General features: G+C 42.8%; 1 protein-coding gene across 15 annotated transcripts; it reads left to right on the top strand.

Annotated features, from left to right (window-relative positions):
- Positions 1 to 2745: 2745 nt before the first annotated feature.
- PRRC2C (proline rich coiled-coil 2C) lies at positions 2746 to 117962 on the top strand. Of its 15 annotated transcripts, none has more exons than XM_073356343.1 (35): positions 2747 to 2905; positions 21797 to 21964; positions 23003 to 23180; positions 24248 to 24342; positions 27856 to 27993; positions 31214 to 31455; positions 32169 to 32248; positions 34082 to 34212; positions 34300 to 34390; positions 34703 to 34850; positions 36035 to 36115; positions 37820 to 38495; positions 40462 to 40634; positions 41410 to 41653; positions 43890 to 44103; positions 45355 to 47679; positions 49121 to 49329; positions 50109 to 50263; positions 50822 to 51155; positions 51665 to 51750; positions 59549 to 59737; positions 62334 to 62585; positions 70854 to 70943; positions 72967 to 73068; positions 78122 to 78332; positions 79233 to 79436; positions 85547 to 85668; positions 87292 to 87428; positions 88869 to 89103; positions 89771 to 89893; positions 91882 to 92100; positions 107780 to 107883; positions 111970 to 112096; positions 113130 to 113366; positions 116130 to 117962. In XM_073356343.1, exons 2-35 carry the CDS (start codon positions 21850 to 21852, stop codon positions 116388 to 116390), a joined length of 8328 nt encoding a protein of 2775 aa, XP_073212444.1. In that variant the 5' UTR covers positions 2747 to 2905; positions 21797 to 21849; the 3' UTR covers positions 116391 to 117962. The 15 variants fall into 15 exon arrangements, with proteins under 15 accessions (XP_073212454.1, XP_073212444.1, XP_073212439.1 ...); XM_073356338.1 differs by having other exon boundaries at positions 24248 to 24357; XM_073356344.1 differs by having other exon boundaries at positions 2748 to 2905; positions 24248 to 24357; positions 85556 to 85668; positions 89771 to 89878.
- The last annotated feature ends 2026 nt before the right edge of the window (positions 117963 to 119988 follow it).

Genomic DNA, 119988 nt, shown 5'->3' with positions numbered 1-119988 from the left:
CTTCTGTTATCTCAGAATTATGAGTCTTTATTTCTGATGTCAAGAGTTTTCAACAATCAAAGTGAGGTCGCCACATTTGTGGTGGGATGCTGGTAACTTTGGGAGTGAAACGAGTAGTGTGCCTTGAAATAAGATTTGCAGAAGCAGGGCCTAAATCTGTTTTGGTACTGCGATGGAGCCGAAGGATTGGTTCTACTCTCCAGCTTTTAAACAGTCCCTTGGAGAAATACCTTCAGTGTGCTATGCCCATTAAGGTTCCACTCTTCTCCAGGGTAGGCCACATGGCCTCAACACCTCCAAGACTGAGCTGCTAGGCTCCAGCAGGCCCGTTTCACACCATGAACTCTGCCCAGCGAGTCCAACTGAGAAAGACTCCTAGTCAGAGATTTTTTCATTCTTCAAGGACCAATGCACCTCACAAGTGGTTGTGGTGACACCAGGCAGCCTTCTCAAAACAAAGTAGGACTTATCAGTCAACAGAAACACAGCAGCGGAAAGTCCTTGGGTTGGCCTAGAGAAGCAACGATTACGACATAATCCATCCTGACCAACCCAGTGCTCCAAGCTGCAGTCAAATCCATTTCTGGCTCTCTCCCTCTATTTCTTTGTCTGTTCCAGGTGAGAGCCCTGGGTCTCTCCAAAGGCCAGCTCTTATCCAAGCCACCTGCCCGGTTCGGGCTGCTATCCTCCTGTGGGTTCACATGTTCCACCTGCCAGAGTTTCCTGTGGGTAGGTGTCAGTTGTTCAGTCCTTGGCATTCTCAAGGTCATCTCAGAGCCTCCTCTTCTATAGGTCAGTTTCAGGTAGTCCTTAACAATCCCTTTATACCATCTCAGACAGCTATGTGACTCAATGCCTCCAGTCTCCTGATATGCCCCAAGAGCAGCTTTTAACCGTTTTGGACCCACTGAGTTACAATCCCTAGTCAAGTAAGTCACTGTCATGTATATCATTCATAAAAATATTACAGAAAATTACTACTGTGGTACAGGTGCCCCATTAAAGCATTGCCAGCCCCCAAATGTTCAGAATTCATTATTCAGGCCCCACAAAAATCATAAGATTTTTTTTTAAATAATACATTTTTGATTCCTTTTATTTTCATCCTGGCCTTTGAGTCTTTAGCACGCACAAAGGCCTGAAACTTACCTTGTCAGTTTTGCCAGCTCTTGCAATTTTTGCATCAGTCTTGCAGTATTTTCTGATAGCCCCAGCTCCTGGAGACTTGTGTTTATGTGAGAATCTCTGCTTTCATTTTTAAAAAAAATACACTTCTAGCCCTCATGGTTGCAGAGAAAATCTGGACAATATGACCCTTAAAGGCTCAAACATCAGAAGGCAGATAGAAAGACTCCAAATTTAAATTTTAATCTTATTTTTAAACCAGTCTTCTGATTTATTTTATGGCCCAACTGATGATTTTTGAATGCTTTTGGTTGGCAATTCTGTTTATGTAATCATTTGACTCTAGGACCTGGGGATTTAACGTAAAACATCAAACCTCATGAGAGTTTTTACAGGCTCTCTTCAGCAGTGCCAGCATCTCGCCGTATTTGGTAGTTTACTTAAACCACAGCTCACGGAAACAATTATATGTGAATCTCATATTTCATTTTAAAAATAAAGTGAGGCCTTGCCTGCACACAATAGTAGTACTGCTTTAGCTACACCGGTTTATCTCTAAAAAAGCCCCTTTATTTTGAGTCCCAGTCCAGTGCTGTATCCACTAGGCCACTACATGATACAACCTCCTTGTTTGGGCTCGGTTACACCAGTACAGGTTATTCCTGTACAGGAAGGAGAATCCACTATACTGCTATATGGTGCCTTTACACCAATATAATAGCTTCCACACTACTGGCCGTACTGGTATAAATATATACTTTTTAAAAAAATCTCACCCCTATCTAAACTAGCTATACTGTAGAAAAACTTTGAGTATGTGTACTCTGCAATTAGACATCCACAGCTGGCTCATGTCAGCCGACTCCGGCTCGAGGGACTTGGGCTAAGGAGCTATTTAATTGTTGCATCCCCACACCTGGGATCCTAGAACCCGGATTTCAGCCTGAACTCAAATGTCTACTAACTGCAATTAAACAACCCCTTAGCCTGAGCACCACGAACATGAGTCAACTGGTATGGGCAGCTGCAAGTTTTTAATTGCAGTATAGACATACCCTCTGTGAATAGCAGGTCTTAGTTTCTAGCTCTTGTCCTTGTAGAGAACAGATTGGAAACATAACCTGTGTGCACCTCACAAACTCAGAAAACAGAAGGGAAGGGAAATAATTTCCCATTTATTTTTAAAATCTCATGATTTTTTTAGCCTGATTCCTGGATGTTGGCAGGCTGGCAATACCTGCTCTTTGCCAAGGTGTGCGATAGCTCCTAATCCAGCATTCAACCAGCACAGCTTTCTTACAAGCTGAGCAGGGGCCTCAGATTTACTGGGATTTGCAAACTTTGCTGTGTCCTGCAAGAGTCAGGAAGGCCAGGGAGGAATCTGGAGCTTCTCCAACCTCCTCTGGGCTGACCCCAAAAGAGAACCTCGAGAAACAAAAGCCACGAGGTGCCCCTGGGGGTTAGAGTGACCTGATTGTCCTGCCCCTCCCACACCCGCCGCAGCGCCTGCCTCCCTGGAAGGGCAGTTCCAGCAGGCTCCTGCAGGTGGAGCTATCGACTCCGTGGAGAGGAGGAATCCGCCCAGGCTACTGCGGCAGCCAGGCATCACGTGACCGGTGCTGCGTGGGCGCTGCGCGGTGAGGTCAGACGCCGTTGGCGCCGGCTTGGCCGCCCGCCATCTTGGCCTCTGTGTGGAGGCGGTTCGCGCGGTGGTAGCGGCCTCACCGAGTCCCGCAGCCGGGTACAGGCCACAGCGCCGGCCCCGGACGCTGCGCGCCAGGTAAGAGGCCGCAGGGGAGCCGGGAGAGGGGAGCTGGCCGGCAGGCTCCTCCCGTAGGGGAGCGAAGCTCGCCGCCGCTTCCCCCGCGGCCGGGCGGGGCTGGGCCGGGCCCCTGGAGCCGGTGGGAGCGGCACTCAGATGAGAGCGGCCTGCGCCGCATGGCCTGGGGGGCTCCGTCTGGGCCCCGCTCCTGCTTGGCGTGGGGGGAGCTTGGAGGGCCCAGGGGCTGCGGCGAGGGGAGAGGGTTCTGCTCGCTGGCATGGAGAAGGGAGAGGGCTCCCCGAGACCTTCCCGGGAGGAGATGATTGCGGGGGGCTCCCCGTGAGCCCTCTTTTGCTTTCTCCTGTGGGGGAAGGGGCCCGGCCCCATCGTGCTGCTGGGGGGGGGAGATGAGGCGAGGGTAAGGGGCCCAGCATACAGTGGTGCTCTGCGGGGAGGTGAGGTCAGGCGCGGGGGGAAGAGACCCGAGCCCCATAGCGCTGTTCCGGGGGAGGGTGAAACGAGCCGGGGCGGGGGGAGGGATACCAGCCCTATAGTGTTGGTGCCTGGAGCTGAGCAAAGGGGCCTTATTTCTTTGCAGTGAGTAATGGGTCCTTTTTTCTTCCCTTTTTTGAGGATGGCTTGGGTTGAACCTGTATTTCTCTCTTGGCTCCATGACAAGAGTGATCGATTGGTTCTGCTCTTTGCAGGCACTGTGAGCTCCATGGGGCGCTGCAGAAGCAGCATCTCTTCCCTGCTCACCCCCAGCTGTATGAATAGCCACGAAGGGGAAGGCACTTGGTACAGGAATATTGTATGGTGAAACTGAGCTTTTTCCTCCCTATTGAGGCAACTAATCTCACAAATGGGTTGTTGCAAGTTTGGAGGCATGGGGCATCAGTGTCTTTTTGGTCAATGCAGTTTAGTTATCTTATCTCTTTCTTCCTCTTACTCTAAAATATTTCAGTTTTCTCATCTATCACTGGTCAAGGCATGGGCTATGCACTTAATGCAGTTAATGTTAGTTTGTAGTTGCAGTTTTTGTTCCAATTTTATGCCTGTATTATGGGATACTTGGCTATCATTTCCAAGGTCCTATGCTCTATAATGTCTAGGTTATGATGAGACAAACGTTTTTGTACTACTTGAGGTGAACAGGGTGAGCAGACATTGCAGGATTATTTCATTTAGTGTCAGAATAAAACCCAGATCACTAAAGTCTTGTTTATGCCATTGTTACAGCAGTAGGAGTGCTAGTGTAGACATGGTTCCAGGAGGCTGCTGGCATTTTAACATGGAGCTGTCTAGACCTGCTGCTGGTCTACATTAAGCATTCTGGGCGTCACCATTGAGGGAAGCGATGGTTGGAAATTTTGGGGGAAAAGATTAATTATCGACGCAGCTCAACAGATTTCCAAGAAAGTGCAATGTTCCTTTGCTGACTAATCAACAGGAAGCATCCCAGTCTGTAGTCAGAAGTGTTGTCCAATATACATGCTGTTCCAGTGTGTTTCTCGTTATCCCATTGCCCATGCCCAGCCTGTCTCAGAGGATTCCAGACTTAAGTTTTTAAAAGTGACTTACAAAGGGAAATAGGAATTCATGAAGAAAAGAGCGAAATGTATGAAAAAGGCCTGAAGGGGGTCTTTTGGGGAGTGAAGGCAGTGATGTTCTGTGGGTTTTGGTTTTTTTTAATTGTTGTGTTTTTGTGTTAAATAACAGGAATGTCAGATCTTCTCAGTTCTTTCTGGTCTCAGATGTGTAATGGGAGGTTTTTTCACCACTTAATTCAAAGGCCTTTTTTCCTTCCCAAGTATTTCTCAAGCATTTGAGTCAAATAGGTGTTGGCAAAAAATAAACTACAAAATTTTTGAACAGTTAGACTAAAAATCCATTTCCCTCTCAATAGTTTAGTTTTCAGTCTCTTGTCCAGTGTGATATAGTTCCACTTGTCCTTCAATCTTCTGCAGAATTTCTGATGTAAATTTTTTTTTTAAAGAAACCTTCCCGTCTCCTTCCTACATAGTAGAGAAGCAAAATGGGCACAAAATTAATTTTATTCCCCTGGCAGGTCACCTTTAATATCTGTGCTGCTAGAAGCTTGTCCGTTCTCAGTTTTTCTTTCCATACTATGAAGTTCAGAGTAAAATGTGTCATTTTTTTATCAAGCTTAATATAGGGGCATTATAGTATGTTTGTTACTCAGTGTTGTTCTTTGAATTAAGAAATGAACATTTTCAGTCCTTAGGACTTGGTGCGCCTTTGACAAAAGCATGGCTTGTGCCATGGAGTACAGCATATTCTCTGATAAACATTAAAAGGTGACATTTACCTTTTAAGAAGGTATTTTTATAATGGATTTCAAAGGAGCTAAAATGGGAGGCAGCATGATCTAATATCTAATGGAGACTGGGACTCATCACCTGTCTTCTGCTAGAACTAACATGCTGTGGCCTTGAGTGTACCCAGTCACTGCACTGCCTAATTTTCTTAATTTGTAAAATGGAGATCACCACTTTTGTAAAGTCCTTAGTAAGATAGATAAAATGTGAGATATATATGCAAACCATTCTTCACAAGCCCTGCTTTGAGGACTGTACCTTTCAAATGCAGTAGTAGCATAAATTCTCTTTACTCGTTATTTAAACCATTTAAATGGAAACATTGCTTTTGGAATAAACTTCTGCAAAAATAGTTGCAAAAGTTACAGTTGAGTTGAAGTTTTACTGGAGTACTTCTGGTTATATAGATTTATAGAATGCATCTTCAGCCTGTGGGAAAATCAGATATAACAGTCTGTTCTGAGAAGTGAAATGGTTGCAAGTAAAAGATTGCACATTTTAGGACAGCTTGTCTAGGGTATTGCTATGCCTGGGTGGGTTTTTGTTTCAATCAGTAAAAGGTATGTAAGTAGGTAGATTGGGCATACTGTGTAGTATTACACTGGATCTGGGTTGTGAAGTCTTCATCCCAAATACCTTTATTTAATTAAATGGGGAAGTGACATCAAATTGATAGACAAGGCAGGTGACTTTAGTGGCTCTATTCTGTATGGACAGGCTACGTTTATCAGGGCAGCCAAATGAAAGATGTTGCAATACTCAAGGTGGGATATACAGGGAGGCACTAGTCTAGGCACTAGCCCAGTTCCCTGCTCTGCCACAGACTTTGTGTGATCTTAGGCAAGTCACTTATTCTCTCTGTACCTCAGTTCCCCATTTGTAAAAATGGGGGTAATACTTCCCTACTCACAGAGATGTTGTGAGGATAACTACATTCAAGATTATAAAGCACTCTGAGATCTGATTAAAAAAAAGGCTCTGTGTAGTTTTTATGAGGGCCTGGACAAAAGATTTGGGGCAAGTCTACACAACAGTCTTAAATAGACTTATCTTAGGTTGGCTTACAGTCACCACTTCCACACTACCCTCCTTTTGTCAGTGGTGCACTAGGAGCGCTTTCACCGACTGAAGAGGGGCACTGGGGTGGGCTGAGAGTGAGAGCTCTCAGCTCTGCACTGGAGCCCAGCTGCCCCTTGGGGCTTCTTGCCTCCCTGATCCCAGCCAGAACCAGGGGGACAGCCACTTGGGGCTTCTTGCCTCTGGTGGGTAGATGCCACCCGGAGCTTGGTCAACTGCCGTGCCTCCAGCAGGGATCCAAGACCTGGCGGGCAGCAGCACTCAGAGCAGGGAGCCTGGGCAGCAGCCCAGCTTGGCGTGGAGACCTGGTAGCAGCCTGGCTTGGGAGCCGACTTTCTTGTCGATTTCACGGCTGTGTCAGAACCGTGAAATTGACAAGAATGACAGCCAACAGCCCATGTAAGGAATGCAGTGTCTACACAGACACTGTGTTGCCCAACTACACTGATATAAGCCCTATGCTTCTCATGGAGATGGAGTTATGATGGTGTAATAGGGCACTTAAATAGGTGGGAGGAAGTCTGTAGTGGAGACACTGACATAGTTGGGTCGACATATGCTGCTTTATGTAGACTTAACTCTAGTCTAGACCAAGTTTACGATATGAAGCTGAAAAGACAAGATGATGGAGATATTGAGGGGGAAGAAGCCCTCACCCTGGCAATGAGGATTTAGAGTTATACACTGAGAGAATTCTTTCCCTCTTCTAGCAACAAACCTGGGGGAGAAGGACAGGAACTTCAAATTTATCAGACACCCTAAATCCAGAGTTTGCTGTAAATGATGGTGTCTTCAGGCAGGGTACAAGAGAAAAGTAACCTTATAACACCCTCTCTATTTCCATTAGCTAGGGATGGAGGCTGGACTCGACATCATGGAATTGCCACGTTGCTTACTGGTAGAACCTTTCCTTGTTGTTTGTATTGATCTAAGGCTTTCGTAGTCCAATCTGTTTGCCCTGTAATTTTTTTAAGCCTTAGTTTTAGTTTTATAGATCCTGACACAGAATTTTTAATATATTAGCTATAACATGAACAGAAACAAGACAGAAAAGAACACGGCTGAAAGATGTGAAAAAAGATGAACACTGGATAGGTTTGTAAAACTGGGGGGAGGAGGGGGATCTAAACTTGTGACAGCACAAGCGTTAAAAACACAAGGAGCAGAAGATGGAGATAGAAATTGTAATGAAGTACGAAGATAGCGTAATAAAATGCAGAGATGAAAATAGTTTCAATATCTATAGTATACAAACTAACAAATAGACTACTGTTTTTATTATGAATACCTCAACACTACATAACATTAATTTTTTAGCATTTCTTTATAAACTGTTAGTTACAGATTGCGCTAACGCATGTTGGTTTTTTTATCATTTGTACTCTTTAAATTTAATGTAGTACTTTTTTAGTTAATGGCAAAATGAGACTACTAGTGCAAAAACACAGGTCAAAAGCAAACACTGTACCTTTGAGTCCAAGGTATGTGTAAAACAAGTCTTAAAAGATTACCCATGCAAGGGAAAAAACTGACCATCACTGTTTGATATTTTATGATTGAAGGTCTGATTTTTTTTGTATGTTTCCCTGCTCCTGTTTTTACATTATGCTCCTGGGGGAATTCTGTGCCACTGCGCATGCGCAGAATTTGTCCCCCACAGATTTCTTTGCTTCCTGGTAGAAAAACGACTTTCTAATGGGGGAAACCACAAAAATGCTCATGCGATCCTTCCCAGCAGTATGTTTTGGGTGCCCAGGGCTGCCAGCAGAGAGGTAAATCACTGTGTGGCAGGAGGGGGGATTGGGGAAGGCCTGGTTGGTGGCTCCTACCCTGTGCCGGACTCAGCTGGTGGGCTGGGGAGGACGGGACTTCCTCTTCCCCTGCACGGCATCCGGGGCCGGGTCAGACCCACCCCCAGATTTCTTCCCCAGCTGCAGGAAGCTCTGCAAACTCCCGCTGCTTCCTGCAGCTGTTGCTCCTCAGCTGCAGGGGGAGGGATCCCTGTACAGGGAGCTGCTCCCCCATCTGCCCAACCCCCATGCATCCAGACCCCCTCATACCTAGACCGTCCTGCCAAGCCTCACCCCCCAGTGACTCCAACTCCCGCTGCACCTGGACCACCCTGCTGAGCCACCTGCACCCAGATCCCCACCCCACTGAGCCCCAATCAGTTGCACCTGGATTCCCATCCACTGAGTCCCACTCCCCCAGCATCTGGACCCCCCACACCCAGTCCCTGTGCCGAGCTCTATCCCCACCACACTCAGTACTCCCCCTCCCCCCCAATGGCAGTGTCTCAGCCACCTTCACCTGGATTCCCCTGCAGAGTCCCATTACCATTGTACTCCAAGCCCCTGTGCATCCAGATCCCCTCCGCACCCGGGTCCCCCGTTGAGCCACCTGCACCCATATTGCCCCTTACAGAACCCTCTCAACCCACACCTGGATTCCCCCACACTAAGCCCCTCCAAACTTGGATCCTGCCTTGCTGAGCCTGCCTGCCCGCACCTGGCATGGAGGGGCAGGGCCCTGGGGTGTTTCTGGGGCAGGCCCGGTCCTTGCACTGTGTCAGTGTTGGGTGCAGCCTCACCATTAAATCGAGATCTTGGGGCAGGGGGATAGGGAAGGGAAGCTGCAAAGTGATCTCTCACCTCTGTACAGCTAATGGTCTGTGCTCCCCAATGCCATGCTGGACCCTCCACATTTATTTGACAAATAAAATTTGCAGAATGTTGCAGAATTTTAAAGTATCGTGTGCATAATTTTAATTTTTTTGGCGCAGAATTTTTTTTTTTTTTTTTTTTTTGGTACAGAATGCCCTCAGGAGTAACACTGGAAATTCAGGTCCCATCTAGCCTGAAAGGTGGTTGGCTGGAGAACTGATAAATCATAATATCACAAGAGTCAAAGGTGTTGGACAGTTGAGAAGAAGAGGGATTTTTACTTGGACTATTTTAAATGCTACTTACTGTTAAACATCTTTTTCAACTTAAAATCATAACAGAGCCTTTAGTAAGAGGAAGGCTTTATTAAAGATTCAAATATTTCATTTAGGTGTAAGATTGAAGTAGACATCCTCTGAGATAGGAACAGCCATACTGGATCGGACTAAAGGTCCACCTAGCCCAGTATCCTGTCTTCCGACAGTGGCCAATGCCAGGTGCTTCACAGGGGGGAGAACCTCTGAATTGATATTTGATATTCCTGACTTCTTTGCTTGCTTGCTTAGAAAAATTAACTTAAAAAAAAAAAAGGGACAAGAAGACCTTTCAGGCCTTCCTCATGCATCATAAAGTAGCAAAAAAGCACAAGCCCAGCTTTAAAAAAAAAAATGCGATTATCTTTAATACTTTTCCTTTTGTCCTTAGTCCTAGTGGAACTCGCTTACAAAATTTTTCTTAAAAATTACATGAATATATTCTCATACTGTAGAATTAGAATTTATAATCCCTGTTACATTATAGCTCAAAAATATCTCATCATAAATCTTAATTAAAACTATCTTTAGATAGGTTTTTCCTCAAAAAGCATTTTCTAAAAAAAACTGATTTAATTTAAAAACTGATTTTTTTTTTAATTTTTAAAAAAAAACAACATTGATTTTTATCCACCCTATCAGAAGACTAATGTTAGTGGCGAAGAACTTCTTGGAAAAAGTTTTCCCCCCAGTTGTTTGACTGCTCATTGCTTCAAGAATAAAATACGAAACGTAATTTGATGGGTTCCAAGTAAGGATGTGTAGTCCCTTATAGTATTTTACTCCCTTCCAGATTAATGCTCTCTGACAACTTTTTCACTTGTCAAAGATAAATTATTTCATTTATGGGTCTTGCCGTGTGATACTGTTTATACTTGTGGTTGAAGTCCAGGAAAAGTACCTGAAGCTTGATTTTACATAAAATGTAAATTACGTGTTTTTTACACACGACATCTGGCAAATTTTTTGAAAGCAATGGATTAGTCCACATGAAATTCTTTCCACCCTCACAAGTCAGAGAGGATATTGCAGTCAGGTTATTTTCTACAAAACAGAAACGAAAACAAAATATTGTATATAGAATAGAGTGAGATATTACAAGTAGATATTTGGAATAGCTATTCTGGAATAAACTGTTCTGAAGTTCCATAATAGCTCCCTGTGTGAACACACCATTCAAGAATGTCACTTTATTCCAGTAAAATTAGTGTCCTTATGTTTTTCCCCCAGAATAGTTAGTCCAGTCAATTTCCCCACGTATGCAGGCACTTACTGTGCACATCTCCTTTTGAATAGCACCTTCTCCAAAAGCATAGATGTACTGAGAAGGTAAAAAGTAGATAGGGGACATACAGGGCACAAATCATGTTTGTTCTGGCAAATTCATTTCTAGAGTGGAAAGAAGGGCTTAAATACTTAACCACTAGAACATCTTTTGTGCATTGATATAAATAATTCTGGAATAAAGTTTAATTTGCAGTTGGGCATGGGAGCTGCCCTGAAAAAATTTCCTGAAGGGAGCTGAGTCTAGAGCAGTGGAGGGCAAACTACAGCCCATGGGCTGGATCCAGCCCATCAAGGCTTTCAGTCCGGCCCATGGGATTGCTAGTTCCCTGGCGCAGTGGGGCTAAGGCAGGCTCCCTACCTGCCCTGGCCCGCTGCCGCTCCCGGAAGCGGCTGGCACCATGTCCTTGCGGGCCCTGTGGGAGGGTAGGGACAGAGGGCTCCATGTGCTGCCCTCGCCTGCAGGCACCGCCCCTGCCAATTGGAGTGCAGAGACAGTGTGTGGAGCACCATGGCCCCCCTGCCTAGGAGATGGATTGGCTACTGGCCACTTCCAGGGCGCAGTGCAGTGTCAGAACAGCTAGGGGCTAGCCTGCCTTAGCTGGGCAGCACCACCAATGGGACTTTTAACAGCCCAGTGCCTTACATTCCATGACCCAGTCCTGCCCTAAAACCACTGCCCTAAAGGCTCAGAAACCAGAAGGCAATTAAAAAGAACCCCAGCTGATTATTTTTCAAGATCTCATTACTTTTTAAGCCAATCTTATAATTTTGGGGTCTAAACACATTTTGAACAATTGGGATTGGCGATACTGGATATCGTATAATGAACTACAGAAAGACAATCAGATACTACAGTGATGAGTGATATAAGAACCTCTACAAAACAGACTATGCCACTACCAGTCCCCTCAGTCAAGACTCTTCAGCTGGTGGAATCTTGTAATTCATAGGTATGAGATTGTATTTTGAACAGGGTGTTTTTATTTTGTATATCTGGCATAGGTTGTGTAACTGCTGCAGTGTTTGGCAACTGTGTAGACTTTAACATTCTTAACTGTAATTCAAGAAATGGTAGGGGAAGCTTGCTATTCGTTGCATATGTGGTGAAGCATTGATGCTTCATGACTAGTAGAGCAAGTACAAGTTTCGCACCTTGGACACAAGTGTTTACAGATGTGTTTTATTAAAAGGTTCTGTTATGTACCCTTACTCTTGTCCCCTTTTCTTAATATTTAGCACTTTTAGACCATATGATTTTGTAAAACCAGTAAATTTATATGGGGAACTTAGTAAACTACTCTTAATCCATTTTAAAAACTGATTAGATTTAAAGTTGGCTTTAACGAAGCTAGAGGGCATGTTTAAGGCATGTTGAACACAACTGTAGCAGTGGCGCTTTATTAGAAGCATAAAGTGAGATTTGCTCATCTGTTGCTTCTTTACCTGCATTTTACCATCCCTGACCAATTAATTCTTTTCTCCTGGGGCAATTCCGTGCCACTGCTTGCATAATTAATGAGCCACGCATTTTTATTTTTTGCACAGAAAAAAGCTTCTGCTGGAAAGGTGCTGCAGTTCTGCCTTTTGCCCACCAGAGGGTGCTGTGATGATAGAACAGAGCAGCAGCTCCCAGCCAGCTAGGGAAGATAGAGGGCCTGCCTTCTTCACAGTGCCTGTCAGGCCAGATCATGAGACAGGGGATAGGGGGAGACAGACAGCATGGGGCTGCTGTGGGGTCAGACAGGGACTCATAAGGGCTAGTGGGGGAGGACAGATTGGGACAGGGGCTGAATGGGAGTGGAGGCCCAGGGCCACATTGGGACGGGGGTTGGCTGAGTGGGGGCACAGACACATGGGGACAGGGTGGGGGTGTAGGGCCACATGGGGATGGGGGGAGGGGGTGTCTGAGTGGGGGTGGAGGGACACATGGGGGTACAGGGATACATGGGGTCAGCCAGGGTCTGCATGGGGAAAGCTCCCTAACAATCTCTTCCTGCCCCTAAAAAAAAAAAAAACCCTGTTCCATACTTTTCCCACCCATATCCAACAACCCTCCACACTCTAGTTCCTTCCCAGCAATTACTTCCTTCTCCCTCAGCTCCTCCATTATCACTGACTTCCCCCAAGCCTCTGCACTGCTTCAGAGGGGTGCAGGAAATAGAATTCTGTATTGTGGTTTAAATGAATTATTACTCAGAGTTCTGTATTAATATGCCTAGTAAGGAATCTGTTTTGTTGCCAGACATACTTGCTGACAGGTATTTTGAAATAAATGACCAAAAATAATTGAAACTGGTGTGATTATATTGTTTTGCAGAATTTGAAAATATTGTGTGCAGAATTTTAAATTTTTTGTTGCAGAATTCCCCCAGGGGTAAATTCTTCAACTCCTTGTTCCCTCTTCTCAACCCTTGTCGGGGGAGGTTGAGTGATTTTTTTTTTTTTTTTTTTGTGGTGGTGGTGGTGGTGGTGGTAAGGGGACTTGGATTTTGTTTTGGTTATGGGTTCTTTGGCAATTGTGTGTGTTAGCAGTTTAATGAGATCTAAGCCGCTTGTTCTTACATTAGAAATTCATATCTTGTCTTCTCTGAAAAATGACTGTAGAATTAGTGAAACAATGACATTACAAGAATGAAAGTGATTGTTGAACGGGGCAAGCAGTTTTAGTCCCTGTTTAAAGCTCTTGTTTTTCTTTAAATCTATTCATTTCAGTGTCTTATATTGAATAAATTATATCTTTGTTAAAGACACCATTACCACCACACTTTAAGCTCAAGAGCTCTTAATGAGCGTGATCTGAGATGTCCATAGTTTTGCTGGAGGACCTACTCTCATGCGAGACCTGAGATTCTTGATGTTTTAGGGAAGAAAACTTGAAAGAGGATCTCCCTACATCTTAAAGATGTAGCAAAACACTGCACAATCTGTTTTTAAAAATCTTGTGTAAGACACTAATTAAGACGTGTTTTTTTTAAATTAAGCTGGCACAAATTTGTGTGTAGGCATGCTTATTTTGTTCTTTTTTTAAACCACTGATTAAGCTAAAACTTTTGTAAACCAAAATAAGAATGGCTATGCACAAACTTGCATCAGTTTAGTTAAACCAGTTTAAACATACACCTGCATTTAAAAGTGTGTCATCAGTGACCTAAAATTGGCTCTTTTTTGCTCTGATAATCTTAAGATTTTTCCCCAGTATTTTTGTTTAAATAAATGATAGGAAAAGTTCAACAGCCTGGGATTTCTGTCTAGATAACACTAGAACACTCTATCCTTATGTATCTTACGATGTCCAAAGGAAAGAGCTGCTTGCCTCCAAGTCCTGGGAGTTTCTGCCTAATAAAATGTGGAATAAGTTAACCAAGGGCTTCTGGGAAGTGGTTAGTCATTCATTGGGTCTGTTTTTATAGTTTTCAGGTAAGTTAGCCTGATTGGATGTACAGGTGCAGTCTACCTTATCCCTAACACTGCTAAACAAGTGCTGAAAAATTTCTGGCTGAAGAGGCTCATACTGTCAATCAAAGCCACCTTTCACTGCTGAAAGGTATTACTTAATGAGGGCTATTTTCATGCCAAACATCAGCTTTCTACTCCCAAGTCATTTTGGTGCCTGTTAGAGAACGATGCCTCTTACTAATAGGGAAAGTTTTTTGTTCTCCCTCCAAAACATGCTCACCTCATACTTCCAATGGCTGAACCGTTTTTGATCAAAATTCATCTCTGGGCTGAGATTAAGCCTGGAAAATTTCAGTCCCCAAAGTGAAAGTTTTGGCAGCTTAAGTCACTGTAAACCTGGTAGTTGGAAATAAGATCTCACACAGTTGGACTATTGTGCAGTGTATGTGCACAAATCAACGGGGTTAATATTTATATTTAACCATTTGCTTTTTGTGACTTGAATAACCATGTGCAACCTTAATGTTAGCATTAATGTAGGACTTTGTTTGTTTTTTACTTCTAGTGTTTTCTCAGTGTTTTTTCTCCAACTTTATGCTGATGTGGATTGTAGCTGCTGTGAGGTCTGTGGCTAGAACAGGGAAAACCCCACACCGCATTCAGTTTTTGCTTACCTTTGAAACTTTTAGTCTGATATCACATTAAAATATTTGTTTGCAACATAGGCTTAAAATCTAAAAACCGTTAGCAGTTACTGATAAAACTTTAAAATCCTAATAACATATCAGGAATCTGTGTGTATTTATTAAAGAGAGTGTGTTATAAATGAGCCACAAACCAGGAATGCTTTAAAGTTGGACTCTCCCCCCCGCCCCCTCCCCAATCAAGTCACTTCTGGTTCCAAGTCCTCAGAATTCACTTTCTTAAGTCTTGATCTGTTGCTGTGATATAGTAAACAGTCTGTTCTTCAGATGACCCACACATTAAATTTTTTACCAGATTTCACATACTTTTCAGGATATAGTGAGGCTCATTCTAGCCATAGATCATAGTGAAGTTTTGCAGTTGTGAAGCAACTTCTCTGCTTGGTTAAAGATGTAGAATCTGGAAATATGCCAGATTTACAGTTACAGTGAAAATTTTCCATTCTTGTTGCAGTTTTTAACACCTTAATCTTCATCTGTGCTGTTCTGCATGTGAGACAGTTCAGTAAAGCAGCAGGACCATTCTCCTAAAGCCAGCAGTAATGGGTTTGGAGGAACACAGGCCATTACATTTAATTACCCATGTAGCAGAAAGATACTACTCTTACTCAGTAGTTTGAAGATTTACCTGAGACTTATTTTTCAGGGTATCCATTAACGAGGGTGTGTTTTAAGGATGTTGGCAGTGTAGCTTGACATGACTGTGAAACTGATATCAATACCTTACTTCTAAGAGGGGAAAGATTACGCTTTCTAGAGGAAGTAATTAGAAAAGAATATAGAAAGGAACCCAGGAATACTGACTTCTGTGCAATTTACCTAGATACTTATATGGCTTCTGTTATTGTGGTATGTGTGTCCCTCACAGACATTAATGAATTTATTTTCATAATGTGGTGAATATCATGAGGCCCTCTTTAAGATGAGGAATTGTGAGATGCCTAAGATTGCACAGGAAATCTACGGCAGAGCTGGGTATTGAGTCTAGTTCTGAGTCTCAGTCCACTACAGACCATTCTTCTTTTCCAAGCCATGGCGTTGATTTACTGTGTGACCTTTGGCAATTTAACCGCTCCACTTCTTTTCCACTCTATAATATGAGGATATTTGCCTATCTTCTATAAATTATTGTGGTGATTATCTAGCTAATATTTGTAAAACTTTGAGAGATCTTGAGAAGAAATCGTGATGTAAGTACAGCATATGATTAGTTAACTATCGTAGAGTATTGTATACTTGTACATCAAATAAAACCCCTTTGCCAAAATGTTGTCAAATTAGATAGTCCTGACTAATGTTTCAGAGAAGGTCCCTGATGTGTTATGCAGTTCTTTAAAGTATAACTTCTATTTTGTGAGTTAAAAATAAATAAATATATAAAATATGTAGGGGTGGAGTAATAGAGTGCCCCAGCCGTTGCTTGCACCAACCAGGAGGACTCCAGTGGTAGGAAATTGAGATTTTTAGTAGTCAGGGATTTGCAGTAAATTGCACTTCAGATTTATCAGGGACCTATTAGTTGAAGGATCATAAGATATGGAGCCCCTGAGCATGCCCCAGGGACAGCACCATGATAGGAGTCCCATTCCAGCATCCTCCCCTTTATCAGAAGCTGTTGGTGAGGGAGTTGACATCTTACCTTCGCATTGCTGCAAACATTTCTCATCTCCCCCTTTCATTTCTGTCTTTAGCATGTGTATGCTCTGTCTCTTGACTACTAGAACTTAGAAATCTTACTGGACACTTTAACATAAGGTGATGAGAAGTGTGTATATAAAACTGCCATTCTGTGGGAGAAATGTGACAAAAAATATAGAGAAGGGATTTCAATCTCAAATCCTCGTGAAGGCCACATGATGACTAGTACATTGGCCCGAAGGCTGCATCACTGAAACCATTAGTTTTAATAAAATATAAATACTCAGTAATGCACCTCACTCAAACGACAAAACACACATTTACTTTTAGAATTACTTCAGTTATAGCTCCCTCACCCCCTTGTCCCTGGCACCGCCCCACTCCGCCCCTTCCATGAGGCCCCTGTCCCTATTCCAACCCCTTCCCCAAATCCCTGCACCGCCTCCCCGTGTCCCCGCTCCTCCCTCCTGGAAAGTCCTAAGGGCCGCCATATAGCTGTTTGGTGGCGGAAAGCGCTGGGAGGTAGGCAGAGGAGCGGGAATGTGGTGCGCTCGGCGGGGAGCTTGGCTGCTGTTGGATTCGGCACCTATGGAGGGACGCAAGAAATAACTCCACGGCCTGCGTATTTGAGTACCCTGATATAGAGGAAGTAATTAAACTACAAAACGTAGGGGATAGACTATCCTTAAGAGATACTATGCTTAGATCAACTCCTCTACATAGGCCACTTTCAAGAAAAGGGACTTGCTAGAGGCATTCACATCCTCCTAATAGTTGAAGGAACTTCTTTATATGGAATTCACCTTTTGTGGTTTTCTATAAAGAAAAGATAACCCTTTGCACGTGCTACAAGTTCTTCCTTGATTAGTTTGCAGTTAGTCTTAATCTTGCAAAGTGCAAAATTTAAAATTTTCTAACAGTTAAATTGTTCTCTGCTGTATTCATGTTTGGAAGGTTTCCTTCACATTTGGGGGAGAGAGAAATTTCATTTAAATGAGCTTATTTTCTGGACCATAATTCTGCAGTAATCTATGGCCATAAAATAATGGAATATAATGGGGCCTTGATATGGTGTGCTTTTACATACTAGAACGATCTCAGCGTACAGGAGATATACATACCCTGTGCTTTAACACTGGACCTAAATAAGTGACAGAAAACTTCTTGTAATCTGAAAAACAGTGTAGTATAAAATACTAATTTCTGTAGGTTTAACTGATGAACATTTATTTGTATAAGTCTTGTTATGACAGTTAACTTTTGATGTTCTAACTTAAGTGGCTGAAAGTACTATTTTTGCTCCAAAAGTTAAGCATAATGCGTTATGTAATTGTGCAGATGGTAACTATAGTGACCCGAAATGGTTCATTGACCATATAAAACTTTTCTTTTTTTGGATGCAGTGAACCCTGCAAGTTGCTATTACTTCATTTGCTGTAGCACATCCCTTTCCTTCCTATCAGGTTAATTATTTAATTTTAGTGAGTGATTAGAGACTTTAAATTGTATGCTTCTGCTTCCTGAGGGCATGCAGCTATCTCATATCCTTTTAATTAACTGATTTGTTTGATACTGTGATTCAGATGTCTAATAACAGATAGGCATAGTTTTCTCTTGATGGATGCACATTTGATAGTAAATATTAAAAGTTAAGTAATCAGATATTAAGCAGGCTAGCTATTTAATTGATTAAATGTACCAATGTTAGCAAGGACTAACTTTGAAGAAGTTGGTGTACCGAATGAATCTAAAAACCTCAGCTGAGCATATGTTTGTATGTACTTAACACATCCAGTGTATGGCACTATGCAGCATAGATGATTGCAAGCATAAATAAGAGCAGAGGTTGTGTGGGTTTAGGACCTGGTCAAAATGTTTATCTTAGAAGTCCATATTCTTTGGAACTCAATTGCATGCCTATACCAAGTTAAATATGAAAATGTATTGACTGACCTAATTCAAAAAGTTTCCCACAAACCGGTTTACTGAGGAAGGTGAATTTAATCAGTTTAATCATCATCATCTTCATGAAGTTTTTAGTTGAACTTAAATATAACCAACTATGGCAAAATATCGTGTAAAAGTAAACATAAGGGAGCACAGAACAATCATCTATGGCAAGTTAAAAAAAAATCAGCATAAAGAAAGCTTTATGGGAATGCATAAAAACTCTGCATTTATGTTGTAACAGTCATTCTAGCAAGAATTGCTGTTAAGGTTGCCTAACTGTTGCTATTGCAATTCCCTGTTTTCACTAAACCATAACTTTCTGTAATTTTCACTTTATAGATTAAAGTTTTCCATGCTTGGTTTCTGCCCAAAGGGAAAAGTTTTTGGAGAGTTTGAGTAAAAACTTTACATTATTTTAAGTCCGCTCTCTGCTATTATGCCTACAAGTTACTTCTGGTGTTGGTTAGGCAAGGGGTGATATGAGACTTATTTTTCTGCTAAACTCTGTTAATTTCATTACCTCATCCTCTCACTCCCCTTTTTGTCTGCTTGTTTCATAATACAAATTATAATTTTTTTAAAATCCTCATTTTTGAACGGTGCTACAGCTAAAATGGTGGTTTGAAAGTTGAACTTTGGTGTGGAAATAGCTCTCAATAGTGAGCAGTGTGAACCTTGGTAAAGAGGAAATTAGTTTTTAATTAGTCTGTTAGGATAGATGAATACTTGAGTATGCATAGTACATTATTGCTAGGCTTAAGTGCATATCTAAGGAATAGTGTGGGATGTACATGCATATCATACTTTTCATTTTCTGCAGCTTAGTGTATCCTTCTTGAGATCTTCAAAAGCATTGGAGCTAGGTAGCTCCATTATCTTGCAGATTGATTTGGGAACCTGGTGTGACAGCTTTCTACCCACAAGTCTGTAAAGGCTTGCAGGAGATGCCTTCCAGTAGTGCTATTGTTGGCCTTGAGAGCAGAAATGATTCTTAAGGCTTTGAAATGTTGCTTCCTTTTCTGCAAGAATAGCTCCCATTTACGGGGCTGTAGGATCATCCATCTGATTGGCCTAGGCTTCACTTACTTGGCTCAGCTGTGAAGCGGTGCCTGCAACTACTCTGAGCAGCATGTAGTCTTCTGGTGAGCAAGGGAAGAACCCAGAAGGAGCCATCATGTCAAAGTGAGCAGAAAATGCTGTATAAAAAATAAAATACATAGGAGGAAAAGAGAGAACATACTCTGGAAAAGGATAGAGAGATGTGGATAGAAAAAAGTGATACTGCTAACATTGCCTGTGGCAATGGTGATGGAAGAGGATATGAAGGTGAGGGCCTATGATCTGTGCAATAGGCTTTTACCTGCTTTTTAATTTCTGGTAAAAGGAATTTAAAGAGTTAAATTTGTTGTTTATATAAGTTATGGCAGCTAGGTGTGGGGAGGGGACATAGGTTACTGGACATTGAGTTAATTAGCATGCAAATATAAATTAAATTTTCCCTGAGTGTTGAAAAATGGATAGGTTGGATAACAGCATATCTTAGATCAGAGCTTGGTCAGGCACATGCCGTATTTCCAGTTTCACTAAGATTAAATTATCTGTGTAAAAGTGTTTCACTTAATTGTATGCTCACTGGTGTGGAACACAGGCAGCCACATCGAGCAGGAACACTGCCGCTTAGGGATGCATCTCTACATTAAAACTCACTAAACACCAGTGGCCCTGTTGCAAGATCTTCAAGGTATGTCATATTTGGGATAACACTTTTAGTTATCAATCCTGATCTTTACTGCCAGATAGCCCTGAAGAAGGAATAGCGTAACTGGTATGAACTCCTAGATCACAGCGCTTTGTAGCTCAAACCCATCATGTGACAAAAAGAATACAGATGAAGCTAGCAGGCCAGCATAGAAGCTCGTAGAAGGGGACCAGTGAAAATAATAGCTGCTTGTTGTGTTATAGGCGTAAATCACTCCAATTCACCATTTCAAGACTGATCTGGGAGTGCTGCCATCTCTCTATCTCCTTTTCTTTTCCTTTCTGGGAGGAAGGGGGTGTTGGTGACTTGGGGGGCAGAGGTTGAGAACAATTTTAAGTGAGAAAGGACCCTTATGTGAAGAATTTATCCTGACCATAGGAGACCCCGCCAGCTACATTAACCACCTGTGGGGTTCCACATATATTCTAAGTTTCTGCCCCCCTGAAAACAACCTTGTTTAGGACTATTGAGAGAAGTTGGAAGTGAAGAAAAAGCTTGCTGATTAGCCTTGCCCACTTAAGTTGGTTTGAGCTGAAGGATGTGTACGTTTTTGGAGGTACCCGGGGCTTTGAGAACCATAGAGTCTTGGTCCATGCACAAATGCATCCTCAGCAAACTTCTCCCTCCCTCTGCTGACTGGATTGTAGCCAGTTAGTGAGCTGTGCATCCAGCACAGAACAAACATACTTTGACAAGAATTACTGGCCTTTGGGAGGGAGGAGGTACAGGAGCAGGGAAAAATTGGTATTGGTGTACTGATGCTTTTCCTGAAGCCTTTGGGACAAAATGAAATAGTTATGTTGTTTCCCTATGTGGAGGTCCACTGAAGGAGTCTTCCTCCCCTTAACACAAAGCCTGCAAACAAGTTCAGTTATGACTCAGGTTTTGATAGGGAACAGACTGGAAACATTGGTTCAGAAACTGGTTTGTTGCTGTCTCCATTGTAGATCCTTACGGGGAGGAAGCTGGGTATCAGGAGCTGGAGCTGTTTTCCTGAACCTCCAAATATTTCCAATGTATTTTACAGCAAAGTTGGGGGTAGCAATGCTACTGACTGCTGCAGTGGGTGAACTCACTGAACATTGCTGGTGAGGGGTGAAACACTAGAAATGTTTTGGGGGCATTTACCCTTTCTGTAAGCAGTGCAGCCCATTCAGAATTTTTGAGAAACTCCTCTTCCGGTGGAAAATAATCCTTTCCAAAGGTGTGCATGCCCAAATTTAAAAAACAAACAAAAAAAAACCTGCCTCCACAGAGAACAGGGTTTGAGTGTAGGGAGGATGTTTGTTCGTTCAACAAATATGCCAGTGGGAATTGGTTTCATGTTCCAAAAAAGCACACTCTTTCCATCCGCTGTGTTTGGGCAGAAGTACCAGGAGCAGCTCTCCTTCCATTATCTAGTTTTGGACAAAAATACTGAGAGAGAGGATCCAACTCAGCAGGAATAACCATTGCATGACCTGATCACTTTTGACTTACCTTTTTCCGTAGGATTTTGTATTGACCAGAAGTTGCCCCTTTATAAGTTAGATAGTTAAAAAGTTCAAATTGCTAAATCTGAAATCCTTCAAAATAGTTGCTTTAGTATTACAAAAATTATGGATATTATGAATTTAATGCCTTCTAATATGACAGTACCCAGAGTGTTCTAGGTGAAATATCAGTAACTTCCAATGCACTAAGAATATGTTTTCAATTAACTTGAGTATTTATTAACTTTTTATTTAAAAATTTAATATGGGATTTGATTTGAATTTGACTCTTCCTTTCTTTTATACTAAGATTGGTTTTGAGGGGTGAACAGGAGGTACCAGACTCGATGAGTTTCCATCGAAATGTCGGAAAAGTCAAGTCAGAGCACAAAAGCAAAGGATGGAAAAACAAAGTATGCAACACTCAGTCTATTTAATACTTACAAGGGAAAGTCACTGGAAACGCAGAAAACCACAGGTGAGTAGATTGAGTTGACTTATTTTATGTTCTGTAGCTCTGCTAGTACAGTCATGTTTGGGATTGGTCATGTGGAGTGTGTGATCTAAATGCAACAAGATGTCAAATTGTATGTTATACAAAGATGCTAGATGGAAAACATGATAGCAAAGGATTTAGGTGTAATATTACTTCTGGTTATATGTAACCTAGTGCTTCAATATGATAACACCCATTTTTTCATGATCTGTGTGTATATAAATCTCCTCACTGTATTTTCCACTGAGAGCATCCGATGAAGTGAGCTGCAGCTCACGAAACCTTATGTTCAAATAAATTGGTTAGTCTCTAAGGTGCCACAAGTACTCCTTTTCTTTTTGCGGATACAGACTAACACGGCTGCTACTCTGAAACCTGTCATTATATTTTTAAGTTACTGTTCTATCTTTGAAGACTCTCTTTTAAGTACATTTAAAGGGACCGTTAACTTCAAAAAATTTTATCTAATTGCAATTAATCTGTTCCAAATAACCTCTGAGATTACTATAATTTGGAAGATGTTAGAGAATTTTTTTCAGTTTATTTGTGCCTTTGAATAGTATACGGTCACTTTCATTGTTTTGGTCAGTTACAATTCCTGTTAGTGATATCACTTTCATTCCACACTTTGGTGGGAAACCCATCTACATGTTCTTTCTGAAGTCCTGCAAAAGGATCTTTGCCATTTTTAATGTTTTTTTTAGTTTTGAAAAATTACTGTAAATTTGGGGCTGATATAATCCATTTTCAGTTTGATCCTGAGGACATCAGAATACATTAGCTTCAAAACTACGAAAACTATTTCAGAACTCTTCTAAGCAAGGAATTTATAACTCCTGCTTGACAGTGAATTGTAGATTTCAAGGGGCTTGATTTTTAATCTTTAGTGCCCTTTTTTTGGTTTGTTTTAATATTGTGGTAAAACAATTTTTTCTTCTACTAAATCTGTAGCGTTACATGAACAGTTTGAATTTTAAGGAAAAAAGTGAAAAATTAATGTTTTTTCTTTTTGGCATACAGTTGCTGCACGTCATGGATTACAGAGTCTTGGAAAAGTTGCCATTTCACGGAGGATGCCTCCCCCTGCTAACCTCCCTAGTCTCAAAGCAGAGAACAAAGGCAATGATCCTAATGTAATCATTGTGCCTAAAGATGGCACAGGATGGGCTTCTAAACAAGAACAGCATGAGGAAGAAAAGTAAGCTACAACAGAACAACTTACTGATTTAATTCAGTATAACTTGTGAAAGTCCTGTCATACTGCAAACACCTTAACGAAGGCCAAAGGAAAAATAAGAAGTTGGTGGCTGTGTGACAATAAGCCTAAAATGTCGAGATGATATCATGGAGGAAATAATGCCATATTAATTGTTGGCAGGGAGGATTTCACCACATGAGGCTGGTTGAAATGAATTTCATTATTCTTACACTGGAGACAGTATGCCTACATATATTCCAAATGAAGGGCTATAACTTTTTCCTTTCTGCGCTGTTCACAAATTTAATTATTATGGCTGTGTTTATCTATATTACAACTGTTAAAGGAAATACTGCTAGAGGAGAGGCAGTTAAGTGTTAACCAGGTCTCAAATCATTTAGGGATTCATAGGTTAAAACTCCTTTTCAGTCATCTTTTAAAAAAAAAAAGGGGGGGGGGGGGAATCTGCTTTATTTTAGATGTAATTTTGTATCCTGCCTACTTTTAATTGCTACCTACCTGTGCACCAAAATACTGTAAATATAGTATTGACGTCTCATCTTGGCCGCTGTTTCTTACATAACATCAAATCTCACATAATTTACTGACCATAGAGCTTCATTATTCTGGTATTAGTTCTCTCATCACTTAAAGGGAGGAGTATAAAGGGATGGGAGGGAGTGATTAATAAAGTACTTATATTTACCTTTGAGTGATGTCATCTTAAGTATTTTGATGCATGGCTAAACACCAAGAGATATGGGGTAAACATTCAGTTTTATGTCTTACGATTTGCTTAGGAGAGAACGCTTGTAGAGTAAATTACTGTTCATCTCCAGAACGTTGCCTCCATATCAGGATTTTAGGACAATAAGTTAACTTGTGTTCATACAGGGTGTACAATTGTGTTGCAGATTAGGACTTCAGTTCTTAGTTCTTCTAATGCCATAATTATCACAGGCACAAGTGAGCAGAATAAGTTAATACCTCTGAAAAAATTGCTCATTCTGTCCTGAAAATATCTCTCCTCCGTCCGTGAAGAATGAATTTGTTTCTTTTAATTTCAGACAACCAGAAGTGCCGCAGACACAGCCAAAACCTGTGGTTCCCCCTCCTCCAGAAGTAGCCCCTGTTGCCAAATCCTGGGCCAGTACCAAGCAAGGTGGGCAAGGCGATGGTAAGTGGAGTTTAAAGTGGAGGAAACCTAGGCTGGCCCAGTGGTTTAGTAGTTGTGCTTGGCACTGCTACGTGGGAGATCTGGGCTCAATATTCTTTTGGTCCTGTCTCTCGTTCCCTGGGACAGCAGGGGCTGGGAGTGTTGTGGAGACAACTTCCTTGCCCCTAAGGTGAGGGAGTGCCTTGTCACTCAAGTGAATCCCTGAAGCCAACTTAGCAGCAGTGTTGTTCAGCTGCACAGGGAATTGTACAGCCCTCCTTTGCTGGGGTTCCAGGGGAAGATGATGGCTGGGGTGCAAGTCGTCGAATATGGCAGGGTTAAGAGGGGAAGGAAAATAAAGAAATCCTCAGCCTGTGGCAGGGATGTGTGTAGCTCTTCTCTGGCATGGGAGGGGGAACAGTAAACACCCAGTGGTCAAGCTAATCGTGTATATGTTTAGCATAACCCAAAAATCTGGAACCATGAAGTTTAGCAACTGCAGTTCAAACAGCATATCTGCTACAAGACGGTGTTTTTTTCCCACTTGTCGCTGTATAGTTCTTGCAGTATTTGTAAAGCCGAAGAGTATTGACTCAAGTAGTTTTCCTGGTTTCTACCAGTTCTACTAGTTCTTCCTAGTTTCTACCATATCTTACATTATGAAAGAAATGGTAGATTGTGTCCATGAATGTGAACCTTAAGTTCTTCAGCATTTTCATTACTATTCTAGGATAAAAGTTTGACCTTTTACTGTCAGTAATTGACCAGAGAAATAACACACTTTTATTAGACGAAGTGCACACAATGAAGCAGGAAGCAGTTTTGTTTACAACACAGAAAATAAGTCATGGTCCCTTTTATTGGCTTAATTTTGAAAGATCTGCTTGTAAGCCTCTTCTGACCGAATAACGGACTCGGTTGCAGCATTGTGCTGATCTGTCTTTGTCCAAACCATCCTCATAGTGTGAACTTACTCTGAAAGATCAATGGAAATAACTTCTGAGCCTCTGTTATTGTAGGCATAGACCTAGTTTTTGCATGCGTTAATGTATTCTTGTTCATAAGGTCTTTGGATGCTGTATTGTGGGGCAAATATTAGGATCAAGTTGGCAATTCTAGATTGTGTTGGCATCCCACTTCCCTTCCTAAAGTTTAATATGGCATCCATCCTTGAATATAGGAACTCTCCCACTCCAAAACTAGATCTGATAGTTTGTCTTATGTGAGTGTCCTGTGAGTGGGATAAGATCTGACTCATACTGGGGTACAAATCACACTTCTACAGTAAAACCTTCTTCGCTGAGGGGCCACAGGAATTAGACTATGCTTGGTGACTTTGAGATGCATACAGATGATGTCTGTTTGAATTTAGTTAATGATTTTATGGCTGCTTTGAGAACTAAACCAGATGGTTGTCTCATCTCATGCAACTAGCCATGATATGGTGTTTGGACAGGAAGTTGAGATTTTGGAGAATAGGAAAATTATAGTTTTTGTCTTGGACTGATTCCAGTATCCTTCAGTTTGAGATTCCAGATGCACCTGCCAGACAAGTTATGAACTTATTTCTGGCCTGCTCTTGGTTGATGGAACTTGTGCATTTCTAGCTGTCTCTTGGGGAGAATAAAATTCAGCTGACTGATCCTTTATGATATAATAGGATTTTTTTCTTGTCTGTTGATAAATCTTCCTTAAATTCCCTCTCCCCAGCTCCATTCTTGTCTCTCGCTATGGTTTGTGTGTATAATGTGAAAAATTAAGTAAGAAGGAAAGACTTCTAGAGCTCAGAAGTTTTGTGCAATGCCTGACCAGTTACAGTATATCTTTAGATCTTGTTGTGTAGGAGATAAAGAAAAATGTAGTTGTCTCAACACCATCTTTAAAGTCTCTAACAGCTGAACTGTTCACTAGCTGACAGTGGTTATTTCAGGTTGACGCCACTTGCTTAGATTGTCAAGTTTATCACTAAGGAAACTGTTAGTTTGCAGACAGAATCACTTGATTCAGACTTTATGGTTACACATCAGGCAGTATTTTGAAGATGAATAAATGCGTGTGTCCCCGTCCCGTTCTCTTCTCTCTCTCTCTCTCCCCCCCCCCCCCCATCCTGCTTACTGTAGGACATCCTGGAAAAGTTGCTTTTGCCTCATAGGAGCAGCTTTATGGAGTGATTTCTACTGCCTGCCACGTGTTGTTAGCAGTGGGAAGTGTCTTCTCAGTAATAGTGGGGTATCTGGAAACCCCAATCTGGTCTCCTCCCCTCCCCCCCCCCCCCCCATGATAAAACTTTAAATAAATAATATTCGTCTTGGCAAAGTGAGGATTGGTTATACCAGAGCTTTCAAGATCCCCAAACAGTTAGTCATGGGGGAAACTGTTGGGTGTTTTCCCTCTTTTCTTGTTTAAAGAAGACATGAAAGATTCTTTTCAGAGCTTCGGTTTGTGCTTGATTCTTACCTTACAACATCAAGAATATAGTCTTCCCTTCAGAACAAAAAAGGGTTCCTTGGAGGACCAGAGAATGATTGCAAGCTTTCTTTACCTTCAGCTGAAGGTTTGGGGATTTGGAAACATTCAAAGATCTGTCCTTCTAACTAGTTATAGAATAGTCTGAGGTGGCAGTTTTGACAAAAAGAAAAAGGTTTAAACAGTTTGACTAAAAGTCACTTCCTTTCTCAATCAAACTTCATTTCCTTGGCATTTGGAATGTTATAGTCCTACTAGATCTGCAGTTCATATCATCATATAAATAACCAAGAAAGATTATCTTAATTTCCAATTTTAAATTTGTTTAGTAAAAACCATGTACAGCTTCTTTACATATCATAAAGCAAACAATGGCACAAACACTGTTATCCCTCGTTGCAGTTAATTTTAAGCTAGCCTCCATGCTCAATTTTATTGAACTATTTTCTTGAGGAAGCTAGTTAGAAAGAACCTAACATCCTAAAAATTGCCCTTCTGAAGGTTTAATGTTACCTCACTAATTTTTAGTAGCTTTCTTCCAAGAGGATCTTAAGCTTAAATTTTATTGTGATCTCTGTTAATTACTCAACTACAGATTGTTTCTTAAACATGCTTCTGTATGCTACCTTAAATTAAGCCAAGAGTAGTGTTTGCATACTTCAGAAGTAGCTAATTAAGAAGCTGGCATTCATGGTGTTGAGAAATTGCTTATCCAAGCTGTCCCCATGTGACGTACCAGTTCACATTTTAGGTAGTTCAAATGATCCATTATTGCTATTCTCGCACATTCTGTCTCTCTTATCTTGATCCATCTAACATTATATCCAACAAGAAAGTAAATTGGATCAGTGGATTTAACTACGCCTGTTCACTAGTGAATATGGAATTTCACAAAGGATTATTTTACACATGGATGAAATACACAGCTTGTTTTATTTGAAAAATAGTATAGCTTTTTAAAGTAAACTTTATGGTTGGCAAGCTACAGGGTCCTATTTTTTAAATTATATTCATTATTGAAACTTGTAACACTGTTTTGTTGTAATTGTCTAGGTCCAAGTGTCCCAGTAAACAGTTATTTCCAGCAAGAGTTTCCCAGTCTGCAGGCAGCTGGGGATCAGGAAAAGTCAGGGAAAGAGAAAGATGCACCTGAAGAGCCCTATGGACCTGGACCCAGTTTACGGCCACAAAGTAGGTATACCTTAAAAGTCTTGTGAAGATGCATGCCGAATTTTCATTTGTGTAGCGAGTCTCACCACTACGGCGCCTCCTGCTGGTCATGCTGGGAATTGGCTCTCTTGGACCACCAGGGCACCTTTTACTAGGAGTGTCTCACTCACCGTTACTTCCACTTCCTCCACCGTGTCCACCGTCTGGACCCACGTCGCTCCCGGACCGCAGTGCCTTCTTCGGGACACAGCCCGCTGTCTCTCTCCTTTCTGGGGACAGACAGTCCTCAGTCCTTCTACTTGCCTCAGTAGCCAACTGCAGTCTCTAGTCTAGCCCCTGGCTTCAGGGCAAACTGCAGTCTGGATTTAGGCCACTCTCCTCATTGGCAAGTACAGGTAAAGGGGGGGCAGGGACCCAGGCCTGTCTGCTACTCTAGGTCCTGGCCCAGGGACTCTCTAGCTGGTAACCACTTACTGCTGCCTCCTCATATTCCCACTGCCTACTTTCCTGGGCCACTTCCTCCATAGCCCTAGCACCTTCCCTGCCCTTGCTGCAGAGCCTCAGTCTGGCCTGGTCAGCCAAGAGCTCCCCTGTTGTTCCGCTACCCTGCCCAACACTGCAGTATCTCACCACAATTGCCCACCACAATTTGGTAGAGGGTTTTACTAAGGATTTCTGGCGTGCACTATGAAATAGATAGAATGTTGTCATTTAGGAGTTCAAACACTCAACAGAAAATTGACAAACGTGAATTGGCCTAAAATCTACATTACATACACTTGCAGATTTATCTAAGCATGTTCTTCCAGATTACATTTTCATGCCTGCCTGCCTCAGTATATTGTCAGCTTTTTTTGTTTACTCATTTTACTTTTCTTTTAATCTACAACCTTGTGTTTGTCTTATTTCAGTATGTGTGTTTACCATTTACTGAGAGGTTACTCTGGGGAATTTTTCACACTTTCACTTCTGTTCCAGCACAATGTCTACATATAGAAATAAGATACATTAATATTTCCCTTATTCCTAGGCTATGGTTCCCTTCACAGGTTTCCAAACTGTGGTCAATTGTCCACTCATGGTCCAAAGAGTACTTGCTAGTCACATTCAAATGGTGCTGGCACCTTCTTATTTCTAGTTGCTAAATGTCATGACAAATAAAAATACTTTGCTAATATTATTCACCATGTGAGCAGTTATAGGGTTGCCAAAGGGTGACTGGTTACATAATTACAAATGGGAGGAAGTGTGGTCTGCAGAACTGTGAATGGGAGGAGAGTTGGTCTGCAAGATGGTCTCTGTCAAGATATGGTCCATACTTCGAAAGTTTAAGACAGTCTGACTAAGACTTTAATAAGCTGGACCTTTCTCCGCTGCAGAGGTCTAGATGTGGCCAGAACAAATGAAGGCCACACAGCACCTACAGGAGGTTGCTTTTACACACTACTTCTGAGATGAGTGAGCTCTGGGGTCTGGGAGTTGGGAACCACACTTTTGATTCCAGCAGTACTGTTCCTTACAGGAAAACAAAGTGACTTTTTTTTCTTCACCTAAAATTCATCATCCAATCAAATGATCATGTGAAGTATTTTCTGTATTGTAGCTGCCACCTGTGCAGATGACGGTGCCTTGTCTAGACTACAGTCTTAAGCTGACGTGTGTTAGGTGGACTTACAGTAATTACTGCGGTGGCTGATGTCCGCACTACCCTCCTCCTGTCAGTGGTGCACATCTTCACCAGAGCGCTTCCACTGATTGAAAGGCCGGGGGGAGGAGGGGGTTTGGTTTGAGAGCCAGGGCCAGTTTTCCCTCCCACCCAGGCTTCTCACCTCTGGTGGGGAGATCCACGCCTGGAGTCCGGTCAACAGCGGTACTCCCAACAGGGAGCCTCAGTGCATCTGGACTGCAAGCGGGGAGCCAGAAGCCTTAATGCAGCTGAACTCCCAGTGGGAAGTTGGGAACCCCAGGGGGCAGTAGGGCCCCTAATGGGGAGCCCAGGCGGCAGGCCAGTTTGGAGCAGAGACCCTTCAGCAGCCTGGCTGGGGAGCTAGGCTTTGTCAATTTCATAGCTTCAGTAGTGCCATGAAATTGACAAGACAGCCAACAGCTGGTGTAAGGAATGCAGTGTCTACACAGACAATGCATCATCCTAACTACACCAACATAAGCCCTGTGCCTCTCATGGAGGTGGAGCTATTATGTTGATGTAGTAGGGTACTTACATCGGCGGGACACGGCTGTAATGTGTACACTGACCTAATTAGACTGACATAAGGCAGATTAGGTCAATGTAAATGTAGGGTAAACCAGGCCTGAGGCAGGTAGTAGTCGTTCCAGAAGAAGGGATTTTGACATCCAAGGCTCCTTTAAACCTTTCTCCCCCTTCCCTTAGCATTCACTTCTCCATTTTTTCCTGCCTGTCATCTGTAAACCAGCCACTGGGTACCTCTGACTGAAGCAGTATATTTGATCAGAATCTAAGCTGGTTTTCGGGTGAAGAATAAACCAGCAAGGAGTGGGAGAAAGTAGGAAAATTTGCCTTGCCTGTCTTATGTTTCAGTCTCAGTTTCTTCTGCATAGTTGTTTTGATTTTTTTGCTAGATCTCCATGTTTCTTTAAGCATAGCTAGAGCTTCCTGTCCACCCCTTTGTATCATAGATGGTGGAATCTGTCTCGGAGCTTCTAGATACTTTGATTCTGCCTGGAAAACTGAAGAAACTCTACGTACAGGGTTCTGCATTCCATGGTTTTTGAGCTGTGCCACTCAAAAGTGGATTACTCCATGGCTTTGCATTCTAAGCAGTCCAAACTTCCACTTGACACTGTCTCTCTTCAGGGACCTTTTAGACCTCAAGTTGCTACAGCAATCTACTTAACCTACCCACTGAGATCTTGGGGAAAATAATTTTATATCAATACCGCACAGATACCCCTCCTAAGTCATCCCATAAGCTGTGGAGCATAGAGCAGGCTAGCCAGTTTAAATTTCATTGTTGGAAGCTCTCAGTTAGAGAAGAGAAATCTGGAGATGGGCTGAGGAGGAATGGGAGTCAGCAATCCCTTTATCTGCAGTGGCTGCCACCTGCCTGAATGACAGACTACAAAGCATGTTCATCATTTGCACTGGTGTTGCTACATCAGAGAAAACGATTAGATAAGAAGTGTCATTTACTTTGTTACAAATCAGAAACTTATTTAAAGCTAGGCTTGTCTTTCTCCCTGACTGGTTCCTTCCATGCAGATGTTGCTAGTTGGAGAGAAGGTGGAGTTAAGAATCTCAACACCCCAAATTCTCCAACTGATCAAGAAGTTAAGCCTCTTGGCCAAGAAGATGGTAGTGCAGTAGGACCAGTAGAACAAAATGATGTCCCCAAGGCAGCAGAGAAAAGGGATATGCGGGTAGCACAGCCACCTCAGCCCAAGCTGAATGGTCAGCAACAACCTGCTGTCTCTTCCCAGTACAAAGCAATGATGCCACCCTATGTAAGTAACTGCTGTATCTTATATAAATATCAGTGTGAGCAGTTGAATCAATAAAATATTAGCATTAGATAGCTAAGCTGAAACATCTTACTCCTTCTCTGGGGCACTTATTGGCTTGGTTTCTAAACAGTGCAAAAATCAAGAAAAAATGTTAACTTTTTGTTCTTCTTTGTACAGAGGTGTTTGGAACTCTGTGGATTTTTCTTCTTCTCTTCCCATTAAGGTGGTTTATAGGTGCTATTCCTAGGGGAAAGCTTGCACACTGCCTTTTGCAAGAGCAAGTTCTGTTGCCATATTAAAGCCAGCCCCACCCTTATTGCAGGAGGTTACTTGGTTTGTAATTCAGTCTCATACTGCCTGATCTTCCTATTATACCACATCTTTCCTGTGGAAAGAGAATCTGGTGTGCAGCCTTAGCTGATATCCACTGACAAGCATTAATGTATACGGAGCCCTGTCATGACTCCATCTGTCTTCAGTTTCAACATTGTCATGAAGGGCAACTACCTACCTTTAAGTGAGGGAATTGTAATTTGTGAGCTCAGCCCACTATTTAAGGTAAACAGTCTCCTTGGATTGTAAGACAGAATTTCTCTGCCTTTCATAAGGGCTGCTGTAGTAGTGGCATTGGCAGTTCTAATGAAGCTATATTTTTAAATCAATTTTTCCTGTATCTAAAAGCCAGTCTGGTAATTTTTGGCTTCCTTTCCTAGATGTTTAATCAATATCCTAGAATGGCATATCCTGCAATGCAGGGTCCCAGCAGGTTCCCTACTTCATCTGAGGCTAGCAGGTAATAACTTTCATAAATACTAGAATTGCATGAGTAGTGACCAAATATATGTCACTAAGTAAAACCATGGTGCGCCCACACCTTGAATACTGTGTCCAGTTCCGGTCATTCCATCTCAAAAGGATATAATGGATCTGAAAAGATTCAGAGCGGAGCGTTGAAGATTATCTTTTTGTCTTTAGAATGGCTTCTATATGAGGAGAAACTAAAAAGATTGTTTGGCTAAGAAAAGAGACAATTGGGGGGAGATATATGAGAGATCTATAAAATCATGAATGGCGTGGAAAAAGTGAACAGAGAAGTATTGTTTTCCCTTTCCCACAATATATGTTAGCCAAGATGGTCAGGGATGCAACCCTAAAGCACTGATTGCCAGAAGCGGGGAGGGGGAAGCTAGGATCAATCCTTCCAACTGACCTATTCCGTATACTCCCCCTGAATCTCTGGTACTGGCCATTGTTGGACACTATATACTGGGCTAGATGGACCATTGATCTGACCCAGTAGGGCAGCTCTTTATTTTGTGTGATAAAAGCAGGGCTACATATACAATCTAGCACAGGTGGGCAAACTGCAGCCTGCAGGCCACATCCGGCCCACCAGCCGTTTTCATCTGGCCCTCGAGCTCCTGCTGGGGAGCGGAGTCTGGGGCTTGCCCTGCTCCAGCCGGAGTGCAGGGTTGGGGGCCGCTCCATGCAGCTCCTAGAAGCAGCGGCATGGCCTTCTCTGGCTCCTATATGTAAGGGCAGCCAGGGGGCTCTGCTCGTTGTCCCTGCCCCAAGTGCCACACCTGCAGCTCCCATTGGCCGGGAACCAATGGGAGCTGCAGGGGTGGTCCCTGTGCACGGGGCAGTGTGCAGAACTACCTGACCATGCCTCCCCGTAAGAGCTGGAGAAGAGACATGCTGGTGCTCCCCGGAGCTGCTTGAGGTAAGCGCCGCCTGGAGCCTGCACCCCTGAACCTCCCGCCATGCCCCAACCCCCTACCCCAGCCCTGATCTCTCTCCTGCCCTCCAAACCCCTCAATCCCAGCCTTGAACAGCCTCCTGCACCCCAAATCCCTCATCCCCAGCCCCACCCCAGAGCCTGCACCCCCAGCTGGAGCATGCACCCCTTCCTTTACCCCTGCCCCAGCCCTGATCCCCCTCCTGCCCTCTGAACCCCTTCGTTCCAGCCCAGAGCACCCTCCTACACCCTGAACTCTTCACTTCCAGCCCCACCCCGGAGCCTGCACCCCCAAACAGAGCCTTCACCCCTTCCGCAACTCAACCCCAATTTTGTGAGCATTCATGGCCTGCCATATAATTTCTATTCTCAGATGTTTGCCCACCCCTGATCTAGCATATATAAATTATCTAATATAAACTTCATTCTCCCCTTCTAAGAGATTAGATTGAAACGGTCACTCAGCAATTTTTTAGAGAGCCCTTTTTCAGTATTTATAAACACCAGAACAGTATTTACTGACCATGTAATGGTAAAGAAGGGAGACTTGGACCCTTTTGCTCATTTTCCCCATTATAAAACTACTTGATTCAGAAATATTCCTCCTTCCCTTTTCTTTAGACATTCACAAATAATAAAAATGATTGTTTAATTGGTAATGATACATAAATTAATACAGAATGTGCTAAATATGACTAAGTAGTATAAACTGTGCCTCTGCTAATAAGGGGAAAGCAGTAATATATACTTAAAATAGCCTATTGCTTTAGTCTTCAACTACAAATTAATCTTTTATATAGTGATTTTTAAAGATCTTAGTTGCTATCTTGGGGATAGCAGATATTGCTTTAAAAACTGATTTTTATTTACGTTCTTCCTTTGTTCTAGAGGCCCACGGGGAAGAGGGCCCTCTTGGTGCTCAGAACCTGTTGAGCGTCCGTCTATCCTTAGTGCTAGTGAACTCAAGGAACTTGATAAATTTGATAATCTGGATGCTGAGGCTGATGAAGGCTGGGCTGGTGAGAACATTGAACCTATGAAGACTCTTGCTCTTTCCATGCTGAACACTTTAAATATATTAATCTGAATTTTTGCTCATATTATAGGTGCCCAGAGTGAGGTAGATTACACCGAGCAGTTGAACTTCAGCGATGATGATGAGCAAGGAAGTAATCAGAAAGATAAAAGGGAAAGCAGGTAATTTGATGTTGCAAGCCTTGTGAGCTGCCACTCTAGTGTAGGTGAAAAAATTCTTTGGGAAGGTTCAGTGGACCATCAGTGCTGACAACTTAGTTTCTCAAATGATGAATTGATTGTCTTGGGTTACATTAATGCCAGGAGACCCCAAACAGTATTGAGGCACCATTGTGTGAGGTGCTATATGTACATGTAGTAAAAGAACAGTCCTTGCCCTATAGAGCTTGCAGTCTAAAAAGCTGTGGGAGAAAGGGAGTATTACTGAGTGTACTCAAAACAGACCCTCAGTTTCATTTCTTTCTTTATATGCAGTGATGAACAAATGCCTTCAAAAGACTCTGAGAGCCCTGACAGACAGAAAGAAGCAGAAGAACAGTATAACAGTAAATCCTCTACCCAGGCTCCTCCACAGTCATCAGTAGCCAGAGGTCCCTATGGCAAAAGCACTCAATTTGACCAGGTTTGTTTTTGTTTTATTTTCTCTTCCCTTTACCTCCGAGGGTGTCCCCTGTGCCTTGAGAATCCTTTCTGTGGATTCTTCCCTATTCTTCCTCCCTAGACACTTTGAAAGTCTCAAGTGATTGGTAAAAGCATATGTTTTAATAGCAAAGTTACCACAGGGTGCTATGAAGTCACTTTTACTTATTGTAACTACTCAGTGGCAGCCACTGTGATATCATGGCATCTCTCCTACCTGAGTAAGTCTGCTTTGCGTACTCCAAAAATTGTCAACTGTAACTAAAACAGCAAGTGCAGTCTGTCTCTCACTTCCTTTTTCCAATACTTCAGGAGCAAGTTTTGTTTTTCCCTGAATAGCCAATTCAAGCTCCTTTGATGCATATCAAAAACTTTGTTTTAGTTCTTCTCACTGCACTCTATTTCTCAAGATTTTTTAAACTTTCCTTGAGCCTGTTACAGCTTGCTGCTAGATTGGGCCAGTGGGAGAAAAGAACTTTTACTTGGCTTGCTTCTAAATAGAGCCCTCTCAGACAACCTGTCGTGGGCACACACACATTCTGTAGAAACCCTGAAGTGTTGAGTTGTTTTTTTTTAACTGACCCCATAGCACAGAGAGATCTGCATGTGCATAATGTAAGTTCTGCCCAGGTCCCAACTGGAGATGTACTCTTAAGTCTTGTTTTTCAGGGAAGTAAGTTATGGCTTTGTCTGATAATTTCACTGAAAAAGTAATTTTTCCCCTCCTTTCACCAGTTACAGTGAAGACAAGGAGGCGTGAAATGTGCATCAAATGAGCCTGACTTAATCCAAGTTTTACTTAATATATTTAATTTTAAAAAGGTGGTGGGGGAGGGGGGGTGCACTTAAGTGACAATTCCTGAAAGATTTTATCTGAATTATAAAAAACATATGAGATTTTTTTCACTGTTAAATCCAAATTTTGCTCCTTGGATATATGACTGTTACTTAGCCCTTGTGAAAACTACTTTGTTACTTAGCCCATAAAAGTGAAAACTACTTTGTTGCCCTTCTATATTTGTATCTAAACTTCTTCACAGAACGCATGTGGTCCACGCTGACATGGTTAAATGCAGCCTGAAACCAGTCTCTATTTAGAGGATCTGCAAGGTTGACCATACATTCCATCAAGCTAGTCACTCCAACACTGTTTTCTTTGTTCAATAGGAGCGGGGTCCGACACTAACACAGTCATCTGTACATGAGAGGGGCGGCTCTGCACTTCATCCAAAATCTATTCCTCAACAGGTATGAGAACACAGAAGATCTGATTTACATTGGAGAATCTTGATTCCCAGTGTCAAGTGCCTAACTGTATCAGAGAGAATTTGAGGGGGAGAATTAACAGACTGTATGCTCCACACCTGTAAGGGAAAAAGATGATGATGGGCATTTTGTATGATGATTAACAAGAATGATGCAGAATTTATTATTTCTATTAGAGTAGCTTCTAGGTGCCAATAATTGAAAATTGTTGCAGGACACTCTACAAAGTTAAAGTAATAAGCAGTCCCTGCCCCAAAGATCTTAGTTTAAATAGGCAAGACAAAAGCTCAGGAAAAGGGATATAACACAAAAATAGAGTGAACAGAGTGGTGGCTTGCAAATGTTGTATGTTTCATGATTGTTAGTTTTTACACATGGGTGAGGAGAGATTAATTCAGTGAGTGAAGCTTTATGTGGAGACTAGCTCAATGGAATACCAAGGGAAAGGAGAGGAGACTAAAAATAGGAGTAGAGTGCAGCTGAGGTGATGATATTGAGAAGAAAAAAAAGACATGAAGGGATTAGAGCAAACGGTCAACACAGGGAAAAGAATGTCCAGTATGTAAACTAGAATGCAGTCTGGCAGCATCAGTGTCTAAGAATCCCTGCTGAGGTTGCTTCAGTGTCTGCTCCTGCTGGCTTAAATTTCTCTGGCTTCTGCCTAGAATTTTTTTCCCCTGTGGTGCTTTGTGGATTTTACGTACTCCCAAAGGGGATTTCAGGGACAGCCTTTTGCACAGTTTTACATCTGGCCCTGGCCGGGCCTGATCTTTATCTCCGTTTCTTTCCATTCATATGTATACACCTTCATTTATTTTCAGCTGAAATAAATTCACTGGTAATCCCCAGCAAGTTTAGCAATACAGTGCTTGTTAGATTACCTGAAATCCAGTTTTCAACAACCCCATTGTGGTTTACACGCCCACATTTTTTGTTTAAAATAAATGGCCACGAGACAAAATTTGTGAGAGCGGGTATCAAAATAAATTAAATGTACCATCTGAAACTTTTAAGGCAATAATTCTCAACTCTTCTCTAATCATGGGTCCCAGAATCTAATAACTCCTGAGGTTCTTGAGACAATTTCTGACAGTGGTAAAATTCCTTTTTTCCTGTCTTTTTCATCCACACCCTCTGTGCCCAGCTGCTAGAAGTTGTGGGAGCGCTCCAGGTCTCCCATTCTTGCTGCAGGAGTGAATGGGGATTCAGGGATTCTCAAACATTACTTCCTGCTCTTCCTGATTTCACAAGTAGCAGTCACAGCTCCCGGGGGGGGGGATTGCAAGATTATTACATGGGAGGTCGTGAGCTATCAGCCTCCACCCTAAGCCCCACTTTGTCTCCAGCATTTATAATAATGTTAAATATATTAAAGGTGTATTTAATTTATACGGAGGGTCACATTCAGAGATTTGCTATGTGAAAGGGGTCACTAGTACAAAAGTTTGAGAACCACTGCCCTAAAAGCAGAAAAAACAAGCGCACCAGTCAATAGACCTGAATTACAGCAGGAAATTAGGACCAGCCTTATGCCTCACAAACCTGCTAGCAACTCACAGGTTGGGCTCTTCTGTTTTGAAGGTGCCAGCCGAATACAGATTACTGCATATTGTTATATATAGCCAGGTGATTTGAATACTAAAGGTTTGTTTGATATGTACTGCATTACTTATATTAATGTTACAGCACCCACCTCCAGATCGCCAGGCAGGACCTGGAAGACAGGGCCCTTTACCCCCTAAACTGGTACCAGATGAAGATGAAATTTGGAAGCAGAGACGAAGACAGCAAGCAGAAATTTCAGCGGCAGTGGAGCGAGCGCGTAAGCGGCGAGAGGAGGAGGAGCGAAGAATGGAAGAACAAAGAAAAGCAGCTTGTGCTGAGAAGCTAAAACGGTTAAACGAGAAATTTGGCTGTGTGACCAAACCATCCCGGGAAGACCCTCTGAAGGAGAGGGAGAGGGAACGAGAGAAGGAGAGGGAGAGGGAACGAGAGAAGGAGAGGGAGAGGGAACGAGAGAAGGAGAAGGAGAGGGAACGAGAGAAGGAACGAGAGAGGGAGAAGGAACGAGAGAGGGAGAGGGAACGGGAGAAGGAGAGGGAACGCGAGAAAGAGAAGGAGAGGGAACGCGAGAAAGAGAAGGAGAGGGAACGGGAGAAAGAGAAGGAGAGGGAAGAGCGAGAGAAGGAGGAGAAAGCAAAGGAACAGGAGAAGGAGAGGGAAGAGCGAGAGAAGGAGGAGAAAGAAAAAACAGAAGAGAAACCAGAGCCTGAGAAGCCTGAGCCTCAAGAACCAGTGCTAGCACCTGTAATAGTAGAAAAACAAGAAGAAAGTGAAAACTGCAGTAATAAGGAAGAGAAAGGTTTGTATGAATTGTTACAGGCTGTCCTTTTTTAAAAATAAGGAACCCCTGGGATTAATACAATTTAGGGTTTTAATTTATACCGTTATCTTAGATCACATACAGCACACATTGCCATGGGCACATTGCAATCCCAATTCATTATTTGATTCAGGACCCAGACCTGTTAGAATGCTGTATTTCATCAGGAAAAAATTGTGAAACCCACACGTTGCAATTTTTGCTGCATTCTGCAAAATCTAAGCTTTCTTCTTACTAAAGAGAGGGGAAAAAAGCAATCAGCCTTGCCAAGATACAGGCAGCATAGTATAAGTAAACAGATGTTTTGATGATGTTGGTACAGTACAGACCCGTTTACGCACGAATCCGCTTAATGCGCAGTAGCGCCATGCCTCCCAGTGCTACCTATTTAACACGCAAGACTCGTTAACACACGGTACAGGAACTTTCTATGTAGCACTACAGATTTGCTCACTAATTCACTGACACAGAAATCAACAGAAAGTGCAGAGCAGAAACGTGTTGTACATCTTCACCGATATTGGTAAAGACATATCACGCACGCTTAGTCATTGTCACACTAGAGAGATACGTAATATATATACTACATTAGAAAATTTTAACCATAGGCTTAATATAATGGCAGAGGGAAAGCATCAGCGTTCCTACACTGTAGAAGAATAGCTAGCTGCAATAGATCGAGTAAATAGTGGAGGAACCCAGGCCAAAGTTTCAAAAGATATTGGGATTGCCGAATCTACTCTCAGAGGATGGCTAAAAAATGAATCTAAAGTGAACGACTTTATACAAAATCTCGGTTCTGCCGTGAGGCTTAAGCGAAAATGTGTGCGCTATTCAGCAAACCGCACAATAGACAAAGTTATGCACACGTGGTTTGCTCAGGAAAGTCTGAAAGGAATGCCGCTAAGTGGGCCAATTCTTTCAAGCCCAAGCGACAAAATTTGGAAATTTAACCGGGGATGAATCATTCCAAGGAGCAAAATGTGGAGCAAAATGTGGAAAATATCGAAATTGTTCATCTGCGGCGAATGATGCATAAGAGAGAGGGAAAATGCGAGCCAGAAAGAGCAGAAAATAACAGCGTTTTTTTCTTCTAAGTGAATCATAGATACTTATTTCAGCATGGCCCTCTTAACCTGTGGTCCATTAACATGTGGTCGTGATGGCTTGACTCCCGACATCTGTGTGTAAACGGGTCTGTACTGTGTTCTGTTAATCCAGCCTTGCAGAACAGTAACCCCTCTCCTCCCCCTTCGCCCCCTGCCCCCCCAAATCCTCTACAAGGGAACATTTAAACTTCATCCATTACTTGTAGTAAATTGTGAGTTTAAGCACCTAATTCTATTCTTTGTCTTAATCCTCCCACACCCTCAGGTGCTGAGAGCATCCACTAGTTTCCACCATTTATTAGGTGCTGAAGACCAAAATTGGGACTGTTTACATACCAGTTCTTACTAAGCACAGGCAAATTTCTTTTTTTCAGAAGTGCAAAATTATTGTAAATCAGCCTATAGGTTGCACAATCAAAATAAGTCAGGCAATTCAGAACTTGAGTTGTACATCAGCATAAACTTGGCTGCATAGCAATCCTATATATATTCATTTTACAACATAAACAGCAATGTGGTTAGCCACACAGTTTACTTAAGTAAACAGTAGAATATACTCCATATGTGAGATGAATTAGTAGCTGTTGATCTATGGTCTCCAGCAACTAATTTTCATTTCAGCCCGTAACCTTTTTGTTTTTCCATTAATAGAATTAGCCTAGCAGAGCACTAAAATAATAAATTGATAAGTATCCAGGGTGCTTTCGTTTTAGAAAGCCATGTCTTTTTAAAGTTAGGATACACTGACTATCTGATAGATTCATGTGAAAGTGAAGACTAGCTTATGACCTATAATACATGTGGTAGGTGCGAACTAATTTTCAATATTTTTATAGCAGAGGGACAGCCAATTTTTACCAGACAAGACAGTGGTCGGAATGAAAAAGAGAGTTCCCAGGTGGCTCATGAAAGTGAACCAGATTCAGGGTCTCAGCCTCGACCTGCTGTTTCCTCAGGCTACTCTAAACAGTTTCAGAAGTCGCTGCCACCAAGATTTCAGAGGCAACAGGTAAGCAACCAATCTGTTGGCATCAGAGGATGAGGGGCTTATTTACTTCTGAGTAATGGAATACAGGTCTGATTTTGGAACTCCTAATTCTCACACTGGAGATGAAACTCATTACTGGGTGATATCTTTTATAAAGATACTAGAATGTTTTCAGTCGTGTATTTGTTGTCTGCAGTACTGGCAGGGATACTTCTAGAGAGGCAATTTGCCTTTTTCTGTGATGGCAAGGTGTCCAATTGAGCCAAAAATAAAAGCGTTGTTAAAATGTAGCAGGATTTTTTACACCGGTTTCTGTGTGTAGACCACTGATCTGTATTTGCAGAATGTTGAGGTTGTAGAATGTGATGTTAATCAGTATTTCCTAAAGGATTCATACATGTTGATACCTTTTGAGTATTAAATCTATAAAATAACCTGACTGAAAGTTACTCTGCAAAATGTACGTTTTACAGTACAGATTGCCCTGCCCTGCTTCTCAGTGAAAGCCATGCAGCCTTTGTAGCTAATTTTGGGGGCGGGTGGGGGTTCAGTTTCATTTGTTCTATTTCCTGTTTTCCCCCCTTAATCTTTTTACGCCAGTTTATCCCCATGCATTTGACACATTCTGGATTATTGTGCCTTGTTCTTAAGGTAACTAATTCTAATTAGTTAGTTCTAATTCTAATCCTTTTATGGAGATAACTGGCTCTTATCGCTAGTTTATTTGAATGGCATGCAAGTCACTTAATATTATGAATGAGCCTTCTTTTAATGTTGCATATCTGTAACGTTGTAGGAACAGATGAAACAGCAACAGTGGCAGCAGCAGCAAGGGGTGCTTCCACAGTCTGCTCCATCACAACCTTCCAGTGGTCCTGTCCCTCCTCCCCAGCATAGACCCCTTTACCAGCCCATGCAACCACATCCTCAGCATTTAGCTTCTATGGGCTTTGATCCACGGTGGCTTATGATGCAGCCTTACATGGACCCACGAATGATGTCAGGAAGGCCTACTATGGATATGCCTCCTATGCATCCAGGTAAAACCCAGCCTGCATTCCCAGTGAACATTCTCGCAGTATTTTTGATCAGTAAAAGATTCTTTCCCTAAGCCACTGTTTGTCCACTGACTGGAAACATCAAGCTAGTACATAAGTACTAAATTCTCTTTATGTGTAAATATCAGATAAGGCAATCTCATTTAGAAAAATGGTACACTATACTTATATCTTACTGCATTCCCATACATGATTATAAAATGAAACCACAGTTTGGTACTGTATTACAGTGAAGTGGTAGTGACTGGTTATGTTTGTGTTAAAAGCTTCGCTATAAGCCTCACCACCATTGCCCACCCATCTCGTGTTTGACCCAAGTTTGTGGAATCTGTGGAAAATGTGAGTAATGCAGGTTGACTTTTCAGAATAGCGTACAGTGCTAGGATACATCGTTTTCACATGCTAGCAATCAAATATTAGCACCTATGAAACATTGCAGCAATAATTTCAAAATTTTCAGCCTATTATCTCAGTACAGAACATGCTTTTAATCTCCAGGATTTCCATTTGCATCCCTGTTGAAGCCAGCATTTAAAGATAACAAATGTCTGATAAAGGGGACTCTCCAGCTAGCTGGAATGTGAAAAGAGAAGGGATAGTGGGGTGACGTTCACAGGGTGGGTGAGAATTTGGGGAAGCAAAACAAAGGTAGAAATATCTGTTCTAAGTAGTGTAACAAGAATATTCTTTCCCTCTTAATTACTTGATATTCAAGGCTTGAAAAATCCTCTTGCCCAAGGTGATCAGGAGTGTATCCTGGGCAAGTCCCATCAATTTCTGCAGAACCAAAGCTTTAAGTGAAACTCTAGCCCTTACACTTTCCAAACCTAAATAACAGATTACTGTATGCTGCTGCTGTTGTGGAATAGTGGAGAGGCTATCGGATGCTGCTGTTGAGGATGTCTAGGACAGGAGGCCCAATAGTGGCAGCAAAAACATGAGCAGAAGGCTCTGTATGGTGGGAGTGGCTCCTGCAGCCCCTGTACTTGATAGGGAAGTGTCAGAGGGGACATCTGTATAAGAGTTCTCTGCTCATCATCCTGCTGATTTATTTCAGCTTAGCCAGAGCTTTAAATTCTTCAAATCCTGTCTTTTATATCATTGTGACCGGGGTTCCAGGGTTGCCATGCTGAGATTGCTCATTTAGGGCAAACTGCAAGGAATGAGGCAGACCATCCCCAAAACTTGTGGTTATTCTAATACTCAGATTCACCAAGCCAGCAACAAAACAGCTGCTGCAATACCTTACTGGTTACCCTGAAGCCAAAACACCGTTCCCTTAAAGCAGTCCAGTCTTGGGCTTCCAGGCAGCCAAGTCAAATATGATGAGGATACTGAAAATCTTATTCATCATATTAAAATAGTTCTGCCAATCCCGAAGGATCGGACACGTTACCCACCAGGTTAACATGTATTTCAGATCTTACCCAAATACATGCTTACAGCCAATTCTTAGTAACTAAACTAAGATTTATTAAGAAGGAAGAGAGAGTATTGGTTAAAAGATTATTATACATACAGACTTGAATGGCGTTCTTTCCTCAGTTTTGTAGTAGAGATGGTGAGTTTTAGAGTTGGAAAGAGTCCTTCCCAGAATCAGTTCATCAGGTTTATAGGCCAGTGCCCAAATATCCAATATAAAAGTGATCCAGATGGGACTGGAGACCTCAGTCTTGCAACTCAAACTTCCCCCGATGAAGCTTAAGCAGATCTAAGATTAAAAGGATCAGGGCCCAAGAGTTTGTAGACCCCTTGCAGGCTATTGTCAGCCTCTTGACAGCAGGTGTTCCTTGTGTGAAGAATAGTGTCTTTTGAAGTAACCTCCTATTTCCTAAGCATCACCAGTGATTAGCTACATGGATTAACATAAGGCAATTGCCTGTCTCCCGCCATTTATATGTAGTTTGTTATATACTTCAAAGAGAAATTAAGACTGATATCATTACATTCACAATTGATTTAAATGTTAATATTTCCTTTTGATCTCTGAATTAACAGAATACAGTGATAGACAGGAACTGTTTGGTTACATTGTCAACCTCTAACTGTATATGTAAACACACACAACACGAACATTATCTACTAATATGTCTCTAAAGGCTGACTCTGGTCAGTCAGTCTGCTAGTTTTGTGTAACCGTTTCTGGCCCTATGTCACAGTAATCAATGTATTTTGAGCTGTTAATTTTAACTGTTTAACTTGAATCTCTTGATCACAGGAATTATGCCTCCCAAACCATTAATGAGAAGAGACCAGATGGAAGGGTCAGGAACTGGTTCAGATTCATTCGAACATATTGCTCGATCAGCAAGAGAACATACTGTACCACTGTCAGAGCCCCGCATGATGTGGGGTTCAGATCCTTATCCCCATGCAGAACCTCAACAGGCTAGGACTCCTCCTAAAGTGCTAGAAGAGACTGAGGATTTGAGGTGAGTCCTGCCTGATTTCTGTATTTCCATATGCCGCTCACATCCACCAGACTCCTCCTATGTTTATTTAGATATATAGGCCATACTTGCAACTGTGAATTAGTCAGTGTTCATGATCAATTGTTGTTACCAAGTGGGGTGGTATGGATGACTTAGGGACATGTGAGTTGTTTAAATTTAATCAGCTATGCTTTATGGCATCTGGCTGACAGGTATGGTTTTAAGGAAGATGCAAGGAAGAGTCCATAACTAGCTCAAAAAGAAAAGGAGTACTTGTGGCACCTTAGAGACTAACCAATTTATTTGAGCATAAGCTTATGCTCAAATAAATTGGTTAGTCTCTAAGGTGCCACAAGTACTCCTTTTCTTTTTGCGAATACAGACTAACACGGCTCAAACTAGCTCAAAGGTTCTGTGACTGAACAATTGTGTGTGCATTGGAATTCTATATTGGACAACAGGTTTGAGCCATCTAATCTAGTATCCTGTCTCTGACAGTATCCCAAGAACCCCATAGTAGGCAGATGTGAAGTAATCTGGTCCTATGAACGTCTCATCCTAATCCTTAATAAATGGAGATTGGTTTAGTTATTAGTGGGTGTTTGCAGGTACAAGTGGTGGGAACGGTGATATATTCCCTTGTTTCAGGAATCAGGCGGGAAATCCTGCATGTGGTCTCCACGTTGAAGAGCTCTAGTCCCCTTCACACTGATAAATCAGCTAACTATGAAAATAAAACTTGGTCAGGCAGTTATTTTGATCCTTATTCACAGTCAGCCTCTGAGCTTCTGTTGACACTTTCTTAAATGTGACCCCAGTAATTAACTTTTACTTACTTTGAACTGATGTTGTATTTGTGATGTTAATTCACTGATATGCTGGCTCATTCAAAGTTTTGACTTAACTGTTAACAATACTAGATTCCTAATGCTAAATGCTTATTTGAGGTTCCTAATTCTGGGAACTAGAAATTCTGGAACTCACGGCAGTTAAAAGGGGGCTGTGTGCATGTCGCATACACCCCTTTTAACTGTCATGAGTTCCAGAATTTCTAGTTACCAGAATGCGCGTGCACATACCAATCAGAATCCTCTCACACCATGACAGATACCTTGTTCCTCCTCTTAAAACTTCTGTAGATGAGGCAAAAGTCCTTTAACATGTTACAGGGATGTTAGAGAATCCAGTTATAAATATGGTTAAATTAAACTTTGTTCCATTAAAAACCTGTTTAATTGCTTCTTCACTTAGGCCTGAAGCACATTTGGAAGAAGAACAAATTGCTGTTACTGCTGCTTACCCTGTAGAACACAACCAGTTGGATTCTCATCAAAAGACAGACTTTTTTAGAGAGCCAGGCGAGGTGGATGTACAAAAATTCCCAAGCAGGTCTTTGGAAGACGTACGACCTCTCCAAACTGACATGCCTAATCCAGCAGTTGGCTTTGAAGTAGCTGATGAGAATGTTGCACACAGCCCTCAGGAAGAGCTGGTACCCGTAGGAGAGAGTCATTCTGCTTTGAAGAGAAGCATTTCCCATGGTTCAAGTCATTCTCTAAAATCAGAAGAGCAAAAGAATGAGACAACACCAAATGTCCCTAAAGTAAGTAGTAGGTATGCTGAGACTATAGAAAGACCAGAGATTAAGCCAAAAAAAGAAGGTTTCATGAGTAATAGAACATCAGAAGGTCCAAAATCTGAAAAACCTTTCAAGCCTAAATCTGAAACCAGATGGGGTCCCAGGCCAGGCTACGGCAGAAGAGAAGAAGGTAGCGATAGACCAGTAAGAAGATCTGGCCCTATTAAAAAACCTGTTCTTCGAGATATGAAAGAAGAGCGTGAGCAGAGGGAAGAACGTGAGCAGAGGAAGGAAAAAGAAGGAGAAAAACTAGCTAATGAAAAAGCTGGCAAGTCTGAAAAGACAGAAAAGAAGGATCAGGCACAACTGTCACCTCCCCAGTCAGAGCCAGAAAAGTCCACCCCAGACATTGCTTCTTTAGCTAAAAAGATACCACAAGATACGGCTCAGATTTCAGAAAGTACAGATAGCCATCAGCTGGACTCTGCCATTAAGTCTGCTGTCCAGCAGCCTTCACCTGTGGTCCAGCAGCCTTCACCTGTTCAGCAACCTACTGTTCAGCAGCCATCACCTGCAGTCCAGCCACCACCTGTTCAGCAACCTGTTAACGCAATTAAGGAAGAAAAACAACCAGAGAGAGCTGCTGGCAAAGAACATATTGTTGAGAAACCTCGCCTAGAAACCAGGCCAGTAAAGAGAGAACCTGGTTTACCACCCAGAACGTACTGGAAAGAGGCTCGGGATAGAGACTGGTTCCCAGATCAGGGATATAGGGGCAGAGGCCGTGGAGAGTATTACTCTAGGGGTCGCAGCTACAGAGGGTCTTATGGAGGACGAGGCCGGGGAGGTAGAGGCCATAATAGAGACTATCCACATTATAGAGACACTAAGCTTAGGGCAGACCATGTGCCTTTGGGGCCTCTTAGGCAGAGAGAAGAAAGTGAAACTCGTAGTGAGAGTTCTGATTTTGAAATAGTCCCCAAACGGCGAAGACAGCGAGGCTCAGAAACTGATTCTGACAGCGAAGTTCATGAAAGTGCTAGTGATACTCTTCTTTCAGACAAAGACAGTTTAAGCAAAGGTAAACACCCAAAGAGAGAGGAGAAGGCTGATGGCAAGAAACCTTCAAAGCCTCTGCTGTCTTTCAAACCTGAAAACAATGTCAGAGTCGACAATAGATCCCTGGAGAAAACTTACATCAGGGAGGAGGAGGATAAACCAAAACCAGGATTCCTTCCTAAAGGAGAACCTTCAAGACGTGGCAGAGGGGGAATGTACAGACGTGGTGGTAGGGATCCAGGTGGGCGCCCACCAAGACCATCTACATTAAGGAGGCCAGGCTACAGAGAGAGTCAGTGGAATCCAAGGCAAACAGAGACCATTAAACCAGAAGAGGAGGAACCACCAAGAAGACATGAACACTATTGTCCTGTGCCCATGGATAAGAGACCTCCAAAATTTGAGAGGAAGTTTGATCCAACTAGAGAGAGGCCTCGAAGGCAAAGGCCTGCACGACCACCAAGGCAAGATAAACCACCACGCTTTAGACGCCTAAAAGAAAGGGAAGCTGCATCAAAAATAAATGAAGCCGCAGCTAGCTCATCGACAAGTGCTACAGTTGTTAATGCAGTTAATGAAGCATCCTGCACTGCTTTGGATATTTCAGGGAGTAAGACACCAGACTTGTCCAATCAAAATTCTTCAGACCAGGCAAATGAAGAATGGGAAACTGCCTCAGAAAGTAGTGACTTCAATGAGAGGCGAGAGAGGGATGAAAAGAAAATGGCAGATGTGACCACACAGGTAGCTGCCAAAGCAGGAGAAAATGCCGTAGCTCCAAAAAGAGAAATATCTAAGCGAAGTTTCTCTAGTCAGCGGCCTGGAATAGATCGCCAGAATCGCCGTGGCAACAATGGGCCACCAAAGGCTGGAAGGAATTTCTCAGGGCCTAGGAGTGAAAGGCGGAGTGGTCCTCCATTAAGAAGTGGTAAACGAGGGTAAGTATCTATTTGTTTCCAGTAGCACCCACACTATGTAGTTACTGTATAAACACAAAAGGCTCTAACGCTCACTAATTTCCTGTTGCAGATTGCATAGCCATTCATAATCTGTAAGGTTCATAACCCTGGTCAGTGGAGGATAGTGTCAGACAGCTCCACAATGCTGGCCTTTTGTACAGAAAAGAAGTTTTCATCTGAATCACTTCGAGCCTGTGAGAGTAGAGGGGGAAAAGAACAGAGCTTTCCAGTGTCACTGTACCATGTTAAAACTGTCTGGCAGAAAAATGCCAACTCTGTTGTCAGAGGTGTAAACTACATTCATCCCCATGAAATTTAGCATTAAACATGATCCAGTTGATTTAAATCACAACTCTACAGTCTATTGCTTTAATCCTTTCACTGTATTTATCCCTTCAGGGCCCCCATGTCCATTTCTAGTAGAAAATCAGTTAACTAAATGAAGCATGTACTTTCCCGTTAAGGAGAGTTTCTTAGCTCCACTTGGGCATGTTGCTCAGTATTAGAAATGAATTTGTTATGCTTACATCTACATGCTGAATCAAATTGAAGCCTGCCTTTCATCTCTGGGATTGGTTTCTCATGCTTTGTAGCAATTGCATGATGGTTTGACAGCATCTTCTGCACCAGGTTAGGGAGTGCTATGGAGTGGGCTGCTGAACTCCACATTGAAGACTTGGCTACTTTAGCAGTGTCCTCTCTTGAAAACTTTTGCTGAATATTCTAAGCAGTTGGTCCTTCCATTATAAAACTTTGAAAAAGTTTTTATGTAATACTTAAAAAATTTCTAGTGTTCGACAACAAAAAGGCAGAATTTTTCCACTGGCCTGCAACTGGCTGCAGTAGTTGTTACTAATATCAATAAGTCCATGGTGCAGTTATACCAAACCAAATTTAAATATGGAGCATATATTGCAAAGTTTACAAATTTCTATGGTGTGTTACACAGCAACTTTTTCAGTGGAGGCTTTAGCTTCACATTTGGAGTGAATATGGGTCATTCACTTATTCAGTGTAGTGAAAGAATGGCAGTTGAAATGAAAATGTTGCACCTTCTCTATATGGTTAAAGCGTCTACTGGGCATCATTCATTAGCTGGATAAGATGTATGGCTACTGCTTTATTAGTTCCCCATTGAGGCTACGCCCATTAGTGATGCTTACACCTATATGACTAAAGTGTCTACTGTGCTTGTTGATTTTTTGACTGGTCTGTGATCCAAATCTGTAAGCATCGCAGATAGGTGCAGCCTCAATGGAGACCTAATAAAGCAGTAGCCACACATCTCAGGCAGCTAATGATGATGCACAGTAGACACTTCTAACGCGGTAATGTGATCTGCATGCAGATGTTGTTTTGCTGTTTCTGAGGGTACTCTGGGGATGGTGGTTAGTTCTGTCTATAATTTTGTCTGATGTAGGCCATTTGAAGACCAAACAGGAAGCATGACTGCTATAGATCCCACCATCAGTAATTCCTTGCATCAAGAAGAAGGTGGTGGTAGTGCTGCAATGCAAAAGACCTCCAAGGATGCCAGTGCCAAAAAGAGGGATGAGCCCAAACCAGGTCCAAAGAAACCCAAGGAGAAGGTGGATGCTCTATCCCAATTTGACCTCAACAACTATGCAAGTATGTGTTGATGGAAACTTGTGGTAACCAAAAAAACCTATTAATACATTAGCGTTCCTCCTTCTGGAATTGGATATATTTGGGAACTGTGGAAAGAAGAAAAGTTGATGCATATTTTTTAAAGGCTGTTTATATCCCAGTATTCAGACGCTGCCCTCTTTGCAGCAATGAATGAGTCCTGTGGCATGTGTCCCTTTTAAAAATGAGTAATACAATTTTATATTTGTATGTGTGTATATAATATATATATATATATATATATATATAAAATAGTTATCCATTTTAAGGACACTTCTTTTGTACAATCTCATTCCTGTAACTTTTTTCAAGCTGTCATTCAATCATTCCACACCCGATGTTGGCATCAGGTATTTTGTATCTCTTTGCACGTGGAAAATGGGAGAGGATGTTACTGTTGTAAACTCAATAAATAACGCCAACAGGTTTGCAGTTAGTGTTCAGAATGTATTATTTTTCTATTTAAACTACTCAAACTGTTTTTCTTTAGCTCTTGGTTTTATGGAACTTTTTTGTACAAAGTATGGTGTCTTTTTGAAGAGCCAGTAATTGAAGGCTTTTATATTAAATCCTTTTTCTTGAAGTCCACCAGCAAAAGGATGGTCTGCATGAGGGAACTTGAACTAGGATGGTCGTCTTTGGCTGCAACTGTATGAAGCTATGCAGCGCTAGTGGAATTTGTTTTTATTCCAAAATTCTGAATATTGTGTCTGAAATTGTTGAAATGGAAGAAAAAATGTACATCTTTGGTTCATCTATAGGTGTTGTGATAATCGATGACCACCCTGAAGTGACAGTAATTGAAGACTTTCCGTCTAACTTGAACGATGATGGCTTTACTGAAGTGGTGTCAAAGAAACAACAAAAACGTTTGCAAGATGAGGAACGCAGAAAGAAGGAGGAACAAACAGTGCAGGTTTGTTGTTAAAGAACGTCATCCTTTGCACCTGTTACAAGCAGTTACACACTTTTTGCAAATATTTTTTGTAAAGGACTATGCAACGGTGCAAAATCTGTTTCCAAACAGCTGTTTTTACCAGTCAAATTGCAGTATTCTAGTTAATTGTTTATTGAAATTGTTTGGCCTAAGTTATGCATGTCATATTGCCTCCCCTTATGTTTCTCCTCTTGTCCCTCTTACTCCTTCAATACCCACTGCTGCTGTAATTTGTGTATTTCAAAATTAAAATGTTGGCTACTGTAACTAACTTGAAAGCTTGCTTTTGGGCGTACACTGGGTTTTGTTATGCTATTGCCTTTGTGTCACAATTCTATATGAAAATTTCTTGGCCAAAAACATGGAATGTGTTAACTTTTTCATTATTCAAATAGTAAAAGTAAGTACATTAGGGGAAAAAAGTCTGAGAAAACGTTCAATATTCCTGCTTTGTCCTTCTCCTGTACTCTGCAACTGACAGAAAAATACAGACTTTCTAAAGGGCTTACCCTTCCGTAATGTCAACTTTACTCTTAGGTTTGGACCAAAAAGAGTTCAGGTGAAAAAGGAAGAGGTCAGAATTCCAAGCTTCCTCCCAGGTTTGCAAAAAAGCAGCAACAGCAGGCAGCGGCGGCAGCGGCGGCAGCACAGCAGGCACAAGCTCAGGTACAGCCCCCGAGTGCACCCCAGGCTCCGAGCCAGCCACAGGCTTCAGTTCAGCCTCAAACCCAGACAGCAGGAGGAACAAGCAGCACAGAATATACAGCAACAGGCAAAGCTCTGCAGAATGCACAGTCCCATCCTGCTCTAGGGACTGAATTATGGGAAAATAAGGTGGCATCAACAACTGTTAACGACATCTCCAAGAAATGTAAGTGGTATTTTTTGACCTTTTTTTTTGCGCCTGGGAGGGATAGAAGAGAAACATTGTGGTTGGAGCGTTTGGGTTGGTGAGAGATTTTTCTGGAGGTCTCAAACATCCTGGCCTGCCGGTATAGTTCTCATATGGCACAGAGAATATGCTGCTATGAAATGTTCTGCAAGACTGCTGAGCCATAGTCTCCCAGGTTCCCTGAGATGAGAGCTCTTCTTTGCTACTGTCGCCACATTCTATATCCCCAGTATATAAGCAACTGCCATTGGTCTCAAACCTGGACTTCTTTGTCAAATTTGTGCATGTTTCCAAATATGCTAATTAGGGCAATCACGGTTGACTTAATAAGGGACTTACTGTTAAAAGCTGAAATGGAGTTCTAGAATCAAACATGCTGTGAAATCAAGTAGCTGAAGTTTCATTGTCCATTCAGTTTTGTACTTATGAATCTGAATAACCATGGATTAATTGTGGTTTTGACTCCACTGTATTCTCTGGACTTTTAGTGGGACCCATTAGTCCACCACAACCCCCTTCAGTCAGTGCGTGGAATAAGCCTTTGACATCATTTGGATCAGCTACATCTCCAGAGGTAAGAATCAAGAACATCTGAAGATCGCTCAATTTGTGTCTTGCAGGTGGTGGGACAAATGAAATATGATTATTGTGATGGTTCGCAAAGTACCCAGGACTGGGAGTCACCTTGTTCTTCTTCGAGTGCTTGCTCATATCGATTCCAGTTTAGGTGTGCGCGCACGCCGTGTGTACAGCCGTCGGAGAATTTTTACCCCTAGCAACACCCGGTGGGTCGGCTCCGGAGCCCCCTGGAGTGGCGCCTTCATGATGCTCGATATATACGCCAGCTGACCCAGCGCCCGCTCAGTTCCTTTTTACTGCCTGTGACGGTCACTGGAACTGTGGAGTTCTGCTTCGCTGGTCTCCCCTCTCCCTAGCACTTGCAGTTTCTAGTTTATAACCGTTCATAGTTGATAGTTTATAGTAGTTCATAGTTATAGTTGTAGTTAGTTAGTATTAGTGGGTTACAGGGTTCCCCCTCCTTCCCGATTTTCTATTGGGCTCATGCCCAAAGCTCCGGGATTGAAGCCCTGCGGTTCCTGCTCTAAGCCCATGCCAACGGGTGACCCGCAGACTCTTGCCTAAAGTGTCTAGGTGAGCTTCATTAAGCAAACAAGTGCAGGATCTGCGAGGATTTTCATCCCCGGACCAAGAAGGAGCGGGACTTTCGTCTCAAACAGCTCCTTATGGAGGCAGTTCTTAGCCCGCAACCTCCTGTGGTGTGCAAAGATCAGCACCGAGCGCCTTGGTGCGCAGCGCTCCGGCAGCAGCAGTAGGAGCAGCACCGCGGTTGGACTATGACCAAGACCCATGGCACTGGCACTCCCTAGCACTGCAGCCGATATTATCGGCCTGGCACCGGTCCCACTCTCCTGGCCAGAAGCAGCACCAGAAACCGGAAAAGGCTGGCCCACTCCCACAGAGGCCAGCCTCCTTGGAACCGCCTCTGGAGGTGCGTCCCAGTCTACGGCCTTGGCACAGTTGACTCCGGCCCTGGGAGGGAGAGCCATTGAGTCCAGTGCCCCTGGACTTCCCGGTACACAGCGTGGTTGAGGTCCAGTTGCTGTCCACCCTGGATACCTTTGTGGCTGCAAGGGACCTTACCGCCATGATGGCATCAGCATCCCCTCAGCCTCATGCCAAGGCACTGGTACCTGCACGTGCAGCACCATCCCGAGGCAAGCTGGCCCTGTCTCCCCGTCAGCACCGTCGGTCGAGCCACAGCACCTATCTTGTTCTCTGCACCGTTCTCACTCCCAACACCACTCGCAGTCCTGACACCGCACTTTTTCACGGCACCGGTCATACTTGCAGCACCGCTCCGATTCCCGGCACTGGTCCTGGTGCTGCTTGCCCACCAATCACCGTCGAGGAGCAGATCCCGGACCCGATGCCGCTCACCGTCTAGATCCAGGTCCCGGCACCGCTCCCCAGTGTTGCGGCGCTGTTCACCATTGCCCCGTCAGCATGACTCGGCACCACCGTGGCCTTCCCGTTCCGTTTCCCATTTCTTGGGATCGGAGGCAGGGTCGCGCTTCTCGGACTGCCGCAGTATGGACCATAGCCTCCTGGAGTCGGGCTGGGCATTGGCAGGAGCAGGGTCCCGCTTAAGGGCCCACCCAATGGCCATTCTGGACACCCTGGGCATACCACCAGACCCAGGGTGCTCCGTCTGGGGCTTCTCGCTCAGCCCTGTCCAAGCCACAAGTGCCAGAGGCTGTCGCCACTCGGTCCGCCCCGGGAGGCATGGAGACTGGTGGCTCCTCTTCCTGCTACAGGACCTCCTCCAGCGCTGGTTCCTGCTCCGGGCCCTGAGGTCGCTGGCACAGGACAGCTGGGCCCAGTTCCCCAAGAGGCCTTAGATGACCCTCTCCCCCTTGTGACCGCCTCCGCGCCCGACGAGACAGTGGCAGGCACTGCAGTCTCGGGTTCCCCTCCCATAGACCTCCATGCCCAACAGGACTTCCTGCGCAGGGTGGCCCGTAATCTGAATTTCCAAGCAGAGGAGGTGGTAGAGGTGGAGGACCCAGTGGTGAATATTCTGTCAGCGGAAGCTCCATCAAGGGTAGCCCTACCCTTTATTCAATCCAATCCACTATCCAATCCACCACCAGAACAATCTGGCAAACACCTGCATCCATCCCACCGACTGCTAAGGGAGTGGAGTGCAAATACTTTGTCCCCTCAAAGGGGTACGATTATTTGTTCACCCACCCGCAGCCTTGTTCACTAGTGGTAGCATCGGTGAACGAGAGAGAATGGTATGGCCAGCAGGCCCCAGCTCCCAAATCAAAGGACACCAAGCGCCTTGATCTGTTTGGGTGCAAAATTTATTGCTCGGGGGGTCTTCAGCTCAGGATCGCTAATCAGCAGGCACTCCTGAGCCGATACAATTTTAACTCCTGGAACCCCATGCTGAAATTTAAGGAGTTAGTACCTCCTGAGTCCAGAGAGGAGTTTGGGGCCTTGGTTGATGAGGGAAAAACAGTGGCATGGACCTTGTTGCAGGCCTCACTGGATGGTGTGGATTCTGCCGCATGTACTTTGTCCTCGGGGATAGCGATGAGGCGTATCTCCTGGCTGCACGCCTCCAACCTGCCACCGAAGCTTCAGCAAATGCTACAGGACTTCTCCTTTGATGGAGAGGGCCTGTTTTCGGACAAGACTGATTCCAGGCTACGAAACCTTAAGGACTCATGGGTGATGATGAAGTCCCTGGGCATGCACCCACCGGCTACCCAGCGGAAACCTTCAAACCCCAGCAGCCACAACAACGCTCCTATCCTCCTCGTCCAAGGCAGGATTTTTATAGGAGACGGGGGGGTAATGGCAGGAGGAAGCCCTCCAACCCCCAGTCTAGGCAAGGCCAGGGCCTGTCGAAGCCTCCTTCGGGCTCAAAACAGACCTTTTGAAGGGACCCTCGAGGACAATGTACCGGACCTCATTCAGGATCCTACCCGACCCTTCTTGAATCGTTATCCCGCTTCCACTGTGCCTGCTCCCACATAAGTGCAGACCGCTGGGTCCTCCGCACAGTGGAAGCGGGATACTCTCTCCAATTTTCTTCCTTCCCACCCTCCTTCCCCGTCCCTCTTCAGGGACCCTTCTCACAAGCAACTCCTTATTCGGGAGGTTCAGGCGCTCCTCGCCATGGGGGTGATTGAGGAGGTTCCAACGGAGGTAAGGGGTTTTATTCCTGATATTTCCTAATCCGCAAGGCAAAGGGAGGGCTTTGGCCCATTCTGGACCTGCGTGGTCTCAACAAGTTCATGGTAAAGTTGAAATTCCGCATGGTCTCCTTGGGCACAATCATACCTTTCCTAGAGACTAGTACGGCGCCCTCGACATGAAGGACGTGTATTTCCACATAGCGATTCATCCGGCACACAGACGCTTTCTCCGTGGATTCATCCGGCACACAGACACTTCCTCCGTGAACCTTATCAGTTCACGGCCCTTCCCTTCAGTCTCTCCACGGCCCCCCGAGTGTTTACCAAATGTATGGTGGTCATGGTAGCCTTCCTTCGTTGTCAGCAGGTGCAGGTATACCCTTACCTCGACAACTGGTTTATCCAGGGATGCACCAAAAAACAGGTGCAGTCCCACCTCCGCTTGGTCAAGGACACGTTTCCTCGGTTAGGCCTCCTTCTCAGTGTGGCAAAGTTGACACTAGAACTGACCCAGAGAATAGCATTCATTGGGGCAGTTCTGGATTCTCTGCAGGCACGAGCCCTCCTGCCAGATGCTTGTTTCCAGGCTATAGTGGCCCTATTTGGAGCCTTCAGAGCTTCCCAACCTCGCCAGCAAGAAGTTGCTTGAGTCTTCTCGGCCACATGGCTTCCTGCACATACGTGACAAGGCATGCCAGACTTCGACTCTGCCCATTACAAGCCTGGCTGGCATCAGTCTGTCATCCAGCTTGAGAGCTCCATCAGAGTTCACCTTGCGGCCCTATCGGCATTTCACCCGGGTGTGAATGGCCGCTCTGTCTTGAGAAACCTGTCAGCCATGAGATTGTCAAGGGCCTGAACCACCTCTACTCACAGCTTCGACAGCCAGTCCCCGCATGGGATTTTAACCTGGTCCTCTCCAGACTCGTGGGGCCCCTGTTCGAGCCACTGGCCACCTGCTCCCTCCTCTACCTCTCCTGGAAAACAGCTTTTCTGTCACTATCACGTTGGCACGGCATGTCTCCGAGCTCAGAGTCCTTACCTCCGAACCACCCTGCACTATCTTTCATAAAGATAAAGTGCAGCTTCGGCCTCATCCGACCTTTCTTCCGAAGGTTGTATCGGGCTTCCATATCAACCAGGACATACTTCTTCCGTTTTTTAATCCAAAACCACACGCCAGTCACTAGGAACAGCGGCTGCACTCCCTTGATGTACGTAGGGCCCTTGCCTTCTACATTGAGCGTACAAAACCGTTCAGGAAGACGATCCAGCTCTTCATCACCATGGCAGACCGGATGAAAGGCCTCCCGGTTTCATCTCAGCGGATCTCCTCGTGGATCACGTCCTGTATCCCTGCTTGCTATGATCTGGCTGGTGTATCAACCCTGCCCCTCACTGTTCACTCCACAAGGGCCCAGGCCTCATCGGCGGCTTTTTTGGCCCAGGTGCCGATCCAGGAGATCTGCAGAGCCATAAGTTGGTCCTCGGTAAAAGCTTTTGCTTTGCACTATGCCATTGTCTGTCAAGCAAGAGACGACGCAGCGATTGGTAGAGCAGTCCTACAATCCACTTTGCTTCACTCTGATCCCACCACCTAGGTAAGGCTTGGGACTCACCTAAATTGGAATCGATATGAGCAAGCACTCGAAGAAGAAAAAATGGTTACTCACCTTTTTAAACTGTTCTTCGAGATGTGTTGCTCATATCCATTCCAAACCTGCCCCCTTCTCCTCTGTCAGAGTAGCCGGCAAGAAGGAACTGAGGGGGCGCTGGATTGGCTGGGGTATATGAAGTATACGAAGGCGCCACTCCAGGGGTCTCCGCAGCCGACCCAGTAGGTGTTGCTAGGGTAAAAATTCTCTGGCAGCTGTGCACATGGCACGCACATACCTAAATTGGAATGGATATGAACAACATATCTCGAAGAACAACAGTTACAAAGGTGAGTAACTGTTTTTTAGCCCCTGCCTCCAGAGTGAAGGAGTCTTGTAGTAACTGAATGTTTAGTTCCCTATCACCACCAGCCCTCTCCTCTCCTCTCTCAGCTATGCCAGCCCTGTCCTTTCCTTGCAGATTAACAGCAGGTGCACCCTAGTCTCCAAGTTTCCTTAAAGTGCTCCCATGTGATATCCAGACTGTGACACCAGTTACCGACAAAAATCCTCTGTACTCCAGTTACCAGCTTTACTTAAACCACTGCAGAGAGCACTGTACAGAACACTTATAATGAAACAAAAGGTTTATTTAAGAAAGAATAGAGATTTCACTAGTAATAAGATAGTGGTGGAAACGGTTACAATACAAAACAAAATCATAAAATGTGAACTGGGACCTACGCTTTCCTATTTAATAAAGTAGGTCCCCTCCTCCCCAAAAGTTCCATCTGTTGTAGAGCTGGCTGGCTTCCAAGAACCAATCTTTCATGAAAAATCTCTCCCCCCTCCCCCTTTAAGATGTCTCCTCAGTGAATGGATCCAGAGTGCCTCTCCCCACTCTTATACTGAAACAGTCTTTTGTCTTTATTCATAGGCAGGGTAGTCCATGGTCTGTTACAATGTTGTTTTCACCTCCAAGTGGTTTTGATTGTTTGCAGTTGCCGATGATGGTTTTCTATTGACTGTTCCATGATGTGGCAATGTTAGACCATTGAGCCTCGCATTACATCACTGGCTAAGTTTTGGAGGAGTGGTAACCCAATCCTACATGAATAGGCTGTCACCAAGTAATATTACTCCAGCGTGACTCCTTTTAACCTTAAGACCATAACGACATAAACTTCAATATAGTTACATTATTCCTCAGATGTTATCGGTACATATACCATGCCATGATTATGAACATCAATAAGTTGCAAGCTTTCAATAGAGGCCTTATATGTTACCCTTTATGGACAAATACCTTGTAAGCAATGTTATCAGGTCTAAGACAAGAGTTGTTTGCAAAGAACCAGGGGACCTTTTGCCAAGGGGATTGTCACAATTATCCAGTGTTTTCAAACTGCGTTTTTTCTTTAGCTAGATGTAATTACTGAATAATATAGATAGTGCCAGCTACTGACATTATCTAATTTCTTACTGAGAGCAGTTACAGCAAAAATGCTTATTGAGACAGTGTTAGTAATTAGAAAAACTTGTAAACTTCATAGTTTAGAATTATAAAACTTAAACCAATAAACTTGCAGCAGTTAACTTGTTCGTTTGATTATGGAGTTCTAGTTTAGCAAATGCTTTAAGATTCAACTCTCAGTAGCTAACTTGACTAGAATTTGTTAAACAGCCTCAGATTTACCAGTTGTAACTTAGCAATTGGATAAATATAGCTGATTTTTCAGAAAAAAAATTAAACGTAAGCTTAATTTGAGTTAAAACACTTCAAAATATTTTGTTTAGCTGCTCTATGCATACTTGTCTGTGGCTCATAGTCAGCAAGATAATATACAGATTCCCTTGATATTGTCGTACTTTTAAGGTTTCTTTCATCCATAGGCCATATTTTCATATTCCCAAAAAAGGGACAATAGATATGCTTCCTGAAAATTGCATATCTACCTTTCCTGTAGTTCTCTAGATACTTGTCCAAGATATCTATCGCAATATAAAACAGTAAGTCTGTAAATAGACTGACCTTAATAGCTCCAGCAGATGAGACAACTCTTCTCAATCTTTTTGCTGACTTCCTTTGAATTAAGTATTAACTTGGTTTTAAAGAGACACTGAACTTCAAAACAATTGAAAGTAGTCAAGTGCAGTACATGCCCCCTCTTGTCCATCCAATTATTAATGGGTTTCAACCACATTTTACTGTTTTTAAATGTTTTTTCTTTCTCCTGTTGACTGACACACTCAAAGCAGAAAGTGAATATACACAAGATATTTTCAAATGCAAGAAGCTCTTCAATTTATTTAATCAAATCTATTCCAGTAATCTTAGGTTGTCAGCAAAAATATTCATACATCTGACTTTTTAAAACCAACAGTATTCCTTTTAATAAAGCAGCTTCAGGAAAGCTTCTACACATCTCTCACTGGTATTCTGTACCATAGAAACTTTTCTGCTGTGACGCATGCATTCATGAAGGGTGATTACTTTCTGTACATCATAGGTGATCTGTAAAGCTTCTTAAACAGAAAGTAATATACTAAATTAATTGTGTAATTTAAAAAAGTAAAGTTAAAAATGCATTTTGCAACAAGTATTCGTAAATTGAAAAAATTACGTAATTTCTCTAAAATGTTTGTCATTACAACTTTCCCTAATGCCAGCAACAGGATAAATACTATGAGAATTAAAATTTTAACGAAAGGGTGTATGCTTGTTTAGTATTAAATTCAAGTAGCTAAGCAAATATTTCTTAGAAGAAACCTAGATATTGCCTCAAAACCAGCTTCAACCTGCTATTTTTACATTTGGCTCTGGTCTTACATTCTCAAGTAATGAGAACTAAAAATGTTTTTAAAAATGAGGATAATGTGGGTTGCATCAAATTTTAACCAGCCTTTCATGTGCTTAACTTCCATTTCCTGACTTTTGTATGCTTAAGTATATAACTACATTAAAATCAAGGTAAAAACCTATTTTAAGGCAACATTCTGGTTGAGAATTTGTTGAAGTTTTAATGTATGCTGTTGATACCTTAACTAGGGAACAAAACCTGGACAGGAAAGTGGAGTCGAGCTTGGAATAGAAACTATTCAGTTTGGAGCCCCAGCTTCTAGTGGTAGTGACAGTGAAGTTGGCCCTGTGCTTTCAGAGAAGCCCACTGACAAAATACCTGAACCAAAAGAGCAAAGACAGAAGCAGCCTCGGGCAGGACCCATCAAAGCACAAAAGGTAAGGGAGAAGATCTTTAGTTAACAGTAGAAGCCTGTATAGTGGGCTCCTGGGTGGCAGAGAAGTCCAGTCAAAAGGAAAAATACCAGAACTGTGGCTTGAAAAAAATTAAAGGAACTGTTACAGGTACAATCCAAATAAGACAGACCTCGTTTCCCGCTGTGTGTTAGTCAGAGAAGATGTTGTGCATCAGTTTACACCGTTACCAAATCAGCCATGTAGAAAGAACCTATAAATATATGCTGTCTGAGCAATCTAAGCCTCCTTCAGAACATCCAAACCTACTTTTTTAAAGTGGGGATGTCTCTGAAATCACTTTTTTTATAACAATAAATGGCCTATCTTGGTTTTCCTTTAAAAATTGTGTATAGACATTACATTATTTATACTGTCATGTTTAGAGCCCCTATCTGGTCTTCCTTTGCTAGTTGCATGCTAAAGTGCTTGTCCCTACAGGAATATTTAGCAGTCTAGAGGGAGATGGAGGAGAAAACTCCTGTGGTATAGGACTGACTGGATTGTCTGCTAACCAAATGGGTACTGACCTCTTTTCCTCACCATCAAATACACAGGCTTGTAGGAAATAGGGGGACAGGAAAAGTTGGGGGATAGGGGAAGAACACTGGCTTCTCACACTGCAGCAACCCTCTCCAGTGTTTTGGAATAAGTTGGTGGTTAAGGTACTGACCCCAGCCCTGAGTTCCCAGGTCCTCTTCCTGTTGCCTGAGTCCCAGTAGTGGTCCCAGTACACTTGTCTACTGGGAACCCCTTAGGTTTTTTTCTGAAGACAAATTGGTTACTTACCCCATCATGACTTAGAAAATTGAAGGTCATTAGAGTGCATCTACTTGTTAAAGAGCCAGCATAGTTTTGATAACTGTTACACTGACAGCCTGTAATCCAGTGACATTTGCATAATTAATGTTAATAGCAGCAGAGGACTACTCAGACTAAATGTTCATATAATTGACTTGATGAAAATACATTAGTAATCAACAACCTTATAAAATATAACTGAACTCAGTCTTGCATTAAGAACATGCGTATATTGTATGTGTGTCAAATCACTTATATTGGAGTTACGTAAAGGTGATCTGCAAAGGTAAAAAAATGCCACGTTTTCATCAAGTATACAGATTGCATAGATAGTCTGTTTTTTCTGCTTGTTTCTACTTTACAAATATCAGGTCTTATCTACTTTGTTTTTCCTGGTAGGACTATAACCTCATAAGACAAGAGAATTAAGTGAGCTATTGATGGGGGAAGAGATTTTCAGTAAAATTAAATGCAAACTTTTTAGTTAAGTCTTAGATGTTTAGGACTTCTCTTCACTAGAAGGTTGTACTGCTTTAACTATACTGCAATGTAGTGTGCTTGGGGATGAGATGGGAGAGGAGAGGAAGGGTGAGGCAGAACTGTCTGCTGTAGGAGTGATGAACCTAAGTGGCTACTCTAGCCAACACATTTCCCCCTCCTTTCTCAACAGCTTTTGAGCCCTACAGGTGCAAACTCTCTGGGTAGGAGTTGTTTTTGTCTCCATTTAGGGGCCTCCCCAGCAGACAGACCTGTAAAGAAGGGTTTCCTTTACCTGTCTCTGGAGCAATTAACCTCCTCATTCCTTGTCATGAAGTACTTGTGGTGAGAGAGAAACTGCCAGTCTCTCCCCTGCCCACCCTTAGCCTCCATTAATGCATTGAGGGCTGCGCTGCCTACCCTAGCCCACTAGCTTTAAAGAGACATTATGCTGCTCCTGCTGCCTCACAGTAGTAGCCACTGAACTGCTTCAAGCAGTCTACCCTCTGGGGGTGTCACCATCTATGAAGAAGGGAGTATCTTCTGAGTGTCATGGCACGGTGTTAAACTTTTTCTTCCTTTGTGGCCACAGACTCCCAGAAACCCCTCAGCGCTCTCCCTCCACACAGTTATAGAGAAATCAACTTTACATTTAAAAACATTGATGATAATATAGCCATATACCATTGCAGCCACCACTCCTGCAAAAGAAGACAGGGAAACACTTGCAAATTTGAGTTTGTGTTTAAAACCCTTTTAGTGCAAACAAAACTGTGGAGGAAATGACTGGCAAACATCCATACCCCAGTGTCTCTTCAACTTAGGGCTGAGAATCCTCCACCTCCAGCTTTTTAGGGCTCCAGCAAAAACAGAAGACTCAATATTCCTGATACTACTAAAGCTAAAAAAAATCCGTTCAACATTGCTAGAAAAAACCTTTGGGGCTCTCTTTAGACAGTGTATATTAAAGTTCACTAGTGCAATTTTTTCTTCTTTGCAGGTCACTTTTAATCTTTAGACTGACTATTTAATCCTATGCCATTTAATATAGCACCCATAGTAGCTCTGCTTAGATCTTTGGCTTCCTGCTGGTAATTAGTGCTTTTAAGAGACGTGTGATACTCATCTGGTGCCAGATTAACATCTCTAACTAGACTAACCTTCCTTTTATTTAAAACAAAAAAAACCCAGACATACTGTTTACACCCTCAAGCAGCGGTCACAGACTTTTTGAGTCTTGGTAGATGTCAACAAAATGTTTTGACTAAACAGCCAACACTGACAAGTTAAAACACTAATTTAGCTTCCAGACTTGAGTCCAGTAGAAAACAAAGAATATAAACCTGGTCCTATTGGGAAAGAGCGTTCGCTAAAGAACAGAAAGGTGAAGGATGCCCAGCAGGGAGAGCCCGAGGGACAGGAGAAGCCCAGTCCCACCACTGTCAGGAGTCCAGACCCTGTTTCGACAAAAGAAACCAAAGCCGCAAATGAACTGAGTACTGAAATAGGAACAATTATCTCTGTCTCTGCTCCAGAGTTTGGAACAAATACAAAGGTAAGACAAAAAGTGGCACATTTCATGAACATTACTGAACAATGTGTGTAAAAGAGATATTTCATTAACTGTAACCCATTATTGGTCATTTAATGTCTGAATCAGCTATGACATTTAGTTGCCTGCTGATGAAATCATTCAAGTATTACATAGAAGAACTTACAAAACATTGGAGTTGAAAAGTTAAACCATTTGCCTGTAGTTGTTCTCAGGAAGTAATATTTAAAAATAGAACACTGCTGTGGATCATGTGCCCTGTATGTGACTGTGGTTGACGTGTTCTAAACTGTTACACTGCCTCATCGGTGATTACAAGTGCTCACTAAGCTATAGAAAATAAGTCTGTGCTCTGAGCCCTAGGTTCTGGTCTGTGGGGAATAGCACCAAAGAGGTTGGAGTAGGCAGAAGCCTTGAACTTCAAATCAGGCACTGAGTGTATCCAAGTTACACAAGAGCAAGGTGGTCAACCATCATCAGAGAGCTGTACCAAATGTTGGAGGGAGACTCAGTTTGCAAGTTTGAGTATCACAGCAAAGGAAACAGCATATATCAAGCTTCAAGATAAGCTTTGGTATGGAAACATTTTCAAAAGCACGTAAAGAATTTAGATGTCCAAATCCTATTGAGTTCAATGAGACTTCAGTGCTTTTGAAAATTGCTGGAACATGGTGAAGACACTTAAGCTTCACTGTACATTCTCTGCAGATTGCTCTTTGATTTTATGGAGACCTTTTGTAATAACACTTAACAGGAAGACCTCTACTTTGCTTGCTTTCAGTCCTGATCCTTAGCTATGCTGTACTGACAGCACAAAATTGGGGGGAGGGGTAGGAATAACCAAGGCTTCCCAGTGATCCTCTGCTGTTGTGATAGCTCCTCTGAGGTCTGTTGAATCCAGTTTAACTTTAAAGCGGCCTACAGATTACTTGAATTTACACCAAAGGACTAGCCCAGCACACAGCCAGTGCAAGATTGAGCACAAAGATTGAGAACGCGACTGCAGAAATTAAGCTCCTTATCAACTGGAGGTGGGGAAGTGGACATTTTAAATAGGAACTGGTGGTTGTTTCAGTAGAAGGTGGGCACATACCACCCGCTGGCAAGACAATTTAATGACTCGGGACTTCCAGTTTGTAATGTTCTGTCTCAGTTGCCTGCAGATAGTCAATCTTGAGCTGGAAGTATTGCTCTGTTGCTAGCAGTGACATTGTACTTGATATGCTGAGGAATCTGAGATACTAGTGACTCCAAGAATGTTGTTTAAATAGTTAGCCGAAACAACTTAAAAAAAACTGAGAGCATATCTGTGATCCTTTAAGCTGAGTTGCCACATGCTCTCCAGTGAACTAGAAGCAATCTGCAGAGCAGTTATTGGAGGCTGCACATCCTTGGAAAGATTCACTCTTGAGAGACATGAGGGGTGGTACATAACCTCTGCCATGGAGAAGAGGTAGTCTCTGAAATCTCTGTTCTAGCCTAATGAATGTTTCTCCTGTTGCCAGCAGTGGAAAGTTTGTTTTAAGGTGTGTTGGTGAGTTTGAGTAAATAGTGGGTGCTGCTGTTTTTAATCTTGTCTGTATCTGTGTATTGGCTTCCCTGAACCAGCAGACTTAAATGTCTTAAGCCCACCAAAAACTGATAAGATGAAAAGTGTAACCTCTGAGGTGCTGAAGTAGTATTTTTGGTGACTGGCAGGGGAGACCATGACTGCATCTTACTTTGTACATCCTGGCTTGGGCCTAGTTCCTTTTATTGTCAGAGCCCAATGGGTTTTTTGTAACCTCTTGTTCTAGGACCAGAGCATCCCATTGAGGCCTATCAGGGCAAGGAGAACATAATCATCTTTGCCTGACTCTTCCCAGGAAGCATTCAGAATGGGAAAGATGCCTCAGCTGACTACCCAAAAGGAAGGCCCTGGATATAATAGCACTAGCAGCATACATTGACATCCTTTTGTCCTCTCCCTAATCCCAAGAAGTTACAGGCAACCCACAAAGGGAAAAATTGGTTTTTGTGATATTTTGGCTCCTTTATTAAGTATAAAGAAGACTTGAAAGGGTGGGATTGTTCTTTTAAGTTTTTTTAAACGTAAGTTGAAGCTATCAGGAGTATCAAGTCTGGTGTCTGCAGGAAGCTTAAAGGACCAGAGTGCTGAAATGGGAGCTATCCCAGCCCTTAGCTGAAATGTTCACACAGATCTTTTCTCCCAGCTGTTTGAGTTAAATAGGTGTTAACAAAACAGTGTTTTCTACAGTTTACCTAAATATTCCTTGCCCTCTCAGTTGTTCAAATTTCACTCATTATTGTGATGTCATAATTGTGTTCTCAAGTCACCCATAGAGTCCTCCATGAAAAACAGGTAGACAAATCTTTAATTTTGAGTATAAAACCAAGCAGGAAAACTGTATTTAGAAGAGAAACTTTCAGGCTTTTTTTAAAACATTACCAAAGCAAAACACAAATCTTTGCAGGTCACCTTTGAGGTAGTGGCGCCATCAACTTCAAATCTAGTTTTTAAAGTAGTTTTAGGTATCATGCCTGTCCCTAAGTTCCTCTGCCAGCTTTTGTTTTCCAGCCACATTTTTGTGTCTTTAAAATGTTTTTCTCTCCTTATTCCTTGGAGGACCCAGCCAGACAAAGTGAAATGGACTGTACAAGGAAAAACAGATGATGGCTATACAGTTCTCTAAAATGCACAAGTATAACCAAATGAAAAATAGGGGGAAAGTTTTCCTCTATTGTTGTATTAATTTTAGATAGCATTAAAAGTAAATTTTCAAACAAGTGATTTTAAAGTGTTTAAGCGAAACACAGTGAGCAGTCTCTTAAAAACAAACAAAAAAAAACCCTACTGCTCATGTAAGAGGATGGTGAGTTTTCCCTCTAAGTCAGGTTGCAACAGTCAAGTATACTTTGTCTGCAACTCCAGAACCGCAGAGCAGAGTACTTCACCCATTCAAAAAAAGCTCCATAATGAGAGCACCCATGTTGTTTAGTCATGCTCTTTGCATTATAAATATAGAACGTCAGGATGATGATGATCCATATAATATGAGAAGAGACTTGCTTTTTGGAGTTGCTGCTGCATCTCATTTGTTTCAACAGTTTTATGTTTCTATGGTGAGACCACTCTTGCTGTCTTCTAAATCTAAATAAACAAACCACACTGGCCTCTCCACCTCCCCCAGAAATCATTAAAATGGTATGTAAACCACATCTTGCAATTCATAGGTACAGTCAACAAGATCAGTCCTACCAGTTTTGAAAGTAATGGAATCCACCTGGTACTGACTTGTAGTTAATGGAAGCTAGCTCTTTAAAAGAAGCTAAAATGTCCCAATAGGCCTGGGAAATTGCTTCATTTGCAGCCTAAAATGGATGAGCATTTAACAACCTCCTTGGCTTGGACAATCACCTCAAGACAGAAACAAATCAAACTTCTTTTCAGATAATACATAATGTAGCTTTAAACCAGCCTTTTCATTCACAGCAGGTTCTCTTCTCAGTGCCAACTCTTCTCTGTCTCTCGTCTTCTAGATTCATCTCAGCTTTGTACAACATTCTCCTCCTTTTAGGCAACTTAGGGTAGCTGGGAAAGTTGGCCCCTCTGTTTCAACTTCTGATTGCCCATACAAGTTAAAAGAAAGCTTGCACATATACTTCTCATTTTTTCTTGATACTGCTTTGGAATTTTATTTAGATAAATAGAAATTATTTTATTGGTTTCTTCAGTATAACATTAATAAATATTAATAACATCCTTAGCCTTTTGTAGTTCAAGACAATCATGTAGAGCCAAGAGAAGTATTTTTTTAGCCTCAAAGACAACCTTTGAACTTTTGCTTTTAGTGTTGTAACCTTGTTGGTCCCAGGATATTAGAGAGACAAGGTGGGTGAGGCAATATATTTTATTGGACCAACTTCTGTTGGTGAAAGAGACAACCTTTTGAGCTGCACAGCTTCTTTGGATCTGGAGAAGGTACTCTGTGTCGTCTTAGCTAAGGCTAAGATTTTGTCATGGTTATTTTTAGTAAAAGTCATGGACATGTCACAGGTAATAAACAAAAATACACAGAAGCCATGACCTGGCTGTTACTCTTGCTACTGCGGCTCCATGGTTTCCCCCACCACTATGGCAGCTGGAAGCTGCAGGGTGACCATATATCCCAAAGAGAAAACTGGACACCCCCAGCCACTCACCCAAGGTATTCTCCCTCCCCCCGCAAGGCTGTCGCCCATTGCTGGAACCCTCGAGAGGGCCCCCTCAGGAGTCTGTTGCTGGAACTTTGCAAAGGGCTGCTTGTCCCTGCTGTTGCCTGTCACTGGAACCCTGCCAGGGCCCCACTGGCTGCCAGCTCCAGAGTCCTGCAACCCCTGGGGCTGAAGCAGAGAATGTCAGGGAGGTCTCTGGAATGGTTCTGTGACATAAATGTAGCCTTAATTATAGCTAAATAAAAGGTGGAACAGATGGTTTAGTGTAAATAGAAAAGGAGTACTTGTGGCACCTTAGAGACTAACCAATTTATTAGAGCATAAGCTTTCGTGAGCTACAGCTCACTTCCTCAGATGCATATAGTGTAAATAGTTAACACATTGTAAAAGATCATTTAAGGTGAAGTGACCAGTTTACACCTCTGCAGGACAAAAAGTGCAGTTAGTGGGTTAGGGCTTGGCTGCACTACTAAAATGGCCCAACCTGATGCTCACTTTAGATAAGCTATTACCAGCAGGACAGTGGGGTGGGAGGAGGTATTGTTTCATATTCTCTGCGTATATAAAGTCTGCTGCAGTTTCCACGGTATGCATCCGATGAAGTGAGCTGTAGCTCACGAAAGCTCATGCTCAAATAAATTGGTTAGTCTCTAAGGTGCCACAAGCACTCCTTTTCTTTTTGCGAATACAGACTAACACGGCTGTTACTCTGAAACCTACTAAATTAAGTTGACTTAAGTCCAGGTACAGCCATCTGCAGTAATTAAAGCAGTGTTTCACATCCACACTATGCTCCTTCTGTCATTTGTGCGTGTCCTCACCTGGAGTGCTTCCACTGACTGAAGTGGGGCACTGACAGCTAGAGCCCCACCGCCCTGGGGCTCACAACTGGAGCCCCCCTGAGCTGAGGCTGGCAGCCCGAGCTGAGGCTGACAGCCCAAGCTGGCAGCCCAGCACAGGGCTCACAGCTGGAGTGTAGGCTGGCAGGTTCCCTACAACACAGTAGCCGGTCTGCGAGTGCCCAGCTGGAGCCAGGATTCTGGGGGCTGCCACTGTCTCCACACCACAGCAGCAGCAGCCCTGGGAGTCTCATCTGCAAGCAGGATTCTTGGCTCTAGTAGGCTCCCATCCCCAGGACAGGGAGCTTACCAGCAGTGAAATTGGCTATTCCATATTCCAGCTCCAGCTGTCACTCCGTCTCTGTCCCCTTCCTCAAAGGGAACCTGCATAAAACCGTCAGAAGACAAGCCTGGAAGCTTCAATTCATAACTTTGCTAGACAGTCAAAATCATGGTTTTAATAAAGACACTGGATTTATGGCTCATTAGATCAATCTAGCCTGCTAGCCTCCATTTTTTGTCCTGACTGCTGAGGTGTTAACTGGCCACTTCACCTTAAATTGTCTCTTACAATATGACAGGTTACAATATGTTAGCTACTTGTGCTAAACAGTCTGTTCCACTGGTATTTAGCTATGACACCGAGTACCTTTCACAGACCTGAAGAGCTCTGTGTAGCTTGAAAGCTTGTATTTTTCACAAACACAAGTTGGTCTAATAAAATACTTTACCTCACCCACCTTGCGTTTCTAGCAACCTTTAATTTTTAGTTCAGTAAAAAAAATTCTTCCAACAAGAGGGGTGTTGCCTAAACACACAGTTTGTGGAATGTTTCTTGTAGTTAAGGCACTTGATTTGTATTCTAGGAATTTGGCCAACATCCTAAAGGCTATCCATCACTTAACTTCCATTGGGTTATTTAAATATACTTGATTGTCAAATTCAAGCATATGTGCAATTTTATTTATAATCCCAAAGAATTGTTGGTAGATAGAAATCCTAGATTTTAAATGCCTCAACAGCTTCACGAGGAAGAAGTTTAAATGTGAAGCATCTACTGTCAGTTCTGCCTGCCATCTCTGTGGCAGATTGACATTCATTGATTTAGTGACCATGTACCTTTTGCATTCTGATTCGCACCATTCCTGATGAAGTTCCTCAAGTCTCTTTCTGAAATAAGAACATCTTGTCAAGAGACTGACTTCTTGGGGGTTTAATCAATATCTTGTTAGTGACCATCACAGCCTTGAGAATGCAGGTGTATACACCTGTTTTCATAGGCAGGCAATGGGCTTGATCTTCACTGTTACTAATTCAGTGTAATTACACTGGCATAATATGAAGAATCAGGCCTCATAAATTCATAAAGACCTGTAACTTAGTAAGTGGCAAATACAACAACCCTGCTAGTGAAATTCTATAAGTCAACTTGTGTCAGTCTTGTCCCAAACAATGTTCAGCCCTGTAAGAGTGAAGATAATGAGAAGCCTGGTGCAGGCTCTTAAAACCAAAGTAACTTCTAAAAGATGCAGACATCTAAAGTGTCTAACTTTACAATGCCTGCTAGAACATCACTCTGTTCAGGCTGCTAGGATCTTCGGATTAGGTTCCACAAGTGACCACTCCAGTGACTAATGCATCCTGAGACCGTACTTGGAAGAGTGTGGTCAGAAGTATGTATTCCATGTACTTTGACAACCAGAGAAGGACAAGAACTGAACCATATTATTCAAGTTATTTCTCCTCACCAGCCCTAGCAGGGAGTGGTGGCAGTGGATATTAATGGAGAGACCCCATTGGAAGCCAATATCAGTACAGAGAACACAGAGCAGGAATTTCAGATCAATATCAAGCAACAAACCTAGCTTGTTCCCTGAAAATGTTTCTGCTGGAAGTCATCACCTAATGAGGATTAAGGACAACGACTTTCTTGAACAAAGGGGGATGTATGTACAGTATGCTGGTAATCCCCAGCAGCAGCTAGTTCAAAGTGGACCTTGGATCTTAGTGCAGGGAAACCTAAATAGGAGGGCAGGTGAGCACAGCAGAATGATCCTGGATAAGGAAGACTGGAACTTTCATCCTCATCCGTTTCATGAAATCACTTTCCAGTGCAGAAAAATCCAAGGGGGAGCTTGTCTCATCCATGGAAAAATCATAAGAGGTAGTTTCCAGAAGGAATCCAGGAACAATAGCCATTGACTCTCTCCCCTAGTATTGGGCCAAGGATCATCTTTATACCTTTTCCCAATATTTCTGAACTCGAGATGTTTTTAAAAAGTTAATCTCACATAGTAATTAGCAGACCTAGAAATGGCAATTTGGTCTTCCTTTTGGTTCCAAACAAGACCCAACATCCTTTTGCAAGGACTAATTCTACAACTCTGTCTAGTTGCACTAAGTATGGTAGTATAGCTTTAGAAAAGGAATCATGGAGACAGAAATGCTGTTTGGAAGAGGGCATAAAACCTGTCTTTATATTCCCAAGAGTTGGCTTTGAATGCTCATACAAGAATTTTAATATGACTTCAGGAACGAGTGCGAGGAGTTTTCCATCCTGTGATGAGCTAGTAAAAATTCTTCATTTTTGCTTTGAGTTGACGTCTTAGTTACCTTTTTAAAACTTGATAAGATCTTGCCATTTCCAGATCAGTTTTTCACTGGCCACTTGCCACCAGTGAAATTTCTTATGTGCACTTTGATTTCTCCATCTGTTCATCTTTTCAGAAAAGAAGTCTCAGCCCTTTAGAGAAAAGTGCATATTCATCCCCTCCATTCTTTTTTTAACCTGGAGAGCCTTATCTTTCATATGCTTACCTAAGAAACATCTGATCTTATTTTATACTATTTTCTTCTGTGTTTTATAGCCATGTGCCTAATATTAAAAGCCATTAAAAGTTGTATTTAGCTTCGAAAATTTATCATCTGGACCGCATACATGATTAAGGGCAAGGCTTTCCTGGGATATGTTGCCTCTGACAGAGCTGAAATCTTCCCCAAATTCTTCTAGTGCAAAGTAACTCAGCAGTGAGAATTGCTGGACATGTCTTCTAAGAAAATAAATTAATATGTGTGATGAAATTCTGTCATCATACTGCTTGGTGAACTGCTTCTATGTAAAAGATAGTCAAACCACTATCTGAAAAGACTACACCTGAGACTAGAAAACCTAGTTTAGATAGGGGGTTCATTTTAATGGACTTATTTTTCTTCACAGGAGTCTGTGACAGACTACACTACACCTTCTTCTCATCCTAACACTGTGGCTGCTAGCAGTACAAAAATGGAGGAGACTTTGGTGACTAATGTAAGTCTATTGTAGTGAATCTCTTGACCTAGAACAGGGAAAATGTATTTATACTCTTGTCTTCCTTTTTAAAAGCACACAATGTTGCATTCAGTTAGCTATTAGTATGGTTTCCATTATGTTAACCAGGTGTTCATTGTGTAATTCCACTGTAAAAAAAAAAATAATAATAATAACTTCAGTTTGGTTAGTGTCTGTCTCTGAGTTCTTTATGTGTTACATGGTGTTTCTTGTTTTTAAAACAACGAAAAATTTGGAAGCCTATGTAAAGTAAAGATATTTTTAGAGGATACTTGAAAAGAGATGGTGTCAAGATTCAGGACGACTGTTCCAGATAGCAGGAATTACAGAGAAGTTACCCTCAACAGCATTTGTGAGACTAAGGGAAAGAAGAGGCCTGTAGTAGTAGTTAGAGGTGGAGTCTGTAAGATAAGCGAAGGGAAGTCCCCAAAAGACTTGTTTTAAAAGAATTATTTTGATCTGGATCCTGAAATTAATTGTGGCTATCAAATGTGAGGGAACCAATTTAGTGGCGTATTTAAAGTAGACAGCAGAATTCAATCATAATGCTTGAAGTACTTCCCACAAAACCAGCAATACTGGCTTTGTGGATTTGTCGTCTGTATTAGTTTTTCTTACATGGTGAGAGAGAGTACCAAATAGTGCATGACTCATAGTGACTTCAAATGTGTCTTGAACTTGGTGGTTCTCTGTCAGAGTAGGAACCTGGACCTTGTGATTCTGCTAGTTTGAACAATGCAAATATAACTAGCTCAGAGTTGACTGGATTTGGGGGAATTGTGACAGGTCCTACTCCTACATCTCTCCCAAGAGAGCTTACAATTTAAAATAAAATGTATTCCTATTAAATGGATTTAGTGATAACATCCTTGATGCATTTTTGTGGCAATGTTGTTTGTAGCTACTCCTGCGCACCTCTTCCGTTCAAATGCTGTGACATTTTTTGTGCTATTTGTTAGTGGTAGACTCAAATCCTAGGCAAAGTATGATACTTTGTTTTGTAATTCCTTGGTCCTGCTGATTTTGGTGTATTGCATTGTTGCCTGGTAGAGTTGGATCCACACACAGGAAATATGGTCTCCGAGCAACAACAGAGATTTGTGCTTTGTCTAGTTTCAAAGTTTCATTACATGTATTTTGAGATTAATCTCATTCTGTGGCAGCTAGGGTGACCAGATGTCCGGATTTTATAGGGACAGTCCTGATTTTTGGGTCTTTTTCTTATATAGGCTCCTATTACCCCCACCCCATCCCAATTTTTCACACTTGCTGTCGGGTCACCTTAGTGGCAGGTCTGTATGCTCTGTGCATAAACTAAGAGTTGGTGATAGACAGGAGTAAGAGACTATTACTATAGCAAGGATCATAGCAACATTTTCTCAGACCTTGCGTTTAGGACCTTGAGTAAATCCATCATTAGCTTTTTCTTGTGCAACAATTGATTGCATTTTGTCAAATTTGCATTCTTTCTCCTAAACTTGCCTTTGTATGAGAGTCCTGTTGAAAGAGAGCTAGGAAACTAGAAATAGCCATATGCAAGCATTAGTTGCCAGGTATAGTTTTGCTTATTTTGTGGTCCTGTGACTTTTTGAAGAACATAGTTTCTTTTTTTTCTTTTTTCTTTTTTTTTTTGGTAGAAGTTGCATCTCAGAGTTTGGATCCTAATAGGGCCAGGCTTGATTTGGGAAGAATTTTGTACCCCATTGAACTAAAAGTACATTTTGGGCTAAATTCCCAAATGGCTAAATCGCACAACTATACAGAAAGCATTGGTGCATGGACAAATAAGCCTGCAGTCACTCTCAGAGATGACAGGTGTTACCTGAACACATACTAAATGACCTTTCCCCTCCAAATTTTCATCCTAGTTTGTCAAAACATCCCTGCCAAAAGCTCAAGCCTTGAAGAAAATTTAATTTATTAGCACTGCTTGAGCTTTTGCTCTTAAGGGGCTTTTGTAGTAGACTTAGTTAGAATGTGATGTGTGTTGCCTGCCTTTCAGGTGCCCCTGCCCCACACCCTTCCCCTCCCTAGGAGGGAGACTCTACAACAGAGCTCCAGCCTAACTCCAGTTTCTCCCGCTACCGTGGACCTCACCCTCAAGGTATGTACCACATCCCTCTAAGGGTCATTTTCTTGCATGCAAGGGAAAAAGATAATGGAGAACTTGCTGGCGAACCTTTTTAGAGCCTTCCTTTGTTTCCTCTTCTGAACTGCTTTTGCATATAAACAGATGGCTGAAACAAAAGGGTGTATCAAAGGGGATGCATTCAATTTTAAATCTCTTTAACCCCATTTTGCATTAACACTTGGCCTCAATCTTGACTCCCACTACCCTGAGAGTTAATTCTAGGGAGGCACATGTAAGAGTGTAAATATTGTGGCATGCTGCTCATGACAGAAACCTGTCATATTTTGACGTATTGGTGGATAGGTCTGTTTAAAACAAGCTGGTTACAGATTGATGGTTGTACAGGTTTTTAAAAACTGAGTAGTGCATTAACTTCAGCAAGCAGTACTTGAATTTCTTAGCTCTTTTTCCTTTTGCTTAGTGATGTGTGACTTGTACAGTTAGATGATTGGAGTAGTAAATAATGAAAAGTAGGTTGGCAGTAAGTTATTTTATGTCAACAGCTATTGTCTCATATAAACTAGTACAAAAGTGCTTTGCTATACTTGTGGTGGTTGACATTTCATGCTCCTTTATTGTGCAGTGTGGAGCAAGTATGTGAGAGCATTTGTTCTATGGCATGTATGTAGTCTGATGTTGGGAGGGTTTGGATTGTGTGTTCTATAACTCACTAACATTATTAAGCTGGTCTCTGTCCTTTGGCTACAGCATTTTTAGGAGGGTCTGTCCTTTCCAGTGTCATAGATGAGCTATGTGATAGTGCTTGTGTACACTGAACTAGTAAAAGCATTGCAACTTCCTCTAATTTTCAGAAGGCACAATATTGTCCAAACTAGAACTCACGCGAAACAGGGTTGGATGCATAGCTAACTGGCTTTCAAGGAATTTTCATGCAACTCCCCATGAGAATTTCTCACTGAAATGGTTTTGTGATAGATGAAAGTTTCTTTCCAGTTTTCATAGACTGCATACAGCACAACCCAGTGGTTCAACCCTAGTTACTGTTAATTCTCCTTTATTATCCTCCCCTCTTCTTGTTTCTGTATGTTTAAAGTGTCTCAGCCAGGAAAAATGTTAGTCTATTTTAAGGGGAAAAAATGAGTGAGGTCAGAAGAGTGGTTTAATTTGGGGAAGGTAATAAAGAAGGAAGAGTAATCTAGCAAGGGAAACTCTGCTAGCTGGTTAAAATTTGAGAAATAATATATTACATTTCGATCTAACTTTCTGGTGTCTGGAAGCACTTTTTAAAATTGTTACCTTTAAATGTTAAACTTAATAGAACAACACCTAGAAATAAGTAGCTCATTCACTAAACACTTGGTACAGGTAGGAATATTACCCATCCTGAGACAGTTTCACACCTTTTAAGCATTAGCCTGCTGAGCAGAGTGTTGAGTTCCTTTTGTGTATATTTTCTTGTCCTGTAACTTTGTTGGGTCACTTCTCTACCAGGCTGATTTGATTGTCCTAATAAACACTTGATAGATGATAGCTATATCCACAGTAGGTATGATGAGAAATTTTGTCTAAAATCTGTGCTGAGAGTCCACAAACATTTTGGGAAGGCTTATTTTTTTATTCCCCCACCCCACCCCCCCGTATTCTGCCTCTACTCAGACATTCAGGATTTGCATCTCTTCCTGCAAATACCAAAGGTAGTTCACACTTTTTCAAGGCACTCCAGGACTTGACTATGCCCCTACCATCTTTATGCCAGAGTCTCTGGTACCCAAACAGAACATTGCTGCTATTCTCCCATCCTACTGAATGTAATCCTTGCTTTTAAAAGCTGCTTTGAGGGCAGCAGTGAGCATTATCTTCCAACCCTCCTCCCTTAGAGGAACAAGAGTTTCCAGGCTTTTCTTCTGGAATGGAATAACGCTCCAGTCTTCTCTCTTGTTCCTCCATCCCCTGTCATAGCATTCCATCTGCAAGGAGTTCCTCTCAAGAAATGGGGGGTGGGGAACTCTGCCACAATTGCTCCTTTTTCTGGGCCTCACTCTGCCAGGGAAAGATACTCTGAGTGGAAGGCTTGTTTGGATCTCTGCTTCGCTCACATCAACCAAGTCTTCTCGGGAGACACCTTTGCAAAGACAGGTCAGCCATGTTAGGACTTAGCCAGGCCTTTGCTGATCAAGGTCTCTTTGGCAGGGAAAGTCCACAATCCTCTTAAACTTCCCTGCCTACTGTGCTTCTAAATTCCAGGGTCACATCTAAAGGTTCTAAGTGGGTAACCAAGTCATTTGGCAAGGAATCTGCCTTTGTTTTTCTGTCCTTGCTCACAGAAAACCTTTTTTCTTAGGGAAGTTGTCTTTTTGCTTCCTCTGCAATTATTTATTGACTTCTGAATGCTGGGACCCTGGAGCACTTGAGCGGGCTAAGGCCCAGTCGGAGTCACTATCCAACACACTCCCTCTCCCCCAGATGAAAAAAACCACAGAGGCTCAAAAAACACAGAAAGAAAGTAAAATCATTCTGGATGCTCTTGCTGCTTCCCCAAGGTCTTAGAATTGAGAGAACTTCTTTCTCCCAAACATGTTTGAAACATCTGGTATGTGAGAAAGATGCAGCATGGATACTCCCTGGAATTATAGGCTCTTTCACATCCCTTCATCCTTTCTCTGATCTTGAGAGGTGATGAGAAACTTAATTCTGAAGGAGCCCTAATCCTACAGCTAGGGAAACAAAGTCTAAAAAAGGAAGGTGTTCAGGACTCTGCTACATGCTCTTCATAGTTAAAGGGTCAGGTGGAGTCTGGGCCAGTTTGGTCACAGACAGTGAATACGTTTGATAAAAGACAAAATTCAGGATGGCGACTTTTGCTTCTGCTCTCACTGGAACCACTCCATGAGACCTTCCAACATCAACGGACCTGGCAGAAGCTTATTTACATATTCTGGTCAGACCCTTGTCACAGACACTTTTCCTGTTGGTCTCCAGAAATTGCCAATATTAGTTCAAAAAACTACCTGTCTGTCATCTTCCCCTATGGTGTTTACACAGGTAATGATAGTGATATAACCTGGCTGAGGAATCCAAGGTCTTAGATATAGCTGTTCTTACCAGGTTTGTGACAGACTTGTTCTCCCTATGAAGATGGTCTATCTCAGGATCAAAATAGCATGTGGGTGAGACAGTGGCTCCCCTACAGGAAAGGTTCCACAAGATCCAGGCACTGAACTCTGAGGTATCAAGGAACAAAGCGTCATTCAGCCATACTTGCAGATGCTAGGTCTTAGTCTCGCTCAGAGATTGCTCCATGTAAAACACTACATGTGAATGCTTCAAGGAGTTTAATTTACAATTAAGAATATAGTTTCCTTACAGCTTTGGGAAATATTCATCTGGTGTGAGGGTGGAAGGGTGTGTGGACAAACCAGGCCTGCATCTGATATATTTATTAGAAGAGGCTCGGCCTCAATGCATGTGTTTGTGGGAGGAGTCTGTCCCAAAAAGGGAAGTAGTCAAGTCACATATTTTCTATGAAGTGTTCAAAAGCACTTGTGTGGAGGGGAAAAAAATCTTGAAATAGTTCCTCCTGTCTGATGTCTTTTTACACTTCAACAATGGAAATTAAATACAAGTTATATTGGTTTTTCCATCATTTTCTATGATGTGTAGACAAATAACATAACTTAAATTAGGGGCATGCGGACCTAATTTCTGTAAAATGAAGTAGTTGCAGCCATGCTCCATTTTAATTGGAGGTGTGGCCGTCAGAGACTGCTTGTTCAGTAAAAAGTGCTACATCTCAATTCAAGTGACTAGGCCAGTCTGATCAGACTTGTGCATTTTCAGCACTGAATGAGTTTGACTCTGAACAAGAGACCAAATGAAAATAGTTCCTGCCCTCAACAGTTTGTAATCTGATAAATGAAGAATTGCAGCATGGAACCCATAGTCTTCAATGGCTAACCCTCAACTTTAAATATGTGGACCATTGTCATTGTAGAACTTCATGGACCATAATTAAGATTTAAGTTTGTGGCATGTCTAGTTCGAAAATTTATAGTAAAATTTCCTTCCCTTTGTCAGTTTAGCATAGTCCCTCAATATTCTCCCTAGAATTATTGCATGGAATTCCAAGATTTGCTGTTAAATAATAACAGTGCTAAAATCGTCATTTTTTGCTCCAGTCAACCACTAGGTTGTTTAGATCAGTTTGTGGAACAGCTTAGAAATACGTTTTTTAAATGCTTCAGAAGACTGTTTGACCCTGACTGTTTGTTGCTATGCAAGGTTACATACATCCATGATTACAGAAAGTAGGATTTGACCATTTTTTGTATTTATTTTTTCCTCTAACATGAGTAGTGGGCATGAGACACTTTGTGGCACAGTTTATCTCCAAATTATTTTCTTTAAGGTCTTAAAATATGCAGCGAAACAAGCATACTAGTTATATGGTGTGTAGTCCTGTATTAAAATTATAAAATAAAATGGACATTGTGTTCAAATATACCTTTTTGACAAAAATGATCTGTCTGTACTCCCTTAAATGGTTTCGGATCATACTAAAGGTAGAAACTTGCTGTTGTGACACTTTTCATTGAAACATGCATCAGCTATGTCCAATTTCTTACCTTTTTGCACCAATGACTTATCAAAACCATTTAATTTTAAAGTGAATGTTTTTATTTTAGAACCTATTTTATGGTATTTTAAGCATGTATGAAACAATATATTTCCCTAACTCCCACTCCCCTCGTGGGGAGACAAATCAGTGTGAGCAAATTTAATCTTGGATACGGAAAATTTAAAATGGTTGATTACTTAGTCAGTTGGAGCTGTTTGGGAGCTCCCACTTAGGGCTGTGGGTTTTTTGCATGAACACATAGCATTGTGCAATTATAGTGATCAAATGTTAAGCAAGGAGGCTCGCACGGTAGCCTGTATTTCCTTTTTAACTAAAATGAATTGTTAACAGAAGGACTAACTGAAGAGCTAAAATCTTTTAAATAGCTAACCTGTTTCTCTTTTAAAAAAACAAAAATAAAAAAGCCACCTTCCTTTTTTTCCTAAATAGATGGAGTCCGCACGTAAAGCGTGGGAGAATTCTCCAAATGTGGGGGAGAAGAGTTCGCCAATAACCTCAACAGCATCTCCCATAACTGGAGGTAACAGTGGAAGCAGTAGCAGCAGCAGTGCACCAAGCAGCGGCACTTACAGCTCTTTCTCAAGTGCATCAATGCCTCCTATTCCTGTGGCATCAGTTACACCTACAACTTCATTATCAGGTATAGGGCTTTACGTTGCATATTGTGTTGCATCACCCCCTTTATCCAGTTTACTTGTTACCCTTTGATCATGCCAACCTCGTTGCTTTCTTTGAGATTACGTATTAGGTTCTGTTCTGTTCAGTACAAGCCATGGTCTACCAAAACCCTCTTTTTGGAAGGTCTGATATTTCCCCTAGGCTTTTGCTGCATAGCTAGCTGGGGAGAGGAGTTTTTGGTCTCTTTTCCAGTAGGGTGGATCTGGAAGATTCAGTTTAGGAAGCTCCTCTTCAGGAAGATCCTCTCTTGGCTACACAGATATTTGTGTATAATATAGCTGTTCTCTCCCACCTTGTAGTCTTCATGCTGCTGGCCTTGGGGAAACCAGTAGCTGTGGCAGCTACCCAGTTCCCACAGTTGTCTGAAAATCTCCAGATTTTGTTTTTCAGTAGTGCTGACTGAGGACTTTTTTTGTGGTAGGTGCTATACAAACATACGTAATATGAAAGTATCCCACAAGACTTTCAAATAACACAGGTTTCACTACTGCTATGCACAAACATTAGTGAGAAAGTGTTGTCTCCTACTATAGCTTACAAAAGTAGTAAACAATTAAAAAATTCGATATCCAATTAAATCTTCTCTCATGTGGCCATTAAAGGGAATGTGTGCTCTAATCCCAGCTGAGGTGACTAAAGAAAGTTTCTTACTATGGTGAACTGACATTCTCTGGATAACTGGAACAGAAAGCGCAGTCATGTGTTAAGAAATATTAAGGTTCTGGCACCTCAGCCACACAGCCGTCTATATAAGTACTTCTTTATTATTCACCCTTGCCTGTGGTAGTCAGTGCTTCCAACATTTTGTCAGACCTACTCAAAGATAAGTTTTTGAATGATACGTGTTTTTTACCCAATCCAGGAGCTGGAACATACACTACCTCTTCACTGAGTACAAAGTCTACAACCGCCTCAGATCCTCCTAATATCTGTAAAGTGAAACCACAACAGTTGCAGACAAACAGCCTTGCTTCAGCCAGTCACTTCTCCCAGCTAAGCTGCATGCCATCCCTCATTGCCCAGCAGCAGCAGAGTCCACAGGTCTATGTGTCTCAGTCTGCAGCAGGTAATAATGTTTGTGAGGTTGGAAGGGAGAGGTGCTAGCCAGTTCTTTGTTTTCTTTGGAGTTAAACAAGTTGGTAGGACTTTAAAAAAAAAAAAAAAAAAAAATCATAGTACAACTCAGATGAAATTATTTCTGAAGTTAGTGATATACTTCTAAGTTATTACATACTCTATTCCATTTTTACTACCTGCAGCAAAAACGGAATGACTAGAGGGTAGGTTACATACCTACTTATACACTAGTGTATGGAATGGTGTTACATTGACCAACATACTCAAAAGAAACTTCCACTAAATAGAACAAGTTTGTATCTTCTCTGTATTGTATGTTTGTATTAATCCCTTCTTCTGTAACCTGCTTTGCATTTTTTTAATTTTAAATCTGTTTGTTTAAATGTAGTCATCTCTAGTTTTAATCTAATTTTATAAACTATTACAGCAGTGTGTCTCTCTTCAGTGATACCTTTCTCTAACTATAAAGAAACTACATGGGTTTTTTCCTTTAAATTGCATACATTAACGTGTTCTTCACACAATGCTTAGTTGACTGAAGTAGGGCATTTAGAGGTCTGCACAGAATTTACCGTACCACTAAATTTCATGGGATTCAGGATGCATATGCACAATTTATAACTATGCAAAAGCTCAAAGGGCAGGTGGACCCACCTTCCACTTGTACATAAGAATGGCCATAGTGGTTCAGACCAGTGGTCCATCTAGCCCGGTATCCTGTCTTCCAATAGTGGCCGGAGCCAGATACTTCAGAAGAATGAGCAGAACAGGACAATTTATCAAGAGATCCCCTGTCGTCCAACTTCTGGAAGGCAGGGGTTGTATGACACACCCAGAGCATGGGATTGCATCCCTGACCATCTTGGGTAATAGCCATTGATGGACCTATCTTTCAAGAACTTCTCTAATTCTTTTTTGAAACCAGTTGCAATTTTGGCCTTCACAACATCTCCTGGCAATGAATTCCACAGGTTGACTGTGTGTTATAGGGAAAACGTACTTCCTTTTGTTCGTTTTAGACCTGCTGCCTGTTGTTTCACTGGGTTCTTGTGCGATGGGTAGGGGTGAATAACACTTCCTTATTCACTTTCTCCACACCGTTCATGATTTTAGACCTCTATCATATTCCTCCCCTTCCGCCCTCCCCCGCCCCCTCCAGTTGTCTCTTTTTTAAGATGAACAATCCCTCCCCTTCTATGGGCAGATCTTCACTACAGCGTGGATCAACACTCTGAGGTCAATCCACCGGCGGTTGATTTAGCGGGTCTAGTAAAGACCTGCCAAATCAACTGCAGTTCGCTCTCCAGTCGACCCCTGTATTCTACCCTCAGAGAAGAGTAAGGTAAGTCAATGGGAGATTTTCTCCCGTTGACCCCCTGCGGTAAGTTGACCTAAGGTACGTCGTCTTCAGCTACGTTATTCACATAGCTGGAGTTGCATAGCGTAGGTCGACTTACTGTGGTAGTGTAAACATAGCCTGTGGAAGCTGTTCCATACCCCTAATCCTTTTTGTTGCCCTTCTCTGTACTTTTTCTGGTTCTAATATATCTTTTCTGAGATGGGTGACCAGAACTGCATGCAGTATTCAAGATGCGGAATACAATGAATTTATATAGTGGCATTATATTTTCTGTCGTCTTATATATCCCTTACCTGATGGTTCCTAACGTTCTGTCAGCTTTTTTTGTCTGCATATTGAGCAGATGTTTTCTGAGAACTATCAACGATGACTCAAAGAAATTTCTTGAATGCTAACAGATAATTTAGATCCCATCATTTTGTATGTATAATTGGGATTGTTTTCTGGAGTGCTTTACTTGGCATTTATCAACATTGAATTTTCTCTGCCATTTTCTTTCCGAGTCACCCAGTTTTGAGATCCCTTTGTAACTCTGCATAGTCAGCTTTGTACTTAGCTATCTTGAATAATTTTGTATTGTCTGCAAACTTTGCCACCTCACTGTTTAACTCTTTTTCCAGGTCATTTATGAATATGTTGAATAGCACAGGTCAGAGTTCAGATTCTTGGGGGACCCTGCTATTTAACTGTTTCCACTGTGAAAATTGACCCTTTTTTTCCTATCTTTTAACCAGTGTCTGATCTGTGGCATGACCTTCCCTCTCATCCCGTAACTGGGTACTTTGCTTAAGAGCCTTTGGTGAGGGACTTTGTTAAAGGCTTTCTGATAGTCCAAGTACACTCTCTGAATCACCCCTGTCCACGTTTATTTGACCCCCCTCAAAGAATTCTGGTAGATTGATGAGGCATGATTTCCCTTTACAAAAGCCATGTTGACTCTTCCCGAACAGATTTTGTTCAGCTGTGTCTGATAATTCTGTTTACTATAGCTACAACCAATTTGCCTGGTACTAAAGTTAGGCTTACCAGCCTGTAATTGCCAGGATTGTCTCTAGAGCTTTTTTAAAAAATCAGTGTCACGTTAGCCATCCTCCAGTCATCTGGTACAAAGGCTGATTTAAGCAATAGGTTGCATCCTGCAGTTAGTGGTTCTGCAATTTCATATTTGAGTTCCTTCAGAAATCTTGGGTGAATACCATCTGGTCCTGGTGACTTTTATTACTGTTTGATTTACCAGTTTGTTCCAAAACCATCTCTACTGACACTTCAATCAGGGACGGTTCCTCAGGTTGTCACCTAAAAAGAATGGCTTGGATGTCGGAATCTCCCTCATGCTTGTCTTCCTTGAGTGCTCTTTTAGCACCTGGATTGTTCAGTGGCCTGCCACACTGAATGTCAGGCTTCCTGCTTCTTGTGAACTTAAACAAAAATTTTTACTAATAGTCTTCAAGTCTTTTGCTAGTTGCTCTTCAAATTCTTTTTTGGCCTGCCCTATTATACTTTTACACTTGACTTGCCAGAGTTTGTTCTTCCTGTTTTCCATAGTAGGATTTGATTTCCAATTCTTAAAGGGTATCTTTTTGTGTCTAACTACCTCTTTTACTCTGTTTTTAAACCATGGTGTCATTTTTTGTTTCTCTTACTTTTATTTGGGGTATACATTTAGTTTGAGCCTCTATTGTGTTTTTAAAAAATGTTAGCTTGCAGGCATTTCACTCTTGTCACTGTTCCTTTTAATGTCTGCGTAACTAGCCTCTTCATTTTTGTGTAGTTCCCCTTTTGGAAGTTAAATGCTACTGTGGTTGATTTCTTTTTGGTATTTTTTCCCCCATAAGGATGTTAGATTTAATTACATTACAGTTGTTCTTTCTGAGCAGTTCAGCTATATTCACCTCTTGAGCCAGATCCTGTGTGCTACTCAGGACCAAATTAAAAATTGCCCCTCTTTGTGGGTTCCAGGATTAGCTGCTCCAAGAAATAGTCATTAATGGTGTCTAGAAATTTTATCTCTGCATCCCATCCTGAGGTGATGTGCTCCCAGTCAATATGGGGATAGTTGAAATCCGCCATTATTACTCAGTTTACTGTTTTTGTAACTTTCTAATCTCCCTCAGCATTTCTCAGTCACTGTCACCATGCTGGTCAAGGGGTTGGCAGTATATTCCTACTGCTATATTCTTATTATTCAAGCATGAAATTTCTATCTGTAGAGGTTCTATGGTGCAGTTTGATTCACCAACTTTTTTTTACTCTAGTTGACTCTGCTTTCTTTCACACGGTGCCACTCCCCCACCAACACAACCTACTCTGTCATTTGTATATATTTTGTCCCCGGTATTACCATGTCCCATTGATTATCATAATTCTGCAAGTTTCTACGGTGCGTGTTATGTCAGTATCCTCACTTAATATCAGGTAGTCAAGTTCATCCATCTTAATATTTAGACTTCTAGCATTTGTGTATGAGCACTTATAAAATGTGTTAATATTTAGGTGTTTGCCTTCAAGGTGAGTAATTGAATGGATCTCTTTTTCGTATGGCTGTTTGTTTCTCTTCAGCTCCTACCTGTACTTTATTGACATCTGTCCTCTCCTCTTTACTAGGATATAGAAAATCTCCTTTAATAAATCGTCCTCTAGGGGATGTGTCTGTCTGAATGATGTGCTCCTTTGTACCGGTCAGCTTTCACCCAGCCCTTAGTTTAGAAAATCCTCTACAATCTTAAATTTCACATACCAGCAGTCTGATTCTGTTCTGGTTTAGGTGGAGCCCATCCTTCCTCTGTAGACTCTTCCTTTCCCTAAAAGTTTCCCAGTTCCTAATAAGCCTGAATCCCTCCTTCCAACGCTATCGTCTCATCCACGCATTGAGACACTATAGTTCTGCCTAACTGGCCTGGGCATGGAAGTAGAATTTCAGAGAATGCAACCATGGCGTATATGTGGCCTCTAGGACTTCTCTCGTACCTTTCCCTATTTCATTGGTATCTACATGTACCATAAAAAGAAAAGGAGTACTTGTGGCACCTTAGAGACTAACCAATTTATTTGAGCATAAGCTTTTGTGAGCTACAGCTCACTTCATCAGATGCATACTGTGGAAACTGCAGAAGACATTATATACACAGAGACCATGAAACAATACCTCCTCCCACCCCACTCTCCTGCTGGTAATAGCTTATCTAAAGTGATCACTCTCCTTACAATGTGTATGGTAATCAAGGTGGGCAATTTCCAGCACAAATCCAGGTTTTCTGACCCCCCTTCCCCCCTTTTTCCAAAAACCACACACAAACTCACTCTCCTGCTGGTAATAGCTTATCCAAAGTGACCACTCTCCTTACAATGTGTATGATAATCAAGGTGGGCCATTTCCAGCATAAATCCAAGTTTAACCAGAACGTCTGGGGGGGAGGGGGAGGGGGAGGGGGGGAGGAAAAAACAAGGGGAAATACGCTACCTTGCATAATGACTTAGCCACTCCCAGTCTCTATTCAAGCCTAAGTTAATTGTATCCAATTTGCAAATGAATTCCAATTCAGCAGTTTCTCGCTGGAGTCTGGATTTGAAGTTTTTGTCATGTACCATGACTACCATCTCCTCCCCAGCACTGCCCATACATCTGTCTAGATGTCTCTAGAGATCCGCAGCCTTCACATCCAGCAAGCAATTCACCACGCAGTTCTCCCATCAAAAGCCCAACTATCGATATTTCTAATAATCCAAGCCCTCATTTCTATTACCTATTTCTTCTTATCAGGTGTCCTCCGTGTGAGAGAATACCATGACATCATCTGGAAGGAGAGTCCCAACTGTGGGATAATTTTCCTCTTTTGAGACTTTAATCCTTCTCAACAGCCCAGAGGCTGTCAGACAGGAGGGAGCCAGAAAGTCTCATCTATGTACATCTGTCTCCCTTAGCTACTTCAGTTCAGCCACTCTGGTCTCAAGAGCCTGTACTTGATCTCTGAGAGCCAGGAGCTCCTTACACCAAATGCATGCTAATGCCACCTGCCTAGAAGGCAGGTAATTGTACCTGCTCCATTCAGGGCAATATACTGGATAGCCCACTCTGCAGCTGGACTTCTGCCTACATTCTTTGTACTCTTGTATGGGGGTTTTTTTGTTTTGTTTTTTGGGGGGTTGTGGGGGAGCAGGCTTTATTGGCCCAAGTTTAAAGGATGTTTATAAGATGTATCTGGACTTCATGTTCTTTCTCTCAACTCCCTTGTAAAAGTCCCCTTTACTTCTCTTGTTCACTAGCTCCTCCGGTCACTTATGTGCTGGCTTTTTAAACCCCTGTTTTCCATGAGTTTGCTCTGCCCCCTTGTCAAGAGATTCTGAAGGGATGAGGGATCCAAGGATGGCAGGCTAGAGCTTCCTTAGGAAGCTCTCAGCCTTCCTAGCAGGCTGCTAGGGTCAGCACACAGTCCCCAAACAGACCACACTGTAAACTTCAAGCAAGCAAACACAAAATAGACTTACCCCAAGGGTCATGTAGTTGCTGCTCCTTCACCTGGAGAACTCCCTCACAAAACTCTCATGTTCGCTAGCTCACTGAAAATCTCTTCTCACATCAGATCTCCACCCCCAATGCTAACAGTCAGGCAAATAGTTAATCTAACTTGTAAATATGAAATAGAAAATGTCCTCTCTGGCTGCAGTTCCAGCACTACTTGGAAATCTGCCCAGAAGGAAAATGTTTTACATTCAGACACTAATTTTCATATTTTCCTGAGGTCCTGCAGCTCAGATCCCAGCTTTCTACATGGACACAAGCCACTTATTCAGCACTCAGCATGCACGTCTGGCTCCACCTTCCTTGGCTCAACAGCAAGGTTTTCAACCAGGACTTTCACAGGTATTTGGGGATTCATCTTACTGAACCTTCATTGTAAAGCTGTTATAACTTGAGTGGACCTGATAGTTGCAGGAGGGAAAGAGATCTGTAAATACTAAATTACATTGGGAGTGAAATGCAATCTATCATAGTTCAGTTTGACCATGTACACAGCCTTTTATGGTCTTTCAGTCAACATTCATGTGAACAAAGATTTCTTTATAACAGTATTCCAGTAGAAGCCTGTGTTCTCAGAAATGTACTGCTTCATACAAGACTATATATGTTCACACCAGAAGCGCTCACTATGGTTTTCCTTCCTGCAGTTGAGGACGTTGTTTGCTTACATAATAGTAGGGAAGAACACTAATGAGTCCAGTAACTTGTGGGTGAATCAGAACATATCATTTAGAAAGTGGTCCAGCCTCTGTTTAAAGAATTCCAATTATGATATATTAGCCAGCTCCTTTTGTAATTTGTTCCAGTGGTTGGTTCCCCTCATTCCCAGTTTGAATTCTTCTAGATTGACTTCCTGTCATTGGGTCTTGTTGTCTTTGTCTGCTAACTCAGAGTTCCTATTCTGCGTACTATTGAAAGCCATAGCCAAAAGTTTGGTACTAAGGAAATTTAATAAGTGAACTAGTTAATGAAGTGTACCAGCTGTCTGCATAAAGAAAACCTGTGCACATAAATGCAGTAATTCTCATGTATGTAACAAGAAAAGTGAATGTGAACTCTGCTGTAAATAGTCAATAAATCTATTGTGATGGTCAGTTTCTATCAGGAAGGAATCTAGGTGTTTTTAAATCTGGGATCCACATATAGGTCAAAAATATAAAGCTCTTGTAGAAGAGTAAAGGAAAAGGTTTAAAAGTGTTTTAGATCTCCTAGATTTATCTCCTGCTAACTTTCTAAAGTACTCCATCCATCTGCCTGAGAGAATCAAGTCCAAGTGACTTACGGTACTGGTTTGTAAAAAAAATAGTGCTCAGGTCACATGGAATATCTGACTAAAGTTGCTCAGAGTATGAGTAATAAAGATCAAGTATTAAGAATGCAGCATGTAGTCCATAGATTAAATGTTTGCCAATTTTTTAAAAAAGTAACAGCTGAATGGCCTACGTTTAATAAATATACTACAGATATTTTGCTCAGCTATCATCACGCACTCTGACTTCTCATTCGCTGCTATATTACAGCAACTGCACATGCGTAATGGTTCTGAATTTCTTGAGCATGATTTTTGGGGTTTTTTTCTCAGTTTTATTGTTGGTCATCAGAATCAAATGTCTAAAGTTTGTATCATAACAAATTTTTAGATGGAAATTAACTTTTAAATAGCTGTTCATTGCCTCAGCAAGAAATGAACTGTGATATCTTTCTACAACTTATTTGGAAATGGTAAATCTGTCAACTCTTCAGTTAAGTTATCTTTCAGTTTAGAAAGTTGTCATGTGTTCACTGTATAGCCTTTGTGTTTGACGTCAAACTACTTCTTAATCTCTTTTAATTGCTTTATAAATCCCATTGCACGTTAGGTACATTTTTTTTCCTTAATGGTTTTGAATTGGCAGTTTTCAGCTACCAGGATTTTTATGTGACAGTTTCTACACTTGACTATTTAATTATTTATTTTTGTTACAGCCCACTTCAGTTCAGCAGATTCCCATCCCCATCTATGCACCTCTACAAGGACAACACCAAGCCCAACTGAGTTTAGGAGCAGCACCTGCTGTTTCCCAGGCTCAGGAATTGTTCAACTCCTCCTTACAACCTTATAGGTAAATGTTTTAGCTTTAGTAAGGAAAAGCAACAAATTAGATCAGTCCATTGTAGTATTCCTTTCTTTCACCACTCCCACTTTTTCAGACCAACATTGAAGTCTAATAGCAACTTTAAAATCCTTGTTAGTTTGTGAATTCAGACGTGAGATCCAGTAATAGAGATTCGACTTAAAATGAGCTACAAAACTTAAGGACCAGTGGATGACCTAAAAAAGTAAAACCTGCTACTGGTTAGAAATACTATGGGCTCTCCCTAGTTAACTTGCCAGCCAGAGTTCATTATACATTTTATTTTCTCACCCTTTTTACCCCTTCAAAAATTCCACATATTCAAAATGTCACTAATTCTGTGACAAGCAGAATGTTGTTGAAAACTTCCATGGAAATTGAAAGTTAGCCTTCACGTACATGGCTTAATCAAAAGAACCTTGGGTGCTGTTGTGGTCAACATGAGACAGCGGCTATTGGTAGTAGACTCTGTAGAGTAGATTTGAAAGATTACACTAACATTCAGTGTCCACAAATCCTTTCATTCACAACTGATTCTCTTGCCTCTCTTAGCGTTTCATTGGGAGCCTTTTGTATTGACATTAATGAAGCTGAGTTGAGCCCTGTATGCACAGGAGTGGAATTCCTATTCTGCAGTTTCTAAGCTGTTCATAATAGTGAGACTCCCTCCTGTGCCTAAAACTAAGGCAGATTTTTCCAGATGAGCTAAGAAAGCAGCCTCTAGTCTTTGACTGCTGGCTGAGAGGCTTTTAGGTAGTGCTTTGCTGTATTCCTGTGTGAAAACCCAGAATGAGTAGTATGGGAAGAATGTGCAAGGAAACCAAATATCAATTTAAATATTAAGGACCTTGTTCCCAGCAGTCAATGTCTCAGATAATACCAAACATTCATTGTTAAAAATACCCATTGATACCCAGCGACTAAGCAGGTAAGTATTATGGAGTCAGCATTAATGTACTTAGGGTCATCTGTGGTCAAGAGAACCAAACACTTTTTCATGTTCAGGTGCTGCTACTAAACTCTGTAGTACTTCCCTCTGCCTGATGCTACAGGACAAAGACTGAAAACTAGAAGCAGACAGATTTCACATGTGGCAGTGCAATTAATTTCAACATTTTTCATATAACTTAAAATAGTTTAATATACTTTAATACTAAAGAAACTAAAATAACTTATAAAATATTTTTTCAGATATGAAGTTTAGTTGACTTCCCATACATGTAGTAGCTAGCAGCTCATACGGTCTTCAATGGGATGTGTTGTGTGTGCAGCCATTTTGAATATCTGGCTCTCTGATTTTAATGCCGATAAAGGTCTAGTTCTGTTCTTAATATTATATATTTGTGTATTAAATTTCAAAGGCAGTTTCTCATATATTGTATCTGTAATGCAAACTAAAGCCTAATAACACAACTTATTCTTTTGTAGATCACAGCAAGCTTTTATGCAAAGTGGTCTGTCTCAACCATCGCCAGTAGTTCTGTCTGGCACAGCCTTACACAACTTCCCAGCAGTGCAGCACCAGGAACTTGCCAAGGCACAATCAAGTCTTGCATTTCAGCAGACTTCTAACACTCAGCCTATTCCCATCTTGTATGAGCATCAGCTTGGTCAAGCTTCAGGACTAGGAGGCTCTCAGCTCATTGATACTCATCTTCTCCAGGTTAGAATTTTTTTTTCAAGTTGAGGTCTGTATCACTTATTGGAACAAGTAATGATAGGATGTAAAGAACACTGGAGGAATTTTCTGTTACCTTAATACTATAAAATGCAGTCTTTGGGGCTCTATATTATTCAGACCTGCTTCTAACCATCTTCGATAGATGAGATGCCAAATATCCATATCTGTTAACTGAAATTTGTATTTAAACTGAAATTTATGAAATCCCAAGACCTTTGTAATATCGGGTTTCATCTGTATTCTGATATGCCCAGCTCTATAATATCTAGGTAGCATTGATGCAAGATTACAGGAAATCTTAATGGTTCCTTTTCACCATCTTTACCAGGCAATCTGTTTTGTGCCCCAACATTCCAATTCACTTGTAACAAACTGTGTAGTTCGAGGATACTTCTGCAGCTTACAAACATAAAGGCTTGACTTTTCAGTAAAGACACTGTCCTGTGTTTGGATGGTTTTAAACAGAAATGGATGCTTCATCACAAATTTGAAATGTCTCTAATTTTCCAACTTCTTATGCTGTAGCAATTTTGGAATTGAACTGACTTTAAATCCAGAATAAATTTCCATGCTCTTAACATTTAGTAATCCTGGTTATTGATAGTAATTTAATAGTATCCTATTGCAATTTGTCATTCTTTCTTTCTAGGCCAGAGCTACTCTCACCCAGGCTTCAAGTCTATATTCTGGACAGGTTCAACAGCCTGGCCAGAGCAATTTCTATAATACAGCTCAGTCTCCCAGTGCTCTTCAGCAGGTAAACTATGGCATGGTAAATTTCCTAAATTGCATTTCTTTTTATTAATTTTATGGACTGTTTTTTTTTCTGATGTATACTTAAAAGTAGGGAAATAAAGATATTATGATCATGATCCTATACCTGAGAATTGGCGGAATAGAGCCACCATAGTGAGACACAAGTTGCAAGAAAATAAAGTGATATACAAGTTCATATTAATGACTTAAGTCTAAGTAGCAAAAGAGTTTTTTCCTACACCCTTGTCTCTCTAGTGCAGTAGTTCTCAAACTTTTGTACTGGTGACTTTTCACATAGCATGCCTCTGAATGCGACCCCGCCCCCCTTATAAATTAAAAAAAACCTTTTTTATATATTTAACACCATTATAAATGCTGGAGGCAAAGCTGGGTTTGGGGTGGAGGCTGACAGATTGTGACGCCCCGCCACTCCCCCCCCCCCCCCCCAATGTAATAACCTCGCGACCCCCTGAGGGGTCCCTACCCCCAGTTTGAGAACCCCTGCTCTAATGATGAAAGAAGCAACACCCTACATAACAGTTAAGTAATACAAGTATCTGCTCTCTTTCGTGGGGGCAAGTCAGAGGTAATAGCACTTTCACAGAGAGCCAAGTAATTACAGCATTTAGAAAACAGACAAACAAAATAGCCTGTTTGCTAATGATGGCATATGGCTCATCACTGACTAGCTGAAACCTATGAGACCAGTCACATTTCCAAATGTGTACCCCAAATATGCAAAGTTGATAGTTTGCACAGTTGTCTGTCATACTTATGTGTATATCTAGTCTTAACCTGTAGCTCTGTAGCACTTCCCAGTTTTGAAGTTTAAGTGGTGCCAGAGTATTTCCAAGTAATTTAAGATTATATTAGAAAAAATTGTTTTGATTTTGTCTTGTGCAAGCACTGTAGGATGTTGCAAATCTAGTACCATTTAGTGGCTCACATTTTGACAACTTAAGGTTTAGATTTTTATAAACTGTTCCTAACACTTATTTGTAACATATGCAAACAATTGGCTATTTTATGACAAGTCTGTCAAACATTAACCGTATGAATGAGGGAGACCTCCAAAAACTGAGTAATATTTTAAATCCTATTGAAACACAGTGGAAAATCCATCGTCTGGTAGATTAGAAGCATCTTAAAAAGTTGTTATCCCCTCCAAATGAAAGACTTTAGAGGTCAAAATTATGCATATTTGTTTAATGTTTTCAGATGTTCTGGTGAAATAGCTACTTGTAACCAATATTATGCTGCTTACAGTAAATTTTGGTTTAAACTTGACTCACTGAATGAAGGAACAAAGAATATTGTCAGTCTTTTAGAGGCCCTCAAAACATTTTTCGTGTGTGATGGGAGAGGGGTTCATGATTGTGCATCATACAAACAGATTAGGAGATGTCAAAACTAACATAATTACTTGACTATCTAATATTTTCAAGTCCTCATCACTTCCATCCAGCAGTTAGTGTTCACATTTGGTTACAGTGACCCCTGTTAATACAAGGAGGTGTCATAGGTGGTTGGATAGTACAGTCCACCATTTCTGTTTTTAATCTTAAAACTCCATTTCTGTGTACTCTTTGGCAAGTAAAGTCTAACCTCAATACCCAGCAGCCAGCTTGGTCATTTGAGGTGTTTGACGAAAAATTGCCATTTTTGTAACTATCTTGTAATTATCAGTTGAGTTTAATTTACTTTATTACTGTGAAGTGCTGTTGAAATGATGGTACAGTTAGGATCCAGCCTATAATTTGATGCATTTGTAACTGTTTCTGAAGTTCACGTATCCAAATGCATTAAGAACTAATTATAAAGTCTCTAACAAATTAAGAGATGATTTGCCTGCATCCCTCTGGGTGATAGTTTCACTAATTAAGAGAAATACAATTTAATCTGAAATATAATTTAGTCTGAATATAATTTAATGTCAAAGCCATCTTGATATAGTTAAGTAATTAAGCTTGTACTGTGGTACTGATATTTCCTTATTGTCTCCAGGTGACTGTACCTTTACCAGGCTCGCAGCTTTCTTTGCCCAACTTTGGATCCACAGGACAGCCACTAATTGCTCTACCCCAGTCCCTACAGCCTCCACTGCAGCATGCCCCACCACAGGCTCAGGCTCAAAATCTGACTAGGCCTGCACAAGTAAACCAGCCTTTCAGAGGATTGATCCCTGCAGGAACTCAGCACAGCATGATTGCGGCTACTGGAAAGGTAATTATGTGTTTAAACCCAGAGTGCAATAATGAAAGTGTTCCATTACTAATGTACACTATTTTTACAGCATCCAGCAGTGTTGTGAGCATGTTGACAGGGTTTTCTTTTTTAAGAACTGAGATCCCTGTCCAGATCTTAAAATTTAGTTTTAAACATGGTGTGACAAAAAGCGGGTAGGATAGCAAATAGCTGGAAAGGCATGTGGAGGTAGGGCACTTTAAACCCTGGCTGTACCTTGGTGGCTCAACCAAGGTTTTTTATTATTAACTTCCTTCTCGTGGCATTTTGAAATAAGTTAATCTTAGAGGGATTTTAATAAGATGATGATGGCTTGGCATATGAGGGCATTTCCATACATCGGGAACAGTGCAGAAAATGGCACATAAGTGGGCAGAAACAGACAAAGAGGGCATGAGTGTGGTATTGGTAGATCAGAGGGTTCGGGAGCTGTGGGGTAAGATTTGAGTTTATATGTGGTCAGGTTGAGTTCTCTGGAGCTTTGAAGGAGAGGAGAAAACTAAACAATGCAATAGGAAGGGAGGAGCCATTAAAAGGGGCAGATTGGGTGAGTAAAACTTTAGGTGCTTTTTGAATAGTGGGGCCAGAATTGGGAGATGAGAGAAGAGGGGGTTTCAGTAATCAAGAGTAAATGATCAGCCCACTAATTCATGTTTTGGCTGTTGGGATTATGAGGAATTGCAGATCTTTAAAATATTGTAGAAGAAATTACTGGTTTGGGATATGTTCTGTGTGAAGAAGGGGGAATTCAAAGATGACCTTCAGCTTATGAACCTCAGTGACAAGGAGAGTGGTAGTGCTGAAGGAATTTATCTCTGGAAATCAGATGGGGACAAATTTAGAAAAGATGAAGGAAATTAAGGTTATGTTCTGTTGAGCGGTAAGTGCATTGTACCTCACTTACCACATACTATAGAAGGAAGGGAGGAACAGTATTCACTTTGACGGAATTCCTGGTGCTGGCAGTGCCTCTTCTGGGGCTTCAGTTCACAACTGCAAAAAGCAAAGTATCCAACCCTCTTTCCACAACCACCACAAACGTGAGCATTTTTGAAAAGCATTGAGTTTTCAGCTAGCCTGCCAGGGTGGATCTGATTTAAATCGCTGGTCAGGAAGACTCAATTTAATCATGGATTTCTACATAAAAGTGCATTCTTGTTGTTACAACCTTAATACATATTCTTCACAACTCGGAGATAGATGTAGGTTTCATTTTTAGAAGGTACACACTATACATTTTTAAACAGTGATTTATTTTGAAAACTTTTCAGATAAGTTTTACAGCTCTATCAGAAAATGAATGATTGTTTGGTTATTTCATTTACCAAAGGTAATTAAAGCAGATAGTTCACCTCCCAATGACTTCATAAATATCTCCAGTTCAACAAGTTAGTCATTAATATTCGGAGGATTTTCTTGCCACGCTGTATTAGGAGGAGAACATCACCAGACAGATAGGAAGGACAGGTAGGGCAGAAAAGGTGGGAGAGTAGCATTGTATGTAAGAGCAGTATGACTGCTCAGAGCTCCAGTATGAAACGGTAGAAAAACCTGAGTGTCTCTGGATTAAGTTTAGAAGTGTGAGCAACAAGAGTGATGTAGTGGTGGGAGTCTGCTATAGACCACCGGATCAGGGGGATGAGGTGGATGAGGCTTTCTTCCGGCAACTTGCAGAAGCTACTAGATCGCATGCCCTGGTTCTCATGGGCAACTTTAATCATCCTGATATCTGCTGGGAGAGCACTACAGCGGTGAACAGACAATCCAGGAAGTTTTTGGAAAATGTAGGGGACAATTTCCTGGCGCAAGTGCTGGAGGAGCCAACTAGGGGGAGAGCTTTTCTTGACGTGCTGCTCGCAAACCGGGAAGAATTAGTAGGGGAAGCAAAAGTGGATGGGAATCTGGGAGGCAGTGACCACGAGTTGGTCGAGTTCAGGATCTGACACAGGGAAGAAAGGTAAGCAGCAGAATACGGACCCTGGACTTCAGGAAAGCAGACTTCGACTCTCTCAGGGAACTGATGGGCAGGATCCCCTGGGAGAATAACATGAGGGGGAAAGGAGTCCAGGAGAGCTGGCTGTATTTTAAAGAATCCTTATTGAGGTTACAGGGACAAACCATCCCAATGTGTCAAAAGAATAGTAAATATGGCAGGCGACCAGCTTGGCTTAACAGTGAAATCCTTGTGGATCTTAAACATAAAAAAGAAGCTTACAAGAAGTGGAAGCTTGGACAAATGACCAGGGAAGAGTATAAAAATATTGCTCGGGCATGTAGGAATGAAATCAGGAGGGCCAAATCGCACCGGGAGCTGCAGCTAGCAAGAGATGTTAAGAGTAACAAGAAGGGTTTCTTCAGGTATGTTGGCAACAAGAAGAAAGCCAAGGAAAGTGTGGGCCCCTTACTGAATGAGGGAGGCAACCTAGTGACAGAGGATGTGGAAAAAGCTAATGTACTCAATGCTTTTTTTGCCTCTGTCTTCACGAACAAGGTCAGCTCCCAGACTGCTGCGCTGGGCAACGCAGCATGGGGAGTAGGCGGCCAGCCTTCTGTGGAGAAAGAAGTGGTTAGGGACTATTTAGAAAAGCTGAACGTGCACAAATCCATGGGGCCGAATGCGTTGCATCTGAGAGTGCTAAAGGAGTTGACAGCTGTGATTGCAGAGCCATTGGTCATTATCTTAGAAAACTCATGGCAATCGGGGGAAGTCCCGGACAACTGGAAAAAGGCTAATGTAGTGCCCATCTTTTAAAAAGGGAAGGACGAGGATCCTGGGAACTACAGGCCAGACAGCTTCACCTCAGTCCCCGGAAAAATCATGGAGCAGGTCCTCAAGGAATCAATCCTGAAGCACTTTGAGGAGAGGAAAGTGATCAGGAACAGTCAGCATGGATTCACCAAGGGAAGGTCATGCCTGACTAATCTAATCACCTTCTATGATGAGATTACTGGTTCTGTGGATGAAGGGAAAGCAGTGGATGTATTGGTTCTTGACTTTAGCAAAGCTTTTGACACGGTCTCCCACAGTATTCTTGTCAGCAAGTTAAAGTAGTATGGGCTGGATGAATGCACCCACATTGGGCAGTTCTCGGTCTCCGTCGGCCTCCAGGCCTCCCACTCAGGTTGAGCGGAGTAGCCCGGCCCACTTGGCGCAGGCCTCCCTGGATGTCCAGGTGCCCTCCACACCGGAGGCCCTGCAGATGGCCCAGGACATTGTTTCTGCTGGTACCAGAGGCACCGCCACTGTTGTCTCCCCGGTCCAGAGCAAGCCACCACTTGGATCTCCACAATCACCGCCTGGTCGGTACCATTAACAGTCAAAGGAATGTTCCCAACACCGTTCACCGCTCAGCAACAACCCCATGCACAATCCTCGCTGGTCCCTGTTGACCCCCACCAGGTTGTCTGGCTGGGTTATGACTGACTGGTTCTAAGCATTGCTCCGCCTTGAGGGACCATAGACCTTGCAAGGGGAGCAGGCCTCGTCGAGACCGGGAGAGATGGCACCGGAGGTCCTAGTCTCTGAGAGGCTACCGTAGTCCATCGCGATATGGGCATCGGTGCCGTTCCTGTTCTTTGTCTCTCTCCAAGACCCCGCTGCAGCACTGCTCATGCAGTCCCAGGCCTTGATCCACCGGCACTTCGCTATCACGGATCTGCCTGCCGGAGCCAATCACAGAGCAGCTGCTACCAGTGGAAACACTCCTCCATGTCGGGATCATGGTCTCGTGGTCGGCACTGTTCCCGACTCCACCACTCCTCCTGGTCCAGGCACAGCGGCAGGTCATATGCCAGCCCGGCCTCCCTTTGTAGTCATCAGTTGATAGGACAGGCTAGTCAGGCTGAACAGCCTGCTCCGCCGGTTCCACAGCAGGTGCAGTGGCCGCTGGCTCCTGGGCTGGCACCGTGGCACCAGTGTGCCCTGTGGCCTCAGACGCAGCCGGTGGTGGCTCGCTTGGGGGCCGGAGCCTTGGAGAGAGAGTCGGCCTCCCTTTCCCAGCCTCCCAGAAAGGAGTCAATGGGGCATGCATCTTTGGTTCCGCACCCGGAGGGTGACCATGTGGTGAGACCTCCGGTACCGGTGGACACACAGAGTACTGCATTCTCATCCTCCCTGATGAGGCAATTACGGCCCCTCCTCCCCCTGTTCCACAGGAGGACTCTAAAGCCCACCAGGAACTATTGAAAAAGGTGTCATCAAGCCTCAAACTTCAGACCGAGGAGGTGGAGGAACCCTCACACTCCCTCTTCAGTGTCCTCTCAGCCTCAGCACTGGGCAGGGTGGCCCCTCCCACTCCACGAAGGGGTGGCAAAAATTTCAAACGCTTTGTGGCAAACCTCAGCTTCCTTGCCCCCCGTATCTAAAAGGGTGGAACGGAAGTACTTTGTGCCCACCAAGGGGCATGAATACCTGTACACCCACCCTGCCCCCAACTCCCTCGTGGTTGAGTGGATCAAACACAGGGAGAGGCAGGGCCAACCAGCCCCTACTCTGAAAAATAAGACTCAAGGAGGCTGGACTTACTTGGGGGAGAGGTTTATTCGTCCTCAAGTTTCCAGTTAAGGGTGGTGAACCATCAGGCCCTCATGGGTCAGTATGAGTTCAATTTGTGGGGCGCTCTACCCAAATTTGAGGACTTTCTCCAGGAGCGTGACAAGAAGGAGTTCAAAATTCTGGTGGAGGAGGGCACAGCGGCTGCCAGGGCAACCCTGCAGGCAACGTCGGATGCCGCGGATACGGGTGCAAGGTCTATGGCTTCCGTGATGTCCATGAGGAGGGCATCATTGCTTCTGCTGTCTGGACTGTCCCGTGAGGCACAGAACTTCTTGCAGGACCTTCCATTCGATGGCAAGGCCCTGTTTGCAGAACAGACAGACATGAAATTGCACGGCCTGAAAGATTCCCGCACAACGTTTAAGATACTTGGCCTCTACATCCCAGCTCCAGCCAGGACCAAGTTTAAGCCTCAGCAGGCTCCCACCCAGGCCATCCACTCTAAATATGAGCCCCCTTATAAAAAGTCAAAGGACTATAAGAAATGCCCGCAGAGGCGGTCCCGGTCTGCCCTCCAATGGTAAACAGGTGGGGAAGCGTCAGTTTTGACAGGACGCCCAGGGGCCATTTACCAGTTCATACCAAAGATCCACCCACAGTAAAGCTTCCCTTCCCCAGCTTGTGTGCTTTTTCTCCCAGAGTGGTTGCGGCTGACTTCGGACAATTGAGTCCTCAACACCGTCTCCCAGGGCTACACCCTTCAGTTTACCTCTACCCCGCCCAACCACCCTCCATCCCCATCCCTCCTGGGGTACCCCACTCACAAGGCCCTGCTCGAGCAGGAGGTGGGGCAGCTCCTTGGCTTAGAAGTGGTGCCAACAGAGTTCAAACACAAGGGGTACTACTCCCACTATTTCTTTATCCCAAAGGCCAAAGGGGAGCCCACGCCCATCCTGGACCTGTGGGGCCTGAACCAGTACATGGTAAAGCTCAAGTTTCGCAGTCTCTTTGGCCTCCATCATCCCCCCTGGATGCCGGGGACTGGTACGCCACCCTCAATCTGCAGCATGCGTATTTCCACATTCGTATATTCAAGGGACGCAGGCGTTTCCTCCATTTCACAGTTGGGCAGGAGCACTACCAATTTACGGTCCTCCCATTTGGCCTGTCCATTGCTCCCAGGGTATTCACAAAGTGCATGTCTGTGGTGGCAGCCTACCTCAGACATCGTGGGGTTCAGATCTCGCCTCTCTGGACGACTGGCTGGTCAAGGGCAGCTCCAGTTCACAGGTGTGGGATCACATGGCGCTCCTCCTGTCTACGTGCACCACCCTGGGCCTGTTGGTAAATGACACCAAGTCCACGTTAGTCCTGGTGCAGCACATAGAGTTTATCGGGGCAGTCCTGGACATGGAATCGACCAGGGCCTCCCTCCCACCAGACAGATTTGAGACCCTGAGAGGGCTCATAGACAGGGTCACATGTCAGCATGTACATATGTGGTTCGCCACACCAGATTCAGGATGTGGCCCCTCCAGCTCTGGTTGGCCTCCGTGTTCTCCCAGTCCAGAGACAGGATGGACAAAGTCCTCACTGTGCCCAAGACGGTGATCGCCTCCCTACGATGGTGGTCCTTCCCGCAGGCCCCCCCCTTGGTGGAGCTGGACCCATCGTACCTGGGTTGGGGAGCCCATGTGGGGAACATTCAGACCCAAGGTCTGTGGTCCGCTCAGGATCTTGCCCTGCATATAAACTCAGGGCAGTCCGGAACTCAGCGCAGTCCGGCTGGTGTGCATGGCCTTCCACTCTCATCCGAAGGGCAAAGTGGTCAGAGTTCTCACAGACAACATGGCCTTGATGTTTTACATCAGCAGGCAAGGCGGGGGCCCATTTGTCTTCTCTGTGCCAGGAAGCCCTCAGGCTGTGGGACTTCTGTATAGCCCACGACATTTGCCTACAGGCCCACCACTTACCGGGCGCCCAGAACTCACGGGCGGAACTCTGAGCCGAGATTTCTCCTCTCAGCACGAGTGGTCACTACACTCCACGGTGGTGCACAGGATTTTCCAAGAGTGGAGAACTCCCCAGGTGGACCTGTTCACGACTTGGCAGAACCGCCGGTGTCCCCATTTCTGCTCCAGAGTGGGGGTTGGGAGTGGGCACCATCTCTGATGCCTTCCTCCTATACTGGTTGGGCCAGCTTCTCTATGCCTTCCCCCCGATCCCACTGATCGGCAAGGTCTTGGAGAAGATAAAAACGGACAAGGCCCTGGTCCTTCTGATTGCCACGCCGTGGCCCAGGCAGCATTGATACAGGACCCTCATGAGCCTGGCAGTCACCCCGCCGTGGCCATTGCCATCCCACCTGGACCTGCTCTCCCAGGGCCGCCTCCTCCATCCCAACCTAGCGGCACTCCACCTCACAGCATGGCTGCTCAGTGGTTAGTCCAGGAGGGAAGGACGTGCTCAGAAGGGGTTCAGCGCGTCCTCTTGAAAGCAAGCAGCCCTCCACGCATCAGGCCTACTTGGCGAAGTGGTCTCGGTTTTCCCAGTGGGCAGCTGAGCAGGGCATTTCACCCGTGGCTGCTCCAATCCAACTCATTTTAGACTACCTCCTTCACCTTAAAGCCCAAGGCCTAGTGCCCTGTCCGACAAGGTGCACCTGGCAGCCATATCGGCCTTCCACCTGCCGGTGCAGGGGCACACGGTATTCTCCCTTGTTATGACTGGCCAATTTCTTAAGGGATTGGATAGTCTCTTCCCGTACGTTAGGCCCCCAGTCCCACAGTGGGACCTGAACTTGGTGCTGGCCCAGTTGACGGATCCCCTTTTGAGCCGCTAGCTACATGCTCCTGGTTGCACCTCTCCTGGAAGGTAGCCTTCCTGGTGGCGATCATGTCAGCTAGACGGGTCTCGAAACTCAGGGCCTTGACCTCTGAGTCCCCATACACGGTGTTCCATAAGGATAAGTTCCAGCTCTGACCACATCCTTTGCTCCTCCCCAAGGTGGTCTCCACCTACCACATGGGTCAGGACATCTTCCTGCCGGTCCTCTGTCTCAAGCCCCATGCGTCCAGTGAGGAGTGCCACCCCCACATGCTGGATGTGAGACAGGCTCTGGCTTTTATCTGGAATGGACTAAGCCGTTCAGGAAGTCTTTGCAGCTGTTCATTGCCTCAGCCGAAAGGACGAGGTGTCAGCCGATCTCCACTCAGTGGCTCTCCAACTGGATCACCTCATGTATCCGTACTTGTTACGACCTAGCGGGAATCGCCCCGCTGTCGATTGTGAGGGCACGCTCGACTAGGGCGCAAGCCTCGTCGGCTGCCTTTTTAGCCCATGTCCCCATTCAGGACATTTGCAGGGCTGCCACGTGGTCTTCCGTTCACACATTCACTTCGCATTACGCGATGGTCTCTCAAACCAGGGAAGACGCCAAGTTCGGCAGGGCTGTACTCCGTCCCGAGAGACTGTGAACTCCTATCCACCTCCAGTAGATATAGCTTGGAATCACCTATTGTGGAATGCGCATGAGCAATCAGTCGAAGAAGAAAAGACAGTTACCTTTTCTGTAACTGTGTTCTTCGAGATATGTTGCTCATGTCCATTCCACATCCCGTCCTCCTTCCCCTCTGTCGGAGTTGTCTGGCAAGAAGAAACTGAGGGTGGGGGGGGTACACAGTACCCCTTATACCGCGTCATAGAGGCACCACTCCAGGGGTCACTAGGGGCGCACCCCTACGGGTACTGCTAGGGGGAAAACTTCTGGCACCAGTGCACGTGAGCACGCACACCTAATGTGGAATGGACATGAGCAACACATCTCGAAGAACACCAGTTATGGAGAAGGCAACTGTCTTTTTTTTTTTTTTTAGAGTTGGTCAGTTTTTGAAACCTTAATTTTTTTTTAAAGAGGCACTGACAGCATCCCCTGCTTGTTGGGTACCATGGCAACAGGTGTATTGGAAATAGCTATTACAGATTTATTATTTTTGTTTTGTGCCTCACATTTGTGCATACAAAAATAACTCGTTCTAGCCCTGCTGTTAGACATTGACGGGGCTTTTCTTCGCGTACTGCGTGTAGCGATTGTCTGGCTTTATTCCAATACTTCCCTCAAACTGTTCAGTTCCCAGCCATGGGAATAAAGTGCTGATAATAATTTCCTTTTAGAGACTGTCTTTGTAATTCTGCTGTTTTGAAGATATCACACAAGATTCACATTTATCCATTGTTCCACTCTAAGTCTGGGGATTGTGCTGTTGAGGTGACATATTGCTTCTCTGTTTTCTTTACCCTTTTAGATGTGGTCGTGTACATTCTTTTCTGGTTTATTTCCATCAATGGCTTATTTGATGTCTTCATTTTTGAACAATTCTGACTAGAGTATAGATGCTTAGGATACTGGCTGTTGGTCTGCACGGTACCTGAGTAGAGGTGGGAAAAGGTCATGCTCAACTAAGATTCTGAAGGCCAAAAACTTAAGCTAGGTCAGGAATCCTTTTCCTACACACAGGAAGCTGAAGACTGGAGTTGGAAATCCTGTGCGGTAACTTCAAATAAGCAATTGTTCTTTGAATAGTGTCCTTATGGGTGCTCCGCTTTCAGGTGCCTGTGTACCCCACATGCCTTCGATGGGGGATTTTCATTAGCAGTGTCCATTCAGCCCACTCATGCGCCTTTGATATCCTCGTGCCCCACACCAGGGCTGTCTCAGGCTGTATAAGCAAACCATCCTCAGTTTCTTCTCACCCCCTTCAGTCTGAGATGGACCTTAGCGTGTCTGCATGGTATTTGCGTCCGCTTTTTCTGTGCTTGTTTTTCCCAATTTAGCTAGCTAGTTTTTAGTTTGTAGTGGTAGTTTGTGTTTTTAAAAAAAATTCTTTTCCTCTGGGGAATCCTCTCTGTGCAGGGCATGCCCCAGGTCACTGGGGTTTAAACTTTGCCTCTCATGTGGAGAGGCTATTCCAATCAACAATGGATACTCAAAGTGCCTTTGCTGCCTGGGAGAATTGCACTTCCCTCAGAAGTGTAACTTTTGTTTAGCCCTCAGATCTAAGGCTTGGAAGAACCAAGAAACCAGGCTGACTGCTGCTGATGGAGCATTCCCTTTGCCCTGCTTCAGAGCCAGATCACCCCCCCGTACGTTGTTCCTCAGTGGCCCCTTTGACCTATGCACAGCAGTCTCCCAGAAAAGGGAGATTCTCAGTCCTCCTATGAACATTCTAAGAAGAGGAGCTCTAATTCGCCTCCCAAGGAACCCCCCTCAAAAAGACCTTGTTGCCTGACTAGGTCCACATCCTCAGAGATGATGTCCTTGAGGCTCGGTACCGTGGAGGCAGAGAGTTCCTCCAATACCCCCTTTCTCAGAGGTGAGGGATGATACTCAAGGACCTCACCACTCCTGATGAGAGCAACCCTGGATGCCACTCCCTCCTGCTTGTGGTCCTCAGTGGCCAGATTGGGATCCCTGGGCAGCTTCTTGCAGGTAGTTCTCTGGGGCTCCAACCCTCTCCTATTGGGATGGTAGGGAGGCTCAAGCTTCTCCTCCCCAGCAACAGGAGAAAACATTTGAAGCCCAAGAAACTAGGGCAGATGAAGAAGCCACTCCTAAAGCTACCATTTTGTCATCTTGTCCAGTTGAAGCTGCAGTGCCTCCTGCTTCATCTATGGCAGATGACTTTGATCTCGCTAGGCGGGTAACAGAATCTCTACTGATAATACCAACACCAGACGTTGTATACTCTGTCGTCTGCGACACCATCCAGAATTGTCCTTCCTATCAACAAGGCTCTCCTGGAACCTGTGAAAACCATTTGGCAAACCCCGGCTACAGAAGTGGCAATGTGTAAGAGGACCGATTTTTCAAAAAAAATTACATGTCCATTAAGGACTCAGAGTTAGGTGGAGGGTGGGAAAATAAGAACTCGCTGTGGTTGATGCAATTAATGAACTGGGCAAGCAACATCGTCATAAGTCCACCCCATACGATTGAGACCAGAAACACCTAGACCTGCTTGAGAGAAAATCCTATTAATTGGCAGCCCTACAGATGTGTATTGTAAATTACCATGTGCTGATGGCAAAATACAACTACATAATATATAAACAGTTTGCATTGGTTATTGAACACTTCCACTGGACCAAAGGGACCAGTTTCAGGCCACAGTGGCTGAGGGACAGTTACTAGCCTGAACATCTCTTTAGGCAGCTCTGGATGCTGCAGATAGCACAGCCCACTGTATCTTTATGGCAATGGTGATGATTAGGGCTTCCTGGTTTACAGCTATCTGGCTTCCCCAGAGAAGTCCAGAATATGATAAAGAACTTTCCATTTGATGGACTCAGTTTGTTTGCGGAAAATACCAATGTGTCATTGTGTACCCTTAAGGATTGTGGGGCCACGTTACACTCATTAGGTGTCTACACTTGCAAACCAAAGGAAGTTTAGTAGATCAGGAACGGTTCAAAGACATGGTCTGATGCGATTCTCCAGGTTTCAGTGACCAACTCTTAGAGAGAGACAGCTTCCAAAGAAAGAGACCTTCTAACAAAACCGATGTGTCTACGGAGAAGTCTTCATCATCAAAGTGGCTGTTTTGACGGGATGGTTAACGGTTGAAGCCCCCACTTCCGTTCACTTGCCAACTACGATGTTTTGCTCACCTCCATCCATTTGGAGACCAATTCTCCCATTTCCAACCAGCATGGGAGTATATCGCCTTGGACAAATGGGTGATGGAAATATCCTCATGCCACACCATCCATTTTACTTACCTCCAGCCTCCTCATTCCACTTCTCCATCCCTCTTTATGGACTCCTCTCATGAGTTGCTGTTCAGACAGGAAATAAGCTCCCTTCTTTGTTCAGGAGCAATAGAACTTGTCCCCGGTCAACATGGAGGAGAGGCTTCTACTGAGCTATTTACTTGTACCAAATTAAAATGGAGGGTGGAGACCAATCCTAGATCTAAGATTCCTAAACCAACTCGTGAAGCCTCAGAAGTTCAGGATGGTGATTCTCTGGCAGCTATAATTCCTTCTCTAAATTCAGGGGGTTGGTTTTTGGCCCTTGACCAATACGCTCATCCTACAGAAGGTTCCTGCATTTTGTGGTAGGTGAGGATCGTTTTCGGTATCAGGTGTTCTTGTTCGGCTCTGAAGGTTTTCAAAAGTTCTATCGGTGATGGCTGTCGACCTGCATAGTCAGGCAATCGTGCTCCCCTACTTTGATGACTGACTGCTCAAGGGTTAGTCGTACCAAGAGGTGTCATCTGCCACAGCGAAATGCTTTCCCTGTTCTTAGACTTGGGTCTGCAGTTGAATGTGGAAAACTGTACACCAGCTCCTGTTCAGAACCTACAATTTATAGGAGCATCCTTGGATTCTTTAGCAGCCAGAGCCTTCCTTCCCATGGACAGATTTGTGACATTATCAGACCTTTTCAGAGTTATTGCAGGGAGCCCCCAGACTTCATTTTGAAACTGTCTTCAATTCCCTGTTCACATGGCAGTTTGCACCTTTGTGACAGAACATGCGAGATTACAGCTTTGCTGTTGCCGGGGTGGCTCAGATCAGCTTACCCGCCAAACACACACAGCCTGGACAAAAAGGTGTCAGTTCCCCAGCAGGTGACTCATTCCCCAGACTGGTGGAACATTCATTGAAATGGTAGGGGCAGGGATTTCTTTTCTTCAGTGGACACCAGCAGTAACCATAACCATGGATATATCTCTGTTAGGATGGGGGCACATCTAAGTTCCCTGTAAGCTGCGTGGATGCGCATTTGCTCAGGGAACCTACCCAGAGACCTGCTGCTGCCGGGGCACCCCTCCTCCAACTCAGCCTGCGGCCTGGACCAGCCGGGGTGCCCAGGCCTGCCAGGGTGGTGTGGCCAGATTGGGCCTAGGCACAGCTGTTGTGGCCTGACCCAGGCACAGCCGGGGCAGCGTGGCCTGGGCTAACCCTCTCCCAGCCTGGACCAGCTGTGGGAGGGCTGCCTATTCTGCAGCCCCAGAGCTCCCATGCTGCTGCAGGGAGAGAGAGCTGGGGAGGAGTCGTCCATCCGTCCCCCTCTCCCTCCCCCCCCACCCCACCCCACCCCCCCCCGCCATAGCCCTGGAGCACTCTCCTGCATCCCGAAGCCCTCTGCCCCAGCCCAGAGTCCTCTCCCACACTCTGAACCCCCAGCCCCACCCCCACCACATGAATTTTGTTATGTGCACCAATACGAAGGTGATGTGTGACACATCACCTTCCTATTGGTGCACATAAAATTCATTCTGCATGTGGGTGGGAAAAATTAGAGGGAACACTGGGGCACACGTGGTGCTCTCACAATACAGGGCAAATGGTCACCCAAGAAACCATCCTTCATATCAACTTACTGGAGCTCAAAGCAGTCAGAGTACGTGCCTTCATTTTCTGCCTCTCATCAGGCACAGATCTATCAGGGTTATGATGGACAACATGGCCTGCATGTTCTAAATCATTTGGCAGGGAGGAACAAGATCTTTCCTTCGGTCCCGAAGCAATAAGGTATTGGAACTGGGTACATAAAACATCACAGAGGAATCCCAGCAATGTATCTTCCATGCAGACAAAACATCAAGGAGAAAAATACCTGCTGAGAGCATCCGCCAAGACTATGAGTGGGAGCTGAACCTCCAGAACCTGGTTGACATTTTTCAGATTTGGGGATTTCCAGAAGTGGATGTTTTAACAACAGCTACAAAAAGAAAATGCCACCTGTTTTATTCAAGGGGGAGTTTAGGTCCCAAGCCTCTGAGGGATGCGTTTGATCCTCAGAATGGTTAACAAAATCAAACAGGAGAGGATCGGAGTCATTCTAAGCCCTGATGTGGTCAAGGCAAGCATGGTTTACTTACCTGTTTCATCTAGCTCACTGTATGATGACAAATCTCCCAATCACACCTCAGCTCCTTTCTCAGGACTGTTGCATCCCAATCTGAGCATTCTTCACTTCAAGGCGTGGCTCCTTGATGGTTCATAGGGCTAGAGCTGTTCTGTTTTGCAGAGGTACCGCACATATTAAATAGTAGGAAAGATACTACCAAAAATACTTGCCTTCACAAGTGGAGACTATTTAGTCACTGGTGTGAACTCCAGGAGATAGTCCCACATTCTGCCCCACTCCTCTTTTTCTAGAGTACCTGCTCCATCTAAAGAAAACAGGGCTGTAACTTAGTTCTCTCAAGATTTTTCTGGCAGCTTTTAACAGCCTTTCATACCACTATTGAGGGGTTCTGCCTGTTTGCTCAGCCAACACCTGCAAGGTTCATGGAAGGCCTGGGAAATCTCTTTCCACCAGTGAAAGTCCATACTCCTGTTTGGAAACTTTAATTTGGTTCTTAAGTCTTAAATTCTCCCTCTAACTGATGGCAACCTGCTCCTTATCAAATTTCTCTATGAAAACAGGCTTCCTGGTTGCTATTACCTCGGCCCGCAGAGTCAGAGAGATGGGGCCTTAATGGCAAATCCTCCTTTCACAGTTTTCTACAAGGATGAGGTTTCCTTACATCTGCATTCCAGGTTCCTTCCTAAAGTGTCTTCTGAGTTTCATCTGAATCAGATCATTTACCTGACAGTGTTCTTTCAGAAACCTCAAGTCCATTGTGGAGACTGCTCCATACTCTAGATGTCAGAAGAGCGTTATCCTTCTATGTATGTAGGACTAAACCAGGGGTGGCCAAGCTGTGGTTCTGGAGCCACATGCGGCTCTTCTGAAGTTTAATATGTGGCTCCTTGTATAGGCACAGATTCTGGGGCTGGAGCTACAGGTGCCAACTTTCCAGTGTGCCAGGGGTGCTCGCTGCTCAGCCTCTGGCTCTGCCCCCACTCCACCCATTCCTGACCCTTCCCCTGAGCCTACAGTGCCCTTGCTCCTCCCCGCCCCCAGGCTCCTGATCGGGAGGTGTAGGGAGGGAGGAAGAGGTGCTGGTGATCGGTGGGGCTGCCAGTGGGTGGGAGGAGCTGGGAGTGGGGTAGGGGAGCTGATGGGGGCTGCTGACTTATTACTGTGGCTCTTTGGCAATGTACGTCCGTAAATTCTGGCTCCTTCTCAGGCCCAGGTTGGCCACCCTTGGACTAAACCATTTAGTAACTCCATTAACGGTTGGTTTAGTTTGCAAACAGATTAAAATGCTCTGCTCTTTCTACCCAAAGGCTTTCAAAATGGATTTCTGGGTACATACAACTTGTTACACTGCTGTCAACATCTCAACCTCCTATTGGGGTGTCAGCTAACTCAACAAGATGACAATCTACATCTACTTAAAAATGTCCCAGTCGCTAAAGTCTGCAGAGCTGCTACATGGTCTTCGGCACATACCTTCTCCAGACGCTCTGCCTTAATCGATGCCTCCAGATCTGATGCAGCAGTTGGCAATGCATTTCTTTCCTCTGTAATTGACTTGACTCTGAAGCTCCCACCACCTGATGGGGCTACTGCTCCATCTGAAGTTGAGCACTCATAGGGACAGTACTTAGAGGTTACTCACTCTGTGCAGTAACTGTTATGTAGCTCACGAAAGCTTATGCTCAAATAAGTTTGTTAATCTCTAAGGTGCCACAACTACTCCTTTTCTTTTTGCGAATACAGACTAACACGGCTGCTACTCTGAAACCTGTTAGTTTTTGAGATGTGTCCCCCTCTGGGTGCTCCATTACCCATCCTCCTTTCCTTCTTCAAAGTCTCCTTTTGAGACTCAGCAATGGAGAAGGAACTGAAGGCGGTTCACCCATACAGCCTGATCTAGCCTCAGCATGGGGCTTGAGGAAGTCAGTAGCGTGTGCACAGGCTGATTGGACACTGCTAATGAAAATCTCTAATTGAAGACGCATAGGGCACATGCTTACCTAAAGTTGGAGCTTTGATAGGGAGACACATCTCAAACTACAGTTACTGCACAGAGTGAGTAACCTCTTTCCCTGTCATGTGGAGTAATTGCATGCAGGGAAGGACAGCCATGTGCTTCGATGTTCTTAGGTTGCAAGTAGATAGTTTTGCAAGCTAGTTTTTTTCCATTGTAATAGCAGCCTTAATAGAATGGGTCATTTGTGGTTGTCCTTATAAGTGATGCATTTGGGTTAAACCACAAGTGATGCATGTGGGCTAAACTGCTGTTAATAATTTTTCTCCAGATGTCAGAAATGGATCTTAAGGCCTTTGGAAGCGGCATTGATGTTAAACCAGGAACTCCACCAGTTACTGGTAGAAGCACCACTCCAACCTCCAGTCCTTTCCGGTAAATGAGCCTTTTTAAGCCCAGAATTTCATATAAAATCAGTTCTGTATTAAGTATTGTAACTAGCTGTTTGCTCATGCATGAGCAATCAATTCTTTGAAAGAGATGAATGTTAATGGGGATGAGGGGGAAGGCTATGAATACTTCAAAATGATAACGCTTAAACAATCAACTAGCTTAGCACAGCAGAAGCAGCATTACAGTATGTCATCAGGTCTGCTAACGGTTATGCCAGAAGGGTACTACCCCGAAACATGAAGTTTATTTTTTTTAATTTGTGAATGAAATTGAAATATAACTGAACAGTTTTTAGAAGTGATTCCAGGGAGCGTAGTGGTGAAAAGACTTTGGGATGGCACTGTGATAGGTTTTAGAAGTTATTCTGTTTAAGGGTAGAAGTCTTACCTGCACTGAAGATTGTAGTCATTACCTAGGGCATAAACTAAAGCCTTTCTTAAAACCCCATGCCTTAGAAAGTAAACCTAGTGACAGCAACTCTGATGGAGTCTTATGCTTCAGTGCAGGATTTACAAACTGTTCTTAAACTCTGAAATTAGTATATAGACTGGCTTGCAGGTTTATTTGGCTGATATATGAAAAAGTGTAGCAGATTTTGCAGGAAAATTTAGTAACATTGAGATGTATGTTGCTGGCACACAACTTTTTGAGACGGCTCACAATGCTACCTGAGGGAAAAGCCTTTAATAGAGTAGAAAAGGCTAGAAAACCAGACATACTGTAATCCTCTATGGCTACTAGGAGTTAGTGAAAAATCTGAAGTACTTTGTAGGAGTTTTTATTGGCCATCTGAACAATTGAATTTAAGAAATCCTACACTAATTGGTATTGCATCAGGCCAGAGATTTCAAAAGTAGCGAAAGGAGAGGATCCTCTTTATTTCATACTAATCTTCCGGTATGTGAAAATTTGGAGATTCATAAAAACCAGTAGGATTTTTGGCTCCTTCAACATACAGGGGATGAAGATTGTAATGACTTCAGATTCTACCTCTCCATTACACTTCCAGGAGAGGAAGAGGTTTTGGTTCTGGAAAGGGTTTGTTGTTTTCCCCAGTTACTGGGGCCTGAAATAGATTGTATTGTAACCCGGACTGACTTCATGTGGAGTTAAGGAGAAGAGTGTATTTTCAGAAACTGAGGTGGCAATGACTTGCAGGCACTAAAAAGTTTTTAAAAACCCACAATGCAGACATAGAGCTAGAACGTTCTGAAGATTTCAGAGGAATGTAAACATACATTGCCTATGAAGACTACAAATGAATTGTAATTCAAATTCACTTTTGCACAATGTGGACATCTCACCTGTATCAGCCCTTAGTGTTTTGTGAGCTTTATTTTAACAGGAGGTTATATTTCTGTGAGCTGATCCATTTGACTTGACTGTGGTTTTCCCCCTGAATACAACGTAAGAGCTCAGGTGGATCCCGAATGTTATGTCAATTGGTGAACATCCTCAAAGCATTTTTGTATTGACATGTTCTGATTGTGTCCTTGAAATAAGTATATCTTAGTCCCAAGCATTCACATAATCTAATGTTACTAGTGTTAACGCAGGCATGTGCTAGTACCTAGATCTTTGCTGAATGTATGGCCTGTAAGGGCAGAAGTCTGGTTCTGAATGGGGCCCACTTAGTCTCAATGTACCCTTAATATCTAACTACTTGGATTTTTTTTAAATAGTCTCAAATCATTTCTAGGTTTTTTTGTTGTTTAATATTGTGGCTATACAGGTTCTGAATGCATCAACACATGTTGGTACATTGCTTGTTGACATCAAGATAGCTGAAATTTAGTGGGCAGGTAATTAACCTTATATATAGTCTCTTCTTCGCTTCCAAAATCCCTGTTTGGTTTCAGTCACTGAAGCTTAATGTTCTATTAGATGACAATAATTGTGTTAAGATTCTTATGTACAGAATCAGTTGTCTGGGAATGTTTTAGGGTTTTGTGCGAAGAGCATTTCTGCTTTCTTTTTTTGTATAACACATAAGGTAATTTGTTTTTATTCAGAAATAAAAAAAATTGTGATTACAGTACTGATTCATTGCCTGTATCTTTGTAATTGTCTATCCTTACTCATCTGACAGACCCTGCAGTTCTGAAGCAGACAAAACTCCCATTGAGAGGCTTGGGAGTTTTGACTGCATCAAGGCTAGAAATGTATGTATATTATTGCATAGTTACGTACTGAATTGGGAAATGGCAAAGCTAAGTGCGTATGCACACACTTGTTCTTCCCCCTGTATGTGTGCATTTAAGATGGTCTTCAATTATATTGTATTAAATACAGTACTACCATAATTTTTTCCTAGAAGTTTAGGAGTCTAATGTTCAGCATCATGTTAGTAATCTTTTTGTCTTATACTTACACAATTATTGATTTAATAGTTCATGTGTATCCTAAGATTCTAGGGGGAAATGTGTGTAGTACTGTGTTTGAGCATGTGCCTACTAAATTAAAAGCATTCAGTGATGAAGGCTTAAAGTGCAACTTTAATTTTGACATTTCTGATTTTTATTGAATAATTCCAGTTTCTGTTCGACCGGTTTTTTAATATTATTTCCTGAAACCTTCTGATAGAGGGGAGAGATTCTCAACAGATTTTCAGTTCCCTGCTTCGCTTAAGGTCTTTTCAGCAAGATAGAAACTGGTTGTTTTATACAAAGGAGAAAATACTAGCTACGCAGTGTTCTCAGATATGCAAATTAAACCATCTAAATCTGAGTAGCTTCTTTCCACTATGGTAATTGGACTGAAAATTTTGTACCTTCTGTAGTTAGAAAATGGACTGTTCGAGTTGACAATATCCCTTGACGTGTACTACTTCAGTGTTTAATACAGATTTTGAATGGAAATTCCAATTTTTCATTGCAAGAAGATTTTGATGGGGTGAGGAGGGAGAAAATATTAAAAAGAGCAAAAGAAAAGGCAGTTAATGTGTAAAATCAGCAATCAGGAAATATTTGAGGAATTACTGAAATGCCTGTCCCATGCACTTTATGGTCTGCTACAGAGATCCCTTCTCCTGCACACCTTAGCAGATCCCGAGGTATATTGATGAAGGGCCTCGGGCCTACTCATCTTCATTGGGCCAGCGTGCAGTTGGGGCAGATGAGCTGGAAGATTCCAGAGAGCCACCGAGTCGTAATAATTTAAACTTGTTCAGGTTGAAAATTGTAGGAATAAATTGACTTAAACTAATAACAATTCGGGTGACTTAGTTTAGCTGTGCGCGCGCACACGCACTGCATCAGTGCTCATGTAGTAATCTTAACAAAAATATATTGCGCATGTTTAATACATGATATTTAAAGCAAATCAAACCCCATTTCCTCATGATCGAGACCATGCACTACTCCTCAGTGAAGGCTGTTGCACTCTCAAAAAATCAACTTTCAGACTTCATCTGTTTTGGCTTCGCTGTTCGAAACGTTACAGAAAAAAATTGTAATGGAGGGACATGGTTTTTCTTCTCACAAAAACTAAAAAAATGCATCCTACACCTGGAAAACTTCAGCCTGAAAACAAAAGAAATCTATGAGCAAGAGAGGGGGTCAGAATGGAAACAATTAGGGAGCATCAACTGTCCTGCATGTGTGCTTGGTGCATGTCACAGGTCCTGGTGCTGAAAAGCTTAGGATCTGAATCAGACAATACAAAAGGAGTGGAATGGGCAAAAAAAAAGGGGGGGGGGAGCCTGGCCCCACACAGCAAACAAGGGGGCCTAGACATACACAGCAAACAGTCTTGCTTACTGAGTCTGAGATCGTTTATGGTGGGGGCACCAGGTAAAGTCTTTGACCAAAACACTTACTTTCCTTCTGTGTTCTGTTGCTCATTTTGTTCAGTAATTCTGACTCTCAACTGTTTCCCCTTGGGGTTGCCATGTTAACTTGCTACCGTTCTGGCTTCATTTGCCTTGAGGATCCTAATGGTAGTTGCTAGGGGGTATCTGATGGTAGTTTTCCTTTGAGCTCAGATTTCAGCTTGGAAGTGCTAATTACAAAAGCATCCTTGTGGTGATAGCAATGTCTTGATTCTAATTGGTGTTGGTTTCTTTTCAAGGGCCGCTTCTGCAAGTCCTAACAACCAGTCCAATAAAATGAACAGCATTGTCTACCAGAAGCAGTTTCAGTCAGCAGCTGCTGCTGTGAGAATGACACAGCCATTTCCTGCACAATTCGCTCCCCAGGTGGGAAACTGATGGCTTCCTGAAAGCAAACTTGCTTTTCTACACCTCAGTTAATCCTGTGACTTTATAACTCTACTCACCTGTGGGCTCTGTTTTTATTTTGATGGGTTAAAAGTATAAGCCCTCAATTTAATAAAGAATGTTGTTTATCAAGCAACTGAATTCAAGTTAAAGCAGACTTGTCTTCAGCCTTGCAAGTTAATGCAGGTTTTCTGGTGTTTCATGCATTTTAATTTTCAGGGACATCTGCGCATCTGAAAGTGAGGCACTTAATAGCACTAGATTGAGTAGTTCTAGTACAGGTAGGTGCCTTGCAGGCTTCCCCACACAGCTCCAGATAACCTCATTTCTATACACCCTACTAGAGGGGGATTGGGGGACTCCGTATCTCCGAAGGGTCCCAGTGCATATTTAAGATTCTAAAAACTTCAGCAGATTCCTAGTCGTTTGTCTGAGATGCAGTTCTGAAGTGATCCAAAGTATGGGTTTTTTTCAAATATTCCAGTGAACACCTAAAAAAGGTAACTGTTCCAGATTATAACTGGATATCATTGAGCCACTAGAGAGAAAATGATATATGCTGTGGATAAGTACTCTTTGGGATTCGTCTGTTTGGTTTCAGTGTTTGACTTAAGGATCTGCGTGTCTGGGTTTTTTTGATTGAAGGGTTCACTAAATGCTGCCAGATGCAGGGAGAACTCTTTCTCACTAGTGCTGTCCTTAGGTGCTGCCTTGCTAGGGTTTGTAACATGTCTTAATTTGGGGGGGGGTATTTTTCCCCTTTTTTTAGTAGAATTTTGAGTTGTGAGTGCAACTTTAAGCACAACAGCATCATCTTGGGGGTTCTGTTTTTCCTGGAGTCCAAGCATGGCCTGTTTTAACAGAGAAAAAAAATCCCCCTACTTTCTTGGCATTAGTTTAATGGCAGAGCAGGCATGTTTTTCCCCCTCTAAGGAAAAGCCAACATATGATCTGGTTGGCAGTTTTCTAATGGCTAAATGTTTTTTGTTGTTGTTGTTTTTCCCCCACTTAGATCCTCTCTCAGCCTAACCTGATCCCTCCATTGGTAAGAGCCCCACATACTAACACCTTCCCAGCGCCTGTTCAGAGGCCGCCAATGGCACTGGCTAGTCAGATGCCACCTCAGCTGACCACAGGCCTTATGAGCCACCCTCGTTTACAGCATGTGGCCAGAGGTCCTTGTGTATCACTATCTGGAGTCAGAGGCAATCAGGCCCAGGCTACGATGAAGGCTGAACAAGACGTAAAGGTTAGTATTTTGAACAGCGGTGCTGTTAACACCAGTTCAGTCTTGACAGCTCATAGGGCAAGAATGTGTCTATGAACCATGTCTTAAGAAGCCTCTGGACCCTTAACTGCTTTATCCAGGCCTTTAATGTCTTAGTACAGACTAAAACCTAAAACTAGCCGCCACCCCCCCCCCCACCTTTTTTTTTTTTTTTAAGAATTGCAACTATAGTGATTGGCAGCAGGCTTCCATTCTCAGGTGGTTTTGTGACCAGTGGCTCCATAAAACCATTATCATTCTTGAGGGAAATCTGAAGTTTAGGCTTCAGGAGACTGCATCTTTTGAATGAGATGTAAAACCCAAGGTCTCTTAAACCCTTTTTTGGGCAGGGGGATGTAGCCAGATGAGCCCCTAGTGTACTGGCCAACTTCCAGTTTTGGTGATGTGGCCAAAATATATTTTACCTGTAGTTTTAACTGGATATACTGTTTCTCAGTTCCTGTTATAAACTGTTTAAACAGCTGGCATATTCCACCCAAGAGGTGGCTGCATTTCAGTAGTAGATTATGTGAATCATACATATTATATATATATATATATATATATACACACAAAAACTTGTAAAGCACTTTGGGACCCTTCATGATGAGGCAAGATATTATTTCCTGAAGCAGATGCAATGGCACAGGGAGTCTGTGTGGGGACACCGTAAGATTATAATACACTTTACACATCTGCCTGTATTCTGCAGAATCGGTTACCAATGTGGATAGCGCTTCGTCGAAAGGAACTCTTCTTCAGTTGTGTTGCCACTTTCAGTGTCTGGGTGTAGAAATAATGTAACAAGCTTTTCAAAAAAAAATTAGGCATTTGGGGAGATGTTACTTTCACTGCCCTTCACTTAAATTGTAGATATTTTTAGTTTGTAAATAATTACTTGTTAGGGATACAGCTACTCCAAACTTCTAACAAATTAGACTTAATGTTATCCGTAATTGATTAGTTCTTAATCTATCTATAAAATTTGATCCTTAATTAGGCCAGTCACATCTGAGTTTGCCCTCAAAAGACAGCAAGCATAAATCTTACATAGTCTTGTTTTCTGTACCTCCCCATATGCATTCTTTAAATTATTTCACATTCATTCCTTGTCACTTGTGATTAAAGCATTCAGACATCCTGATTTAGCTAACAGACAAATCTGCACAGAGGAGTTTTTAAGTCCGCATGCTGCTTCGTTTAAAATGCAACTATTTCCACAGTCTGTTGGTCCATCACTAATAAATATTAATGTTTGTTGTATTAATTGCATGAAAAGTTGGTTAGTCATTACAGTAGAGTAGACTGGGGGCTGGGATTCTCAGATTGTTTTCCAATTCTTACACCGAGGGAAAATCGATAGAATACCTATCCACGGGAGTATTGAGGCTTAATTCATGTTCCAAGTGCTTTGGTGTCCTGCTTATAAATGCATAGCATTCTTGATAGCATATTACTTTTCTGTTGTACAGTGGACTTGCTTGCAGAGGGCCTGAGGAGTGCAACTCCTACTGGAGTTGAGTGGCACTTCCATGAGCAGTCCCTTGACTTTAGTGGGCTTTTGTATGAGTGCTGCTCAGTGTGACGAAGGGTTATATAATCATGCCATTAGTCGGCATAGTACTATTCCTTACAGAGAAAGGAGCAAGGGTAAAGTTGCAGTTTGCACCATGTAACCAAGTGGCTTAAATTACATACCTTGCAAGCCTGGGAAAATGGCGGTAACTGAGTCTATCGCCGTAGCGCTGTTAGTGCAGACTCTCTAAGCCAATGGCAGAGAACTCTCGCACCGACTTAATTGCTCCAGCCCACGCGAGCGGCGGTAGCTGTGTCAGTTGGAAGAAGCTCCCCTGCTGTCCACAGTAAGATGGTAATTTAATGTCGCTCAGGATGGTGGCTTGTTCATACCCCGGAGCGACATAGCTTATACTGACTTAAGCTGTAGTGTGTATATAGCCTGAGAGAAACAGTCATTAACTCAACCTAGGCAGCAGCTTCTGTGTATTGTGAGGGGTGTGGGGAGAATTTGAATCAGGATATTGTGGCTATATTGGCACTGTAGACTTTCTGAAATTCTCCCACTGTTGCTCTAGTGACAGTGGGATGGTTGGTGTAGGCCAGTTGCCAATGTTTTTGCCACGATCACATAACCGTGCTCAGAACAAGTCTAGAGGATGCAATGGCAAAAAGCTGGCAGCTGGTCTGCACTTGTACAACCCTTGTTAGTACTGACAGAGTCACAACAGTGCTAGAGCAAGTAGGTGACAATGTCAAAGTCCCCAGCATCAAACAAGGCTGGAAGGGTAGGGGGGTGTACTAGGAGCCCTTACATTAAGGGCTTGCATGTTGTTATGATGTCTAACACTTATTTATAATTGAAGATTTTTTTTTGCAGTTTTCACAGTTTCTAAACATTCCCTAAAAATAGATCTTGGACTTAGAGTTAGTGGGATCTAGGTCAGCAAAATGTTTCCAAGTGTACCCAGATGGGAAAGGTGTTTAGAAATAGCTGCAGGAAGGGCAAGGGAAGATTGGGCATAACACTACACTTAATTTTTATATTGAGAAGCATTTTCAAGCCCAGGGGTGCCTGGGGAAGAAACTAAAAGCAGCAAGATGTTGCCCTTTGGGGAGATCGTGATCGATCTGATTGGTTATGAAACTTTTTAAAATGTAACTCCTACAAGAAATAAATACCTTTAGCTTAACGTTCTATCAGTAAATGTGTGTTTTCCCTTCTTTAAGGCGAAGCAGAGAGCAGAGGTTCTTCAGTCCACACACAGGTTTTTCTCTGAGCAGCAACAACCGAGCAAACCAATAGGAGGCAAAGCTCAAAAAGTGGACGAAAGTGGAAGCAAACCTGCTGAGGCAATGACGGACTCCTCGGGGGTCTGCCAGGACAAAGTGGAGGAAAAGCCTGCCCCTGCACCTGCTGTCACCACAAAACCTGTTAGAACTGGACCAATCAAACCTCAGGCAATCAAGACAGAAGAAACAAAATCTTAAAGGCTGTGTTTCTATGATGCTGAGGGGGTGGGGGGCAACAGCGTGAACCTGTAGCCCAAAGGGCAAAACAGTAGTCTTCTATCCCTTCATGGCGCCAAACAGTATAAAGGAAGATAGACGCTACTGGCATTGACAGACATAAACAGCTGCAAGTCCAATAACGCTCTGTCTCTTTGGGCTTGCAGCTTCTCTAATATAGCATGAAGTCTGCTTTTGGTGGAGTGTATGTGCGTATATTGACATACACATCTATATGCCATCCAGATACATAATGGGAAATAGCACAGCAGGGGAGAAGATGGCTGAAGAACTGGGAGGGTGAACACTTTTATTCATGCTCTGCTGTTCTTCAGCTGCTATTTCATCTTTTATAAGCTGTCTCTCTCCGATCATGCAGTCTGAAGACAGTGCTGGACAGAGTAAGGTGTGTTTATTTTTATTTTTTTTAGTGACTTGAGAGGCTGCTGTTTCGCAATAAAAAAATGGGAATTAATATAATTGGCAAGTCACATAGAGTAGTTTATCCTTCACCACATGGCATCTAAAGTAATAGAACACAATTAGTGACATCAACATTGTGTCAAATTTCCCTGAAAAGGCAGTGTTTGACTGCTGTTGCTTTTGTTTGATATGATGATGTACTTAGATCACGACAGTAAAGTGTCGCTTGGCACACAGGCTACTCTCTATACCCACACCGCCTCAGACATTCACCCCTTGGATTTAAAAGCCTAATTGCATTAATAGTCAAATGAGTTCTGTTCACCTCTGTTTGGCTATCCGTATATGAAGCCAGTAGTCTTTAACCAGTTTCCAGCTTTTGTCTGTGTAGAGCAATGAGCACTTAGAACTGTGCTGCTAGATTAAAGAGAAACTTTATCAGAGTAAAGAGAACCTTATCTTAAAAAGGTGCATTGTTAGGTCAGAGCTGCATCGCACCTCCTTGCCCACTGTGTGCTGGAAAGTAGAATCAAGTCAAATAATGCCTTTTTAATTGTATCCTCTATTATAGCTGTAGGACAGTACTGTATGATACTTCTGTGAATGTAAGATATCCTGTACCTGCTTATGATATGTAGTAGTGACTGTGCTATACCAGAGCTGTTTTTAATAATGTTTTTTTCCCAGACAATGATTGAGAAGCTAATAAAAGGCACCAGGTACCACATCAATAACAGAATTTGCTGTTTTTTTCTGGGATTTTTTGTTTTTTTACTTTCTGGAAGGAAGTATGCTGAAAGTCTAATGTGTATAATTTTGTTCAGATGACTGCAGAAGCTGGAAAGGCTGTTGCTGCTATTGATGCCTAGTGAATTGCTATTGGTTATCTTTTTATATAAATATATATATAATTTGAATTTTTGGAAACTTTAGCTGTGATGTCAACTTTGGAAAAAAGTATCCCACTTGTACTGTGAGTTGGCATTGTACAGAAATTAACAGCCATATTGGTCTAGAAATGTTCAACTTAATTTTTTTTCCATTTGTACAGGGGTAATACTGTATTAAATATGTAAGGTCTTATTTACATGGGTTTGATTACAGAAACTAATAAAATATTCTCTAAATAAAGTATCCTGGTAATTTTATAAACCATTAGTCTACATGCTTACAGGCAAAAAAGAATGTGTGAAGTATCACTCTTGCTGTATGGATGGCATACGTTATGCTTTAAGAAGAAAACTTATAGCAGTTGAATTTCTAAAACAACTTATATATGGTCAACAAGGCTTGCCTCCCTCACAGTACATTTCTCTCCTATTAATCCTACAGTGAAGAGCTAATGGGACATAGTTTAGCCATACTGGATCAGACTCTTAGTTTATCATTTCATGTATCTTGCCTCCAGCACTGGCTAATATCTGATGCTTAAGAGCATGAAGTAAATCTCCCATAATGCTTCTGGGCAATTGTCCACTTCATGGAGTAAAATAGGAGGGGAGAATTCCTTTGACTGCCATAGAGATCAGGTCATCACATGTTTATAACGACAGTTGTGGTCATCCAAATACTGCAGTCATATTCATAGTGACGGACTATTAAACACAAGATCATGATTTGCCAGCTCAAGCAGGAGAGGGTCGCGATATAAACACATGTTCAAGACTAGTAAAAAGTACAAAAATTCCAACTACATTACTTACATCATTTCCCCAAGCTGCTGTAATATGAAGGTTTTCTACATTCCGGCAGCCAGTTCGCCACTACACAATCTACCTTAAATGCATGAAAATGTGCCATTGGATGACACCTTTGGAAGCCCTTGCTAGGAGTATAAAGCAAATATTCACTTTAAACCCAGAAGCTTTGTTCATTCTTAGTGTTTCTAATGTAGTCTTCAGCATGGTGTCTGACTGCCAAGATGTTCATCCCCCTTACCCTGCAAGTTGCAACATCCTTCCCTCCATTGCAGACAGCCAGATGGAACTAGTATCTGAAACACAAGGTAATTAAGTGAAATGGTTGGGAATGCATCCCTAAAATGATAGTAAATTAGTTAAACATATGTGTATGTTCTTTAACTGGCCACTAGAGTGTGCCCTTGCTTCATACCAATTACCTGAAAATGTATCGATTTATCTTACTGCCCATGGCCTCCGAAGAATGTGACCAAACTGCAAAATTAAGAAATAAGCCAATAGCAAGATTTCAGCAGCTGCTTTTGCAGAAGCTGATGGCCTGTTCTGTTACACCATGTTGGGGTACCAGGGGAAAGTGTATGGAAGGATTGGTCTTCCCTGTACCCAAAAGGACCCAGACTGAAGGCAATGGCTTGGAAAGAGTTAAAGTAGAAGCAGGAAGTTTAGCCTATGCAGAGCGCTGAAAGAGGGGCATGTTACTGACAAGAAGAGCCAGCACTTCAGTAGGCCTACAGCAGTAGGGGCTAAAGATGCAATAACCAGCAGACAAAAAGAGGAGTGGTGTACTACAGCTCTTCCTCCTGCTACTTACACCTTTGAAACATATGTAAGTGGGTATGTCCTGTTCAGCCATGGGGATTGCAAGCAACCGTGGTCACAAACGATCAGATTAAAAATCCTGTCATTGCAGATTCTTAGGAGACCAAAGGCCTTGTCTCCATACAAAAGGGTTTGCCCAGTGCAGTTATACCCACAAACCCTCCTTGTTGAGACATAGCTTATATGGGCAAAGAAAGTATTTTTGCAAATGAAGCTCCCACCCGAAAAAAAAAAAAAAAAAAAAAAAAAAAAGCTATGCTGGCAAAGGGACTTCTGTCAATACAACTGAGTCTACACTAGGCATTTGCTGGCATAGCTTTAAGAGTGTGACTGGTTTAACAGTGGTGTGATTTTAACAGGTAGGGGTGTGAATTTCTCCCTGCTTTTGATTTCAGTTACGTCAGCTACGTCTACACGAGGAGCACTTAATTATACCAAGGTTTTAAACTGACAAAGTATGGCTAGTGTGGATGCAGCCATACCAGCAAAGCTATGTTTTGTACCTGAATAGTAAAACCACCCCCGTCGCCACCCCCCAGGAGTGAAATGAGCTATCCCGGTAAAAGCTATGCTGATATAACTGGGCCTATGCTAGCAGCTTCTGCTCGTGCCCCGGACTGACATAGATGTGCTGGCAG

Source organism: Lepidochelys kempii, chromosome 8, assembly GCF_965140265.1.
Source record: "Lepidochelys kempii isolate rLepKem1 chromosome 8, rLepKem1.hap2, whole genome shotgun sequence".
In the NCBI taxonomy this organism is placed as follows: domain Eukaryota; kingdom Metazoa; phylum Chordata; order Testudines; family Cheloniidae; genus Lepidochelys; species Lepidochelys kempii.
Note: the sequence above shows the minus strand (reverse complement) of the source record. Positions and strands in the feature narration are given on the sequence as shown.

Coding starts and splice junctions, on each gene's coding strand:
- PRRC2C (XM_073356338.1), top strand. CDS start 21,850: ATGTCGGAAAAGTCAAGTCAGAGCACAAAAGCAAAGGATGGAAAAACA. Junction 44,104..45,354: donor GAAGAGACTGAGGATTTGAG/GTGAGTCCTGCC, acceptor TTCTTCACTTAG/GCCTGAAGCACATTTGGAAG. Junction 50,264..50,821: donor AGGAGGAACAAACAGTGCAG/GTTTGTTGTTAA, acceptor CTTTACTCTTAG/GTTTGGACCAAAAAGAGTTC.